Consider the following 121,602-nt stretch of genomic DNA (forward strand, 5'->3'; position numbering starts at 1 on the left):
TAACCGCCCCCATTTTAAATCATTTCAACCTGATTTTTACCTGGGTTAAAATAAAACCTTAGGTAAATATTTTCTAACCCCCGACCCCCTACCCCAGAAATACTTTGTCTATTTGTCTATTTCAGCGCTATTTGTCTATTTCAGCGCTTAGAACAGTGCTTTGCACATAGTAAGCACTTAACAAATGCCATTATTATTATTATTGTGCATCACCCCAGACCGTCTGGCTTTGTGATCGAATTCTATATTTACTTGAATAATTTCCCCTTTTATTGTATATTTTTTGCATCCCCAAAACAGGGCAGGGGTTATTTTGGGGGGAAATAACTCTAGCAATAAGGGCAGCAGGAGGGAAAAAAGGAAGAAAAAGGAGGGGGGGAAGTAAAAGAGAGGTAGAAGAGAAAGTTGAGGTCACTTGAGAAAGCAACTCTTGCTTCCCCCTCTAGACTGTAAGCGCACTGAGGGCAGCATATGTGGCTACCAACTCTGGTGTATCCCTCTCCCAAGTGCTTAGTACAGTGCTCTGCACACAGTAAGTGCTCAATAAGTACCATCGATTGATTACTTCTACTGCACTGTCCCACAGGCTGCTTAATTTAAGCACTAGGAAAATTACAGAAGGTAACCTTCTCTTCTCTTCATGCCCCAGAGACTCCACAAGACTGTTTCTGCCTCATTCACTCATTTTAACCCTACTTTTCTTCCGTCCCTGGTGTGCACTAAAAACAGTGCTTACAAAAAAAATGATCTATTTCCTCTTCGAAAATCCGGTGTGTGGGGGGGAATTACCTGAGAAAACAGGGTATTCCTTCTTCCCCTTATTGAACAAACCCCTTCCCCGGAGGCACAAGGCAATGCTGCTTTTCAGTGTGCAGTGGAAGGCTTATACTTATATTCTTTAGAAACCCACCAACTGGCAACTGGCATTTACAGGAAAATGATGTTATTGGAGACGTGAGAAGGATCTCAGTTTTAGTGATCTTCGTTAGATTTTGATTAGTCAGTTGAGACAAGTCAAGCTAGCTAGTCCTAGAGTAATAATAATAATAATAATAATAATGGTATTCGTTAAGTGCTTACTATGTGCCAGGCACTGTACTAAGCGCTGAAGGGGCCTGGGAGTTAGGAGGACCTGGATTCTAATCCTGATGGCTAATACCATCATCATTACTATTATTATGACCATATCTCTAAATTATTTATATTAGTATCTGTCTTCCTCTCTAGACTGTAAACTTACTGTGGTCAGGGAATCTGCTTACCAACTCTATTGTACTGTACTCCCGTAAGCACTTAAAACAGTGCTGGGCACATAGTAAGTGTTCGATAAATACCACTGATTAAAAATGGTAGTAATGATACCAGTTATGGTATTTAGTAAGCACCTACTTTGTGCCAACCACTGTGTGAAGCTCTGGGATAGATGCAAGACAATGAGAACCGACACAGTCTCTATACCACACAGGATTTGCAGTTATAAAGTCTGGGGAACAGGTAGTTTATACCCATTTTACAAGTGAGGGAACTGAGGCAAAGAAAGATTAAATAACTTTCCCATGTACCAGGCAAGTGGCAGAGCTGGGATTAAAATCCCGCGTTCCACTAACTTTATAGATTAATCAATCAGTGGTGTTTATTGAGCAGTTGCTGTGTGAGAAGCAGCATGACCCTAGTGGATAGACCATGAGTCTGGGAGTCAGAAGGATTGGGTTCTAATTCTGACTCCGCCCCTTTTTTTAAAAATGGCATTTATTAAGTGCTTACTATGTGCAAAGCACTGCTCTAAGCGCTGGGGAGGTTACAAGGTGATCAGGTTGTCCCACGAGGGGCTCACAGTCTTAATCCCCATCTTACAGATGAGGTAACAGAGGCACAGAGAAGTTAAGTGAGTTGCCCAAAGTTACACAGCTGACAATTGGCAGAGCCGGGATTTGAACCCCTGACCTCGGACTCCAAAGCCCGTGTCCTTTAGACTGAGCCACGCTGCTTCATTTGTCTGCTGTGAGACCTTGGGCCAGTCACTTCATTTCTCTTTTCTCTTTATTTATTTTACTTGTACATATCTATTCTATTTATTTTATTTTGTTAGTATGTTTGGTTTTGTTCTCTGTCTCCCCCTTTTAGACTGTGAGCCCACTGTTGGGTAGGGACTGTCTCTATATGTTGCCAACTTGTACTTCCCAAGCACTTAGTACAGTGCTCTGCACACAGTAAGTGCTCAATAAATATGATTGATTGATTGATTGATTGACTCTCTGAGCCCCAGTTACCTCATCTGTAAAATGTGGATTAAGATTGTGAACCCCATATAGGATAGGGACTGTGTCCAACCCAGTTTACTTGTATCCATTCCAGCGCTTAGAACATTGCCTGGTACATATTACGTGCTTAAGAAATACCACAGTTATTATTATTACTATCATTATTCTTACAGAGCACTTGGGAAAGTATAATAGAATTGGTAGACACGATCCCTGCCCACAAAAAGTTTACAGTCTATAGAGAGGAATAAGCGTGTCCCAGTCCCATGCTTTCCATTAATCAATCAATCAATCGTATTTATTGAGCGCTTACTGTGTGCAGAGCACTGTACTAAGCGCTTGGGAAGTACAAATTGGCAACATATAAAGACAGTCCCTACCCAACAGTGGGCTCACAGTGGGCTCACGTTAGGCCAAGCTGTCTCCTTGGGTAGCTCTTTGATGGTCAGATGTGTCCTAAGGAAAAGAATGCTGGGCCTTGGGGGAAGACTGAAGAAGGAAACTGTAAAGTGGGGCAAAATGGCAGGAAGAGGGCCCAGCTGAGGATGTGATGTCAGCGGGAGTTATTTATCTGCCAGTACTGCCACAGATGTATCTGCCGGCAGAGAATCAGACCCGTCCAGCAATACAGAATAAAAACCACGCAGCACGCCAAAGTTCATGAATTTCGCAACGCTCACCTTTGGCATGGCTAATTTCTGGGCACATTATAAAATGATTATGCAATGACATGAGCAGAGATAAGACTTTACGGTGATTGATCTTTTTTTATTGTCTGATAGATCGTTGTGCCATGCCACGCCACAAGAAGACCTTTGGCAGGCAATAACCCCTATGATTGGCAGGCTTTTGCCCATTTGGGCGGGCAGAATTTCCAGTAGAAAGATGTTTCACAATCCCCCCATCTCCTCTTTCTCTTCCCCTCCTCCTCTCCTCCGTTGGATCAAGGAGGAAAGATGAATGTCCAACCGACCGAACCAAGTCAGGAACAGACAGGCATCAGACAGTCCACCATCTTGACAGAGACGAGTTCTTGACTAACCTTTGTGGGAAACATATTCCCAAGTCCTGCTGAGGAGCTTGGAAAGAACATGCCTCCAGATCCATACCTAGGAATGCTATACCTGCTACAAAGATGTCCTCTTCAGTGTCAAAGTGAATGATATTCCCAACTGGGCAGGATATTCATGGCCACAGAATCCCTAATGTCAGGATCAAAATTTCAACTGAGCAATAGTTGTTGATTGCTCTTCAGAACTGGCCACTCCTGCTTAAAATAAATTTTCCGCCCTTCTTTAACCAGGCCCGTGCCTAGACCTGTCCTTGATGCTTTCTCTGATTTACCCATGATACCAGGAGATTTGTTCCCTGCTCACATGATAATTGAAATGACTTCCTTTTCTTGATCATGAAACCCTGTCCTCTGCCTCCCCCTAAATCTCCAATGGTTGTCAATCCACATCCACACCAGACAATAACTCTTGACCATCGGCTCTAAGGAACTCAGTCAGCTATCTCCCCACTAATAACTGTATTTGTTAAGCGTTTACTATGTGCCGAGCTCTGTACTGAACCACTGGGACTAAGATAATCCTTATCCTCCCTCCTCTCCCACTGCACCTCCGTCCACACATTTCACTCTTTTACTGCTAATATATTCACTATGCCTTACGCTGGTCTCTCTCGCCTTCAATCTCTTGCTTACACTTTTCCTTCTACCAAAAACTCCCTCCCTCTTCATATCCAGCTAGCAATTACTTTTCCATCTTCAAAGCCCTTCTAAAATCACACCTCCTCCAGGAAGTTTTCCCAGACTAATCTCTTTTCTCCCCACCCTATTTCCTCCCATTCAGCGTCACCCATGCCCTGGGTCCTTACCCCCTAAACATTTAGCTAATCCCTCCCCTTCACCATAGCACTTAAATACAGATCTTTAAACTCTGTCACTTTCCCTACCTGAAATGTGTCTGCATTTGCCACTAGATTGTAAACTCCAGCGATTGCAGGGAGGGCAGGGATGGTGTCTACTAACTCCCCAAGAGCTTATTACAGGGCTCTGCACAGACTCCAAGCTCAAAGATTGAGTGTGAGCCCCACGTGGGACAGGGATTGTGTTCATCCTGATTTACTTGTACCCACCCCAGCACTTAGAACAGTATCTGGCACACAGTAAGCACGTACTAAATACCACAATTATTATTATTGTTATTAATATGATTGATAGGCCAAGTGATGGCTTTGACAAGGGAGCATTGTCACAACGAGCAGCAGTGAGCACTGGACATTAAGCAGCGTGGCTCAATGGAAAAAGCCTGGGCTTTGGAGTCAAAAGTCATGAGTTCAAATCCCTGCTCCGCCATTTGTCAGCTGTGTGACTTTGGGCAAGTCACTTAACTTCTCTGGGCCTCAGTTACCTCATCTGTAAAATGGGGATTAAGACTGTGAGCCCCCCGTGGGACAACTTGATCACCTTGTTACCTCCCCAGCACTTAGAAAAGTGCTTTGCACATAGTAAGTGCTTAATAAATGCCATTATTATTATTATTATTATTGTTAAGACTCATGCGGCCACAAAGGTTACACTATGTACGCAGCTGTCACACTAGTGATGTTACACTGGCCATTTGGCGGATTACGTTTGAGCCTAGAACATTTCTCTAGGCAGGGATCCTCATCCCCCAGTCTGCTTCAGAGTCATTGCGTTCACTTGTCAGCTCCCTGTAAAAATGGATGCCCTATAATAATAATGGCATTTGTTAAGCACTTACTATGTGCCAGGCACTGTACTAAGTGCTGTGAGCTGCGGAACTCAGTAGGAGAAACCATGTTGGAAGGAGGCTGGGTGCTGCCAGCATGAAGTCCAATCAATCAATCAATCGTATTTATTGAGCGTTTACTGTGTACAGAGCACTGTACTAAGCGCTTGGGAAGTACAAGTTGGCAACATATAGAGACAGTCCCTACCCAACAGTGGGCTCACAGTCTAGAAGGGGGAGACAGAGAACAAAACCAAACATATTAACAAAATAAAATAAATAGAATAGATATGTACAAGCAAAATACATAAATAGAGTAATAAATATGTACAAGATGTACAAATTTAAGTCCACTTAAATACTGGACATCAAGGCATTTGGAGGTCAACCCATTGAGAAGCAACTTGGCCTAGTGAATAGAACAGGGGCTTGTGAGTCAGGAGGACCTGGGTTCCAATCCCGGCTCTGCCACTTGTCTGCTGTGTGACTTTGAACAAGTCACTTCACTTCTCTGGGCCTCAGTTACCTCATCTGTAAAATGGGAATTAAGACTATAAGCACCATGTGGGATAGGGACTGCATCCAACCCAGTTTGCTTGTATCCACCCCGGCGCTTAATACAGGGCTTGGCACTTTATAAGCGCTTAACAGATGCCACAATATTATAGGGAAGAGACCAGAGGAAAACTGGATTAATGATCTCCTGAACCTGGCCCCAGATCACTCAATATCCAGCCTGTTATTTTCAGCCGCCAGCCAGTCAGTCAATTGTATTTACTGAGCACTTACCGTGGGCAGAACACTGTACTAAGTGCTTGGGAGAGTACAATATGATAACAGACACATTCCTTGCCCACAATGAGCTTACCAAGGTTGACCTGATGACTTAAAAGATTCATCTGCTCTAAGGTTGACCTGATGACTTAAAAGATTCATCTGCTCTAACCAGCCAAAAATGAATGTCCCACCCCCTCGTCCACAGTCACTAGAATGAAGATTCCTTTCCCCTAAGCCCTCCCCCGACAAAAAAAAAATCTCGGAACCAATATTCTTTGTGACAACAATGGCATTGGGGTATTGCAAGCTACCCACAGCTTACTCTTCTCCTCAGCAGACAGACCAGCTGAGCTTCTGGCTCAATCTCCATGGCTTCTGCCCATGGTCACCCAAGTCCGTAGTAACTGAAACAGGATTAGATCCAAAAGCATCACATCACTAGTTTGTTACTTCGCTCGCCAAGTCACGAGGTGGTGAAAAGATTCGCCAGCCCTCGGTGACCCAACCTCAGATCCCAGCCTACTAACTGCCGTGCTCAGGATTCTCTCAGGGAGAGCACAGTCCTGGGAGTCAGAAGGACCTGGGTTCTAGTCCTGACTCTGCCACCTGTCTGCTGTGTGACCCTGAGCAAGTCTCTTCACATCTCTGAGCTCCAGTTACCTCATCTGTAAAATGCAGATTAAGGCCATGAGCTCCCTGTGGGATATAGACTTCTAGACTGTGAGCCCACTGTTGGGTAGGGACCGTCTCTATATGTTGCCAACAGTCTAGAAGGGGGAGACAGAGAACAAAACAAGCCATATTAACAAAGCAAAATAAATAGAATAAATGTGTACAAATGGAATTAATAAATAAATAGAGTAATAAAGTACCTCTGCCACTTCCCTGACCACAACAAGCTATCGATCTATTATTGTTATTAGTCTCTCAAATCGGGCCAACGAGTGTCGGCAACCAGAAATGTCACTGAAAATTCTGGGCTTCATCAGGGAGGAGAAAGAGCACAAACGAAAGGCATGTTCCATCCAGACTTGGAATATCGCGGGCAGGACAGAAGGCGGCTACAGTGACCGGGGAGAAAGAACAGCTTCTGTAGGAGGATTGAGTGATAATGATTGTATCATCTTAAAATAGATTCGTTCAATGAGTGTAGTGCACAAGCTTCGAAAACAAGTCCATCAGCAAAACGTTGCCAGATCCTTGGATAGAGCTTTGGAGTCAGAGGTCATGGGTTCAAATCCCGGCTCTGCCACTTGTCAGCTGTGTGACACTTCTCTGTGCCTCAGTTCCCTCATCTGGAAAATGGGGATTAAGACTGTGAGCCCCCCCCCCCCCACCATGGGACAACCTGATCACCTTGTAACCTCCCCAGTGCTTAGAACAGTGCTTTTCACATAGTAAGTGCTTAATAAATGCCATTATTATTATTATTAATCTAAATAAGTATAAAGTCTGCCCTTGATCTCCATGATGATTGTTATTGTTTTATTGTTACTGATGGTAATGGGCCTTTCAAGAAGAGATGAAGTTCCGTGGGAATATGGCTGAAAACTATGGACTTTTCTGGAGGCTGGCAATCAATCAATCAATCAATTGTATTTATTGAGAGCTTACTGTGTGCAGAGCAGAAGAGAGCAAAAATCTGAAGCTGCACTTAATGTGGTTTTTAGGGGGTTTGTTGGGAGGACCGGAGTTTTAGGAATACAACTGGGGATTTATCACTGGGCCCTGGAGTTTTTCCAAGAGTTTTGTAGTCAGACCCTGACCTCAACCCAGCTAATCTTAATAAAAAGCTCCCTGACGCCATCTAATCTAAGTAAGATAATTGGGAATCAAGGTTCCGGACTAGGGGCCGGGTGATCTCCAGAAAGGGACGGAGGAAAGGGAGCAAGTATCGGCAGGGGTGGTGGTTACGGAGGTTAGGCAATCACCTGGGGAATACATGCCCTGGCACCCTTGGCCTTCCTCCTGCCAATCCAGGCTCCTTGGTAGGGTCATTAGCAGGACATTTCCACCTCCCATTCCAAACTCTCCTCTGCCAATGTCAGGCTCTTTGCCCTCTTCTTTGGTGAAACGGCCTCTGAGGCTCATCATCACCCACGTCCTCCTTCTGACCTGGAACTCCTCCCTTCTTGTAATAACAATAATAATATTTGTTAAGCGCTTACTATGTGCCAAGCACCGTTCAAAGCATTGGGGTAGACACAAAGCAATCGGATGGAACACGGTCCCTGTCCTATGTGGGGCTCAAAGTCTTAATCCCCATTTTACAGATGAGGTCACTGAGGCGCAGAGAAATGAAGTGATTTGCCCAAGGCCACACAGCAGACAAATGGCGGAGCGGGGACTAGACCCCACAACCTTCTGAATTCCAGACTCATGCTCTAATCACTACACCACGGACCACCTATAAATATATTTAGAAATTATAAATATCTAGAAATTATGTTCACATCTATAGATTATCAGTTATTTATTCATATTCACGTCTGTCTCCCCCTCTAGACTTTAAGCGCGTTTTGAGCAGGGAATGTCTACCAATTCTGTTGCATTGCATTCTCCCAAGCACTTAATAAATGCTCTGCACATATCACTACAAAAATCACATCTCCAAGAGGCCTTCCCGGACTAAGCCCTCGTTTCTCCTACTCCCTCTCCCTTCTGTGTCACCCTTGCATTTGGATTTGTACCCTTTATTCACCCCACCCCCAGCACTTATATACATACCCATAATTTATTTTAATGTCTTTCTCCCCCTCTAGACTATAAGCTCGCTGTGGGCAGGGAACATGTCTACCGATTCTGCTGTTTTAGACTGGGAGCCCACTGTTGGGTAGGGACTGTCTCTATATGTTGCCAACTTGTACTTCCCAAGCGCTTAGTACAGTGCTCTTCACACAGTAAGTGCTCAATAAATATGACTGATTGATTGATTACTCTTCCCAAAAGCTCAGTACAATGCTCTGCCCTCACTAAGAGCTCAATAAATATCACAGATTGATGGATTGATTGATCTCCTGAAGGGTTCAGGAGATACGTCAACCAATCAATAAATTGAGCACTAACTGTGCACAGAGAACTGTTGTGCTTGGCACTTCATTGAGCTCTTGCTCCTCAGCCTCTATGCCTCTATATTCCCCCCACCTTTAATTAATTGTGCTATGTCTCCCTTGTGAGATTGTCATCAGTTCAGTAGTATTTACTGAGCACTTACTATGTGCAGAACACTGTACTAAGCACTGAGTGATCTTAGGCAAGTTAAGTGAAGTCACTTAACTGAGTGATCTTAGGCAAGTTAAGTGAAGTCACTTAACTTCTCTTCCTTCAGCTGCAAAATGGGTATTAAATCCTACTCCTTCCTACTTAGAGGGTGCCATGCGGGACAGGGACTGTGTCCAACCTGATTAACTTGTATCTATCCCAGCGCTTAGAACAGTGCTTGACACGTAGTAAGGGCTCAACAAATGCCACAAAACAAACAAACCGTGATGATGGATTCATTATGTTTTCATTCTGTGCAGATCACCCTGCTAGGCAAAATGATCAGTCAACCACCAGTAGGTATTGAGCGATTATTCTGTGCAGAGCACTGTAGTAATCATTTAGAAGAGCCCAATATTAGAGAGTTGGTAGACACAGTCTAGAGGGGAAAGCAGACATTAAAATAAATGATGGCTAAGAGGAATGGCAGAGCGAAAGGAGATGAGCCCCAGTGCTGTTGGCTGAGGGTGGGGTGAAAATTGAGTGCTTAAGGGGTAAAGATATGAATACGCAGGCAAAGTATAAGGCCAGATCCTTGCCCTCGAGCTGCTTACCATCTAAAGGAGGAAAAAAGACACACGCCCACCTAAGTAGACTGCAAGCCCCATGCTGCTTACAGGGACTGTATCTAACCTAATTCACTTGTATGTACCCCAACGCTTAGAATAGTGTTTGACACAGAGTAAGCGCTTAACAAATACCATTAAACAACCCCTAATTCTAATCTCTTGTAATAAAGTAAGTTCGTTGTGGGCAGGGAAGTGTCTACCAGCTCTGTTATATTGTACTCTCCCTAGCGCTTATTACAGTGCTCTGTGTGCTGTAAATGCTCAATAAACATGATTGATTGTTTGATAAAGAGCATTAAAGCAAACAAACAAGGGGCTAGTCTCTTGCTTGGTTTTTTAATCTTCTGCTCTCTGGCAAGCCTCTTCCTCATTGGTCCTATTTATTAAGCGTTTACTCTGTGAAGTTCACTGTACTAAGTGCTTGGGAGAGTACAACAGAGTTGTATTGCCCACAGCGAGCAGGAGAGACTTTTGGGTACTCTAAATCGGACCACACTAACTTCTGCCCATGCCTCATTCTTGGGATTTGGTCATAGTGGTGGGCAGGGAGGTGAGAAGCAAAGGAGTAACCCGTCAAAACACACACATGCCGAACACTCCTCACTCATTCATTCATTCATTCAATCGTATTTATTGAGCGCTTACTGTGTGCAGAGCACACTCAGACCAGTCCCTTCTTATGCTATGTTTTCACTTTAGGATACCGGTTTCCTGCTTTCTCCTCTGTTTTTATTTTCATTTGTCTTATTGTCAGGAGAGAGGGAGCACCTTGGCACGGGACATCTTTGCACTAGTGGCCCTAATCTCACCTAATTCACTTGTATGTACCCCAATGCTTAGAATAGTGTTTGACACAGAGTAAGCGCTTAACAAATACCATAAAACAACCCCTAATTCTAATCTCTTGTAATAAAGTAAGTTCATTGTGGGCAGGGAAGTGTCCACTAGAGTCCCTAGTATGGCCACTAAGAAAGATGTCCGTGATGTCACACGAGTTATACTGAGGATGTAAGGTCATGCGTGCTTGTTTTGGGCAGGGAATGTGCCTGTTTATGGTTATATTCTACTCTCCCAACTGCTGAGTACAGTGTTCTGCATACAGTAAACACTCAGTAAATACAACAATGAATGAATGAATGTGATGATGTTATAGGATGGGCTGGAATAATGGAGTCGGGGATTGGGGGATCTGGGGGGTGAAAGAAAGACAAGGCAGGCCTGAGGCTGGGGGGTGAAACCTCTAGTCCCCTCTAGACTGTAAGCTCGTTGTGGGCAAGGAATGTGTCTGTTTATTGTTCTAGTGCATTCTCCCAAGCGCTCAGTATGGTGCTCTGCACATGGTAAGTGCTCAATAAATACAATTGAATGAATTGAGTGAATGAGTGACCGAGCACTTCAGCCCATTCCCAGACTCTGTGGATGGGGGTGCTGCCCCCCACAATCCCCTGGGGAGCGGGGTGGATGGGTGGGCCACCTTCCTTCCAGAGCCACTGCAGAACCCCCTCCTCCCGGGGACAGGAGCCGTGGAGGAGAAAGGCTTGACGCAGATGAAAAAGAAACAAATGGAAAGGCATGAGGTTGCAAATCGTTCAGCATGGCCTAGTGGGTAGAACATGGGCTGGGAGTCAGAAAGTCCTGGGTTCTAATCCTGGCTCTGCCACTTGCCTGCCGTGTGACCTTGGGTAAGTCTAGTCTATTCCCTTCTTTGTACCTCAGTTACCTCATCCCTAAAATAGGGATTAAGACTGTGAGCCCCATGTGGGTTGGGGACTGTGCCCAACCTGATTAGCTTTCATTCACATTTATTGAGCACTTTCCGTGTGCAGAGCACTGTACTAAGTGCTTGGAAAGTGCAATTCAGCAATAAAGAGAGAGAATCCCTGCCCACAACGGCCTTGCAATCTAGAGGGGAGAGACAGAAAGCAAAACAACTTAACGGGCATCAATATAAATAGAATTACAGATATATACATATATATATATATATATATATATATAAGTGCTGTAGGTTGGAGGGGGAAGAGAAAAGGGAGCAAGTCGAGGTGACGCAGAAGGGAGGGGGAGCTGAGGAAAAGGGGTGTTTAGTCTGGGAAGGCCTCTAAGTCTAGAGGGGTGGGGAAGACCCATTTCCTGACCACAACAAGCTTACAGTCTCAGGGGATGGATCTACTGCAGCACTTAGAACAGTGTTTAACCTATAGTAAGTGCTTAACAAGTACCATCATTATCATTATTATTATTATTATTCATCCCAGGGGACAGAACCAGCACTTAAAGGCTCAGTAGGACAGCATGCCCAGATGGACTGGCTTACTTTTTCTTGGACAGACGGGTTATGGCAGTGGAATAAGGAGGTGATTTTCTCTTTCGTCTCCCTTAGTTCCTGGAACGAGTTCATACCCCCACATTGGACAGAGTCCCTTGAACGCAGATGGTGCCCGCTCCTCATGCCCCTTTGCCCACTTTCAGCTCAGGCCAAAGCCCTTTATTTATCACCAGCTGTGGCACTAGGTCAATCGGGAGGATCCAGTGTGCTTGCCCTGACTGACCCAAGAGACTGACAAAGTTCGTTCCCCAAAAAGGAGGTGACAGAAAATGAAATCAGCTTGGATGCCACCGGCAGCTGCCCAGTCCAAGTGAATTTTGGCAAGAGCAGGACTTCAAGGGGCAGCTCAATGCATGCTGTGTGATGCAAGGAACAGTCATCAGCGTCAAGTATATTTTTTATGGTATTTGTTAAGTGCTTATTATGTGTCAGGCATTATAATAATAATTATGGCACTTGTTAAGTGCTTATTATGTGGCATTCATTCATTCATTCAATTGTATTTATTGAGCACTTACTGTGTGCAGAGCACTGTACTAAGCGCTTGGGAAGTACAAGTTGGCAACATATAGATACGGTCCCTACCCAACAACAGGCTCACAGTTTAGAAGGGGGAGACAGACGACAAGACAAAATAAGTGGACAGGTGTCAAGTCATGCCAAGCACTCTATGTCCTGGGATAGATACAAGTTAGTCAGGTTGGACACAGTCCCTGTCCCCCATAGGCTCACAGTCTTAATCCCCATTTTACAGATGAGGTAACTAAGCCACAGAGCAGTGCAGTGACATGCCCAAGGTCGCACAGCAGACAAGTGGGGAGTCAGGATTAGAACCCATGACCTTCTGACTCCCAAGCCATATCCACTAAGCCATGCTGCTTCTACTAAGCACTGGGGTGGATACAAACTAATCAGGTTGGACACAGTTCATGTCCCACATGGGGCTTATCGTCTTAATCCCCATTTTGCAGATGAGATAACTGAGGCCCAGAGAAGCTAAGTGTAACTTGCCCAAGACAAATGGTTGAGATGGGATTAGGACCTAGGTCCTCATGAGTCCCATTCCCATGCTCCATCCATTAGTCCATGATGCTTCATTTTTTGAACAGCATGAGTATTTACTAGGCATCCATGGCCTAGTGGAAAAAACCAAGGGATTGAGAATCAGAAAGCCTGGGTTCTAGTCCCAGCTGTGCCACTGGCCTGCTGTCTGACCTTGGGCAAGTTGCTTAACCTCTCTGGACTTCCATTTCCTCACCTGAAAATGGGGATAAGATGATTGTGAGCTCAGTGTGGGACAGGGACTATGTCTTCTCTGATAACCAGATATCTGGCCCAGTATTCGGTAAGTGCTTATTAAATGGCATTATTAATCAATTGAACAATGATATTTATTAAGTGCGTTGTGCAGAGCAGTGTGCTAAGCACTCGGGAGAGTACACTAGAGACATGATACCTCCCCTCAAGGAGCTTATCATCATCTTCTCATCATCAACCATACTAAGGAAACTAACAATAATACCCGTTAGTGCGGGCATACAAGTTCAGGGCCTAAAAGAAATCAGGGGAAAGTAGAGCAGCTTTTGCACCTCAATCAATCAAATCAATGATATTTATTGAGCACTTACTATGTGCAGAGCACTGTACTAAGCGATTGGGAGATACAATGCAACAGAGTTGGGAGACTCTTTCCCTGCTCATAAGGAGTGTCAGTTTAGAAGGGGAGACAGATATTAAAGGCAGGGAACGTGTCTACTGATTCTGTTGTTCATTCATTCAATTATATTTATTGATCACTTACTGTGTGCAGAGCACTTTACTAAGCGCCTGGGAAAGTACAATACAGCAATAAAGAGAGACAGTCCCTGCCCACAGAGAGCTCAAGGTCTAGAGGGACTGTTGTATTGTACTCTACCAAGCACTTAGGAAGTACTCAGTAAGTATCACTGATTGATTGATTAAAAGAGGTTATGGATATGTATGCTTAGAACAGTGCTCGGCACATAGTAAGCCCTTAACAAATACCATCATTATTATTATTATATGTACATAAGTGTAAGAGGGGGAGAGGGTGGGGTGAATATCAAGTGCTTAAAGGGTACAAAGCCAAGTGTCAGAGTGACACAGAAAGGAGAGGAAGTATCCGTCACCTGGCTTTTAAGTGTTCCTGCCCAAATTTCTTGGAAGTGATTTCTGGACCTGTCCAGAACCCACTTTCCCAAGAATTGTGGATTTTAGTTATTTTTATTGAGGCTGAAGCTGGGTAACTATAGAGCTAAACTAATTTTTTTCTGAGTTGCTCTCTACAGAATTGGAGCCCATTCACGCATTCCCTCCCAAACCGTAACCAACCCATAATACGTTTCTAAATCGCAAAAATGATCGATTGATCGATTTCAAGCTAGGCCTTAAGAGGGAGGTTTGTCCACTGAAAGTGCTCTAGTCAGTACCTCAGGTTTCTGGGGAGGGATGTGAGCCATGGGTTGAGTGGAAAGCCCAGAGAGGAACAAACATTCCTTCCCTCCCAGCGTGATAGCAGTCCATAGTTTACAAAAAGGTCACTGACAGTCCACTCACAGTCACTTTCTGCCAATCCCATAGGAAACAAGCTTTAGGGCTTGAGCTTCCCCAAGAACTGACTGAGTCTCTGGTTCCAGGTACAGTCGAATGTTCATTTTGATGCCGGGTCAGTAACCGGGACTGACCAATCTTTCTCATCTCCGGGGTCGAACTGATCTGTTAGAGATTTAGTGGAAGTCATTTTTCTGGATAGGAATGCCCCTTGAACTTTGATTCAGACAATGTTATCGCCCCTCCTGTTTGCTTAGTTAAATAATCATTACCTTGTCACAATTCCACCAAAAAAGATGGATTTATTCTTGAAGTCTGCACTCTTTTCTGTCACCTTGGAAGGGCAGCCAAGCTGACCTGGCTTAAAGTAACCCCAGGATTCCAGTGGTAGGGTGACGATCCCCCTGAGTTGATCGGTTTGTCAATACTTCACACTGCGGCCTGGATCATCTTTGTGCAGAAACGCTCTGGGCATGTTACTCCCCTCCTCAAAAATCTCCAGTGGCTGCCTGTCAACCTACACATCAAGCAAAAATTCCTCACTCTCAGCTTCAAGGCTGTCCATCCCCTCGCCCCCTCCTACTTCACCTCCCTTCTCTCCTTCTCCAGCCCAGCTCACACCCTCCGCTCCTCTGCCGCTAACCTCCTCACTGTGCCTCATTCTTGCCCATCGCGCCGTCGACCCCCGGCCCACGTCCTCCCCCTGGCCTGGAATGCCCTCCCTCCGCACATCCGCCAAGCTAGCTCTCTTCCTCCCTTCAAAGCCCTACTGAGAGCTCACCTCCTCCAAGAGGCCTTCCCAGCCTGAGCCCCTTTTTCCTCTCCTCCTCCCCATTCATTCATTCATTCATTTATTCAATTGTATTTATTGAGCTCTTACTGTGTGCAGAGCACTATACTAAGCGCTTGGGAAGTACAAGTTGGCAACATACAGAGACAGTCCTTACCCAACAGCGGGCTCACAGTCTAGAAGGGGGAGACAGACAACAAAACAAAACATATTAACAAAATAAAATAAATAGAATAAATATGTACAAGTAAAATAAATAGAGTAATAAATATGTACAAACATATATACATATATACAGGTGCTGTGGAGAGAGGAAGGAGGTAAGGTGGGGGGATAGGAAGGAGACACCCTCCGCCACCCTACCTCCCATCCCACCCACCCTACCTCCTTCCCATCCCCACAGCACCTGTATATATGTTTGTACAGATTCATTACTCTATTTTACTTGTATATATTTACTATTGTATTTATTTTGTTAATGTTGTGCATATAGCCATAGTTCTATTTGTTCTGATGACTTGACACCTGTCCACATGTTTTGTTTCATCGTCTGTCTCCCCCTTCTAGACTGTGAACCTGCTGTTGGGTAGGGACTGTCTCTATATGTTGCCAACTTGTACTTCCCAAGCGCTCAGTACAGTGCTCTGCACACAGTAAGCACTCAGTAAATACGATTGAATGAATGAATGACCGTCTCTATGTGTTTCCAACTTGTACTTCCCAAGCGCTTAGGCTCTGCACACAGTAAGTACTCAGTAAATACTATTGAATGAATGAATGTCTGCAAAGGAGACACATAAGGTCTGTTTACCTTAGGTTTGCCAGAGACCCAGAAAGTCCGGGTTGAGGAAAGACCACACAGATTCCAGAACTAAGTCATCAGCAACCCCTTAATAATATTAATTGTGGTATTTGTTAAGGGCTTACTTTGTGCCAGACACTGTACTAAGCCCCTGACCCACTGGGGTTCTCGATCTCCATTTTACGGGTGCGATAACTGAGGCACAGAGAGGTGAAGTGATTTGCTCAAGGTCACACAGCAGACAAGTGGAGGAGCCGGGTTTTGAACCCAGGTCCTTCTGATTCCCAGGCCCATGCTCTATCAGGTGTGGCAGCTTTCCAATCAATCATTCAACCAATCAATCATATTTACCGAGCACTTATTGTGTACAGAGCACTGAGCACTCCACTAAACACTTGGGAAAGTACATTACAATAGAGTTGGTAGGCATGATCCATGCCTGCAGGAAGCTTACAATTTATTACTCTATTTATTTTACTTGTACATATTTACTATTAATTTTGTTAATGATGTGCATATAGTTTTAATTCTAATTCTTCTATTTTGACACCTGTCTCCATGTTTTGTTTTGTTGTCTGTCTCCCCCTTCTAGATTGTGAACCTGTTGTTGGCTAGGGACCGTCTCTAGATGTTGCCGACTTGTACTTCCCAAGCGCTTAGTACAGTGCTCTGCAATCAATCAATCAATCAATCAATCGTATTTATTGAGCGCTTACTGTGTGCAGAGCACTGTACTAAGGCGCTTGGGAAGTACAAGCTGGCAACATATAGAGACAGTCCCTACCCAACAGTGGGCTCACAGTCTAAAAGGGGGAGACAGAGAACAAAACCAAACATACTAACAAAATAAAATAAATAGAATAGATATGTACAAATAAAGTAAATAAATAGAGTAATAAATATGTACAAACATATATACACTCTGCACACAGTAAGCGCTCAATAAATATGATTGAATGAATGAATGAATATACAGGACACACAGTAAGCACACAGTAAGCGCTCAATAAATACAATTGAATGAATGAATAAATGAATTTAGTCAGGGAGAAAGACATTAAAATAAATTACATATAGGCATGTATATACCAGGACTAAATAAAAAACTAGATGTACCATTGACATACAGTATATAGGTACCTTCATGCTAAGGATGGGCTGGGTTGATTGGAGTGTTGGGAATTATTATTACTAATTAAAAAAATAATAACAGTGTTTATAAGCACTTATGACATGCTTGCTATGCGGCAAGTTTCCTATTGACAAACCCATTCTCTGTCCTTGTGGGTCAAGGAAATTCGTATATGCTAAGGGTAAAATTGCTTCCATCTCCCTCCCCATCATTCTTCTGGCAGTGAAGTAGAAAAGAAGTTCAGGGTGGGGGTTATAACAAGCTCTAACAGTGCTACCACACTGCAACCACCCTTGGCTACAGTCATTCAGTCGTATTTATTGAGTGCTTACTGTGTGCCCATCTGTTCTCAGCATTGTTATCTGGTCCTTTGGCCTTAAAGGGTTGGTCTCCTTTGGACTTGATTTCTCCATCTGTAAAATGGGGGTAAGTCAGGACTTAATGCATTATACTCACTCAGGATTGCTCCTGGCTAACAGAGGGCATAAAATAATAATAATAATAACAATAATAATAATAATAATAATAAATTATATTTTAATAATATATTTTATTATGGTATTTATTATGCTTTTACCATATGCCAAGCTCTGGGGTAGATACAGGATAATCAAATCAGACACAGGGAGAAGAGATATTTAATTCCCATTTTGCAGATGAGGAAACTGAGACGTAGAGAAGTTAAGTGACTTGTCAAAGGTCACACTGCAGTCAAGTAGTGGAGTCTGGATTAAGACCCAGGTGTCCTGACTTCCACACCTGTGGAAGTCAATTAGACTGAGTTGCTGCTAGAGCAAATACTATGAATCCACTTCCACACTAGACGCAGCCATGTCCTTGGACGGCAAAATGATATTTTTAGTTTTCTTGAGGAGACCATTTCAGAGGACTTGGGGTGGAAATGAGTCAAAGGATAATTTGAGGAAGGAACCCTTGTGAGCCTGTTCTATGTGGGGAGGGTGGAGGAACATGGGGGTCTTTCTCAAATCCTGGGATTCGAACCCATGACCTTCTGACTCCCAAGCCCATGCTCTGTCCACTAAGCCATGCAATATCTTCACCAACAGTAGTCCTACCATTGTGTCCTCTAGACTATAAGCTTGTTGTGGGCAGGGAACGTGTTTACCAACTCTGTTACACTACTCTCCCAAGCACTTCGTTCAGTAAATACCATTACTGAAATACCACTGATTGCTTGCAGCATGGCCTAGTGGGCAGAGCGCAGATCTGGGATTCAGAGGGACCTGGGTTCTAATTCTGGCTCTTCCACTTGTCTGCTGTATGAACTTGGGCAAATCACTTCACTTCTCTGTGCCTCAGTTACCTCTTCTGAAAAATGGGGATTGAGATTGTGAGCCCCAGGTGGGACAGGGACTGTGTCCAACCTGAAAAGTTTGTGTCTATCCCAGTGCCTAGTACAGTGCCTGGCACATAGTAAGCCCTTAATAAATGCCATAAAGAAGAAATCTGGAGACTTCCTGTGGTTCCAAGTTCCTCTGACAGTAAGTGAGGGAGTTGGGTGGCCAAGCCTTTCCCAGAGATTTTGCCTTCACCTGCGAATAAATATCCGACTTGTACTTCCCGAGAGCTTAGTACAGTGCTCTGCACACAGTAAGCGCTCAATAAATACGACTGAATGAATGAATGAACCAGCCTTGAGGTCATCCGGATTGCCCAAGTAGTTGTCACGGACGACTAGGTGGCCAGATTCCCCAAACCCTAGGGATAAAAATAGTTGCAAAATAGTGTTTATAGAGCGATTTTCAGAAACAAAATAAATAGGATAAAGTGACGAGAGTGAGTTGGAGGCAGGGTTTCCGGGGACTGGGCCAAAGGTCCGAGAATAAGGGAGGCGAGGGAAGGGAAGGAAAAGGCAGGATACGGGGAGACAGAGAGATAGACGCACACTCACACTCGGACAGCGGAGCCCGAAGAAGACAGAAACAGGGGCACATAAATGTGTGAAGCAGCAGGGGCTAATGGAAAGAGCACAAGCCTAGGAGTCTGAGGACCTGAGTCCTAAACCCCGCTCTGCCCCTTACCTTTCGTCTGACCTTGGCCCAGTCACTTCACTTCTTTGTGTCTTAGTTTCTTCATCTGTAAAAAGGTAATTCAATACTTATTCTCCCTCCCCCATCGCCTCTGAGCTCCACCTGCAACAGGGACTGCGTCCGATCTGATTATCTTGTATTTGCTCCAAAGCTTAGTACAGTGCTTGGCACCCAGTAAGCATTTAATAGAGACCACTATTATTATTATTAGCAGCTGGGACCTTCTGACAGGCAGGAAACAGCAGTGTGAATTCAAGAGCCATCAATCAATCAATCAATCAATTGTATTTATTGAGCGCTTACTGTGTGCAGAGCACTGTACTAAGCGCTAAGCTAAGCTTAGTGGTGCTCTGCACATAGTAAGCGCTCAATAAATACGATTGATTGATTAGTGGTGGCTAAGGCTACTATAACTCATTCCTGCCACATACTCCTCAGGTAGGTACAAAACAGGTCTGCAGATTCACTAAACTACCAGTTGCTGTGGCTCGCTAAGTTTCCATTCTTTGATGATTTTCCAGCAATTAAAAGCTTTGCTTAATGGGCCACCATGAGCCACTTGTTTTAATTGGTTCCCCCAGACAGAATCTGTTGGGTAAGCCCCTCTGTCAATCAATTTGTTGAGCTACAACTCCAGAGGGTGTTGAAGGGTTGTTTTTTATTCCTAGAACCCAACAACCCTCCAAATAACAAACAGGTCCCGGTGAGCTTCCTTACGATATAATTCCTGATCCTCTACCTAGTTCCCTCCGTCAGGCAATAATCATACAGTAGCAGCGACTGTAGCAATCAATCTTGGTATATTACTTCAATTAGAAAACTCCCCTGAGTTACAGATAAGGCTTCCCTGCGTATAAATCATTATAACGACTTACTCTCCCAGTACACTGTAAGCTCCTTGAGGGCACAGGGATCGTGTCTGCTTATTCTGTTGTGCTCTCCCAGGCATATTTTCCTCAGGACAGTGCTCTGCATCGAGTAAAAACCATTGTTGATGTTAATCGGTCAGTCAGTCAATCTCTGGGATTTAGTTTCCTTTAACATTGACATTTAAATCAGATTGTTTAATTATTTCTTTCACATGGAGGTAAAATAATAATAATAATGTTGGTATTAAGCGCTTACTATGTGCAAAGCACTGTTCTAAGTGCTGGGGAAGATACAAGGTGATCAGGTTGTCCCATGTGGGGCTCATAGTCTTCATCCCTATTTAACAGATGAGGTAACTGAGGCACAGAGACTAATAATAATACTAATGGCATTTATTAAGCACTTATTATGTGCAAAGCACTGTTCTAAGCAGTGGGGAGGATACAAGGTAATCAGGTTGTCCCACAGGGGGCTCGCAGTCTGCATCTCCATTTTACAGATGAGGGAACTGAGGCACAGAGAAGTTAAGTGACTTGCCCAAAGTCACCCAGCTGACAATTGGCAGAGTAGGGATTTGAACCCATGACCTCTGACTCCCAAGCCCGGGCTCTTTCCACTGAGCCAAGCTGCTAGATCATGAACGCTGTGTGGAACCAGAGCTGTATCTAATCTCATAACCTTGAACCTACTCCATGGCTTGGTCTGTTGCAATGAATGATATAATTATTATTATAGCTAAAGGTGATTATTTGAAGTAAAATTCACATGTAGTGGCTACTAAGGGGGAAATAAATGATGTAAGGATGGTGTGAAAACCAAGAAACTCTAACTGTGGGACGTGAGCAGCATGCTTTACAGCGCGGGCCAGGGAGTTAAAAGGACCTGGGTTCTAATCCCGGCTCCGCCACTTGTCTGCTGTGTGACCTTGGGCATGTCACTTCACTCCTCCAGGCTTCAATTTCCTCATCGGTGTAATGGGGATTCAATACCTGTTCTCCCTCCTGCTTAGACTGTGAGCCCCATGTGGACAGGAACTCTGTCCAACCTATCTTGTATCTAGCCCAGTGCTCAGAACAGTGTTTAACAACTAGCACCGTTATTATTATATTTTGTGGGTACATTAGGGTGTGTGGCGAAGTCACTCCAGAATATCTTGTCTAAGTCCTCAAGACGTCCAGTCCTCCTGGAAGGGTGAAAGATCCCAACTTTTTTTACCCCCTTTTCATTTTATTTTATGGTATCTGTTAAGTGCTTATTATGTGTCAAACATTGTTCTAAGCGCTGGGAAAGGTACAAGTTAATTAGGTGGGACAGAGTCTCTGTCCTGCATGGATCTCACAGTCTAAGTAGGAGAGAGAACAGGTATCCCCATTTGACAGTTGAGAGAACCCAGAGAAGTTAAGTGACTTGCCCAAGGTCACCCAGCAAAGCAACTGGCAGAGCTGGGATTAGAACCCAGGTCCTTTTGACCCCAAGACCTGTCCCTTATGTACTAGGCCATGCTGCTCCTCTTGACATCAATCCATCCAACGAGCCTCAAGGGCTCGTTTGTGGGCAGGGAATGTCTGTTCATTGCTACACTGCTCTCTCCCAAACGCTTAGTACAGGGCCCGGCACACAGTCAGCGCTCAATAAATACGATGAGATGAATGAATGACGACCCCTCAAGTGCCACCTTTCCTCCTTGCCCCTGTGCCCTCCTCAACAACAGAAGCAGTGAGCGTTAAAGTGATTTCCTCCTGACCAGCTTCTGCAAAATGTGCCCAGTTTAAAACTTCTCCACCGCCCCAACCCCAATCCCAGCTCAGGGAAGAGTCGATCCTTTGGTTTGAAAGCTTTTTGCTCTTCGTCAAAGTGGCCAGAGCCGTACTGTACACACCCCATGATCGTCCTACTCCTCCTTTTATCACCGACCTTTGCTCCAGGGTGAGTAAATGTTTGAGCCAATCCACTCAGCTATTGCATCACCGAACCAACATTTAGGGTGGAAGGGGTTCTATAAATCCCAGCCTCGGGCTTCTGCCAAAACATCTTCTCTCCCGTGGTGTGAACAGAAGAATCTTCACCATGAACTTCTCAGGCAAATACCAGGTCCAAAGCCAAGAGAATTTCGAAGTCTTCATGAAGGCTATCGGTGAGTGGCTGAAAAAAAAAAAAAATCCCCTGACCCCTGAACCTGAATTTTGCTTTACAGTTTGCCTAGAATACAGCAGCTCAATGGGAGCAGTGCATCGCCCATTGGCTTGGAAATCTTGCATTTGACTTTCCTCTCTCCTTCCAAGAAAGGGCTCTAAAATGGGCGAGTCCAGTGAGCCTCCCAAGACAGCCCACTCTTGCTGGTGCTTTGGAATTGAATTTGGTAGCAGCGGATTGCCCCTCGGACAGAGTATCGTCTTTGAAGCACTTTTTTTAATGTTATTTGTTAAGTGCCTACCATGTGCCAGGCACTGTACCAAGTGCTGGGTAGATAGAAGCTAATCGGATTGGATGCAGTCTATGTCCCACATGGGACTCACAGTCTTAATCCCCAATTTACAGATGAGGTAACTGAGGCACAGAGACGTGAGTGACTTGCCCCAGGTCACACAGCAGACAAGTGGCACACTGCTTCTCTGCATAACTTAGTGAAAAGAGCATGAGCCTGGGAGCCAGGGGACCTGGTTTCTAATTCCAGCTCCGCCACCTGTCTGCTCTGTGACCCTGGGCAAGTCACTTAACTTTCCTTTGCCTCAGTTTCCTCATCTGTAAAATGAAATGGGGATTAAATCCTACCCCCTCCTACTTAGACTCTAAGCCCCAGGTGGGACAGGAACTGTGTCTAACTTGACTATCTTGTATTTACCTCAATGCTTAGTATGGTGCTTGGAATGTAGGAGGTATTTAACACATATCATAATTAATGGGGTGGAGGGGGGGTGAATGAGGATGTCAGCAGGCCATGACACCTTAAAAAAAATCCCAGGGAGACAAGGCTCCATGCAGAGTTGGGGGTTGCCCTCACAGGGAACAACGTGGCCTAGTGGATACAGCTTGGGCTTGGGAGTCAGAAGGACCTGGGTTCAAATCCCAGTTCACCACGTGTCTGCTGTATGACCTTGGGCAAGTCACTTCACTTCTCTGGGCTTCAGTTTCCTCATCTGCAAAAGGGGGATTAAGACTGTGAGCCCCAGGTGGCACAGACACTGTGTCCAACCCGATTAGCTTCTACCTACCCCAGCGCTTAGAACAGTGCCTGACACATAGCAGGTGCTTAACAAATACCACAGTTATTATTATTATTTTATGGGAGAAAGAGCAGAAAACAAATCAGTGGTCCCTTCTCTAAGCTTCCTGCTCTCAGGGCTTCCTCAGGCCTCTCCCCTATGATGATGATAATACTTGTTAAGCACTTATGTGTCAAGCACTGTTCTAAATCCTGGGGTAGATACAAGCTATTCAGGTTGGACACGGTCCCTGTCCCACATGGGGCTCACACTCTTAATCTCCATTTTAGATAAGCGCTTATGTGTCAAGCACTGTTCTAAGCGCTGGGGTAGATACAAGCTAGTCAGGTTGGACACAGTCCCTGTCCCACGTGGGGCTCACAGCCTTAATCTCCATTTTACAGATGAGGTAACTGAGGCCCAGAGAAGTTGAGTGACTTGCCCAAGGTCACACAGCAGACAAGTGGGGGGAGTCAGGATCAGAACCCAGGTCCTCCTGACTCTTAGGCCTGTGCTCTACTTGGGCAATGTGTTAAGGTCCCGATGAATCGGGATTCAGAATGTAGAATTCCCACCAAACGGTTCAGTCTCATTGGGATCATCCAGTTGAGACCTCTGATACTCTGAAGCTCCACTTAATAATAGTAATAATAATAATAATAATAATAATAATAATAATGGCATTTATTAAGCGCTTACTATGTGCAAAGCACTGTTCTAAGCGCTGGGGAGATTACAAGGTGATCAGGTTGTCCCACGGGGGGCTCACAACCTTAATCCCCATTTTACAGATGAGGTAACTGAGGCCCCGAGAAGTGAAGTGACTTGCCCAAAATCACACAGCTGACAATTGGCAGAGCCAGGATTTGAACACATGACCTCTGACTCCAAAGCCCGGGTTCTTTCCACTAAGCCACGCTGCTTCCCCACGCTTCTTCCCACGTTTCCTCCATCCTCCTGCCGGCTCCTCTCCCCCTTCTCCGCCTGCCTCCTGACCCGGTTTCTCTTCCAATCAGGGGTTCCTGATGAAATTATCGAGAAAGGGAAGGACGCCAGGAGAGTATCGGAGATCGTGCAGAACGGCAAGCACTTCAAGCTGACGCTGAACACTGGCACTAAGTTGCTCGTCAACGAGTTCACCCTGGGAGAGGAGTGCGAGCTAGAGACTCTGACCGGAGAGAAAGTCAAGGTAGGAAATCCCCCGCTCCAGCTAAGCCAAGATCAGCCCCCAAATGGACCACCAGCCCCTGGATGATCAAAAGCAGTGGCAGAAACCCATCCCAGTCTCTAACTTCATGCCTCACCCTGCGTGTCCATTATTTTTGGCCAAATCAAGGAGCCAGAATCGGACTTATTCCTCCAATTCCCTTCCCGCCACCCGGGAAGAGAGAGCAAAGTCCCCTTCTGGGGTTGAAGCTATAGGAGGCTCAGCATCCTTCTTGGATTTCTTCCCGATCCAAGGTCAACCCCGTCAATCAATACTATTTAGAAATTACTGTGCGCAGAGCACTGTGTTAGCACTTGGGAGAGTTCAATACAGCAGGGTCATAGACACAATCCCTTCCCTCAAGGAATTTACAGTCTAGTGGAAGCTTGCAAATCTGGGCGGAGCAGGACAAGATTCTGTATAATAATAATAATAATGGCATTTGTTAAGCGCTTACTATGTGCAAAGCGCTGTTCTAAGAGCTGGGGAGGGCAAATAAGGTAATGAGGTTGTCCCATGTGGGGCTCACAGTCTTAATCCCCATTTTACAGATGAGGTAACTGAGGCTCAGAGAAGTTAAGTGACTTACCCAAGGTCACACAGCAGACATGTGGCGGAGCCGGGATTCGAACCTATGATCTCTGACTCCAAAGCTCTTTCCACTGAGCCACGCTGCTTCTCCAACGCAGCAACCCTGCTGAGTATTCATGTATAATAATAATAATAATGGTATTTGTTAAGCACTTACTATGTGCAAAGCACTGTTCTAAGCGCTGGGGAGGTTACAAGGTGATCGGATTGTCCCACGGGGGGCTCACAGTCTTAACCCCCATTTTACAGATGAGGGAACTGAGGCACAGAGAAGTTAAGTGACTTGCCCAAAGTCACACAGCTGACAATTGGTGGAATTGTCAGAATTTGAACCCATGACCTCTGACTCCAAAGCCCAGGATCTGTCCACTGAGCCACGCTGCTTCTCTGTATGTGAGAGAGATGGAGGGTGAAGAGGGATGTAAGCTCTTCATCAGCAGGGAACGTCTCTACTAACCCTGTTGTATTGTACTCTCCCAAGCGCTCAGTTCAGTGTTCTGCACACAATAAGCGCTCGATAAGTACCACTGGCTGATTAACATGGATTGATGTAGAATGGGAAATAATAATAATGATGGTATTTGTTAAGCGCTTACTATGTGCAAAGCACTGTTCTAAGCGCTGGGGAGTTCCAAGGTGATCAGGTTGCCCCACGGGGGGCTCACAGTTTCAATCCCCATTTTCAGATGAGGGAACTGAGGCCCAGAGAAGCTAAGTGACTTACCCAAAGTCACACAGCTGACAAGTGGAAGAGCCGGGATTTGAACCCATGACCTCTGACTCCAAAGCCGCTGCTCTTTCCACCGAGCCACGCTGCTTCTCTGGGAAAGGATGGAGGGTGAGGAGTTACGGAGGATGGGGAGGGATGGAAGATGGAGGATGAGGATGGGGAAGGATGGAGCCCCAGGAGAGGCAGGGAATATGCTCCATGTGATTATCTTGTATCTACCCCAGCTCTTAGTACGGGGCATGGCACATAGAAAGCACTTAACAAATACTATTAAAAAGAGACTGCTTGTCCTGGGTGTGTGGTTTTCACCCAACCATTGCATGACCCGGGTGTCTCTCTCCTGGGAGAGAACAGGAATGTCTACACAGCAAGGAAACCTTTAACCTCTCAAAGGGCAGGAGCCCAAAGCCAAGAAGGGATGGTCTGAGGAGCCCAGGGTCGGGATCACTAGTCCAACAACCACAAAAGCTTCTCCAATGGCCTTTTCATTCCCTTCCAGACCGTCGTGGAGATGGAAGGTGACAACAAACTGGTGACCCACATCAAAGGCATCAAATCCGTCACCGAGCTCAACGGGGACACCATCACCAATGTGAGTTCCAACCCCCGGGGGTTGGGGGCTTCTCGGCGGCGGAGTCGTAGGGAGAGGAGAAATGTGAGGCCCAGGGGCCTGGGCAGTTGCCGGTCCCCTCTAAGCTTGTGGCTCAGACTAGAGCCCTGAAGAAATGTGGTCCAGAGGGACCCTCCTCCTACAAGCGCTTAGTACAGTGCTCTGCACACAGTAAGTGCTCAATAAATACGATTGATTCATTGATTGATTCAGGGAGGCCCTCTGAGTGGCCCAGGAAACCCCCTGGAGAAATCCCTTGAAGCAGGCTGAGCTGACAAACTTTTCCTTGCCCTGGAAAAGAGTCTTGACAATCTCCTCCAAGAATAATTACTACTAATGTTGGTCTTTGTTAAGCGCTTTCTATGTGCGGGGCACTGTTCGAAGCGCTGGGGTAGATACAAGGTAATCAGGTTGTCCCACGTGGGACTCACAGTCTCCATCCCCATTTTACAGATGAGGGAACTGAGGCCCAGAGAAGTTAAGTGACTTGCCCAAAGTCGCACAGCTGACAAGTGGCAGAGCCGGGATTTGAACCCACGACCTCTGACTCCAAAGCACGTGCTACTACTATTACTATGACAACTACTTCTATTGCTGCTGTTACCACTCATTCATTCATTCAATCGGATTTATTGAGCGCTTACTGTGTGCAGAGTACTGTACTAAGTGGTTAGGAGGCTACAATATAATAGAGTCATTCATTCATTAATTCAATTGCATTTATTGAGCGCTTACTATGTGCACAGCACTGTACTAAACGCTTGGGAAAGTACAACAATATAGACACCCACTATTACTACCACCATACTACCACAACTCTACTACTACCACCACCACTGCCATCATACTATAAATAATAATAATAATGGTATTTATTAAGTGCTTAATATGTGCAAAGCACTGTTCTAAGCACTGGGGAGGTTACAAGGTGATCAGGTTGTCCCACAGGGGGTTCACAGTCTTCATCCCCATTTTACAGGTGAGGTCACTGAGGCACAAAGAAGTTGAGTGACTTGCCCCAAGTCACACAGCTGATAGTGGCTGGGCTGCTTTGGCCGGGACATTCCTTTGATATTTATTTATATTCATGTCTGTGACCCCTCTAGACTGGAAGCTAGTTGTGGGCAGGGAACATGTCCACCAACTATGAGCCCTTTGTACAGTGCTTTGCACATAGGAAATGATCAATAATACCATTAATACTAAATCTTTGCCCTTCTTATAGCCCATTAATTATTGGATAATATTTTGGTATCATATTTTATGCTATGCAGAATTATCGCAGGGATTGTGCCTACCAACTTCGTTGCACTGTACTCTTCTAAGCACTTAGTTCAGTGCTCTTCTCACAATAAGCACTCCCTTCTAGACTGTGAGCCCACTGTTGGGTAGGGACCATCTCTATATGTTGCCAACTTGTACTTCCCAAGCGCTTAGTACAGTGCTCTGCACACAGTAAGCGCTCAATAAATACGATTGAATGAATGAATTAAATCCCTACTGAGAGCTCACCTCCTCCAGGAGGCCTTCCCAGACTGAGCCCCCTTTTTCCTCTCCTCCTCCCCATCTCCCCCGCCCTCCCTTCTTCCCCTCCCCACAGCACTTGTATATATTTGTACAGATTTACTACTCTATTTATTTTACTTGTACATATTTACTATTCTATTTATTTTGTTAATGATGTGCATATAGTTGTGATTCTATTTGTTCTGACGATTTTGACACCTGTCTACATGTTGTGTTTTGTTGCCTGTCTCCCCCTTCTAGACTGTGAGCCTGTTGTTGGGTAGGGACTGTCTCTAAATGCTGCCGACTTGTACTTCCCAAGCGCTTAGTACAATGCTCTGCACACAGTAAGCACTCAATAAATACGATTGAATGAGTGAATGAATGAATACCATTGATTGAGGAATCTTTCAAACTAAAAGGTTCATATTAAACCCTCAATTGTACTGGAATACTATTTCTGATTAGACTTACAATGCGTAAACCCCTCACTATGGGATGAATAATTTTGTAACTTTTGTCTGTCCTTTAGACCATGACCTTGGGAGACATCACCTTCAAGAGAATCAGCAAGAGAATCTGAGCCTGCCTTCTTTTCATCAACTCTTCATTAAATGGCATGTGTACAATAAAAACTAGTTTGCAAACTGTAACAAAATCTATCACTCGTCCTTGGCTGAATTGAAGTCAGGGTCACTGATGTTTTGAAGGAAATTTGTCATGTTTGTTTAACAGTCTTGCCAGTAATTATCCACCCTCGGACAGAATAAATTTAGAGCAGACAAATGAGAGAGAGAATTGAGCCAGCGGAGTCGACTTTGGAAATTTCTGGGGATTCAGGCTACTGTTTAGGGAACCCAGGGTTACCCCGGGGGATCCTAAACAAAGCTGGATGGCAGGGTCACTTATTTGCATTTTTTGAGTGTTTACTGTGTGCAGAGCACTGTACTAAGTGCTCGGGAGAGTACAATATAACACTAGACAGATTCCCTGCTCACGATGAGCTTACAGTCTAGAGGGTCATGGAACGAGACACAACAAATACACGATGAAGAACAACCTGAACTCTGGGCATTGGGAGGACTGGAACTCACTCAACGCCCCAGGGTAATCGGTCTTCAGAGGGTCCCAAGACTATGGAGCCCCCCCTCCCCACCCCTCCCAGAGTCTGCTACTCCAAGAAATGGACCGTCCCACCCCTACCTCCCATAAGCTCTAGTCCACATCAGGCTTGGTCCAAACCCAGGGGATTCTTAACTTTGGGAGAGTCACAGGATTATTATTCTACAAAATGTTTCGCCACTCCTCAAGAGCCTCCATTGGTTGCTCATCTAACCTCCCTTCGAACAGAAACTCCTTACCTTTGGCTTGAAAGTATTTAATCACCTTGTCCTCTCCTAACTTACCTCCCTGATTTCCTACTACAATCCAGCCCACGAACTTGGCTCCTCTAATGTCAGCATCCTCACTGAACCTTCATCCCGTCTATCTCACCGTCTGAACCTTCATCCCGTCTATCTCACCGCCGACCTCTCAGCCACATCCTGTCTCTGGCCAGGAACGCCCTCCCTCTTCATATCCAACAGAAGATTACTTTATTGAATCAATCAATCAATCAATCGTGCTTATTGAGCACTTACTGTTTGCAGAGCACTGTACTAAGCGCTTGGGAAGTACAAGTCGGCAACATCTCCTCCAAAAGGCCTCATTTCCCCTTCTCCCACTCCCTCCTGCGTCACCCTTGCCCTTAGATTTTCATCCTTCATCCACCCCTCCCTCAGCCCCAGAGCACTTAAGTTCAAGTCCATAACTTATTTATATTACTGTATGTCTCCCTCTCTAGACTGTCGGCTTGCTCTGGGAAGGAAATGTGTCTACCAACTCCTTTATATTGTACTCTTCCAAGTGCTTAGTACTGTGCTCTGCACACAGTAAGTGCTCAGTAAATACAACTGATTGATTTTTTGATTGCATCAAGCACGGACGCAAGCCGTCCAGCTCCAGCTCAGCTCCTATTCAGGAAGCATCCTCGGGAGATAATTAAACATCCTCAAGGAAGAGGAGAAGCAGTGTGGCTTCTCCGGGGAATGAAAAGGAACTGGGTTCAAATCCTGGCTCTGCCACTTCTCTGCTGAGCAACATTGGGCGAGTCACTTAATTTATCTGTGCCTCAGTTACCTCATCTGTAAAATAAGGATTCAGACTGTGAGCCCCATGTGGGACAGAGACTGTGTCCAACCTGACTAGCATGTATCTACTGCAGTCCATGTCCCACACGGGGCTCACAGTCAGAATCCCCATTTTACAGATGAGGTAACTGAGGCAAATAGAAATTAAATGAGCTGTCCAAGGTCACACAGCAGACAAGTCGCAGACTAGGATTAGAACCCAGGTCCTCTGACTTCCATTCCCGTGTGTTTTCCACTAGATCATGCTGCTCCTCTAACTCACGCAGAACCTGGTAGAGAGCTGAGTTTGGGGACAAGTAAATGTGGCAGCAGAGACAGCGAGTACTTTAGAGCACATTTTCCAACTCTCTGCCCTTCAAAGGGCTGCTTTGAAGTGGGCAAAAATCATGGTTACAGGGGATCCTGTGTATTTGCTTCTCCACTTAAAAAGAATAGCAACTCTGTGTCCAAAGCACGGGTGAAAAAGGGAAATGTAAGAAGGGGTCAGAAAAAACCCACTTAGCCTTTCTCCCTATGGACGCGTCTTCTCTGTAGGAGGATAGGATCGAGTTTTAGGGTTGGGAAAACACAGAAGTGACCTACGGAGGGACTGGCTTTATAAACCTCCTCTTTTTTTCAGGACACCAGACTAAAGTAGGGGATGTTTCAGGACAAACAGTGGGGAAGCAACTCTGCAGCTTCTCAGCAACATTCAATACTGCCCAGCTTCATTTCTATAGCCAGCAAATCAACTGCCTGGTTGCCTCTCACCCAGTTTCCAATTGTCCCAAATCTGTCACCTTCAGGACCTCCTTTCTCCTCACCAGATTCTGGCTACCAAAAGGAAGGGGTTTTTTTAATATTTATGCACTTACTCTGTGCCACGTACTGTTCTAAGAGCTGGGGTAGATACAAAGGAATCAGGTTGGAAACATATGTCCCACATGGAGTCTTAATCCCCATTTTATAGATGAGGTAACTGAAGCACAGAGAAGTGAAGTGACTTGTCCAAGGTCACCCGGCAGACAAGCTGAAGAGCTGGGATTAGAACCCAGGTCCTTTGGCTCTATCCACCAGGCTAGACTGCTTCTCCTTTACTGCCAACTTCCTAGTCCTCCTTGCTCCAGCTCTTAACTGGACCACGATGGAGACGTAAATGGTGGGGGGCAGAGCATTGATATAGACACAGAGTTAGAGTGTAGAGGTCCTCTGAGGAAGTGGAAGGTTGAATTTGGACTTACAGGAGTAGAGTCAACCACCTTTCTACTCTCTCCAGGCTGACAGGATCCTTAATCAGGCCTCACCCAACCCCTTCCCAAAATAAAAACATGGCGAGGCTCGGTTCAACACAGCCATTGGATTCCAGATTTCAGATCCGGACTAATCTCGTTGTTTCTTCACGTACATCCCCACTTTCTCGGAAAACTGGTAGCCAAAGCCCCCGGCCCCAAAAACAAGACAAGCAGCAAGCAAAATCCCCAAAAGACAATTGTATTGGTGATCCATCGGTAACCCAGGAGTCCAAGGGACACAAACACGCGGCATCCTCAAGGCAACACAGACGAGCTCTGCCCTTCTTCTTCTTCCCTGCCCCATCCCCTCCCTCTTGGGGAACACTACTGGCTGCCTCGTTTCCCCACAGAGGACGGGCCCTTCACTGCTTCTTGTGGAACATGGTCGGGGCTGCATCGCTGTTGGGTTCGGCCATGACCTGCATCTTCTGATTGGTCAGGGCGGCTTCGCGCATCTTGTGGTACATAAACTCATTCTGCCGGAACATGCGGAGCTCCATCTCCGACTGGACGCGCATGGCCTGGGGGAAATATTGTAAAGTGAGGACACAGGAGAGGGGAGACAAGGGGGTCCCTTTCCCAGAGGACAGGCTGGAGGCATCTCTTACATCTCCAGAAATGTCCGTCCTGACGAGTGGGGCTCCTCAGCCAGAGGAGTGTGCGCTTAGTACAGTGCTCTTTACACAGTAGTCATTATGGTATTTGTTAAGCGACTACTATGGGACAGGCACTGTTTTAAGCACTGGGGTACACACAAAATAGTTGGATTGGATCCAGTCCCTATCCCACATAGGGCTCTCAATGGAAAGAGCATAGGCTTGGGAGTCCGAGGTCATCTATCAATCAATCAACCAATCATTCGTATTTATTGAGTGCTTACTGTGTGCAGAGCACTGTACTAAGCGCTTGGGAAGTACAAGTTGGCAACATATAGAGACAGTCCCTACCCAACGGTGGGTTCACAGTCTAAAAGGCCATGGGTTCAAATCCCTGCTCTGCCAATTGTCAGCTGTGTGACATTGGGCAAGTCACTTCAGTTCTCTGTGCCTCAGTTCCCTCATCCGTAAAACAGGGATGAAGACTGTGAGCCCCACGTGGGACAACTTGATCACCCTGTATCCTCCCTAGTGCTTAGAACAGTGCTTTGCACATAGTAAGCACTTAACAAATGCCATCATCATCATCATTATTATTATTAATCCCTATTTTACAAATGAGGGAACTGAGACCCAGAGAAGTGAAGTGACTCACCCAAGGTCACACAGCAGACAAGTGATAGAGCCGGAATTAGAACCCATGACCTCCTGACTGCTAGGCCCGTGCTCTATCCACTAGACCATGCTGCTGAATGAATGAACTCCCTCTGGGACCGTTTCCCGGGTTAAATCCAAGGATGCTCAGCTCCACCATGGCATATATTTTCAACGCACGTGCTGGCGAGAGTGCAGAGGCAGAATTAGGAAACGTTCTTCCAGAAACACACGTCGATCTGGGTAATATTAATAATTGTGGTATTTGTTAAGCGACTACTCTGTGCCAGGCACTGTTCTAAGCACCGGGGTAGTTATTTTTATAGTATTTATTAAGCGCTTACTATGTGCAAAGCACTGTTCTAAGCGCTGGGGAGGTTTACAAGGTGATCAGGTTGTCCCACGGGGGGCTCACAGTCTTAATCCCCATTTTACACATGAGGTAACTGAGGCCCAGAGAAGTTAAGTAACTTGCCCAAAGTCACACAGCTGACAATTGGCAGAGCTGGGATTTGAACCCGTGACCTCTGACTCCAAAGCCTGGGCTCTTTCCACTGAGCCACGTTGCTTCTCTTACACAGTACATAGTAAACAATTAATAAATACCACAATGACTATTATTACTATTATTATTATTATTATTACTTCCAAGACCACATCTTCTGTACTTATCCAGATTTTCCTGCACATGGAAAATACATGACTTGTATTACAGGAGGAGTGGGGAAAATCAAAGTAGACACTTTAATCCTCCCGGCAGATCAGAGGGAATGAGAGTTATTAAAAGGACACCTTAAGATCTTTTCATTTCTTTTAGGCTATGGAGGCTCTAGCTCTCATGGCTTTTCCAGTCTGTAGTTGGTTGAAAAATATGAACTGAGGGCCAGGGTTCCCAGCACTGAACTAGGGCAGTTGAAAAAAATAAAGTCACTCTATTGCGGCTCTCTGTTGGTAAAGAGTTTTAAAAGCATTTGCCAATTAGTTTTCACTAGACCCACTCCCTCCTAGGCAATGAATGCTCTCTGGTCCACTGTAAAGGAGAATGGGTTAGGAATGTGAAGTGACTTTCTCAAGAATAGAGAAGCAGCTTGGCCTAGTGGATAAAGCCCAGGCCTGGGACCCAGAGGACCTAGACCTGGATTCTAATCCCGGCTGTGTGACCTTGAGCAAGTCGCTTCACTTCTCTGAGCCTCGGTTTCCTCAACTGCAATCGGAGGATTCGATGTCTTTTGTCCCTCCTTCTTGATTATGATCTGCATGTGGGACAGGGACTGTATCCGGTTTGATTAACTTGTATCTACCCCGGTGCTTAAGACAGTGCCTGGCACATAATAAGTGCTTAACAAATGCCATAAAAAAAATGTAGCAAGTATTCTGTTATGCACAGATAATCTGACATAGTCCCTGTCCCACATGAGGCTCTGCACACAGTAAGCGCTCAATAAATACGATTGATTGATAAGGGGGAGGGAGGACAGGCATTTAACCCCCATTTTATAGATAAAGAAACTCCGCTTGACCATTATCTTCTTCCATGGCTGGCTGGCCATCCTCCTCACCAATGACCTGCTTCTTCACTACCACCATCATAGTAAGCACTTAACAAATACCATAAAAAAGGAACGCCCAGAATTCCAGGGGCTGACTCAAAACCGGGCCGAGAATTCAGTTCTCTCGAGTCCAATCTTGTAGATAACCTCTACCATCAAGGCGCATAAGAACTGATCAACTTAGTTTGAAACTTAGGGATCTGGCCATTTTAGCCCGAGGCCTTGAACGAGTGAACTGAGCCAAGTTTCCTTCCCTCCCGTTGTGTTGGAGCGCTAGGATTAGCGGCCCAGTATCCACCCGGGGATGCCACCGGATGCCGGGAGAGGCCAGAAGTCTTGGGACCACCTACCTCGAGGTCCTTGGTGATGGGGTGGGTGGGTCCGTGGGTCACCAGGAGAATGGCGTAGGCCTTGCAGATCATCCCGTGCCCCACCTCAATGAGGCCAGCGTGCCAGTGGGTCACCCCTGCCCGCATCACCGCCATGCCCAGCTGGGCATTATTGGGATGATAGAGCTTCCTGAAGGAACGACAGAAAGTCTTCGTGTTCACGGGCAAAGTTGCGTCAAGCCACCCTGATCGATCCATCGCTCGATGGTATTTATTGTAGCGCTTACTGTGCGCAGAGTGTTCAATTGTATTTTGTTCAACTGTATTTATTGAGTGCTTACCGTGTGCAAAGCACTGTACTAAGCGCTTGGGAGAGTACAATGCAATAGAATCGGTAGACACGCTTCTCAGGCACAAAGAATTTAAGTCTAGAAGGGGAGACTTCCCAGACAGAGCCCCTTTTTTCCTCTCCTCCTCCCCATTCATTCAATTGTATTTATTGAGCGCTTACTGTGTGCAGAGCACTGTACAAGTACAAGTCGGCAACATATAGAGACGGTCCCTACCCAACAACGGGCTCACAGTCTAGAAGGGGGAGACAGACGACAAAACGAAACATGTGGACAGGTGTCAAGTCATCAGAATAAGTAGAAATAAAGCTAGATGCACATCATTAACAAAATAAATAGAATAGTAAGTATGTACAAGTATAATAAATAGGGTAATAAATCTCTACAAACATATATACAGGTGCTGTGGGGAGGGGAAGGAGGTAGGGTGGGGGGGACGGGGAGGAGGAGAGGAAAAAGGGGCTCAGTTTGGGAAGGCCTCCTGGAGGAGGTGAGCCCTACCTCCTTCCCCTCCCCACAGCACTTGTATATATTTGTACAGATTTATTACCCTATTTAATTTACTTGTACATGTTTACTACTCTATTTTATTAACGATGCGCATATAGCTATAATTCTATTTGAATTCTATTGGATGGTTTTGACACCTGTCTCCGTGTTTCGTTTTGTTGTCCGTCTCCCCCTTCTAGATGGTGAGCTCGTTGTTGGGTAGGGACCGCCTCTAGATGTTGCTGACTTGGACTTCCCAAGCGCTTAGTACAGTGCTCTGCACACAGTAAGCGCTCAATAAATACGATTGATGATGATGATGATGATGATTAAGATAAGTTATAGATAGGGCAGTTCCCCTGACCCCCACCATCCGATGGCTGCCGGACAAGCGTCCGCTGATGCCGGAGGTCAACAACGGTCTGAACCCCCCCATCCTGCTGGTCGGAGAAAGCAGTGTGGTCCAGTGGATAGAGCACAGGCCCGGGGGTCAGAAGGACCTGAGTTCATCATCATCAATCGTATTTATTGAGCGCTTACTATGTGCAGAGCACTGTACTAAGCGCTTGGGAAGTACAAATTGGCAACATATAGAGACAGTCCCTACCCAACAGTGGGCTCACAGTCTAAAAGGGGGAGACAGAGAACAAAACCAAACATACTAACAAAATAAAATAAATAGAATAGATATGTACAAGTAAAATAAATAAATAAATAAATAAATAAATAGAGTAATAAATATGTACAAACATATATACATATATATATGAGTTCTAATTCATTCATTCAGTCGTATTTATTGAGCACTTACTGTGTACAGAGCACTGTACTAAGCGCTTGGGAAGTACAAATTTGCAACATATAGAGACAGTCCCTACCCAACAGTGGGCTCGCAGTCTAAAAGGGGGAGACAGAGAACAAAACCAAACATACTAACAAAATAAAATAAATAGAAGAGATATGTACAAGTAAAATAAATAAATAAATAAATAGAGTAATAAATATGTACAAACATATATACATATATATATGAGTTCTAATTCACTCATTCAGTCGTATTTATTGAGCGCTTACTGTGTACAGAGCACTGTACTAAGCGCTTGGGAAGTACAAATTGGCAACATATAGAGACAGTCCCTACCCAACAGTGGGTTCACAGTCTAAAAGGGGGAAAATAAAATAGAATAGATATGTACAAGTAAAATAAATAAATAAATAAATAGAGTAATAAATATGTACAAACATATATACATATATATATATATATGAGTTCTAATTCACTCATTCAGTCGTATTTATTGAGCGCTTACTGTGTACAGAGCCCCGTACTAAGCGCTTGGAAGGTACAATTCCCAGCTCCCCGGGCGAGTTAACGTCCCGTGCCTCAGTGACCTCATCTGTCAAATGGGAATTAAGACTGTGAGCCCCGCAAGGGACAGGGAGTGTGTCCAACCTGATTAGCTTGTTTCTACCCCGGCGCTTAGTACGGGGCTTGGCAGCCGCTCAGCCGGAAGAGGACTTACAGGTAGCCGTCGACCATCTTCTTGGCATAGTCTGAGGCCTCCTCGAAGCTCTGCAGGTAGGAGAGCACTTCGGAGGCAATGCTGAGTATCCGCAGCAAGTAGATGTTGGTGTCGGCCAGCACCGGCTCCTGCTTCTGCAGACACTCTCGGCAAAGCTTAACCACCTGGAATCAGTCAGTCGTATTTACTGAGCGCTTACTGTGTGCAGAGCACTGTACTAAGCTCTTGGGAGAGCAAAATGCAATGATGAACAACTCCTGTCCCCGTCGAGCTTACGGAATCAGTTGGCGAGAGGAGCAGTGTAAGAAGTAGCATGGCCTGGTGGAAAGAGCCCAGGCCTGGGCCCTTTTTTAAAATGCCATTTGTTAAGCGCTTACTATATGTCAAGCACTGTTCTAAACCCTAGGAAGGATACAAGTTGGACACAGTCCCCGACCCGTGTGGGGTTCACAGTCCAAGGAGGAGGGAGAACAGACATTGAATCCCCATTTTACAGTGGAGGAAACTGAGACCCAGAGAAGTTAAGTGGCTTGCTCAAGGTCATAGAGCAGACAAGTGGCGGAGCCACTTAGAACTCAGGTCCTCTGACTCCCAGGTCTAAGGTCTTTCTTGTCAGCTGTGTGACTTTGGGCGAGTCACTTAACTTCTCTGTGCCTCAGTTACCTCATCTGGAAAATGGGGATTAAGATTGTGAGCCCCCCGTGGGACAACCTGATCACCTTGTAACCTCCCCAGCGCTTAGAACAGTGCTTTGTACGTAGTAAGCGCTTAATAAATGCCTTCTAGACTGTGAGCCCACTGTTGGGTAGGGACTGTCTCTATATGTTGCCAACTTGTACTTCCCAAGCACTTAGTACAGTGCTCTGCACACAGCAAGTGCACAATAAATACAATTGAATGAATAAATGAATTATTATTATTATTTCTACTAAGTCACACTGCTTCCCTGCTCTGTCACTGGCCTGCTGTGTGACCTTGGACAAGTCATTTGACTTCTTTGTGGCAGAGTTTCCTTACCTGTAAAATGGGGGTTCACGACTCTTTCTTTCCCCCTCCTTAGACTATGAGCCCCATGTGGGAAAGGACTGTGTCAATCTAATAGGATCATTGTGGGCAGGGAATGGGACTACTAACTCTGTAGTACTGTACTCTCCCAAGCGCTTAGTACAGTGCTCTGCACACAATAAGTGCTCAGTAAATACCGCTGATTGATAACCGTTCCCTTCCTAGGCAGACTGCCCATTCATCTCTCGGGTGCCTCTTGGGAGAACACTAAGGTCCAAAAGTAGCCTGGCCTAGTGAAAACAGCACAGACTTGGGAGTCAGAGAACTTGGGTTCTAATCCAGCTCTGCCACATGACTGCTGTGTGACCCTGGGCAAGTCACTTCACTTCTCTGTGCCTCAGTTACCTCATCCATAAAATGGGGAAGACATCCTACTCGCTCCTTCTTAACTGTGAGCCCCTGTGGAACAGAGATGGTGTCCTATCTGATTAATTTGTATCTACCCCAGTTTAATACCATAAAAAAAGAAAAACGTATCCTGTCTGACTTAAATCCCTGCTACTGCAGATGAAGCCCATCCCTTATTAAATGAATGTAGAGAATAATTATCCATCCCCACCCTCTTAGATCATCCCTTCTGGGTGACGGGGCATCTCTTGGAGGGAAGGGGAAGATGGATGGGACACTGCCTCAAATAGGGGAAAACGTTTTTGTGACACAATCGGACAGAACGCAACGTGGCCTACTGGACAGAGCACGGTCCTTGGAGTCAGGAGGACCTGGGTTCTAATCCCGACTCCACCATTAGTTTGCTGTGTGACCTCGGGCAAGTCACTTCTCTGGGCCTCAGGTAGTCCATCTTTAAAATGGGGACTAAGACTGTGAGTCCATGAGGGTCGTGGACGGGGCCCAACCTGTTTACCTAGTGAGAAGCAGCGTGGCTCAGTGGAAAGAGCCTGGGCTTGGGAGTCGGAGGTCATGGGTTCAAATCCCGGCTCTGCCAATTGTCAGCTGTGTGACTTTGGGCAAGTCACTGCACTTCTCTGGGCCTCAGTTCCCTCATCTGTAAAATGGGGGTGAAGACTGTGAGCCCCCCATGGGACAACCTGATCACCTTGCATCCCCCCAGCGCTTAGAACAGTGCTTGGCACATAGTAAGCGCTTAATAAATGCCATCATCATAATTATTATTCTTATTATGGGTTCAAATCCTGGCTCCGCCAATTGTCAGCTGTGTGACTTTGGGCAAGTCACTTCACTTCTCTGTGCCTCAGTTCCCTCATCTGTAAAATGGGGATTAAGACTGTGAGCCCCCGTGGGACAACCTGATCACCTTGTAACCTCCCCAGAGCTTAGAACAGGGCTTTGCACATAGTAAGTGCTTAATAAATGCCATCATTATTATTATTATTATTATCTACCCCAGTTTTCAGACTAGGGCCTGGCACATAGTAAGCGCTTATCAAATACCATAAAAAAGGGAAAGAAACGTCACGTCTGCAGCCCCACTAGATCCCGGTCCTCTTACCTCATGGTACATCCCTTCGGAACGAGCCTTATTGATCTTCTCCAAGGTGTCTTTGGAGAACTGGAAGACCTCCTTCACAACATCCTGGGATGGCTGGAGAGAGAAACCAGGCACGGTCAAGCTTCTGGGACGCGAAAGAAGATCTCGTTTTTCCCTGTAACTTCAACAGGCTGGCCCTCAGGGGAGGTTCACTTGCCTGCGTAGAGATTCAGCTGCCTCTTGTAATTTCTGTGGGTATTTATACTGAGGGTGTTTTGTCTGCTCTATTTCCCCTATCAGACTGCAAATTCTTAGGGGGCACGATCCACGTTTTCTCTCGACTGAGTTCTCACTCTCTTTCCGGCGCGCGTTGGGTAGGGACCGTCTCTATATGTTGCCAACTTGTACTTCCCAAGCGCTTAGTACAGTGCTCTGCACACAGTAAGCGCTCAATAAATATGATTGAATGCATGGATGAATGAAGATGCTTTGATATGCTGTGGCAGAGCAAACAGAATCAATCCATCAATCGGTGGTATTTCTTGAGTGCTTACTATGTGCAGAGCACTGCACTTAACACTTGGGAGAGTACAATACAACACAGTTGGCAGGTCCCTACTCACACAGAATTTACAATCAAGAGGGAGCAGCATGGTCTTGGAATCAGGACCTGGGTTCTAATCCCTGCTCTGCTACTTGTCTGCTGTGTGACTTTAGGCAAGTCACCTCACTATTCTGTGCCTCAGTTACCTCTCTATAAAATGGGAATTAAGTTTGTGAGTCCCACGTGGGACAGAGACTGTGTCCAACCTGACTCGCTTGTATCTACCCCAGCACTTAGTACAGTTCCTGGCACAAAGTAAGCACCTAATAAAGATGATTTTAAAAAATAGCTGAAAGAACACTTCTCTTAAATCAACTTTCCTTTAGTTTCGGGCACTCACTCGACCTCAGGAGAGACTCCTATTCACAGTACTACATTCTTGTGAAGAGGTTAGGGTTTTTATTCCTTCTCCAGAGAACAGGGCCCTTTTCATTCATTCATTCATTCAATCGTATTTATTGAGCTCTTACTGTGTGCAGAGCACTGTACTAAGTGCTTGGGAAGTCCAAGTTGGCAACATATAGAGAGGGTCCCTACCCAATAATGGGCTCACAGTCTAGAAGGGGGAGACAGACAACAAAACAAAACATGTAGACAGGTGTCAAAATCATCGGAACAAACAGAATTAAAGCTATAATTTTTCTTATGGGGTATCCAAAGGCCACATACAAGTCAAAGTGTAGATAGAGGAAGGTCAGTGAAAATAGGAGGGAAAGGGCACCTAGTTTAGGACAATCCAGAGTGCTCACTCCCCTGGAGACCTTCCCTAATTAATCTCTCATTTCTCTACCTTATTTTTTGCCCTCCACCCACTGCCATTTCAGCATTTGCAAAGTACATAATAATAATAATAAAATAATGGCATTTGTTAAGCACTTACTCTGTGCCAGACACCGTTCTAAGAGCTGGAGTAGATACAAGGTAATCAGGTTGGACACAGTCCACGTCCCACCTGGGGCTCCCAGTCTGAATCCCCATTTTACAGATGAGGTAACTGAGGCCCAAAGAAGTGAAGTGACTTACCCAAGATCACACAGCAGACAAATAGCAGAGCCAGGATTAGAATCCAGATCCTCCTGACTCCGAGTCTCATGTTCTATCCACTAGGCCATGCTGCTTCCCTAAATGCTTGGGTATCCACAAACTCTCCTTTCCAGTAGCACTTATGTACAAATCTTTTAACTCTGTGTCTTCCCTAGATCTGGAATTTATTTCCGTGCCTTTCTCCTCCATTAGATTGTGAGCTCCTCAAGAGCAGGGATTCATTCATTCATTCAATTGTATTTATCGAGCGCTTACTGTGTGCAGGGCACTGTACTAAGCGCTTGGGAAGTACAAGTCGGCAACATATAGAGACGGTCCCTACCCAACAGCGGACAGATCCTGCCTATCGTACTCTCTCAAGGGTTTACTACAGTGCTCTGCAAAGAGCAAGTGCTCAATAGATACTCTTCACTGATTGATTTAAAGTGGAAAAAATCTGCTCTAGCTTACATTGTCAAATGACCCATTGCCTGCAGTTTTCCAGAATTTTCTTGCTTTAATTGGCAGAAAGGCCTAATTTAACAGTCTGCTGTCCTCTCCTCCTTCTCCAGCAAGGCAGGAGGGGAAGCAGCCAGACCCCTAATGCCAGACACCCACCCCCTCCGCCCCAGAACCCGTTGGGTGGGAGCGGGCACCGGGCACAGTTCTCTACCCAGAGTGAGCAACCAACAAACAGCTACTGATTGAGTCAACGATTTGTGTGACATTTCCCGGCTAAGCAGGCCACGTTCCCAGAATAAGTTCCCCCCGTCTCCACCTCCAGCGAGGCAGAACAGGATCCTGAGGGCATACGCTCATTGTGGGCAGGGAATATGTCTACCATCTCTGTTATATTGCTCTATTATACTCTCGCAAGTGCTTGGTAAAGTGCTCTGCACCCGATGAGTGCTCAATCGAGCGATCCCGGACCCAGGGATCGGAAACGGGCCGGATCTTGGGAGGTGCCAGGAACCTATCTTGGTGGACACAGGGAGAGCAAGCTGAAGCTGAGGAGAAAGAGCAACCACTGTCCCTCTCTCAAGGTTTATTCAGGCCGTACCTTGGGCTCATTTTTCACCCCTAGGAAGAGGTCGTCTTTGATCCCTTTCTCGCAGTGCTCACACGTGCAGTCGAAGTAGTACTGCTTCTTCAGGAGCTTCTTCCTGTCTGCGCTGACATTGAGAAAGTCGATGTAGGACACGGTCAGCTCCTCCCCTTCGGAGATCTTCCCAAGGGCCCGCAGCTCGATCCTAGGATAATAACGATGCATATAATGATGGTTTTTGTTAAGGACTTACTATGCGCCAAGGACTAGGGAAGACACAAGATAATTGGATTGGACACAGTCCCTGTCTCATGCGGGGCTCACGGCCTAAAAAAGAACAGATGTTTTGTCCCCTTCGTGAGTGAAGAAACTAAGGCCCAGAGAAGTTAAGTTACCCTCCCAAAGTCACACAGCGGGCATGTGTCGGAGCCAGATTAGAACTCAGGGCTCCGGACTCTCAGTCCTGTGCTCTTTCCACTAGACCACACTGCTTGGGATGAGAGGGAAAGTGGGAATCACCAAAGTGGTGCTTCAAAGTAGCAGGGAGGGCATCCTGGTGATCCCAGATTTTATCAATGGGCTCTCCCCTGCCCCGGATTGGAGGAAACAGCTAAGTAATTTCCCAGCAGAGCACTGATAAGAAATTAAATCCAAAGGAGCTCTATCGAGATGGTAGCAAATGACTAATGTGTTCATTAATGAATCTCAGTCCTGCTCTATATTTGCCGTATTGTGATTTTCTCAGCTGAATCATACCCTGCGTCACATCATTTACTTTTTCCTGAAAATTGCCTCCATTTCAGCCCCATCCAAGGTCCTGCTTTCCTATTAATGGTCCCTATGTACAGGTTTCCACCAGGTTATCCTGCCTTAAAGATGTTCAAAAGAAAACTCCAACACAAAATGGATATCCTGGTGAACGGGCTAATCTGCCCAATCGCCCAAGGTACCACCAACCAAATAAATTAGCCCTGACACACCGCCTGAAAGATAGCCCCATGTCTAAGAGAAATCAAGACCTGGGCCCCTTTGTCGCAGACTGAAATCTCAATCCCCCAACTCTGAACTTGTGCTTTGAGGGGGTTGAGGGTGTCTTCTGCTCTCCAGGACTTTTTCCCATGCACACAGTAAGCGCTCAATAAATACGATTGATGATGACATTGCTAAGTGAGGGGGAAAATTGTTTGAAGCTTAACTGCAAGACTGAGCTAGAGACTGCTGAAAAGGAGAAGAAAGAAATGTCAGACCATCTAAGGTGCTCAATAAAATGGACCTATACTTTCACTGGATTGATTCCCGTAAGAACCACAATATCTTGTTTTCATTTTTCCAAACCCCTTTCACATCATATAGCTCATTTTATTCTCACAACATCCCTGTGAGATACAGGCAGTCACTTATTATTCCCCCTATTTATCAGATAAGGAAACTGAGGCCCAGAGTGGTTAAGTGACTTGTCCGAGATCACCGCACATCAGGAGGATGGCAGAGTCGGGATTAGACCTTGGAATCTCCTGATTCTCAGCACCTTGTTGTTTCACTGGACCACACTTACGCTTCACATGGAGGGGGAAATGAGGGCGAGCAGGTTATTGTTGCACAATAGTCCTGGGACTATAAGTGGATGATGTGAAGCTGTTTATTTTTAGGATGCTACCATCTTGGGGGGGTGGGGGGAGGGTGTGTGCGTGTGTGTGGGTGGGGGAAGAGAGGGATCCTTGGGCTAAATTCCTGCTTTGCCAGAAATAGGAAGGAGACACTGTAAAGAAAGATATTCAGGTGTAAAACCATTACACTGTTCCCTCAAGCATCCTGTTGTTACTGTGGGAGTCAGAACCCTGGTCTGGACCAGACCCCTGGTCAGAACTGTTTTCCTCTACTCCTCCTCCCCTCCCCATCACCCCCACTCACTCCCTCTACTCTACCCCCCTCCCCGCCCCACAGAACTTGTGTGTATAGATTTACATTTCTATTTATTTTCTTAATGATGTGCATATAACTATAATTCTATTTATTTATATCGATGCTATCGATGCCTGTTAACTTGTTTCGATGTCTGTCTTCCCCCTTCTAGACTGTGAGCCCATTGTGGGCAGGGATTGTCTTGATTTGTTGCTGAATTATACTTTCCAAGCCCTTAGTACGGTGCTCTGCACACAGTAAGCGCTCAATAAATACGATTGAGTGACTGAATAAATGAATGACGGACCATTCTCCTGAGCCACTAATGACTTTGCTTAAGATTTTATCTTCTTATGGGCAGGTCTGATCAACTCCACTCTCCCCTATTACAGATGAGGAAACTGAGGCAGGGTAAAAGGGGTGGTCCAGCAGTGACCATGCTGGGATTCCAGCTTCTAAGCCCTTGCCCCCCAGTTTTTTTAATGGTATTTGTTAAGCACTTACTATGTGTTAAGCACCATTCTAAGCTCTGGTATAGATACAAATTAATCGGGTTGGACGCACATTGGGTCCCACATTGCGTTTGCAGGCTAAGTAGGAGGGAGAACAGGTACTGAATTCCCATTTTTGCAGGCACATAAGTGGTTTGCCCAAGGTCACACAGCAGACAAGTGACAGAATCAGGTTGAGAACCCAGGTCTTCTGACTCTCAGTCCCATGTTCTTTCCAGTAGCCATGCTGCGTCTCACAATTCCCTGTCTAGTCATGTAAACCTCAACAGCTGACAAGAAATTTGGCCCAGACCTCCATTGAGAGCTCCGATGAACACATCTAACCTGGCCGTACCCCATCAAGGGCAGGTGGAGTTCACCAAGGAATTCAGAAAATCAACGAACCTTTTCAAACCCCCACAAGGCCAGCAGAAGGAAAAAATCCCACAGCCGTCGAGCCATTTTGTCTCGGCAGAAAGGATATCACCCACGAACCAACTCGCAAAGGTCCTTAAGCAGCAGAGGGATAGGGAAAAAACTTCAAAAGCATCACACTCACTCGTGCTAGGCTCGGTGATGTGTTGAGGGGATTGCGGGTTATCGGGAAACAAACGGTCCTTTAGTAAGTCAGTAAGTCACAGGAAGGAGGAACAGTTCCAATCCCTTATGTTTTACTAGCTCAGCTACGCTTCCTGGGTCTTCCATGCATATGGTTAGGAGAAGGAAGGAGTGCAGAAGGGAGACAGGGAGGGATGGGGGAGAAAAGAATCAGAAAAAAGGAAAGGGGAGTTGGTTGTCTGCAAGGGATTAGGGATGGATTTTCTTCACTGAAAATGTTCATTTCTGACCAGAATCTGCACGGGGCAAATCTGTATGAGCAGTCATGGAGAGAGCAAGGGTAAATGTTTGTAAAACCCCATTCAAGCATGCACTGCTGCTCCATCCCTGCATCCACTCTGATCAGCTCAGACAGCAGCCCACACAGCAGGCCAAAAACCCACGTCCACCCAGTCTCAGGTGGCACCCAGCTGATTTGGAAAAATCCCCTCAATCAAGAACTCGGTGCTGGCCTTTGACCTGAAAACAAGGCTGCTTCCGACTGGGCCATCAGGAATTATGAGCTTTCAGGATTTTGGGAGGTTTCGCCCCAAGCTAAGGCCGGCTTTGTTCCGTGCAGATTCTGCCAGAAATGTCAGGTGCGGTGAGGATTGGTATAATTGGTTGGAACCCAAATTCAAATGTAGCGGCCATACCGGATTTCGCAGGATTTGGGGGGGCTCGGAGGGAGGGTCAAGGGGAGCGGGAATTCTCTACGCAGCACACTGTGGACAGTGGCTGACCTCTAGCAAACCAAGCAGGTGAGGGGGAAAGATCAGAGGACACAGTATACTCCGACAAGACAGGACCCACCTCATTTGCGTGTGAAACATTGATTTCACAGCCTCATGACTGAAAGACAAAACAAACACAAACGGTTTTCACAAACAAAATGGCCAGAGCCTCCAGAAACAATAGCAACAGGAAAAATTGGCACATACAGTAAGGCAAGGCATTCTAACTACAGATCAACCAGTCAATCAGCGGTATTTACTGAGCGCTTACTGAGTTCAGAGCTTTGAACTAAAGTGCTTGGGAGAGTACGATAGAAGAGTTGGTGCACATGTTCCATGCCCGCAGTGAGCTTACAGTCTATAGTCTAACAGCTGAGTCTCCTCTCGATGACAGATTCCCTTGGGCTGAGGAGGATTTGGGGGACCACTGCTTTGGGGGACACCATGTTTTCTGGGATTATCTCCTCTCTCAGATCCCAGTTTTAACCTTCTCCGGGAGGTTATAATAATAGTACCAGTAACAACAGGAATAATAATAATAATAATTCTGGTATTTTTTAAGCACTTCCTTTGTGTCAAGCACTGTATTGAGTGCTGGGGTAGATACAAGATCATCAGGTCCCTCATGGACCCCACACTGCAAGTAGGAGGGAGAACAGGTAATGAATCCCCATTTTACAGATGAGGAGACTGAGATCTAGAGAAGTGAAGTGATGTCCCCAAGGTCACACAGCGGGCAAGTGTCAGAGGTGGAATTAGAACCCAGGTCCTCTAACTTCCAGGCCTGTGCTCTTTCCACGAAGCCAGGCTGCTCCTCCTTTGGAAATCTCCAGCCTGGACTAAGCCCTCCTTTCCTCTTCTCCCACTCCCTTCTGTATCACCCTGACTTGCTCCCTTTATTCATCCATTCCCAGCCCCTCAGCACTTATGTATATGTCTGTAATTTATTTATTTGTATTAATGTCTGTCTCCCCCTCTAGACTATAAGCTCGTTGTGGGCAGGGAATGTGTCTCTTTATTGTTATATTGAACTCTCCCAAGTGCTTAGGCCAATACTCTGCACACACTGCTCAATAAATACAACTGACTGACTGATTACAGCCCTCTGGAAACAATGAGGAATGAAGCAAAACAGTCCTAACGCTGCATCTGGTCTTGGCCATGGTCTTTGCCCAGGACTAAGACCGAAAAGAAGGTCACATTCCAACCTTTCCCATTCCCGGGGTGTGTGTTGCCTGATACTTATGATGCAAAAATCCAACCGGACCAAACTGAAGATGGAGAAGACTCTCTTTTGCCGTTATCCCTAGTGAGGTTGCTAAGCGTTCCCTACCTCACATCCATAACCTGTACCACACCTCTCCCGGAACTCACAACTCTGCTACTTGTCCCCTCCCTCCAGATGTCCAGCCACGTGAACTGGTCCTGCGTGGCCTAGTGGAAAGAGCAAGAATCTGGGAGTCAGAGGACCTGGGTTTTAATCCAGACCACGTCGCTTGGCTGCTGTGTGACCTCGGACAAGACACTTCGCTTCTCTGTGATTCAGTTACCTCATCTGTCAAATGGGGATTAAGACTATGAGCTCCCTGTGGGACATAGACTGTGTCCAACCTGATTACTGTGTCCAGCCTGAGTACCCCAGCGTTTAGTACAGTTCCTGGCACTGACACATAGTAAGCACTTAAAAAATACCATTGAAAAAAAAAAGAAAGAAATGGGCAGTGGGCTTGTTCCCATCTTCCAGTTAGGCTCAGAAGACAAGCAGAGGGGACTTAAAGATGGCAAAGCAAACGTTCACAGATCTAACTCTGGGATCCTTGTGGCCGGGAGCTGCAGCTACTTGGTTAAAGTCACTTCACTTCTCGGAGCCTCGGTGACCTCGTCTGTAAAATGGGGATTGAGACTTGATTAAGAGTCCAGCTCTGCTTCCTTTTTGGACTCCTATGCTGCTCTTGAGAATAGATGTTGGCTTTCGGGTCTGAAATCAAATCCCCGCCGGTCCCCTCTGCCCTTCCCGGTGCCCAAGAAAGGTCTACTCACTTGCCATTGTTGAATATGACGGTGCAGTTGGGCCAGCAATTGTGGTTCACCAGGCAGAGGTTGGGAAAGACGCCCACCCCGACGGCCTGCAGACCTCTCTGGTCACTGAGGGTGAAGCCATTGCAGTTAATCTGCCAAGAGAGAGAAGAGAAAATTAGCCCCGAAAAGCCCAGAACAATCAAATGGAGAAGCATCTTGGCCTAGTAATGATAATGACTGTGGTATTTATTAAGCACTTACTCTGTGCCAGGCACTGTAATAATAATAATAATAATAATAATGATGGCATTTGTTAAGCGCTTACTATGTGCAAAGCACTGTTCTAAGCATTGCACTATGCGCTGGGGTAGATACAAGCAAATTGGGTTGGTTACAGTCCCCGTCTCACACGGGGCTCACACTCTTAATCCCCATTTTACAGATGAGTTAACTGAGGCCCAGAGAAGTGAAGTGACTTGCCCAACTTCACAGCAGATAAGTGGCAGAGCTGGGATTAGAACCCAGGTCCTTCTAACTGGCCTAGAACTTGGGCCTGGGGGTCAGAAGGACTTGGATTCTAATCCCGGCTCAGCCACCTGCCTGCTGAGTGACCTCGGGCAAGTCACTTCACTTCTCTGTGCCTCAGTTACTTCATCTGTAAAATGAGGATTAAGACTGTGAGCCCCATGTAGGACAGAGACTGTGTCCAACCTGATTTCTAGACTGTGAGCCCACTGTTGGGGAGGGACCGTCTCTATACGTTGCCAACTTGTACTTCCCAAGCGCTTAGCACAGTGCTCTGCACACAGTAAGTGCTCAATAAATACGATTGAATGAATGAATTAGCTTGTCTCTACCCCAGTGCTTAGCACAGTACCTGGCACTAAGTGCTCAACAAATGCCATAAAAAAACCAATCATCATCATCATCATCATCAATCGTATTTATTGAGTGTTTATTGTGTAGAGAGTACTGTAATACATGCTTGGTAAAAGAACGAGAAGCAGCGTGGCTCAGTGGAAAGAGCCCGGGCTTTGGAGTTAGAGGTCATGGGTTCGAATCCCGGCTCCACCATATGTCTGCTGTGTGATCTTGGGCAAGTCACTTAACTTCTCGGAGCCTCAGTTCCCTCATCTGTAAAATGGGGATGATGACTGAGCCCCACGCGTGACAACCTGATCACTTTGTATCCCCCCAGCGCTTAGAACAGTGCTTTGCACGTAGTAAGCACTTAATAAATGTCATTATCATTATTATTATTATTAACAATATACCAGAGTTGGTAGACACGTTCTCTGACCACAAGGAGTTTACAAACTACCTTATTAATAATAATAATGGTATTTGTTAAGCACTTACTATGTGCAAAGCACTGTTCTAAGTGCTGGGGAGGTTACAAGGTGATCAGGTTGTCCCATTTGAATCCCCATTTTACCGATGAGGTAACTGAGGCACAGAGAAGTTAAGTGACTTGCCCAAAGTCACACAGCTGACAGTTGGCAGAGTTGGAATCAGAGATGGATTAATCTAGGGGTTTGGGGGGCAACAGCCACAGAGCCCAGATTGAGAGGGGCTCCTGGATGTCCTCTCATGAACTAGAAACACTACTTCAGACGGCCACCATGTGCCTTCTGATTCTGACATCATGACTGACGCTTCGAAGCGAGGGCCCCAGCATTGGAATTGGCCTTTAGGCCGCCCAGCCAGTGCCCACTCTGCCTCTGATGCCATGCCTGTGTGGCAGCCAGTTTAGATTCCTCCGCTCTGTGGCGGCTGACAGAGGAATGTGGTGAAAGAGAGACCATCGGAAGGACCACTGATTCAAAACTCAGACCTGGCCCCCAAGCACTCTCCTGGCATGACCCTGGCTCTGTTGCCACCTTCCAAAATCCTCCTCCTCCAAGTCTGGCATGGCTAGTCCTTGAAGGAATCATCACCCCTCAGGTGGTTCACCTGCAGCTGGGCGCAGTCCCGGCATGGGCAGCCCAAGAGGAGAGTCCAGATGACAATGGGTTTGGAGCCAGAGGATGAGGTTTTCATTCATTCAATCGTATTTATTTAGCATTTACTGTGCAGCGCTAGTACAGTAGAGCACTGTACTAAGCGCTTGAGAAAGTACAATGCAACAAAAACAGTGACATTCCCTGCCCATAATGAGCTCGCAGTCTAGAGTAAGGGAGATAGAGATCGATACAAGGACTGAAGTGTGAGGGCTGGGTTGTAGAAGGAGAGAAACGAAGTGAGATAGGAGGGGGAAGGTGATGGAGTGCTTTTTTGTTTGATATGGAAGTGGATGGGCAACCACTGGGGTTTTTTGAGGAGTGGGGTGATGTGTTCAGAATGCTTTTGTAGAAAAATGATCCAGGCAGCAGAGTGAAGTATGGACTGGAGTGGGGAGAGTTAGGAGGCTGGGAGGTCAGCAAGGAGGCTGATGCATTAATCCAGGCAGGACAAGATGAGTCGTTGGATTAACGTGATAGTGGTATGGATGGAGAGGAAGAGGTGGATTTCAGCGATGATGTGAAGGTGGGACCAACAGGATTCGGTGATGGATTGAGTATGTGGGTTGAATGAGAGAGAAGAGTCAAGGATAACGCCATAAGGTGTGACTGTGGGATCCTACCCCCACCCCCCGGGACCCTGTAAAAATCTGTCAGAGGAAGGAAGTCCTGGACACGAGGGGCACGGTGATATGTGGTGACCTTGGCTTCTGCCAACAGAGATGGCCTTGGTTCTCCCTCACTCAACTGACTCGTGTCTGTGGCCAGGCCTGGGACAGTCTCCCCTGAAGCAGGAGCCAAACAGTGACATTACTGAGCTGGCCCTGTGCAAGGTGCCAGTATAAAAGATCTCGGAAGTATTCATTCAGTCGTATTTATTGAGTGTTTACTGTGTGCAGAGCACCTTACTAAGTGCCTGGGAGAATACAACACAACAGTAAACACACACATTCCCTGCCCACAACTAGTTTAGAGTACAGAGGGGGAGACAGACATGAATCTAAATCAATAAATTACAGATATGTACATAAGTTCTGTGGGGCTGGGAGGGGGCATGAACACAGAGACCAAGTTGGGGTGACACAGAAGGGAGTGGGAGAAGAGGAATGGGGGTTTGGAAGGGGCTTAGTCAGGGAAGGCCTTTTGGAGGAGATGTGCCTTCAGTAAGTCTTTTAAGGGGAGGGAGAGTAATAGTCTGTCGGATTTAGAGAAGCAGCATGGCTCAGTGGAAAGAGCCCGGGCTTGGGAGTCAGAGATCATGGGTTCAAATCCCGGCTCTGCCACATGTCTTCTGTGTGACCTTGGGCAACTCAACTTCTCTGAGCTTCAGTTACCTCATCTGTAAAATGGAGATTAAGATTGTGAGCCCCACGTGAGACAACCTGATCACCTTGTATTCCCCCAGCTCTTAGAACAGTGCTTTGCACATAGTAAGCATTTAACAAATGCCGTTATTATTATTATTATTATTTAAGGTGGAAGGGCGTTCCAGGACAGAGGCAGGACATGGGCGAGGGGTTGGCGGCGAGAAAGACGAGATCAAGTTACTCCCTTTTGCCAGGCACCTGAGAGATCCCTAGATAGAGTTGGAAGTTATTTGTGGAGCATCACGACCTTCTTGGGGAATTTCCTCCCCCGTCCCACATTGTAAAAGCCCCTGGTTCCACTGACCTTTGGGGCCTGGTGCAATATGAACCATTTGAGTTTGGCAATCCCTACCCCCTAAATACCTTCTTGGCTCTCTCCTCTGGCCCCACTCGCTTGCTCGTTGTGGGCAAGGAATGTGTCTGTTTATTGTTATATGGTACTCACCCACGTTTTTAGTACAGGGCTCTGTACACAGTAAGCGCTCAATAAATATGAATGAATGAATGAATGACTTTCGAGCCCAGGTTGTTTTCACTGTGCCAGTTAGACCAGCTATACGGTGGGAACAGGTGTGTCTTCAATAAATCTAATAAACAATAATAATATTAGCATTTATTAAGCACTTACTATGTGCAAAGCACTGTTCTAAGAGCTAGGGAGTTTACAAGGTGATCAGGCTGTCCCACAGGGGGCTCACAGTCTTAATCCCCATTTTACAGATGAGGTAACTGAGGTCCAGAGAAGTTAAGTGACTTGCCCAAAGTCACACAGCTGACAATTGTCCGAGTTGGGATTTGAACCCACGACCTCTGACTCCAAAGCCCGGGCTCTTTCCACTGAGCCACGCTGCTTCACATGGCACATGGGCACATTAGCAGGCAGGACTAGGCAGTGATCTTCAGTCCCCACTTTGGGGAATAGAACAATTGCTCTCCCGGCTACAGATAGAACCACCTTTTTTTTTGCTCAAAGTAATTTGTTAAGTGCTTACTCGGTGCCAATCACCGTACCAAGCGCTGAGGTAGATACAAGGTAATCAGGTTGGGCACAATACTTGTCCCACATGGGGCTCACAGTCTTAATCCCCATTTTGCAGATGAGATAACTGAGGAACAGAGAAATGAAGTGACCTGCCCAAGGTCACACAGCAGAGAAGTGGCGGAGGGGAGATTGGAAACCAGGTCCTTCTGATTCCCACATCTGTGTTCTATCCACTAGATATCCACCTTTCCTGGAATATCCCCTGTTCTCATCTGGATCACATCATGTCCTCCAAAATGCTCTTGAAAGCCCTGATCCTCCTAGATTATAAACTTTCCTGACTGGTCACCGCAGTAGTCCTGGATACCCCCAAATATACGCATCTACCTGCTGGGAATGTGTGTCCCTATTTCCTCTCTTCTCTTTGGTTTTACATCTTGTGCTTTATAATTATTTCAACATCTGTGCATTTGCTTTTGTTGGTCAATCAATCAAAGGTATTTATTCAATCGCATTCATTGAGCACTTACTGTGTGCAGAGCACTGTACTAAGCATTAAGTGTATACTGAGTAGTAGGCTAAGCGCTTGGGAGAATACAATAGAATTAATAGACTTGAAACCTACCCACAAGGAGCTTACAATCAATTGGGGGACTTTCCCAGCTCCTGTAAGCTCCTTCAGAGCAAGAAAAGCATCTTGTTCTTCCTCTGTGACTTTGCCCAGTTCATAGTGCAGTTCTTCTGTCCGACACAACTGCGAATTGCTACTGGCAACTTTCCCGGGATGCTGTGAGATGCAGGGACTTATTCGTTGTAGAAGGAATCTAGGGATTCCATCTTTTTGGTAGGGAGCTCATTTACAGGTCTTGGGAGGCTCCCTTCCAGGAAACATGCGGCCAGAGCCGCTGCCAAGACACCTGGCCTCCTGGGCTCCGGGTTTTTGCACACAGGAAATGCTCAATAAATATGAACGAATGAACCATGCACCTTGGAAGCTTTAGAAGTCCAGTAGCCCCCCAAGTTTTGAGTCCCAGACCCGTCAGGGCTGTCCTCCACCCTCTCTTCATCATCATCAATCGTATTTACTGAGCGCTTACTATGTGCAGAGCACTGTACTAAGCGCTTGGGAAGTACAAATTGGCAACATATAGAGACAGTCCCTACCCAACAGTGGGTTCACAGTCTAAAAGTCTTAGCCTCTCGCTACACCGTGTGATGTTAAGAAGGAGAGGATTCCCAAGCCAGGAATTCTAGGGAATTTGCTTGGTCTCTCTGACCTGGGTTCTCCCATAGAAATAGGGAAGAGCGTTGCTTAGTGGATAGCACACTGGCCCGGGAGTCAAAAGGATCTGGGTTCTAATCCTGGCTCCGCCACACATTCACTGTATAACCTTGGGCAAGTCTCTGAGCCTCAGTTACCTCAGCTGTAAAATGGAGATAAAGAGTGAGAGCCCCTTGGGGGACAGGGACTGTGTCCAAACTGATTCGAGAAACAGCATGGCTCAGTGGAAAGAGCACAGGCTTGGGAGTCAGAGGTCATGGGTTCAAATCCCAGCTCCGCCAATTGTCAGCTGTGTGACTTTGGGCAAGTTACTTCACTTCTCTGGGCCTCAGTTACCTCATCTGGAAAATGGAGATAAAAAGTGGGAGCCCCTTGGGGGACAGGGACTGTGTCCAAACTGATTCGAGAAGCAGCATGGCTCAGTGGAAAGAGCACAGGCTTGGGAGTCGGAGGTCATGGGTTCAAATCCCAGCTCCTCCAATTGTCAGATGTGTGACTTTGGGCAAGTCACTTCACTTCTCTGGGCCTCAGTTACCTCATCTGTAAAATGGAGATAAAAAGTGGGAGCCCCTTGGGGGACAGGGACTGTGTCCAAACTGATTCGAGAAGCAGCATGGCTCAGTGGAAAGAGCACAGGCTTGGGAGTCGGAGGTCATGGGTTCAAATCCCAGCTCCACCAATTGTCAGCTTTGTGACTTTGGGCAAGTCACTTCACTTCCCTGGGCCTCAGTTCCCTCATCTGGAAAATGGGGATTAAGACTGTGAGCCCCACGTGGGACAACCTGATCACCTTGTATCCTCCCTAGCGCTTAGAACAGTGCTTTGCACGTAGTAAGTGCTTACCAAATGCCATCATTATTATTATTAGCTTGTATCTACCCCAGCGCTTAGAACAGCGCTTGGCACAGAATGAGCGCTTAACAAGTACCAGAATTATTATTAGAAATAGCATTATCTGGCCAGGTGACCTACCACGCCGAAGATGTGCGAGATGTACTGCATGCTAAACTGCTGACTCTGAGGAGGCCAGAAATGCAGAAAGCTCTCCACATCCACGCGCAGCTCCTTCTGCTCCTCTTCGCCAAAGTTGTCCACGTGGTTCTGCAGGTCGTCGATGGAGACCAGGCAGCCCTCCGTGAGGCCCGTGCCTTCTCTCTCTATCCGCCACATGATCCGGGCCGCCAGCCTGGGGACAGGAAGGGACAGGGCAGAGAGTCGGGAAGCCGAGTGCCCTCAGACCCCCTTCGCTGCGGCCGTTTGGGCGTTCATTCGTTATTGCCCAACACGGAGTTGGGTTTTAATCAAGATTATGTTCATACTTCATGCTGCTGCCCGGATTATCTTTGTCCAGAAACGCTCTGGGCATATTACTCCCCTCCTCAAAAACCTCCAATGGCTACCGATCAATCTGCGCATCAGGCAGAAACTCCTCACCCTGGGCTTCAAGGCTCTTCATCCCCTCGCCCCCTCCTACCTCACCTCCCTTCTCTCCTTCTACTGCCCAGCCCGCACCCTCCGCTCCTCCACCGCTAATCTCCTCACCGTACCTCGTTCTCGCCTGTCCCGCCATCGACCCCCGGCCCACGTCATCCCCCAGGCCCGGAATTCCCTCCCTCTGCCCCTCCGCCAAGCTAGCTCTCTTCCTCCCTTCAAGGCCCTGCTGAGAGCTCACCTCCTCCAGGAGGCCTTCCCAGACTGAGCCCCTTCTTTCCTCTCCCCCTCGTCCCCCTCTCCATCCCCCCGTCTTACCTCCTTCCCTTCCCCACAGCACCTGTATATATGTATATATGGTTGTACATATTTATTACTCTATTTATTTATTTATTTATTTATTTTACTTGCACATTTCTATCCTATTTATTTTATTTTGTTGGTATGTTTGGTTCTGTTCTCTGTCTCCCCCTTTTAGACTGTGAGCCCACTGTTGGGTAGGGACTGTCTCTATGTGTTGCCAATTTGTACTTCCCAAGCACTTAGTACAGTGCTCTGCACATAGTAAGCGCTCAATAAATACGATTGATTGATTGATTGATTGATTGATTGATTATGTGTGTGTTGAAATGTAAATCCTTTTGATTCCAGACTGTGAGCCCGTTGTTGGCTAGGGACCGTCTCTATATGTTACCGACTTCCCAAGCGCTTAGTACAGTGCTCTGCACACAGTAAGCGCTCAATAAATAGGAATGAATGAATGAGTAAAAGCAACCGTTCACTCCCACCTTCCGAATCACCGCAGAGGGCTCCAGCTCCCAATGTGTCCCAATGTGCACAGTCTTTTAGACTGTGAGCCCACTGTTGGGTAGGGACTGTCTCTATATGTTGCCAATTTGTACTTCCCAAGCGCTTAGTACAGTGCTCTGCACATAGTAAGCGCTCAATAAATACGATTGATGATGATGATGTGCTCATAGCCATGAGGCTATAATAATAACAGTGATGGTATTTGTTAAGCACTTACTATGTGCAAAGCACTGTTCTAAGCTCTGGGGGAACACAAGGTGATCAGGTTGCCCCACGTGGGGCTCACAGACTTAATCCCCATTTTACAGATGAGGGAACTGAGGCACAGAGAAGTGAAGCAGCGTGGCTCAGTGGAAAGAGCACGGACTTGGGAGTCAGAGGTCATGGGTTCTAATCCCAACTCCGTCACTTGTCTGCCGTGTGACCTTGGGCAAGTCGCTTCACTTCTCTGTGCCTCAGTTCCCTCATCTGTAAAATGGGGATTAATAATAATAATAATAATGATGGCATTTATTAAGCACTTACTATGTGCAAAGCACTGTTCTAAGCGCTGGGGTGGTTACACAGTGATCAGGTTGGGGCTGATCACGTGGGGCTCACAGTCTTCATTCCCATTTTACAGATGAGGTAACTGAGGCACAGAGAAGTGAAGTGACTTACCCAAAGTCACACAGCTGACAAGTGGCAGAGCCGGGATTTGAACTGATGACCTCTGACTCCAAAGCCTGTGCCCTTTCCACTGGGCCACGCTGCTTCTCTAAGACTGTGGGATTAAGACTGTGAGCCCCATGTGGGACAACCTGACTACCCTGTATCTACCCCTGCGCTTAGAACAGTGCTTGGCACATAGCAAGCGCTTAACAAATACCACCATTATTACTATCATTATTAAGTGACTTGCCCGAAGTCACACAGCTGACAATTGGCGGAGCCGGGATTTGAACCCATGACCTCGGACTCCAAAGCCCGTACTCTTTCCACTGAGCCACGCTGCTTCTCTGGCTATCAGCTACAACTGAGCACCAGCCATGCTGTCTCCCGGGGGACCGGCACCAGGACTCCGCCTCACCCCCAAGGAGACTCCATCCCATCTTGCCTTCCATCACCCGGGGCCTGAGGCCTTCCCAAAGCCTCGGGAAGATCTACTGCTGCCGTCGAGGTTGCTGTGGCCGTGGGTGCGAAATTGACCCTGAGCCATGAGGAGTCAGAAATTTGGCTCCTCTAGCCACATCACCCGGCTGATTTGGGTTTTTATTTTGTGTATTTGTCCTTGTTTCGATACTGTATTAGCAGTTTATTGTTTCATCCTTTCTGTCGCGTCTGTCACCCTCTCTCCCCAACATATACCCTTAGACTGCGAGGCCCCCCCGAGGGACAAGGATGATGTATAAATTCTCAACTGTGTAAGCGCTCTGCACAAATTAAGCACTCAAGAAGCCCATCGCTACTACTAATCCTAGGAAACCTCCGTAGATCGAAAAAAGGTTTTTCCAAATAGTCCAAACTCTACAGCGAGGACTTGGAACAGGAAGTGATCGAGGAATATGTGGCCTAATCCCAGGGTGGGGATTCTACACCAAATGAGATATCCCTAGGGGAGTGCGTGATTCATTCCTGATCTGGCTGCCCTGGATTTGACCGGAAGGACTGTCAGCAGTAGTTACTGAAGTAAGAAGATGAATTAGCCATTAGTTATTTTATAAGTGAATTTTTCCCTATATGCAAAGGACTGCTGCCTAATTTGATTAATCTGCAGGAAGGGGGATCTAGATTAGCTACTTTCTAACTAAGTTTGTGAAATGTTAGCACTTGTCATCTAAGGAGGCCGAGGGGCCGCTTTCTTTGAAGGTTTTCGAGGAAGGGGGAGGTGACTTTCTGTACAAGATGATCATCCCCATCTACATCCTTAACTAGCATTGATTGAGTTTGGGTTATATACATATTTTTTCCTATGGTATTGTTAAGTGCTTACTTTGTGATAGGAACTGTACTAATCACTGGGGTAGATCGACGCTAATCAAGTTGAACACAGTTCATGTCCCACATGGGGATCACAGTCTTAATCCCTATTTTACAGATGAGGTAACTGAGGCACAGAACAGTTAAGCGGCTTTTCCAAGGTCACACAACAGACAACTGGCAGAGCCGGGATTAGAACCCACATCCTCCGACCCCCAAGCCCGTGCTCTTTCCACTAAGCCAAGCTGACCTTGGGCAAGCCACTTCAGTTCTCTAGGCCTCAGTTACCTTAGCTGTAAAGTGGGTGTTAAGACTGTGAGCCCCAGGTGGGACAGGGACTGTGTCCAACCCGATTTGCTTGTATCCACCCCATCGCTTAGAACAGCACCTGGCACATAGTAAGGGCTTAAAAAATGTGATTTTTTCTTCTTATTATTATTATCCCGACCAGAAAGCGGTCCAGTAGTGTCCACATCCATCCCCAGTGGTCTGAAGCTCCAAAACAGGTAACCGAGCAGTGGTCCCAGCAACGGTCCAGAACAATGCCCCAGCTCTTACCGGATGTTCTCATTGGGAGCCTTTCCGTGCTTCTTGATGGCCGAGCATTCGTTCTTGTGGTTCAGCCAGGCATCTTTCTGACAGGTCCGGTCGCAGTAGTGGGCGAACTTACACTGACCGCAACGCTGGAGCTTCTCCTGCCTCTTAAAGCAGGTGTGGCACACGAGGTGGGTGAGGCTGAAGGGGGAGAAAGGAGCCGTCAGGAAAAAAATACCTACACATCCCAAACAATGGGATGCCAAATCTCACAATAATAAAAGTGTGGTGTTTGTTAGCGCTGGGCACTGTACTAAGCTCTGGGGTTGATAGAAGATAATCAGGTTGGACATTGTCCCTGTCCCACATAGGGCTGACAGTCTTAATGCCCATCTCACAGATGGGCCCACTATGAGCTTAAAGTCTAGAGGGAGCTTTTTTAAGCATCAGATGACCATCCGTGACCCTCAGTAGGTTCCACAAGCTCTTCACTTCCCACTAGCCTCACAGAGCCCTAAAACCAGAAATTCAGATTCCTTTCTTCCTGAATCCTCCTCCACTCCTACTGTCAAACCTAATACACTGACCCCGAGGCAAAGGGAAAACCTTCCATAGCAGTGGCGGGGCTGATTTCAGTGCCTCAGTGATAGGCTATATCCACAGTCAATCGATTAATCAATCAGCGGCATTTATTGAGCTTAGCATGTGTGAACCACTGTCCTGAACATTTGGGGGAGTACATTGCTACAGAGTTGGTAGACACAATCCCTCCCTTAAAGGAGCTTCCAGTCTAGTGGAGCCAGCCCGTCTGGGGCCCATTCCGAGACTGAGGTCAACTGGGATGGAGGTTGTTCTGATGAGATGCCTTGTGGGGTGAGCACTGGACAGATACTAATCCTCCTATGGAAAATCAGTGCAATTGTTTCTTGCCCGATGTGGAGGAAGTCAAAGACGCACTGGACTTGGATTTCAGCACACCTTTCCCCCCCCCCCCCCCCCAGACTGTAAGCTCGTTGTGGGCAGGGAATGTGTCTGTATTGTTGTATTGCACTTTCCCAAGTGCTTAGTACAGTGCTCTGCACTTAGGAAGCGCTCAATAAATAGGGTTGAATGAATCCCCCCCTCCCAGTATAAACCGGACCACCACTCTCTCCACCTTCAAGGCCTTTAATAAGGTCACATCTTCTTAAGAGGCTTTCTCTAACTAAGCCCTCATTTTCCCTTTTCCCTCTCCCTTCTGTGTCTTCCCTGCATTTGGATCTGTGCTTTCTAAGTACGTGATATTTATCGCACCTGCAGCCCCAAAGAACGTATGTACAGATCTTTAATTAATTTATTTATATTAATGTCTGTCTCCCTCTAGACTGCAAGCTCCTTATGGGCAGAGTATGTGTCCCAGACTAAATCCCCCTTTTTCCTCAAGTCCCCCCACCCTCCACGTCACTCTGATTCGCTTCCCTTGCTCTACCCTCTTCTCCCCACTCATTCATTCATTCATTCATTCATTCATTCAATCGTATTCATTCATTCATTCAATCGTATTTATTGAGCGCCTACTGTGTGCAGAGCACTGTACTAAGCGCTTGGGAAGTACAAGTTGGCAACACAGCACTTGTGTAGATATGTACATATCTATAATTGTATTTATTGATATCAATGCTTGTTTGTTTAGATGTATATACAACTACAACTCTATTTATATAGATGCCTGTTTACTTGTTTTAATAATGATGGTATTTGTTTAGCACTTACTGTGTGCCAAGCACTTTTCTAAGCCTGGAATAGATACAAGGTTATCAGGCTGTCCCATGTGGGGCTCACACTTTAATCCCCATTTTACAGATGAGGCCCAGAGAAGTCAAGAGACTGCCTAAGGTCACACAGCAGACAAGTGGAGGAGCGGGGATTAGAACCCAAGTCCTTCGTCTCCCAAGCCCAGGCTCTTTCCACTAAGCCACGCTCCCCCCTTTTAGACTGTAAGCCTGATGTGGGCAGGGACTGTCTCTTTCTATTGCTGAATTGTACTTTCCGAGAGCTTAGTACAGTACTCTGCACACAGTAAGTGCTCAATAAATACAACTGAATGAATGAATGAATGTGCCCACTAACTCTGTTGTATTGTACTCCCCAAAATGCTTAGTGCAGGGCTCTTCATACACAGTAAGCACTCAATTAATACCATTGATTGATTGATTGGCAGCACATATGACATTCAGTCTCACTTCCCTTTGTTTGTGAGATAGGTAAATCAATAACAGTTAAATCTAAAGCACCCACAGGATGGTAGAACTGTATAGTTCAGTAGAAAGGGCAGTAGACTAAGCATTAATCTCCAGATCTGCCATGAATTGGCTGTGTGACTCCAGGTCAGCGTCACAAACTCACTGAACCTTGTTTTTCTTAGCTGTAAAATCAGGATAATAATAGCTCGTATGAACCTCATCACCTCAATCACAAATGGAAATAGTCCTTAGACAATTACTCCATAAAGTCAGGGTGTTGTCAATGACCTAAATTGAGATCTCAAAGTGACGTGGATGTGAAGTCCCCAACTTCATCTCGGGTCTTTATTTCACCCATCACTGAACCCACAAATGGGTTGAGTTATTTACGGATGGGTTAACGTGGCTTTGGAAGCCAGGGAACAACAAATGCTGGATCTAAAGAAGTTGTGCGGTTTGTGTGCCATTCATTCATTCATTCATTCAATCGTATTTATTGAGCGCTTTCTGTGGGCAGAGCACTGTACTCTAAGCGTTTGGGAAGTACAAGTTGATGGCAGGGCGAGTATGAATTAGAGGAAACGGTAAGTTTCTGCTAATTCTGTTGTATTGTACTCTCGCAGGCGCTTAGTACAGTGCTCTGCACATAGTAAGCACTCAATAAATACCATTGATGGATTGATTGAGATCGACTGCTCCAGTAAAAATTAATCAAATATCACAAAAAGGGCACTAGAGGGTAGCAGTGACCCAGATTAAGAAAAAAAAAAAGACAAGGAATGCTTTTGAAAACATAAATTTTCTCAGTTGTAGAATTTCATCTTAATTAACTAACAAATCACTGGGGGGAGAGACAGGTTACTCAACATAGAAGAAACAGGACAGGTGGAAGAGACCATATCCACCACTTCAGCAGTGGAAAAGGATGTCTCCTTCAAATGTGCCAGGAGAACGGATAACCCTTTGACATGAGATTCCCCATCACCCTTTAAACACTCTGCTCCTGCTTCCTTCTCTTTCTCCTGCTCTCCAGCTCTCTCTGGAGTCAGAGGTCATCGGTTCAAATCCAGGCTCTGCCACTTTTCATTCATTCATTCCTTCAATCGTATTTATTGAGTGCTGTGTAAGTGTATATATTATTATTTATTTACTTATTCACATTAATGTCTGTCTCTCCCCCTAGACTGTAAGCTCTTTGTGGGCAGGAACTGTATCTGTTTATTCATTCATTCATTCAATCGTATTTATTGAGCGCTTACTGTGTGCAGAGCGCTGTACTAAGTGCTTGGGAAGTACACATTGGCAACATATAGAGAGGGTCCCTACGCAACAGCGGGCTCACAGTCACTTGTCAGCTGTGTAACTTTGGGCAAGTCACTTGACTTCTCTGTGCCTCTGCTACCTCATCTGTAAAATGGGGATTAAGACTGTGAGCCCCACGTGGGACAACCTGATCACCTTGTAAACTCCCCAGCGCTTAGAACAGTGCTTTGCACATAGTAAGCACTTAATAAATGCCATTATTACTATTATTATTATCATCGCCCACCTACTCCATGAAACCAGCCTTTCTACTTCCACCTCTGACCACATTCCCCCTCATCTCGATTTTGACACCTGTCTCCATGTTTTTTTTTGTTTTTTTGTCTGTCTCCCCCTTCTAGACTGTGAGCCCGTTGTTGGGCAGGGACCGTTTCTATATGTTGCCGACTTGTACTTCCCAAGCGCTTAGTCGAGTGCTCTGCACACAGTAAGCGCTCAATAAATACGATTGAATGAATGAATCTCCTAAAATCAGTTGCTTCTATTCTCCTCCCTTACCTCACTACCATCTTCAACCTCTCCTCTCCTGAAATCTACTCCTCCCCCTAGGTTTCCCATCTCCGTTGATAACACCACTATCCTCTCTGTTCCAGAAGTCAGCGGTTTTGGTGTCATCTTGGACTCTTAATTGCCCTTCAACTCTCACAACTAACTCTATAGCCAACTTCTGCCAATTCTTCCTGCACGAATCTCCCCAGATGTCAGCCTTCTTCTCCAGCCAGAGTTTATTCTCTGGTACAAGTTCTGTCCTTACCATGGCCAGACTATTGCATCAGCCTCTTTACTGGTCTCCTAGCCTCCAGCCTCTCTCCGCTCCAATTTCGACTATACGCTATGGCACGGATCATCTTCCTAAAGCATCTCTTGACCCCTATCTCCCTTCTCCTCAAAACCTTCCACAGGCTTGCTGTGTTTCCCAGCATCGAACATAAACCCCCTCACAATCAACTTAAGGGCTCTCGACCATCTGACTCCACCTCACTTACATGTTCTCTTCACTCGCTGTTCTCATTCATTCATTCAGTCGTATTTACTGAACGCTTACCGTGAGCAGAGCACTGTACTAAGTGCTTGGGAAGTACAAATCGGCAACATATAGAGTCCGTCCCTACCCAACAACGGGCTCACAGTCTAGAAGGGGGAGACAGACAACAAAACAATAGTAGACAGGTGTCAATACCATCAGAATTAATAGAATTACAGCTACACATCGTTAATAAAATAGAGTAATAAATATGTACAAATAAACACAAGCTTCCATCGTTCTAGCTGTGCCTTGCTTTCACCTCTTCCCCCTCATTCATGCTTTCCCCACTGGCTTAGAATTTCCTTCCTCCCGACAAGAGACAGACCCCGGATCCCACCCATATTTAAAGGAACTATTTCACCTGATAAACACTCAATAAATACAACTGATGGTATTTCTCTTCAGTCCATCACAGGCAGGGGGTGGAAACAGTTCCTTCCGCCGATGGGATTATGCAGGTATCAGTTCAAACAGTGAGACCTGACCAGCCTCCCTTTGAGCAGGTGTGATAGCTCGTCAGGAAGAGTCGGTGGAACGTCAATATTTTCAGATTCTAGAATGCAATTTGACCAGTGGAGGATTTGCTACCCGTGGTGACTTTTGTGGCATGAAATGTCGAGGAGTGATTTACTACATCCCAGGGGCCAGGAGAGCCATGGGGGAACTGTTCCAGCTACCTAGGGCTAAAGTGTCCAGTCGCCCAGTTTTATACCACACACTCCAAGGCATAGATTTTTTTATGATATTCATTAAGCTCTCACTATGTGCCAGGCACTGTACTAAGTGCTGAAGTAGATACAAGCTAATCAGGTTGAACCCAGTCCCCGTCCCATGTGGGGCTCACAGCCTCAATCCCCATTTTTTACAGATGAGGTAAGTGAGGCACAGGGAAGTTAAGTGACTTGCCCAAGGTCACAGAGCAGACAGGTTCTCCTCTACTATATGAGACAGGGACTGTGTCCTATCTGATTATCTTGTATTTTCCCCAGCATTTATCAGCGTTTGGTAAATAGTAAGTGCTTAATAAATAGAGAAGCAGCATGGCCTAGTGGAAAAGCACAGGCCTGGGAGTTGGAAGGACTGTGAGCCCGTTGTTGGGTAGGGACCGTCTCTATATGTTGCCAGCTTGTACTTCCCAAGCGCTTAGTACAGTGCTCTGCACACAGTAAGCGCTCAATAAATACGATTGAATGAATGAATGACCTGGGTTCTAATCCTGGCTCCTCCACTTGTCTGCTGTGTAACTTTCGGCAAGTCACTTCACCGCTCTGTGCCTCAGTTCTCTTATCTGAGCCCCACATGGGACACGGACTGTGTTCAACCTGATTAGCTTGTATCTACCCCAGAGCAGAGTACAGGCCTTGGTACGTAATACGTGCTGAACAAATACCATAAAAATTCCACAATTATTATTAAAACTCCTCCCTTAGGAGCAATGGGGGAGGCCAGTGCTCAGCAAAGGGAGGATGATGATGACGCTATTTGTTAAGTGCTTACTATGTGCCAAGCCCTGTTCTAAGCACTGGGGGAGATAAAAGGTAATCAGGTTGTCCCACGTGGGGCTCACAGTCTTCATCCCCATTTTACAGATGAGGTCACTGAAGCCCAGAGAAGTGAAGTGACTTACCCAAGGTCACACAACAGAGAAGTGTCGGAGCCAGGATTAGAACCCATGACCTCTGACTCCCAAGCCCGGGCTCTTGCCAGGGAGAGTTGACTTATTCCTCCACCTAAGAGCAGGTGTCCCTCCCAACCCCCACCTTCCTGAACTCTGAATCTTTTCTCATGGAAGGAAGGATTGAAAAGTTGCATAAGCATTTCCAGAAAGGAAAGCAAACAGCCTTCTAAAAGAAGCTTCAAAACACCCGCAAAACATGATTTACACAACCACCTTCCCCAAGAAACCTTCTAGCCCCAGGTATTCCAGCCACCCTAGTAGCACTTTACCACTTTCATTCATGTATTCATTCATTGACTTGCATTTATCGAGTGCTTACTATGTGCAAAGCACCATACCAAACGCTTGGGAGAGTACAATATAACAATCAGCAGATGCTCTCTGCCCACAATGAGCTTACAGTCTAGAGGGGGAGACAGACATTAATATAAATAAATAAATTACAGATTTGTGAACGTATCTGGTTATTTTGTATCGTACTCTCCCAAGTGCTTAGTAGAGGACTCTGCACATAGTAAGTGCTCAATAACTACGACTGAATGAACGAATGAAAAACAAGAACTATCATTATAAATATATAAGTAGACAGAGGTTTTTGTATGTTCAATCGTTCATGAAATGTTTCACACTCTGCCCCTTGTTTTTTCTGTTTACTTGTGTGCTTGTGTGTCCTCTGTAACTATTGGACATTGAATTCACATTGCTGACTGATAGGGCAATACAGAAGCAGTGTTGTGTAGTGGATAACAACGGGCCTGGGAATCAGAAAGTCATGGGTTCCCATCCCGTCTCCGCCACTTGCCCACTGTGTGACTTGTGACTAATTTACGGATAGGAGAAAGAAGGAAAAAGGGATATGCCATTTAGATTCTCCTCTGAAAAACCCATCCTCTCTGAGAAGGAGGCCAGGAAGGTCTCCTTCAGAATAACAATAATAATGATGATGATAATCATAATTAACATGACATTTGTTAAGCGCTTACTGTGTGTCAAGGACTGTACAAAGCGTCGGGGTAGATACAAGTTAATCAGTGTGACTTGGGCAAGTCACTTCTCTTCTCCATGCCTCAGTTACCTCATTTGTAAAATGGGGGTCGAAACTGTGATAGGGGACAGGGACTGCATCCAATTCGATTTGCTTGCATTCACCCCAGTGCTCAGTACAGTGCCTGGCATATAGTAAGCGCTTAACAAATACCATCATTATAGGGTGGCATCTAAAAGCGGAGCGATGGTTCCCCTTTTGACCTTAATCCTGTAATCTGTCCTGACCACATCTTTTTTGCCAGGAAAGCTCTGAGCCGCCTCCTTTAGAGTCTGGACTCTAAAGTAAGTAAGCGCTCTGTACACAGTAAGCGCTCAATAAATACAATTGAATGATTGAATGAATGGACGGCATTTCTACTGGAGAAAGAGACAGGAGGAATCCTGATTCATTGTCCCAGCTCCAGTGGTCAGAGAAGAATAGTGATGAGGTCTAGCATGTCGAGTGGCTCGGGGTGATAGGCTCCCGCTATCGCTCGCTCTTTCATTTACGGGACTCATGTCGGGGGCCTTTCGCGCCGGGCCCGGCTGGCTAACGTCAGTTGTCAAACCAAAAGGGCAAGAAGGTGAAACAGAGGCTCGTCTCCTTGTAAGGGAAGGAACAGATAAAAACAAGGAGGGTGAGGCCCTCTAAGGTCCTGAGGAACAACTGTAGATATTCCCTGGAAAACTCTGGAAGAGTCTCCTCGCTATTCCTGATCTCCCACTTAGACTGCGAGCCCCTATGGGATGGAGACTGTGTCCAAACTGATTAACTTGTATCTACCCCGACGCTTTGTACAGTCCTTGACACACAGTAAGCGCTTAACAAATGCCGTGTTAATTATGATTATCATCATTATTATTATTGTTATTCTGAAGGAGACCTTCCTGGCCTCCTTCTCAGAGAGGATGGGTTTTTCAGAGCAGAATCTAAATGGCATATCCCTTTTTCCTTCTTCCTCCTATCCGTAAATTATTTTAGAGTCTCCCTGGTTAGACAGTAAAATCCTTGCGAGCGGAGGTCACACTGAGTAATTCTATTGGTACATTCCCAAACACTTAGTACAGGGATCTGTACAGAAAAGACCCTCAATAAATACTACTCACTGATTGACTGCGAGAAGAAGCAGGGCCCAGAGGATAGAGCGCGGGCCTGGGACTCAGAAGGACCTGGGTTCTAATCCCCGTTCCACTACTTGTCTGCTATGTGACCTTGGATAAGTCATTTCACTTCTCTGGGCCTCAGTTACCTCATCTGTAAAATGGGGATTAAGACCTTGAGCCCCATGTGGGACAGGGACTGTGTCCAACCTGATTAGGTTGTATCTACCTCAGTGCTTAGAAGAGTGCTTGACACATAGTAAGCTCTTAACAAATACCATTATTATCATTATTCTTATTATTTAATTAGCTCCCCTTATAGGGAGGCCAGGTTCAAATTATTTGGCCAAAAGAAAGTCAAACATCCTATATGAGGGGGGATAATTCAGATTCCCACCTGTCTGTCCTTGTTCAAAAGAAGCCAACCTCTCTGCATTCCCTTCACCGCAATAAAACTGTCACTGGGAGTGGAGGCTATGCGAAGTGAGTCAAAGCAGATACGATCTCAGCTCCCAAGAATCCAAGACACAATGCATGGAAAATATTCAGGGATCTGGAAAAACATGAAGTTCATACTTTCCAAGCACTTAGTATAGTGCTCTGCACACAGTAAGCGCTCAATAAATACATTCATTCATTCAATCGTATTTATTGAGCGCTTATGGTGTGCTGAGCACTGTGCTAACCCCTTGGGAAATCCAAGTCGGCAACATATAGAGACGGTCCCTCCCCAACAACGGGCTCACAGTCTAGAAGGGGGAGACAGACAACAAAACATGTAGACAGGTGTCAAAATCGTCAGAACAAATAGAATTAAAGCTCTCACATCATTAACAAAATAAATAGAATAGTAACTATATACAAGTCAAATAAATGGAGTAATAAATCTGTACAAATATATAGAAGTGCTGTGGGGAGGGGAAGGAGGTGGGGGGAGATGGGGAGGAGGAGAGGAAAAAGGGGGCTCAGTCTGGGAAGGCCTCCTGGAGGAGGTGAGCTCTCAGTAGGGCTTTGAAGGGAGAAAGAGAACTAGCTTGGCGGATGTGTGGAGGGAGGGCATTCCAGGCCAGGGGAAGGGAAAAATAAATACCATATTAGCTTCGAATCATATGCCCATATTATGGGGAAATGAGTGTGAGAAAATCTTTGGAATTCGAGAGAGAGAGAGAGAGAGAGAGAGAGAGAGAGAGAGAGAGAGAGAGAATAAATTTATATTAAATTTAAATTAAGTCTCCAGCACTGACTCTATGCTGGTTTTTCCTTAGGAAGCCAAGAGGCAGCTACTTCTGCAATCCGTTATCTTCACTCTATGGTGCTGACATAGACTATATATAGCCCTTAACGCCGAGCCTTGACTCTCCTTACCCTAGCTCTCCTTCCTCAACTTCCCCTCACATGTGTCTGGATTTCTCCTACCTCTTACAACAAGGTCACTGGAGAAACTGACCAAGTTTCTATTCGGAGAAAATTAAAATTCCAGGGTCACATCTCTTTCTTTGCTTAAGTCTGGGTGTGGTTGCGTGGGTGGGTGGGCGCACACACATGTTTACGTATTTCCAGAAAACTTGATTTATCTTCTTACGATAATGAGCGTGTTATGAGCAATATGAGCATATTATTATTAATAATAATAATGTTGGTATTTGTCAAGCGCTGACTATGTGCAAAGCACTGTTCTAAGCACTGGGGTACGTACAAGGTAATCAGGTTGTCCCACGAGGGGCTCAGTGTCTTCATCCCCATTTTACAGATGAGGGAACTGAGGCCCAGAGAAGTGAAGTGACTTGCCCAACGTCACACAGCTGACAAGTGGCGGAGCCGGGATTTGAACCCACGACCTCTGACTCCAAAGCCCGTGCTCTTTCCACTGAGCCACGCTGCTTCCCCTTATTACTTTATATTACCTATTACTTTATATTGGTGACTTCAAATATATTTCTTTATACAGGAGTGACCCCTCTCCCACAGGAGAGGCTACCCCTTTCTTTCACCTCATAGTACTACTTATTACTACTACTACTTATTACTACTTATTACTTTATATTACTTATTACTTTATATTGGTGACTTCAAACATATTTCTTTATGCAGGAGTGACCCCTCTCCCACAGGAGAGGCTACCCCTCTCTTTCACCTCATAGTAATAACTCATTGCGGGCAGGGAATATGTCCATTTATTGTTGAATTGTACTCTCCCAAGCACTTAGTACAGTACTCTGCACACAGTAAAGGAATGGAAAACAATTGCAGTTTTTTTACTGTGCACCCAGCACTGTACTAAGCACGGGGGTAGAGAGAAGATCAGCAGATCAGACACAGTCCCTGTACCTCAAAGGGCTAACAGTCTAAGGACTGTGGAGGGAAGACAGTTACTGAATCCCCACTTTTCAGAAAAGAAAACTGAGGCACAGAGAAGCGAAGTGACTTGCCCAGGCCACCCAGTAGGTAAGTGGCAGTGTCCGGATTAGAACCTAAGTCCTTCGGCTCTCAGGCCCCTGCTCTTCCCACTAAGCCATACTGATTCCCTCTCCATTTCCCGCACCCCCATACGCAGATCCATAAATCCCACCAGGATTTTATCAGAGACCCCCTGGGTGCATTAAGCCACCCCCCCCCCCCCACGCCCAGCACCTCAGGAGAGGTAAGCCCACCAGCCCAATATCCCCCACCTATTTTCAGAAGGTGAAAACATATTTGGGTCGGCATCAATGAAGTCATTCTTTCATTCATTCAAGTATATTTACTGGGTGCTTACCGGGTGCACAACACTGTACTAAGGGCTTGGGAGGGTACAATGTAACAATAAACTGCTGTTGGGTAGGGACTGTCTCTATATGTTGCCAACTGGTACTTCCCAAGCGCTTAGTACAGCGCTCTGCACACAGTAAGCGCTCAATGAATACGAATGAATGAATGAATGAATGAATAAACAGATACATTTCCTGCCCACAAAGAGCCTACAGTCTAGAGGGAGAGACAGGCATTAATGCGAATAAATAAATAAATAATATATATAATCATGTAATTTTATATAAATAACATATAAATATATAATTTATAAATCAATATATAAATAAATAACTACATAAATATATAATTATTTCGTATAGTTTATAATATAAATAATTATATTCCTATTATAAATTATATAGATACACAATTATTTTATGTTATTTATGATATAAATATAAATAATTATATTCATATTATAAATTATATGAATATATAATTATTTTATGTCATTTATAATATAAATATAAATAATTATATTCATATTATAAATTATATCAATATATAATTATTTTGTCATTTATAATATAAATATAAATAATTACATTTATATTGTGAATTATATAAAATAATTATAATTGTATTTAATAATATATAATAATAATTAACATGTATGAACATTATATTTGGTTAATTATGTTTGGTTTTGTTCTCTGTCTCCCCCTTTTAGACTATAAGCCCACTGTTGGGTAGGGACTGTCTCTATATGTTGCCAACTTGTACCTCCCAAGCGCTTAGTACAGTGCTCTGCACACAGTAAGTGTTCAATAAATATGATTGATTGATCTATAATATTATAATGCATAAGTATATGGTGTATAATTATATGATATATACTAAATAATAATAAATAATAAATAAATGAATCACAAATGTGTACACAAGTGCTGTGGGGCTGGGAGAGGGGGATGAATAAAGGGAGCAAGTCAGGGCAATGCAGAAGGGAGTAGGAGAAGAGGAAAGGAGGGCTTAGTCAGGGAAGGCTTCTTGGAGGAGATGGGCCTTCAGTAAGGCTTTGAAGAGCGGGAGAGTAATTATCTGTCGGATACAAGGAGGCAGGGCGTTCCAGGCCAGAGGCAGGACTCCTTCCCTTCCCCACAGCACCTGTACATATGTATATATGTTTGTACATATTTATTACTCTATTTATTTTACTTGTACATATCTATTCTATTTAATTTATTTTGTTAGTATGTTTGGTTTTGTTCTCCGTCTCCCCGTTTTAGACTGTGAGCCCATTGTTGGGTAGGGACTTTCTCTATATGTTGCCAACTTGTACTTCCCAAGCGCTTAGAACAGTGCTCTGCACACAGTAAGCACTCAATAAATACGATTGATTGATTGATTGATGTGGGCAAGGGGTTGGCAGTGAGAGAGTTGAACCAGAGGTTCAGTGAGAAGTTAGCATCAGAGGAGCGAACTAAAACCACTGAACCAGGGAAGGTAACCACACGCATCACAAATGTGACTGGGGCTGGCTCGTGCCCACTGCGATGGGGCACGTCGAGAAGCAGTGTGGCTCAGTGGAAAGAGCATGGGCTTGGGAGTCGGAGGTCGTGGGTTCCAATCCTGGCTCTCCCACATGTCTGCTGTGTGACCTTGGGCAAGTCACTTAACTTCTCTGTGCCCTCAACTGTAAAATGGGGATTAAGACTGTGATCCCCACGTGGGACAACCTGATCACCTTGTATCCCCCCAAGCGCATAGAACAGTGCTTTGTACATAGTAAGCACTTAACAATTGCCATTATTATTATTATTATTCCTCAATCATATCATGCTAAGCTCTGGGACAGAGCTGGTCTGCTCCGCCGCTGCCTCCCCAGGGCCACTTTGCTGACCAATAGGCCCCCCTGCACCATATCTAAATGTCTTGGGATCGGAGAAAAATGGGTGGCTGAATATAAAATTTTCAAATTTTATATTGGTTTGGCAGGGCTTTACCAACATGCCTGGAGAAATCTCCATTCCTCCACTGCTCAGATGAGTTTTTATTTCAGATCTGGATTTTCCATCCTCTTTCTCTCCTCCCCTGCTACTAGGTGGATCCAACACTGTGATCTTGCCGTAGCCTGGGAATGCATCCACCAACTCTGTTGTACTGTACTCTCTCAATAATAATGATAATAATAATGATGGCATTTATTAAGCGCTTATTATGTGCAAAGCACTGTTCTAAGCGCTGGGGTGGTTACAAGGTTGTCCCACGGGGGCTCGCAGTCTTCATTCCCATTTGACAGACGAGGGAACTGAGGCACAGAGGAGTTAAGTGACTTGCCCAAAGCCACATAGCTGACAATTGGCAGAGCTGGGATTTGAACCCATGACCTCTGACTCCAAAGCCTGGGGTCTTTCCACTGAGCCACCCTGCTTCTAGTGCTCTGCGCACAGTTAAGTGCTCTATAATCATTCATTCATTCGATCGTATTTTTTGAGTGCTTACTGTGTGCAGAGCACTGTACTAAGCGCTTGGGAAATACAAGTTGGCAACATATAGAGACGGTCCCTACCCAACAACGTGCTCACAGTCTAGAAGGGGGAGACAGACAACAAAACATGTGGACAGGAGTCGTCAGAATAAATAGCATTAAAGCTAGATGCGCATCATTAACAAAATAAATAGAATAATAAATATGTACAAGTAAAATAGAGTAATAAATCTGTACAAACATATATACAGGTGCTGTGGGGAGGGGAAGGAGGTAGGGCGGGGGGGGGTGGGGAGGAGGAGAGGAAAAAGGGGGCTCAGTCTGGGAAGGCCTAACCATAATTGATTGACTGATTATCCTATCCCATCTTGACTACTGCATCGGACTCCCTTCTTCCTTCTTCCTTTCTCTCCCCACTCCAGTCCACACTTCACAGGGTCAGGTCCGGATCCACGCTGCTTAACGTGACGTTTCCGCCCAACGTCGAAACGGAGCACTCTTGCCGCGTCACGATGTCATCTTCCTAATTTAGGTGTCCGAATGAAGGCCGGTGGCATCCCATTCAATGTGCTTCTCAAGCGGGGAAAATGACCGGCTTGGAAAAGCACCAACGTGAATCGGGAGGTGCTACTTTTACAGGGGATGGTGCAAACCAACTTTTATAAGGTAGCGTGGACCTTTTCCCTTCCCGCCTCGAGGGCTTCCTCTGGATTTCGGATCCTCTCGGTCTGCCCAAGGACACGGGTGTCAGTGTTTTCCTCTAATGAAAAGCACCAACAGGTATTGAAATGTCCTGGGAAGATCAATCAATCGATCAGTGATATTTATTGAGCACTTACTTTGTGCAGAGCACTGTACTAACGTTTGGGAGAGGGCAGTATAATAGAGTTGGTTGACACGTTCCCTGCCCTCAGTGAGCTTACAGCCTAGTGTAGGAGGCAGACAATATTATAAAGGAATAAATTACGGAAATGTACATACGTGCCATGGGCCTGAGGGAAGCGGAGAGTGCAAATTCAAATCAAGGGTGGCGCAGAAGGGAGTGGGAGAAGAGGAAATGAAAAAGACCAGACAACTGCTCGGTGGAAAGAGCCCGGGCTTGGGAGTCAGAGGTCGTGGGTTCTAATCCCGACTCCGCCACTTGTCTGCTGTGTGACCTTGGGCAAGTCACTTAACTTCTCTGTGCCTCAGTTCCCTCATCTGTAAAATGGGGATTAAGACTGTGAGTCCCACGTGGGACAACCTGATTACCTTGTATCTACCCCCGTGCTTAGAATAGTGCTTGGCACATAGTAAGCGCTTAACAAATACCACCATTATTATTAGTCAATATCTGTAATTTATTCATTTAGTTATATTAATGTCTGTGTCCCCCTCTAGACTATAAGCTTGTTGTGAGCAAGGAAATGTCTGTTTATTGTCACAGTGTACTCTCCCAAGTGCTTAGTACAATGCTTTGCCCACAGTAAGCGCTCAATAAATGCAACTGAATGAATGAAAGATCAAAACAAGGAATGCCACAGAGCCCTGTTTTCACGCTAGCATTTGTCTCTGTGGGAATTTACACAGTTATCACTATTATCACTATCACCAGAACTAGGAATTCACACGACATTTTATGTTTGAAAAGACATTTTTGACAGCGTGGCTTAGTGGAAAGAGCCGGGGCTTGGGAGTCAGAGGTCAGGGGTTCTAATCCCGCCTCCATCACTTGTCAGCTGTGTGATTTTGGGCAAGTCACTTAACTTCTCTGTGCCTCAGTTACCTCATCTGTAAAATGGGGATTAAGACGGCGAGCCCCATGTGGGACAACCTGATTACCTTGTATCTACACCAGTGCTTAGAACAATGCTTGGCACATCGCAAGTGCTTAACAAATACCATCATTATTACTATTATTATTAGCAGCGCTCATAAGAACAATGCTCTTTTTCCCCATTTTTTCCAAGAAGGAAAGGGAAGCACAGTGAGGGTAAATGCCTTTCCAAGATCATACTCAGCCACCAAACTGATGCGTTGTGAGCAGGGATTGTGTCTACCAACTCTGTTCTACTGCTATTTTGTTCATTCTCCTGGGCTCAGTACAGTGCTCTGCACACAGTAAGTGCTCAATAAATATGATTGATTGATATCTCGGCTCTGGACCCCTGAATTTCTAGACTATTGCTTCACCAATTAAGGGGCACTGCTTCTGTACATAATAATAAAAATAATAATGATAGCATTTATTAAGCACTTACTATGTGCAAAGCACTGTTCTAAGCGCTGGGGAGATTACAAGGTGATCAGGTTGTCCCACGTGGGGCTCACAGTCTTCATCCCCATTCTACAGATGAGGCCCAGAGAAGTTAAGTGACTTGCCAAAAGTCACACAGCTGACAATTGGTGGAGCCGGGATTTGAACCCATGACCTCTGACTCCAAAGCCCAGGCTCTTTCCAATGAGCCACACTGCTTCTCATCACCTCCCAGATCAAAATCCAGGTTCTCCATGCACCTAAAAGTTTGCTGAAGGGTAAAGAATGATTGACGAAGCAGTGAGGATTAGTGGATAAAGCACGGGCCTGGGTGTCAGAAGGAGCTGGCTTCTAATCCTGTCTCCACCCCTTGTCTGCTGTGTGACCTTGGGCAAATCACTTCACTTCTCTGTGTCTCAGTTACCTCATCTGTAAAATGGGGATTAAGACTGTGAGCCCCATGTGGTACATGGACTGTATCCAATCTGATTATCTTGTATAATAATAATGGCATTTATTAAGCACTTACTATGTGCAAAGCACTGTTCTAAGCACTGGGGAGGATACAAAGTAATCAGGTTGTCCCACTGGGGCTCACAGTCTTAATCCCCATTTTGCAGATGAGATAACTGAGGCCCAGAGAAGTGAAGTGACTTGCCCAAGTCACACAGCTGACAAGTGGTGGAGCCGGGATTTGAACCCATGACCTCTGACTCCAAAGCCCGGGATCTTTCCACTGAGTCACACTGCTTCTCTAATAATAATAATGATGGCATTTGTTAAGCACTTACTATGGGCAAAGCACTGTTCTAAGTGCTGGGGAGGATACAAGGCGATCAGGTTGTCCCACATGGGGCTCACAGTCTTAATCCCCATTGTACAGATGAGGGAACTGAGGCCCAGAAAAGTGAAGTGATTTGCCCAAAGTCACACAGCTGACAAGTGGTGGAGCCGGGATTTGAACCCATGACCTCTGACTCCCAAGCCCGGGCTCTTTCCGCTGAGCCATGCTGCTTCTCTATATCTACCCCAGCACTTAGCACAGTGTCCGGCACATAATAAGCACTTAATAAATACAATTTTGTTTAAAAAAAAAGATTAGATACATTAACAAATCACACAGTTCTCTTACTGCGAGTAGGATTGGAAGTGGAATACCCTCCCACCCCGATTTCTGTTTGAAGATTTCCCGGAATGGCCTCATAAACGATAATCTGGGAAAAAAGTAATTTTTCTAACTGATTTTTCACAGGGAACCATAAAATAGGCAGGGCTTTCTTTCAGAACCAAACCAAGTCTATACCACACGGTAAATAGGTATTACTTCATCGCAAATTCTACACCAAATGTCTTTCATTTAGGATGCTAAGAAATGGTAGTCTGGGAATCTTTTTAAAAATTCACCCTAATTGTTCAGGTATCAAAAAAAAAAAAAAATAGACAGCCGGGACTTTATTGCAAATGCATTCCCAAAACTGTATCCTTAAGTGGCTTCACCTCAAAAACGAGGAAACTATTTGTTGTTAGCATCAGTTAAATATGATATCAAGCCCAAATGTCTTTTTCTCCCACCTTGACACGCCACCCCACCACCACCACACAGTCATATCCCTTCACTCGGTAGTGACGGAGGTTTCCGAGGGTTCATTCAATGACAATTGAAAAGCAGCATGGCCTAATAGATAGAGAAGGGGCCTGGGAGACAAGAGGACCTGGATTCTAAACCCATGTGTCTCCCTTGTGACCTTGGGCAAATCACTCCCTTCTCTGGGCCTCAATTACCTCATCTGTAAAAGGGGGATTAAGATTGTGAGCCTCATGTGGGACATAATAATAATAATGGCATTTATTAAGGACTTACTATGTGCAAAGCACTGTTCTAAGTGCTGGGGAGGTTACAAGGTGTCCCAGGTGGGGCTCAGTATTAATCCCCATTTTCCAGATGAGGGAACTGAGGCCCGGAGAAGTGAAGTGACTTTCCCAAAGTCACACAGCTCTCAAGTGGCTGAGTTGGGATTTGAACCCATGATCTCTGACTCCAAAGCCCGGGCTCTTTCCACTCAGCCACGCTGCTTCCCGTGGGTTCTTCTTCTTCAGCTGCTTCTGCTGGGACACGGACTGTGTCCGACCAGACTAGCTTGTATCTGCCCGAGAGCTTAGTACACTGTCCTAGTAAGCGCTTAACAAACACCATCAAATTGATTCAACTTTAGCTTTCCACTCTCCTTCACTGAACAGACTCCAGGGCGACCGAAATCTCGGAAAATCAGTGACAGTAAGTCAGAATAGGGTCTGATTCGGTACCTCAGAGAAAGGGCTTATCAGCGGTGGAGACGGAGGAATGTCTGCAAGCAAAACGTCTCACACCAACTGACCGTAAAATTCCTCTATGTTTAAGGGCTCCATGTGGGACATGGACTGTGTCCAACCTGATTAACGTTTATCTATCTCAGCGTTTAGGACAGTGCCCAGCACATAGTAAGGCACTCAACCACTAAAAAAAAAAAAGAGACCTATGGGATTCCCTCCTTTAGTCACCCTCCCTCAGCCAGACAGCACCATATCCATAACTTATTTATATTAACATCATCATCATCAATCGTATTTATTGAGCGCTTACTGCGTGCAGAGCACTGTACTAAGCGCTTGGGAAGTACAAATTGGCAACATATAGAGACAGTCCCTACCCGACAGTGGGCTCACAGTCTAAAAGGGGGAGACAGAGAACAAGACCAAACATACTAACAAAATAAAATAAATAGAATAGATAAGTACAAGTAAAATAAATAAATAAATAGATTAACATCGAGACTGTGCACTGGTTGTGGGCAGGGAACCTGTCTACCAACTCTGTTGGGAAGCAGTATGACATAGTCAGAAGGTCAGGGGTTCTAAACCCAGCTCTGCCACTTCTCTGCTGGTTGACCTTGGGCAAGTCGTTCGCTCCTCTGAGCCTCAGTTACCTCATCTCTAAAATGGGGATTGAGACTGTGAGTCCCACGTGGGACAAGGGCCGTGTCCAACCGGATTTGCTTGTATCCGCCCCAGCGCTTAGAACAGTGCTTGGCACAGAACAAGTGCTTAACAAGTACTATTATTATTATTATTATTATTATATTGTACTCTCCCAAGCACTTAGTACAGCGCTCTACACACAGTAAGCACTGGACAAATACGACCGATTGATGGATCGATCCGATCGATTTTTCCCCGCTGGCTGAGGCCGTCTCCGATTACTCCCGATCTCCCTCCGGGCCAAGGTGACCTGCCACTTACCTGTCGAAGACCACGGCAGAATAAGCTCTCTCGGAGAAGATGAGGTCCGCAGCCCAGAACTCGCTGGTGGCCTTCAATCCCCTGCCTTTGCTTTCGGACGTGAACACCTCAACTTTCTCCATTCTACTTATCGTCATGGCAGAAACCCCGGGGGTCCCAGCGGCACAGGTTTAAATACTGAGCCAAACCTCTTGTCCAGCCTTTTATTTGAGCACCTTCAGCATCCCGGAGAGCAACTGATTCTATAAATGGACTCGCATCCCCCTCCTCCCCCTACTAGGCTTCCCTCCCCCCTCCCGCCTGCACGATTTTCCACAGGGCTGAGGGGTGGGGAGAGGGAGGAGGAAAAGAGGAATCTTCTGAGAGCGCAAAGAGAGAGCACAGCTTAAAAGGCAGTAAGGGAGCACGGGCTGGTACCGTTTCACGACTTGGGGCCGGAGACATCTGAAAAGTGTTTCTTGAAGACAAACTGTTTGAACCCAGAGCCCAACTCACGCTCCAACTTCTATTGAAATAGGGAATGTTTGGTCAGTGGTGTATTTTTAGCCACCAGATGCTTCTGTCTATCAGAAGTCAACAGCTGAACGGTGGTAAGAGGGGAATCGTTTAGGCTGGTATTTGCATCTCTGGGACCTTCGGCCTGTCATGTTTTCCATCAGAACCGGGCCAAGCTCTTTCTCTTTTTTCACCCCCATTTATCAGGAGTTTATCAGGACATGAGGCAGCCCACCTTAGCCACTGCATGCGATGGGTTCTAGGAAACCTGGACCAGACAGCACATCTCGATGCAAGGAGGTTGCCGGAGTGGAAGAATCAAAGGAGCTGACATCTGCTGAAGGAACAGGTGAGAAATGTTAGCTCTTCCCTACAGTGGATCGTAAATCCAGCCCAGGTCCAGCCTGACATATGGGAGCGCGAATGCCCGGGTCCAATCTGCAGATGCTTAAAATAAATGGAATGGTGGCTCTCAATCAGGCTGGTTTTTTTTATGGTATTTGTTAAGCACTTACTACGTGTCAAGCACTGTTTTAAGTGCTGGGGTTAGGTACAGGCTGATCAGGCTGGACACAGTCAGTGTCCCGCATGGGGTTCACAGTCAATCCCCATTTGAAAAATGAGGTAACTGAGGCACAGAGGAGTGAAGTGAATTGCCCAAGGTCACACAAAGGACAACTGGCGGAGCCAGGATTAGAACCCAGGTCTTTCTGACTCCCAGGCTCGTATTCTGTCCCATTAGGTCATGATTTTCCCCCTCAAACACTCCTCCCATCTTATCAGCCATCTTAGAGAGGCAGCATGGCTCAGTGGAAAAGAGCACGGGCTTTGGAGTTGGAGGTCATGGGTTCAAATCCCAGCTCCGCCAATTAATAAATAATGATGGCATTTATTAAGCGCTTACTATGTGCAAAGCACTGTTCTAAGCGCTCAGCTGTGTGACTTTGGGCAAGTTACTTAACTTCTCTGTGCCTCAGTGACCTCATCTGTAAAATGGGGATTAAGACTGTGAGCCCCCTGTGGGACAATCTGATCGCCTTGTAACCTCCCCAGCACTTAGAACACTGCTTTGCACATAGTAAATGCTTAATAAGTGTCATTATTATTATTAGGGGAAGCAGCATGGCTCAGTGGAAAGAGCACGGGCTTTGGAGTCAGAGGTCTTGGGTTCGAATCCCGGCTCCGCCAATTGTCAGCTGTGTGACTTTGGGCAAGTCACTTCACTTCTCTGGGCCTCAGTTCCCTCATCTGTAAAATGGGGATGAAGACTGTTAGCCCCTCATGGGACAACCTGATAACCCCAGAGCTTAGAACAGTGCTTTGCACATAGTAAGCGCTTAACAAATACCAACATTATTATTGTTATTATCAGCCACCTCAGCATTCTTGGATTTATCAAGTTATTTCCTATTTCCTTGCACCTAGTATTTCTTCTCTCACTTTTAACTACGGTATATTCATCGACTTAGGTGTAGGAGCTAAAAGAATCGCATCTCTTACTTCTTTTTCCTGTAAATCAAACTTTCCCGGAAGTTATCCAAACCTTACCCAGAGTTTTCCAAACTTTCCTTGAAGAGATTCAAACTTCTCTTGAACCTAACGCTCAGTTTGGCCTCACCACTCCTTGGCATTTAGTACGGTGCTCTGCGCCTAGTAAGTGCTCAGTAAATACTATTGATTGATTGGGTTCGCAGGCATGTGGGAAGGGAATACTCCTGAGGTTCTGGAGCAAGTGGAGAGCCCCAGTCTGAAGAAACACTGTAAATTCAGGTGATTGCAGAGCATTTCTGCAAAATGGCACATAATGATGTCATCACATAATGAGTACTGATGTAACACATGTGACTGCATGAATGTCTCAAAGTCCTTCAGTGGCCACCCTACATGCCGAAGAAACCTCCTAAAATCCGGCCTGTATGGGTTCTCTGGGATTCACGGAAATACAGCGCTTAGAACAGTGCTTTGCACATAGTAAGCGCTTAATAAATGCCATCATTATTATTATTATTACAGGACAATGAGGAAGACTAAACTACCTCAGCCTCAAAGGATTTTCCAATAGCTCTTGGTTTCTTTGAGGCGTCATGGAGAAACAAAGACAAACCTGCCATCCGATGATTCCGAAGACTTTTAAAAACCGGGATGGATTTCAGAAGGGGGTTGTGGATTATCCTTCAAAAGGAGAGCAGTCCTGGGTTCTAAAGCTGGCTCTGCCACTTGTCTCCTGTGTGACCTTAGGCAAGTCGCTTAACTTCTCGGTGCCTCACTCTCCTCTTCTGTAAAATGGGATTCAATACCTGTTGTCCTTCCACTTAGACTATGGGTAGGCACCGTCTCTATGTGTTGCCAACTGGTACTTCCCAAACGCTTAGTCCAGTGCTCTGCACACAGTAAGCGCTCAATAAACACAACTGAATGAATGAATGAATGAATGAATGTAGGATGGGGACTTGTTCATCTTGATTATCTTCTATTGACCCCAGTAGATACAGTAGTACAGTACTTGGAACATAGTAAGCACTTAATATCATCATCATTATTACTATTACAGTGCTAAGCACTTAGTACAGTGCTCTGAACACAGTAAGTGCTCAATAAATATGATTGAATGAATGAATGAATTACTATCAAGATAGAACAAGCTGGGTTTTTGGTTTTTTTTATTAGGATCATCATCATCATCAATAGTATTTATTGAGCACTTACTATGTGCAGAGCACTGTACTAAGCGCTTGGGAAGTACAAATTGGCAACGTGTAGAGACAGTCCCTACCCAACAGTGGGCTCGCAGTCTAAAAGGGGGAGACAGAGAACAAAACCAAACATACTAACAAAATAAAATAAATAGATAAAATAAAATAAAATAATTAGGATCACCAAAAGCAGAGGGACAGATCAGATAATAACCCTGTGCCCCTTCAGCTGGAGAATTTTCTGTCTCTTCTATAAAGGGGCAGTAAACTGTGAACCATTATGGGCAGGGAATGTGTCTGTCTATTGTTATTTTGTACTCTCCCAAGTGCTTCGTACAGTGCTCTGCCACAGTAAGCGTTCAATAAATGTGAGTGAATAAACAAGAATGATCATTTTTGAGAGCAAAATGTGGTTGTGGACTACAGAGAAGTAAAATATCACTCGATGTAGTGACAAATGAGGGCATCAAAGACTCATGGGGATTCCCTGTTGATTTGAGAGCCACTTGGAGTTCGTTTAGGTGGAATTTAGTTTTCATTCATTCGTTCAATTATATTTAATGGGAGCTTATTGTGTGCTGTAAATGAGATCACTATTTTTCCCTTTCCACCTCCCCGCTTCAGCTCACCCAGACGGCTTCCACCTGTCAGCTGGGAATTCAAGCCCACGGTGGCTATCAGAAGCCTGATCTCTGTCTCATTCGAAGGCTAATAATGCAAAGAAGATCCACACAGAGGCAAAGAAACAAGAGAAAAAAATGGTCACTATCAAGTGGTGATGGGAGGAGAGAGGAGGTGATGGATGAGAGCAGATGGGAGAAAGCGTGGGCTTTGAGGCCACCTGTGGATGGAATGGTTCTGGAATAACGTGAAAGGGAAGCTGCGTGGCCTCCTGGCTAGAGCACGGGTCTGGGAATATCAAAAGGACCTGGGTTCTAATCCTGCCTCTGCCATTTTTCTGCTGGGTGACCTTGGGCATGTCACTTAACTTCGGCGTGCCTCAGCTGCCTCATCAGTGAAATGGGGATTAAGACGGTGAGCCCCGTGTGGGATATGGAACGGTGCCCAGCTTAGAACAGTGCTTTGCACATAGTAAGGGCTTAATAAATGTCATCATAATAATAATATGGACTGTGTCTAATCTGACTAGCTTGCTCCTACCTTGGCATGTAGTACAGAGCCTTGCACATAATAATTATGATGGTATTTGTTAAGCGCTTACAATGTGCAAAGCACTGTTCTGAGCACTGGGGAGGTTACAAGGTGATCAGGTTGTCCCACGGGGGGGTGCTCACAGTCTTCATCCAGGGCTTGGGAGTCAGAGGTCATGGGTTCGAAACCTGACTCTGCCACTTGTCAGCTGTGCGACCTTGGGCAAACCACTTAACTTCTCTGTGCCTCAGTTACCTCATCTGTAAAATGGGCATGAAGACTGTGAGCCCCAAGAGGGACAACCTGATCACCTTATAGTCCCCCCAGCGCTTAGAACAGTGCTTTGCACGTAGCGCTTAACAAATACCACCATTATTATTATTATTATTATTATTATCCCCATTTTCCAGATGAGGGAACTGAGGCACAGAGAAGTGAAGTGACTTGTCCAAAATTAAACAGCTGGCGGATCCGGGATTTGAACCCATGACCTCTGACTCCAAAGCCCATGCTCTTTCCACTGAGCCACGCTGCTTCTCTGTTAAGCACACAATAAGTGCTTAACAAAAGCCATTAAAAAAATTGTTCAGCATTACAAAAGCTCACTATTTTCAGAAGTCATTTTCAGTATGTTCCGTACGCAGCAGCCCCTGCCAACTGCACAACTTTATTATTAACCTTCATCTGACTCTTCAGGTCTGAAGCCGAGAAGCAGCGTGGCTCAGTGAAAAGAGCGGGGGCTTGGGAGTCAGAGGTCGTGGGTTCTAATCCCGGCTCCACCCCTTGTCAGCTGTGTGACTTCGGGCAAGTCACTTCACTTCTCTGGGCCTCAGTTACCTCACCTGTAAACTGGGGATTCAGACTGTGAGGCCCATTTGGGACAACCTGATTACCTTGTATCCCCCTCAGCGCTTAGAACAGTGCTTGGCACATAGTAAGCACTTAACAAATACCATCATTATTATTATTATTGTTATTATTATTTGGATGCCACATTCTGGGACTGTGCTTGGATCAGACCTAATAATAATAATAACAATAATGGCATTTATTAAGTGCTTACTATGTGCAAAGCACTGTTCTACGTGCTGGGGGGATACAAGGTGATCAGGTTGTCCCACGTGGGGCTCACAGTCATCATCCCCATTTAACAGATGAAGGAACTGAGGCTCCGAGAAGTTAAGTGACTTACCCAAGATCACACAGCAGACATATGGTGGAGCCGGGATTCGAACCCATGACCTCTGACTCCAAAGCCCGGGCTCTTTCCACTGAGCCACGCTGCTTCTCAGCTGCTTCACGCTGACCTGAGCCAGTTTGGGTCCAGCTGCCCATTTCTAACCCATGAAGCATTTCAATTTGCAGATAATAATAATGATGATGGTTTTCATTAAGCGCTTACTATGTGCCGGGCACTGTTCATTCATTCAATTGCATTTATTGAGCGCTTACTGTGTGCAGAGCACTGTGCTAAAGCGCTGGGTTAGATACAAGGTTATCAGATCGCCCCACGTGGGGTTCACAGTCTTAATCCCCGTTTTACAGACAAGGGAACTGAGGCCCAGAGAAGCGAAGTGACTTGCCCAAAATCACACAGCTGATGAGTGGCGGAGCCGGGATTAGAACCCAGGACCTTCTGAGTCCCAAGCCCGGGCTCTCGCCACTAAGCCACGCTGCTTCTTCACCTCAGGAGCCCCAGCACTTTGGTTAGAAGAAAACCACTCTAAATCTGATTTCTAACACCCTGTTTCTATCAATTGCTTTATTTTTCCGGCATGCCACAGTCAGGATGCACCTCTTGAAACTGTTTTTCAATGAGAGCTAATGAAGGAGAAACAAGACAACTGCCCCGTGCCAACAAAAATTAAAAAAAAAGATGAAGATCTGGATTCAGCACTCCATCTCTCCCTCTATTATTCTCTCCCTCTAGAATGTAAGTCATTGTGGGGAGGAAATGTATCTACTAACACCATTGTACTGTACTCTGCCAAGGGCTTTGCACAGTGTTCTGTACACCGCAAGTAAATACCATTGATTAAGGAGCAATCTGTCTTTCCATACACTCGACATAAAATATTCTGTATTTCCTTCATTCAATCATATTTATTGAGCACTTACTGTGTGCACAGCACTGTACTTAGGGCTTGGAAAGTACAATTCATCAATAAAGAGAGACAATCCTTGCCTACAATGGGCTAAAGAGACTCGGGTGTCACGTCAATCTCTTAATTTAGGGAGTTAATAATAATGATAATGGCATTTATTAAGCACTTACTATGGGCAAAGCACTGTTCTAAGCTCTAGGGTAGATACCTATTAAATATTTATTTTACTTGTACGTATCTATTCTATTTATTTTATTTTGTTAGTATGTTTGGTTCTGTTCTCTGTCTCCCCCATTTAGACTGTGAGCCCACTGTTGGGTAGGGACTGTCTCTATATGTTGCCAACTTGTACTTCCCAAGCGCTTAGTACAGTGCTCTGCACACAGTAAGCGCTCAATAAATACGATGGAATGAATGAGGCTCCAACCCAGCTAACCGTCCAAACCACCGCTCTATGACGCAAGCGCGTGGAGGCTCCGCCCCGCCCAGATGACGTAATTGCGACGTAAGCACGCATAGGCTCCGCCCCACGTTTCACGCTGCTGTCTGTGACGTCATCACGCAACGTCCCCCGCCTCCATCACGTCCCCCTCTCTGTGACGCAACACGCAGGAGGCTCGGCGCCGGCCAATAGGAAGAGCTAACGGCGGGGAGCGTTGTCAAGGGAACGGAGACGCTGTGGGGGGGGTTCGCGCCTCCTGGCGCAGGCGCAGTCGCTTTCCCGGCAGTAATGGAGGGTGCAGGTCCTCAGCTGATGGTGGAGGGCTGCCCTCAGGGAGCCTCCTCCTCCTCCCCGGTCATGGCGGCGGGGAGGGGGGACAGTAGTAGTAATGTAGACACCCGCCCCGGCCAGAAAGAAGGTGAGTCCGGGCTCAGGGGCGGCCTCCCGCCCCCTTCTTGGGAGCTTGGGGCCTACCTCACCAGGACAGGCCCTGTCGAGTAATGTCAAGGCCTGTCAAGCCGCGGGGGCTGATGGGTACAAGTCAGGGGGCCAAGTCCTGTCAAGCCGCGGGGGCTGATGGGTACAAATCAGGGGGCCAACTGTCACGACATAGGGGGTCCCGACCGACTTTGGGTGTGAGGGGCAGGGAGCGTATAGGTCTAGGGGTCAGGGGTCATGGGTTCTAATCCCAGCTTCGCCCCTGGTCAGCCGTGTGACTTTGGTGACTTTGTGCCATTGAATGAATGAAAGTCTTTCATTCATTCAATCGTATCCCCTTGTCCTTCATTTAGACTGTGAGCCCACTGTTGGGTAGGGACTGTCTCTATATGTTGCCAACTTGTACTTCCCAAGCGCCTAGTCCAGTGCTCTGCACACAGTAAGCGCTCAATAAATACGATTGATGATGATGATGATCTAGAGACGGTCCCTACCCAACAACAGGTTCATAGCGTAGAAGGGGCAGACAGACAACAAAACATGTAGACAGGTTGTGTGACTTTGGGCAGGTCACTTTCATTCATTCAGTCGTATTTATTGAGCGCTTACTGCGTGCAGAGCACTGGACTAAGCGCTTGGGAAGTCCAAGTCGGCAACATATAGAGACAGTCCCTACCCAACAATGGGCTCACAGGCTAGAAGGGGGAGACAGACAACAAAACACGTAGACAGGTTGTGTGACTTTGGGCAGGTCACTTTCATTCATTCAGTCGTATTGATTGAGCGCTTACTGCGTGCAGAGCACTGTACTAAGCACTTGGGAAGTACCAGTTGGCAACATATAGAGACGGTCCCCACCCAACAACAGGCTCACAGTCTAGAAGGGGGAGACAGACAACAAAACATGTAGACAGGTTGTGTGACTTTGGGCAGGTCACTTTCATTCATTCAATCGTATTGATTGAGCGCTTACTGTGTGCACAGCACTGTACTAAACGCTTGGGAAGTACAAGTCAGTAACATATAGAGACGGTCCCTGCCCAACAACGGGCTCACAGTCTAGAAGGGGGAGACAGACAACAAAACAAAACATGTAAACAGGTTGTGTGACATTGGGCAAGTCACTTTCATTCATTCAGTCATATTTATTGAACACTTACTGTGTGCAGAACACTGTACCAAGCGCTTGGGAAGTACAAGTTGGCAACATATAGGAACGATCCCTACCCAACAGTGGGCTCACAGTCTAACTGCTCTAGGCCTCAGTGACCTCATCTGTCAAATGGGGATGAAGACTGAGCCCCACGTGGGACAACCTGATCACCTTGTGTCTACCCCAGTGCTTAGAACAGTGCTTGGCACAAAGTAAGCACTTACCAAATACCCTCATTATTATCAATCCCGGCTCCGCCACTATCAGCTGTGTAATTTCGGACAAGTCACTTAACTTCTCTGGGTTTCAGTTCCCTCATCTGTCAAATGGGGATGAAGACTGTGAGCCCCACGTGGGACAACCTGATGACCTTGTGTCTACCCCAGTGTTTAGAACAGTGCTTGGCACTTAGGAAACGTTTAACAAATACCTAATTATTGTTATTAGGCCGCCAAGTGAAGGAGGGGCAGGGTGGGAATAGGCGGTTGGGGTGGGGAAAGGGGGGCTGCCACAGGGGAGGAGGAAGGTCCAGCCACGAGACTGGGGGAGGAGGGAGAGGCAGTGCATAATTTCAGTTGGGGGTGGCAAGTGTCCGTAGCTTAGTGGAAAGAGCCCGGGCTTGGGAGTCAGAGGTCGTGGGTTCCAATCCCGGCTCCGCCACTTGTCAGCTGTGTGACTTGGGGAAAGTCGCTTCACTTCTCTGGGCCTCAGTTCCCTCTTCTATAAAATGGGCCGTGAGCCCCATGTGGGACAGCCTGATCACCTTGTATCCCCCCCAGCACTTAGAACAGTGCTTCGCTTAACAAATGCCATCATTATTATTATTATTGTTATTATTATTATCAGGACAGCAAGTTGGCAAAGTTTTCCTAGACTAATGTAATAGTAATAAGAATAATTATGGCTTTTGTTAAGCACTTATGTGTCAGGCATTGTTCTAAGATCTGGGGGTAGATACAAGATAATCAGGTTGGACACAGTCCCTGTGCCACACAGGGCTCACAGTCTTAATCCCCATTTTACTGATGAGGGAACAGGCACAGAGAAGTAAAGCGACCTGCCGTAGGTCACACAGCAAACAAGTCGGAGCTGGGATTAGAACCCATGACCTTCTGATCCCCAGGCCCGGGCTCTGTCCATTATGCATGCTGTTTTCCCTAACTTGTAGGACAGGGCAATGCCCTGCAAGACTAGAATGGGTAAATCCTCAAAAGCAGCTGGAAATGAACACGAGAAAAACATCCTGGCACTAATTGGTGTGGCTGTGTGGTTGCTTTGTGTGTGTACCCCCCTACCCACACCTTCATACCATCACAGATTAACTCGTACATATCGAGCTGCCTTGAATGACCCGTTTGGGATGGGATCTCTGTGCACCCTCTCCAGTTTACATGTCAAAGCAATCTTCCTTCCCACTCGAAACCTCCCTCCTGAGAGATGCCCTCCCCTGGAAAAGTTTTGGGGCAGTTTTGAATCGTCACTGACGTGGATTCCACCACAGGAGATTTTAATGAAATGAATGACCTTCACACGCTTCATGTGGACTTGCGATGTGAAGCATCCTTTTTTAATAGTCTACTGACAGGCTGCTCAGCTTCTACAGCATGAAGGAATTGTTCAAATGAATCCCAAGAGAGGATGGGGGATGAAATTTCAACTTTAATGAAAACACGATCAAGTTGGATTTTTCCGATCCACCTCTCCACAACCACCACCACCACCACCACCACCACCATGAAAAATAGAATGGTTTCCCTCTGAATCATGTCTGAGACCGATGTGGTCTGTGCTGTATCCTTTATCCCATTCATCTCTTTGAGATGGCAAAGCAATGAAACTGCAGTACAAAACTTCTTAATAAACCTTGCCTCAGTAGACATGTTAATAGCATAAACAGTTTTAAGCCAAAGGCCCTTGCCACAGAAGCTGGTTAATTTTTTATTAAAGCACCTTTTAAGGAGCAGAGGAATAGTGCCGTCATGGCCAGGCAATATTTTCTTTTGTGTTCAGAGATGATATTGCTCATTTTATTTCCTGTGCCTACCTTCACTCTTGTCAGCAAAATATGAGCTTGAGGTTTTATATAGTAATTGTGTCTCCTCCTGTCTTGTGGCCCAACATCTCACAGAAAATTTCATCATTTAGTATAGATTAATTGTCTCCAAACATTTACCCAGTATTGCAAATTGACAAATAGTCTGTTCTTTAACACATCTTCAGCTTCGATGTTCTCTCAATGGCACCTCCTTATTCATTCATTCATTCAGTCATATTTATTGAACGCTTACTGTGGGCAGAGCACTGTACTAAGCGCTTGGGAAGTACAAGTTGGCAACATATTACATGCCTTAGGCCCTCTAGAGCATAGTTCCTGAGAAACTTTGAGACGGCAGGCGTCACACTTCCTAGTTACTGACATTCACGAAAGCAGCGAAGGACCAGGGTGTTCATTTATTTAATGTGATGCGTTATGAGACATCAGGATTTGGAAAAAACAAAATGAAATGCCACCTAATTGGTCCCTTGCTTTTTGCTTCCAACTTGTTCCAGCCAAATGTGGCCTTGGACAGAGAAGGTTTCTCTTCCACTTCAAACTAGTGTCCCTTTTAACAAATGAATAATTTCCAATTCTGTTGCCCCAAGTTCCAAAACACCTTTCAATGGGATGTTTCGAGTAAGGTTAAAAGGCCCTAAATTGTCCCTAGTTCTGGAGTGGAAAGGAAAAACATACTGCTTGGGAATCTGGCAGAGGATTTCCAATGTGCATTGTTCTTCGGGTGTCCAAGGAATAGGGACATTCTTATGTCCATCCCCGACTCCCAAAATCCTGATCGGACCATTATAGCCAAAGTGACTTGAAGTTTTGCACCTGATCTGTATTCAACAACTAAGAAAATCTCTTTTTCAGCCTGCTTCAGCTATAATGGGCTGATCAAGATCTCACTGGTCTTGTGGAGAACAAGAAACAGAGTTCAAGGAGACTAGAACTCATCTGCAAAGGGCCCAATCAATGGTATTTAATGAGTGCCCACTGCATGCAGAGCACTGTACTGAGCGCTTGGGAGAATGCAATAGAATTAGTAGACATATCCCTGCCTCAGGGAGCTTACAATCTAGTGAGACAGAAGTGGAAACTGATATGTTACAAATGGGAAAGAGGATCTAGACCTTAAGAACGAGAAAAGAGCAATTAAAAACAGAAAGATTGAAGAGATTCACATGAAGAGAAGCAGAGATACAAAGAGCTCATGGTAAGAGTGATCTTGAGGGTTGAGTGGGATTGTTCAAGTATTTGTTTCACTGCAAGCAAATAGGTTTCACCCATTAAAACTGCCCAGCCGAACCGATCGATGATGAATTTTGTCATGCGGTTTCCCTCCTACTCCCATTTAAAGACAAAATATTGATTAATAGAATCTTCGTTTGACAGGCAAATGAAATTCCTGACAATAGTCTGTATAGTAGAGCTTCTCAAAATACTCTCCTTTGTCTTCACACTGAGTTAATTAGAAAGGGTGAAGATGTAGAACACTGGGTGGATTATTAGAATCTTCATTTGACAGGCAAATGAAATAAAATTCCTGACAATAGTCTGTATAGTAGAGCTTCTCAAAATACTCTCCTTTGTCTTCACACTGAGTTAACTAGAAAGGGTGAAGATGTAGAACACTGGGTGTAGAATCCAGGCAATACTGATTCCACATTCCACTCACGAGGCTGTCTTCCAATATGCTAAGAATATTCCCACCCAGCCTGTGACCATACCTGCCTCCGAAGCTGCGGCGTACGTGCCGTAGGGCCTACAAAGTCTCCCGCCTTTCTCTCCCTCTCTCCAGGCTCTGCCAGAGTTTGGGGTGACCTAGGAAGAGGGTCTCAGGCCCATGGTGCCCTGTGGGGTGAGGAGAAGGCTGGACTCCTGGTTCAAGGACCCCTGAAGAGATGGGGTGATTCTGACACCCCCCAGATTGCTCCAGTCTTCCTTCCCCTGCACTCCCCCGCTCCCTTCCCTCCGGTCTGTAAAAGCCAGAAAGGGGAGATCAAAGCCACCATACCAGTATCCTTCAGGGGGATCGGACACCTCGAGCAAGGTACCTTAAGGTCACTCCGGACTAACGGAAAATCTCTGCTAAAGCTGGAAACTCAAAAGTTACTGTATTGTTGGGAGGGCTTTTTTTTTTGGTGTAGCTGAACCTTAGGTGACTCAGTTACACCCTGCCTCCAGTAGCATGGCATGTCAAAAACATGCTGTATTTTCAACATGCCTCCTGTCAAGCTTAGAGCCTTTTTTTCCTCCCCTCCCTTTAAACAGGAGAAGTTCGAGGGCTTGATTTTGTGTCTTAGGGAGCGATACCTCCAGGTGGTTCCCTTAAGACGTGACAAACTGCAGACACCCTTGAAGCCAAGTGGTTTCCTTCAAGGAACTACCCTAACTGATTCAGAGATTTCTAAGACTCAAAAGAGAATGAGCTTTTTATATACAGGGCTGTGGGAGGAAACATTTATAAAGCGTCCCCACTTCATACTATGTAGAAATGGTTTTCAGACCATTTATCCGTGGTACACTTGACACAAAGTTAAACTTTCCAGATATACTGCTTCAAGAGCGCCTCTACCAGAAAACTCATTTCTTTAAATGCCTTTAAAAATTGCAAGCATTATTCTCTGGACTGTAAGCTCGTTGTGGGCAAGGGACATCTCTACCAGCTCCCTTATATTGTATTCTCCCAAACACTTGGTACAATGTTCTGTACACAGTAAGCTCTCAGTATGATATGATTTTTCTTAGTATGAGCAGAACCTTCGTCTGCCCCTGGATAAAATCAGATTTGTAAATACTGAAGAATACTTTTTAAAAACGACTTCAAACTACTGCGTGGTAAAATTTGCCTGTACCAAGGGTTTGGACTACATTGAAGTGACACAAACTTTGTTTGTGGTATTTGTGAAGCTCTTGCTATGTTCCGAACACTGTACTAAACACAACTAATTAGGCTTGATACAGTCCGTGCTCCACGTGGGTCCCACAGTCCAACTCAATTTGCTAGTGTCCACCCCAGCGCTTAGTACAGTGCCTGGCACATAGTAAGGGCTTAACCAATACCATGGTTATTATTATTATTATTATTATCTGCAGAGTGCTGGGAGAGGAGAATGAGTCTCCCGCTCACATCAGACCTTGAAAATAAAAATAGCAAAGGCTCCCAGTGGAATAGCCGGAGATTCCCTAGGCTGTTACTTTTCTGTCATGTTCCTCCCTCCACCGTTGCCTGAAAGGAGCCAGAGATTCATTTATTCATTCATTCAATCGCATTTATTGAGCATTTACTATGTGCAAAGCACTGGACTAAGCACTAAACAGACACCTTCCCTGCCCACAACGAGCTCACAGTCTAGAGGGGGAGAGAGACATGAATAGAAATAAATAAATTATTTATAAATAAATTATAGTCACAGTCTAGAGGGGGAGACAGACATGAATAGGAATAAATAAATTATAGCTGTCTACAGATAGCCGAGCGACACTTGCCAGCGGGTGGGCTCCCGCTCCCACTTCCTTGTGACACAATTACCTGTGTTGTGTTTGGCCAGCCGCGGCCACCACACTTGGCTAGGTGACGGTCAGCGTGCTCGGCCCACTGCCGAAGACTGCCGTCTTGTGACCCCGGGGGCCCCTGGATTATCCGAGCTACTTTCCATTAGCACAAAAATCAAAAGATGGACAGGGTCCGCCGGGTTATGTTTAACCAATTGGAACAACTGGCCCCACTATCGTCATAAGTGGTATTCCGGGCTTACTAGGTGCAGACCACTGTACTAAGCACTGGGGAGAGTACAATACAACAGAGTTGGTAGACACGTTCCCTGCCCATAAGGACCATCCAAGCCTCTTACCCTCTCCTTATTCATTCAATTTCATTTATTGAGCGCTTACTGTGTGCAGAGCACTGTACTAAGCGCTTGGGAAGTACAAGTTTGCAGCATATAGAGACGGTTCCTACCCAACAGCGGGCTCACAAGGGGGAGACAGACAACAAAACATATAAACCAAATAAAATAGAATAAATATGTACAAGTAAAATAAATAGTGTAATAAATCTGTACAAACATATATACATATATAAAGGTGCTGTGGGGAGGGGAAGGAGGTAAGGTGGGGGGTGGGGGGGGGCGGAAGCGACATGCAAGTCAATCAAGCAACGGTATTTATTGAGCGCTTACTATGTGCAGAGCACTGTACTAAGCACTTGGGAGAATACAATACAACAGAAAAGCAGCATGGCCTAGTGGATAGAACACGGGCCTGATTTCCAAGTTAGGCTCTGCCACTTGTCTGCTGAGTGACCTTGGGCAAGTCACTTATCTGTGCCTCAGGTACCTCGTCTGTAAAATGGGGTTGAGACTATGAGCCCACGGGGTTGCCCAGTTGAACTTCCCAAGCGCTTGGTACAGTGCCCTGCACACAGTTAGCGCTCAATAAATACAATTGAATGAATAAAGCACACAGACACAATATCTTACAGTGTGCTAGTAATCAGAGAATTGTCCTAAGGCCAGTGCACACAGCAAGCGCTCAATAAATACAATTGAATGAATGAATCACCCAGAATAGGAGCAGGGAGCAGGACAAGGATAAAATTGTGGGAAAAACAGAAAAACTATCCAAGTTCCTGAGGTGAGCTGGGTCTGATCAATCGCTAAATGTAGTGCTCTTCACATAGTAAGCACTCAATAAATACAAATGATTGCAGGGTTTTGTGATAAGGATTGTGATCAATTCATCAATCAGTGGTATTTACTGAGCGCTTAGGGTGTGCAGAGCAAGGTATTAAGCACTTGGGAGAGTACAATACAACAGAGTTGACACACACGTGCCCAGCCCAAAATGAGTTTACAGTCCAGAGGGATATTTGTTAACTACTTTTATGTGCCAAACACAGTACTAGGTGCAAGATAATCAAATCGGACACGGTCCGTGGTCCACATGGGGCATGGAAACTGAGGCACAGAGACATGAAGTGATTTGCCCAAGGTAACCCAGCAGGCAAGTGGAATGGCTGGAATTAGAAGGAAAAAAAAGATGGCATTTGTTAAGCGCTTACTATGTGCAAAGCACTATTCTAAGCACTGGGGGATACAGAGTGATCAGGTTGTCCCACGTGGGGCTCACAGTCTTAATCCCCATTTTACAGATGAGGGAACTGAGGCACAGAAAAGTGACCTGCCCAAATAATAATAATAACAATGGCATTTATTAAGCGCTTACTATGTGCAAAGCACTGTTCTAAGCGCTGGGGAGGTTACAAGGGATCAGGTTGTCCCACGGGGCGGTGGGGGCGGGGGGGCTCACAGTCAATCCCTATTTTACAGATGAGGTCGCTGAGGCACAGAGAAGTGAAGTGACTTGCCCAAAGTCACACAGCTGACAAGTGGCGGAGGTGGGATTAGAACCCATGACCTCCGACTCCCAAGCCCAGGCTCTTTCCACTGAGCCGCGCTGCTTCTGGGTCCCCTGTCACCCGGAACCCATGCTGTGTCCAGTAGCCACACTGCACATTTTTTTCAAACACAGCTGAAGCCCCAACCTTAGGAGAGCGTATAGCGCGATGGTAGCCCAGTTTAAATTCATAGAAAATCTGAGGACCCTAAACGGCAACCTGGGTCGGACAGAATAGCGAACTGGATAGCCCAGTGAAATGGCAACCTGAGTCAGACCTATGTTGCCAACTTGTCCTTCCCAAGTGCTTAGTACAGTGCTCTGCACACAGTAAGTGCTCAATAAACACGATTGATTGATTGATTGGACGATCCAACCTGCTATACTGGGAACGGGATGCTTAAGGGGAGCTATGTGAGGTTGGCCTTCCGGAACATCCATCCTAATAATTGGGAATGTCCCATCTAACGTGCCTGTTTCCCTCTAGAAACCCACCTCCCTTCTTGAATAGTCCTCTTGACTATTTCCTATCTCCAACCCTTCCAGTGCTAACAAATTTCCTCCAGCTCCATACTTGCCCAATTTACAACTCTTACCTCTTATTTGCTTTTAACTGACTTCCCCTCAGTCTTTTTGGGGGAGTGGCTAATTTTGGCAAATAACTCCCCGCATCCTATCGTCAAACAACAATTCTGTGTTGGTCTTGTCTCCTAGAGTTGCCAAATTCATCAAACAACAATTCTGTGTTTGTCCTGTCTAGAAATTTCAGCCCTGTCCCATTTCAGCCCCTGGCTGTCCAGGCTGAAAAATCCACATCCGCCACTTCCCTGCTCCGTGACTTTGGGCAAGTCACTTAACTACTCTGGGCTTCGGTTACCTCATCCGTAAAATGGGGAATAAATACTTGTTCTCCCGCCCCCTCGGACTGTGAGCTCTGTGTGGGGCAGGAACTGTGTCCCTCTAGACTATAAGCTCATTGTGGGTAGGAAATGTGTCTGTTATACAGTTGTATTGTCCTCTCAAGTACTTAGTATGGTATTCAATAAATACGATTGACTGACTGACGGTCTGATTGTATTGAATCTAATCCACTGCTTACACAGTGCTTGACACATAGTAAACACTGAGCAAGTACAATAATAATAGTAATAATTTTCCATCATTGACCTCATCTCCCTCATCATTGACCTCATCACCTCATTATCATTCATTGAATGAATGATAATAATAATGGTATTTGTTCAGCACTTACTCATATTTATCATGAGTAATAATGATATTTGTACATATTTATTCTATTTATTTTATTTTGTTAATATGTTTTGTTCTCTATCTCCCCCTTCTAGACTGTGAGCCCACTGTTGGGTAGGGACCGGCTCTAGATGTTGCCAACTTGTACTTCCCAAGCGCTTAGTACAGTGCTCTGCACACAGTAAGCGCTCAATAAATACAATTGAATGAATGAATGAATCTCCCCTGAACCCCCAAAAGAGTTGACCCAGGGTCAGTTACATCTTCCCTGTTCCTGAGGTACAGCAATTGTGTAGCAAAGGAAAAGCTACTACATTCACAGCTCCCTATATTCATGCCAGCAACTCTTACTTTAAGTAATATGAGTTCTCTGACTCAAATTCTCTGATTTTTTTGGCTTTCTTTTCGTATAGCCTATACTCATTTTCTTGTACTTTAATTCACAATTTCAAAAATGCTATAAAGTTCATCACCCAGGAAAATAATGACAGCACATTTGTAGAATCCCTGAATCTCGAATATAAGTAGCCTCGGGGGCAATCAGCATCGCAATGTGGAGATTGTGCCCCTGAGTAGTTTGAAAAGGAATTTGAATGCTTAACGTTGATAATAAAGCATTTACTGGGCAACCTTACAGCTAGACTGTGAGCCTGTTGTGGGCAGGGATTGTCTCTGTTGCTGAATTGTACTTTCCAAGTGCTTAGTACAGTGCTCTGCACACAGTAAGCGCTCAATAAATACGACTGAATGCATGAATCTGAAATAGTCTTGCTAAGCACTGGATGTAAAATCAAAGAAAGACCCAACCCTAACTGAGGAGAAGCATTCTGAAACATTTGGCAGCATGGAGGACTGAAAGTCATCAGCTGCTGTGGATCAGGAGCCTATCTGAATTGTACTTTCCGAGCACTCAGTACAGTGCTCGGCACATAACAGGTAATAAATACGATTGAATGAATGAATGAATGAAAAAACCTTAGTTATCTCAGCCTGTTCCTAGAAGGCAGGCATAAGCTTTGCTGACAATCTCACGAAAGGTTGAATCACTCATGGACTCTCATCCCATTTCTAGCCCTAGATGTGGGTTTTCTGGGACAGAGTTCCCAGCACGCTGGAAAAATCTGAGGTGGGAGGCAGTTGAAGATACGGCCCAGCCTTCGAATGCGCAATTGAGATTTTTTTTCCACCTCTCCCTTTTCTAATCTCGCAACCAGCATTTTGAAGAAATGGACTGTAGTTGGAAAGTTTGTGAAACAACAGTTGCCACATATGGGAATTTATGCTGTAGGGTGATGACTGGGTCAAACTTCTAAACAATACATGATGGGTTTGGAGCTAAGTTAATGTTAAAAAAACAAGTAAATCCTGTGAAATCGAAATGTACGCGCTAAAGGTTTTTCTTAAATGTTTCTGTTTCCGGGAGCACAGAGGATGCAGTGTAAATACGATTGAATGAATGATGTACGCCTCCCCCTCAACTCTCTTGTTGCCCACCCCCTCCGACCACCACTCTACCCTCCCAAGCACTTAGTACAGTGGTCTGCACGTAGCAAGTACTCAAGGAACTTGATGGACAGCTACAAAAGAGCACAAGTGACACTATGCAAAGCATCAGCATTCATCAGTCCCTTCTTCCAGGTTCTTGGTATTGAAGTCAGGACTGCAGCAAAGCTCAGTCATCATTTTCAAAGGGAGACGCTATTTGTTATAGCACTTATTTATTCATATTAATGCTGGTCTCCCCCTCTAGAGTGAAAGCTCACTGGGGGCAGGGTTCATGTCTGCTAATTCTGTTGTGTTATGCTCTCCCAAGTGCTCCGTACAGTGCTCTGCACATAATAAATAGGACTGATTAATCGATAGCATGCTAAAAGTTTGATTTAATCTCTGTTTTGCTCCTGGAGCTTTCCCTGGGAGTCAGAAGGACCTGGATTCTAGTCCCGGCTCCGTCATTTGTCTCCTCTGGGACCTTGGCCAAGGCACTTCACTTCTCCGTGCCTCAGTGACCTCTTCTGTTGACTAGGGATTAAGACTGTGAGCCCTGTGTGGGTCAGGGACTGCATCCACCCCAATTAGCTTGTATCTACCCCAGTGCTTAGAACAGTGCCTGGCACATAGTAAGCGCCAAACAAATACTATAATTATTATTATTATAAAAAACCTATATTGTACAAATTTTGGTTTGGGGTTTCCCAGTTTGGTTTGGGTTCTTCTTTGGCAGATGTGTCTACCGACTCTTCCCCGCCCCCCGGCCTTTATAGACTGTGAGCTTGGTGTGGGCAGGGATTGTCTCTGTTGCTGAATTGTACTTCCCAAGCGCTTAGTACAGTGCTCTGCACACAGTAAATGCTCAATAAATACAATTGAATGAAGAATGACTATCATATTGCAGTCTCCTAACCACTTAGTACAGCATAGTAAATGCTTAATATGATCAATAAATTGTTTGAAAGTGGCTTGGTACTTGGGAAAGACCAGCGTGGCCTAGCGGATAGAAAACAGGCCTGGGAACCAGAAGGACTTGGGTTTTAATTCTGACTCCGCCACTTGGCTGCTGGTGACCTTGCTCAAATCACTAAACCTCTCTGTGCCTCAGTCACCTCCTCTGTAAAATGGGAATTAGGACCATGTGGGACAGGGACTATGTTCGATTTGATTAGCTTGTATCTACCCCAGCGCTTTGTAGAGTGCCTGGCACTTAGTAAGCGCTTAACAAGTACCATTACAAAAAAGTTGGATCTAGGGCAGACTCCTGTGGGTCATAATTCCAATGGCATCGCAAAGAAAAAGAAAGAAGTAAAAAGAAAAAGTAAAAAAGAAACTGTATATACCACCAGATGCATTTTTCGATTCATTTCTTTTCCCATAGTAATAATCTCTTCCAAAGGGAAGAGATTCAATGGGCAGGTGGAAAAATCCCTGCCCAGCTTTTCTAGATCAATCTTAGGCAATGGTACCCATTGATGATGATGATGGTGTTTGTTAAGCGCTTACTATGTGCCAAGCACTGTTCTAAGCACTGGGGATGTTACAAGGTGATCAGGTTGTCCCACCGGGGGCTCACAGTTTTAATCCCCATTTGACAGATGAGGTGACTGAGGCCCAGAGAAGTGAAGTGACTTGCCCAAAGTCACACAGCTGACAGTTGGCGGAGCCGGGATTTGAACCCATGACCTCTGACTCCAAAGCCCGGGCTCTTTCCACTGAGCCATGCTGCTTCTCATTGAGGCTGGAGCATTATTAGATCATCCCCCCATCACCACCACCACCATAAGACTTTTTATCAAGTCATCATCATCAATCGTATTTATTGAGCGCTTACTGTGTGCAGAGCACTGTACTAAACGCTTGGGAAGTACAAATTGGCAACATATAGAGACAGTCCCTACCCAACAGTGGGCTCACAGTCTAAAAGGGGGAGACAGAGAACAAAACCAAACATACTAACAAAATAAAATAAATAGAATAGATATGTACAAATAAGATAAATAAATAAATAAATAGAGTAAAAAATATGTACAAACATATATACATATATACAGTCCCTTACACCTCTGGAGAGCAGCCAAATAGACCTTCGCCTTCGTGACCGGCTAAACTGCACATGAATTACAGGCCAGGCTCTCAGCCCTACCCCACTCAACTGACTTGTTAAAATCAAGAGTTTTCAGAGAGCCGTAAAAAAGAAACTGTATATACCACCGGATGCATTTTTCGATTCATTTCTTTTCCCATAATAATACAATAATAATAATAATAATAGCATTTATGAAGCGCTTACTCTGTGCAAAGCACTGTTCTAAGCGCTGGGGAGGTTACAAGGTGATCAGGTTGTCCCACGGGGGGCTCACAGTCTTAATCCCCATTTTACAGATGAGGTAATTGAGGCACAGAGAAGTGCAGTGACTTGCCCAAAGTCACACAGCTGGCAATTGACAGAGCCAGGATCTGAACCCATGACCTCTGACTCCAAAGCCCGGGCTCTTTCCACTGAGCCCCGCTGCTGCTTCCCATCCGGCTGTACTGAATTATTTGAAAAAACCAAGCAGTTTTTAGAGAGCCGTAAAGAAACTGCATATACTAGGGACTGTCTCTATATGTTGCCAACTTGTACTTCCCAAGCGCTTAGTACAGTGCTCTGCACACAGTAAGCACTCAATAAATACAATTGATTGATTGATATACTACAAGGTGCATTTTTCATTCCCCCCGCAACCCCCACCGCTGAACTGAGTTTTTTGAAAAAGCCAAGCAGATTTTTGAAAGCCATAAAGAAACTGCATAGAGCTCCGGCTATATTTTTCTATGTGTTTTTTCTCCCATCCCGCTGTACTGCGTTCTTTGAAAAAATCAAGAGTTTTTTGGGAGCCGTAAAGAAAGTACATATGCCATCTAGACATGAAATTTTTTCCACCAAAAAAGAAGGAAATAAACCAGGAGAAAGGGACCAGTGCAGAAGGGTTTTTTGATATTTTAATATCTTATATGGAAAGCCTGCAACGGGGTACTCCCAAGTCAACGGTTCTACAGTCGCCTTTACATTTCATTGTACGTGCTTGTGGAAACTTATCCTAGGAATCCTTTGTGGGTAATATACTCACAAACCCCCCATCCCCTTCAATAGTCTCTGTGACCTGGAGAACGGATGGAGGCAGTAAAAAAAAAATGGCCAAATGTAGAATTTTGACATCATAGTGCTTTGAGCCATGTGCAGGGGTTGATTTTCCACAATGCATCAGTGATCAACATTTGGAGCTTTAATAATAAGGAAAAACATTTGAATCCCCTCCACCGCTCCAATCCCCTCTCCATCTTCAGACAGGTAAGAATGTGTTTCTTCAACTATTCTCACTTCCCAGCCCTGGTTGGCACCCCCTTGATTATCACTCCCCCAACCCCCCAAAAAAAAGAAATAAAGGCATTTTAGGTGGCTTGGTCAAAGTGAGATAATTCGTCAAACCTTCCCCGTGCATAGATTTCTCCTCTTCCTGCTGCAGCCCCACTATTTTCATAGTCAGTGCTGTTGTGCCATTGTGCCAGGAGAATTTGGGGAAAATGAACGGAAAAATTCTTCTGTGCTGAAGTATAAATCCCGTGTCGGCTGGTGCAGAGGGGAGAGGGGGACCCAGACAAGCGGAAGCAGTGTTGTCTAGTGGACAGAGCCCGGGCTTAGAAATCAGAAGGACCAAGTTCTAATTCTGGTTCCACCACTTGTCTGCTGTGTCATTTCACCTGGGCAAGTCACTCTACTTCTCTGTGCCTCAGTTACCCCCCTTGCAATATGGGGATTAAGATTGTGAGCCCCATGTGGGACACGGGCTGCTTCCAACCTGATTAGCTTGTATTTCCCCCGGTGCTTAGTACTGGCACATAGTAAGCACTTAATAAATATCATAAAAAATTAAACAGTGGCATTATTGAGTGCTTACCATGTGCAATACACTAAGTGCTTGGGAAAGTACAATAAAGTGGAGTTGGTAGACATAATCCCGGCCCACAAGGAGCTCAACACCTAGAGGAATGCAACTTTAAACAGGAAAACAAGAGACAACAAGGTGGTTGATTCCTATTTCAGATTTGTTTCTTTCACATGTTCAATGTCAACACAGTATCAGTCTAACAATGTCATTTGAGTGGTCATAAATTGCAGAGCTTAAAAAGTATTGTCCTTCACCCAGCAAACTCACCTAAATAATATATGCAGAACATCCAACTATCCAAGGAAAGACTTTTTTAAATTATGGTATTTGTTAAGCGCTTAGTATGTGCCATGCACTGTACTAAGCACTGGGTTAGATACAAGATAATCAGGTTGGACACAGTTCTTGTCCCCCATGGGGCTCAGTCTTAATCCCCATTTTGCAAATGAGGAAACAGACACAGAGAAGGTAAGTGCCTTGCCCAAGGTCACACAGCAGACAGGTGGCAAGGCTGGGATTAGAACACAGGTCCTTCTGACTCACCTGGAATTGTCACCTTTGCCTTTATTCATTTGTGCCTTGGAAAAGTGTTAATGAGTTGCCCATCATTTCCATCAATGACTATTCTCCAGCAAGATCTCTATTATTAAATAAGAATCAGATTTTTTTGTCTGATAATATACAGTTTTGCGAATGTATTGTATAAACCAAGATCTAAGAATCTTTCTTATAGTCATTACCATGGTATTTTCATTTTTCAGCAGGGGGATGGGGAAATGATAGAAAATGAAATACAACTATGACTCAAGAGAGATGAGAAAAATGATTAGTCTGAGGATTCAAATGTAGCATGCAGGGAGTGTTAAATAGAAAGAACCGTCTAGCTGGCATTTAAAACATAAATCATCTAAAACGAAAGAGCCATACTCATTTGATTTCTTTCGCTGGGTTGTTTGCCAAAATTCTGTCCTGGAAGTTGAAACGAAGTTCTTTTCAGAAATATATTTTGGGTGCCTTCTTTATTACGTGTTAGCTTGGAAGAAGGAGGATGTGCTCTCAGTCCTTGCAGTAAAGTTAAAAATCAATGTTTAAGGTCTGTTCCACAGTGACAAAGGCTAATGAACACTGATCTAAGGAACACTACTGCTGCCGTGTTCCCTTGGTGTGAATTAATCAGTCATATTTATTGAGTGTTTACTGTGTGCAGAGTAATGCACTAAGTGCTTGGGGGAGAACAACATAAACAGAGTCAGCAGACATGTACCCTGCCCACAGGGAGCTTGCAGTCTAGAGGGGAATCTGGACCTGCTCCAGAGTGGAAAAGGTTAATGAGATTGATATATGAAAACATTACTATTTGCAAGTTCCCCTCTCTTGAATCTAGAACTACCTGCTAACTCATCTGTTTTGGTAACCCATGAAAATATTTGTCCTTCATAACGTAGTAAAGTGCGACAGTCGTCAGAAAGAAAAATCTCTGCCCCATTCCATTAATTTGAAAATGAAAACTCATGCCACAAAAATACAATCAGGATGCACATTTTAGTTGCTTCCATTACAAGGAAAGAGCTGCAACCAAAATAAAATATCTGAGGTGACTTAGTTGAACTTTGCTGAAAGATAAATATCTACCTATAAATGCTCAGAAACCTATCAATGTTATTTATTGAGTGCTTACTGTGTGCAGAGCGCTGTACTAAGCGCTTGGGAGAGTACAGTACGACGTCGTTGGGTAGGAGCCGTCTCTACATGTTGCCGACTTGTACTTCCCAAGCTCTGCACACAGTAAGCGCTCAATAAGTACAATTAAAGAATAAATGAATTAGAGGAGATGTTCCCTGCCCATAACTAGTTTAGGGAACTAGTTCACCAGGGCCAACACAGAGCACATGAGTAAAACCAAAATCAGTTGAAAAAAAACCCAACAAATCTCTCATTCTTCTGTTACAGTTCGGCCCACCAGTGGAATTTATTGAGTGCTTACTTACTATCTGCAGAACACTGTACAAAGCATACAACAGAGTTGATAAAAAAACAAGCCCTACCCTCGAGGAATTTACAGTCTAGTCGGGGAAACAGACATTAAAATAAAATAGAGAAAAAGCGTGGCTCAGTGGAAAGAGCCCGGGCTCAGGAGTCAGAGGTCATGGGTTCTAATTCGACTCCGCCACTTGTCAGCTGAGTGATTTCGGGCAAGTCACTTAACTTTTCTGTGCCTCAGTGACCTCATCTGTAAAATGGGGATTAAGACTGAGCCCCACGTGGGACAACCTGATCACCTTGTATCCCCCAGCGGCTTAGAACAGTGCTTGACACATAGTAAGCGCTTAACACATACCATCATTATTATTATTATTAAATTACAAGAAGGGGAAGCAAGGATGCCTACATAAGTGTTGACGCAAGTAAAAATGAACCCGTGTTATTCAAGACAAGCTTAGTGCCCCTCACATTCTCTGAGGAGACGTGTCAGCCAGGAATTCATTCATTCAGTCATATCTATTGAGTGCTTACTGTGTGCAGAGCACTGTACTAAGCACTTGGGAGAGTACAACAGAAAACAGACACATTCCCTGCCCACAGCGAATTTACAGTTTAGAGGGAGAGACATTAATATAAATAAATTATAGATATGTACCTAAGTGCTGTGGGGGCTGGGACGGGGAAATGAATGAAGGGGTGGGAGAAGAGGAAGAGAGGGCTTAGTCAGGGAAGGCCTCTTGGAGGAGATGGGCCTTCAATAAAGCTTTGAAGGAGGAGAGGATAACTCAGATTTGAGGAGAGAGGGCATACCAGGCCAGAGGCAGGATGTGGGCGAGAGGTCGGTGTTAATTCTGGGTAGAAAGGCTGACAGCAGGAGTAAATGCCTAAAGTTTCTTATTTCTAATGAGGTACATCTTGGAGCTTCCAAAAGATATCAGCTGGATGCATTACTGAAGCTTCCTCATATTCATTGGAGGAGCAAGTGTTTAGTGAAATACTTGGTTGTGGGGGTGGATGTGGATGGGTGTATTTGCATTAGCTACTGACTTTTGGTGAAGATTTGAGTGGGCAGGGAATGTGACTACCCACTCTGTTAACGTTGCACTTTCCCAATCGCTGCACACAGTAAATACTATCAGTATTTACTGCTCAGTAAATACTATCGATCGATGGATTCTGGATAATTCTCAGGTAGCAGGGATGCAGTAGCTGAAAGTCGTTGGCTGCCTCAACCACACTGCCTGCATCTTTACCCGCTGAGAAATTTGTAAAAATGTTCATGTAAAGTATCAGGGCCTAGGCCTCTGAGCCCTTATCGAGGAATAGCAACCGTGAATCGCTCTGCGAGATCCAAACAATCAATCACCAATCAGTGGTATTTAATGAGTGTTTACTGTGTGTGCAGAACACACTGTAATAATAATAATAATGATAATTACGGCATTTGTTAAGCACTTACTTTGTGCCAGGCGCTGTACTAAGCACTGGGGTGGATACAAGCAAATGGGTTTGGACACAGTCCCTGTCCTGCATAGGGCTCACAGCTTATTCCTCATTTTACAGATGAGGGAACTGAGGCATAGAGAAGTGAAGTGACTTGCCTAAGGTCCCACAGCAGATAAGTGACAGAGCTGGGATTAAAACCCATGACCTTCTGAATCCCAGGGCTGGGGGATAGCCACTATGCTATGTACTAAGTGGTTGGGAGTGTTCAGTATAAAAGTTGATAAATACAATCCCTACCCACAGAGAGCTTACGAATCTTCTTTCCTAGCATTACTTTTTCTCAGGGGTGCATTGTGGATTCACTAATAGACCTATGTCTATGTCTACCATCTTGCAGATGCCTTTCACTACTAATGTCATAAATACCTCTGCAGACCTATTCCCGACGATAGCCCAACCCTCTTGCTTTCCATTTTATCCAGGAAGCTAGCTATGCTAAGCATGAAATGATAGGTTTTCAGAAGACAGAGAGTGGGATGTGGAAATGCCAGTTTCCAGAAAACCACTTATTGGTTTGTTTTTTTTTTAACAAATCCGATTTAAGGAAGTATTTAGAAATAGCAAGTGGCAAGGGAAAGGAAACGATCCCTTAGGAATCATTAAGATAAAACTCAATTTTCCATTCTCTTTGCTCTTTAGAGTCTGTTTTGTATGGACAGAAAAGTAGCCCCCTTTTTACAGACACCTTCTGCAAAGTGTGTGGGGCAGTGCTGCAGTTTGAGTCTCAGAGGATTTCTCATTATGAGGTGAGGAGAAAGCAAAGGTCCCGATTGGTTTTTATGCTGATGCTCCCTTTTTAAAAATGGTATTTGTTAAGTGCTTTCTATGTGTACTAAGCCCTGGAGTAGATACAAGCTTGTCAAGTCGGACACAGTCCGAGTCCCGCATGGGGCTCACTGTCTTAATCCTTATTTTACAGATGAGGAAATTTAGGTCCAAAGAAGTGAAATGCCTTGCCCAAGGTCACACAGCAGACAGTGGCAGAGCTGGAATTAAAACCCAGGTCCTTCTGACTCCCAGGCTTTATCCACTAGGCCAACGCTGCTTCTCACTGAGCCCTTTCTGGATGCAGAGACTAGGCATTTGGATCCATAGAAATGAAAGACTTGTGCCCAGTCTTTAAGGAATTTATAGTTGGCACAGTTCTTTCAGTTCATACACTGACTTTTAATTTCTGATTTTTCGTGTACAAAGTACAAGCTACGCACAAAGTAAGCATTCAACATTAACACTGATGAATGATTGGTTAAATTAAATTTCAATGGAAAACCAGAAAAGGCCTGAGTTCTGTAACACATAAGGCTGTTTAATCCTTTAGCTCACGGAGATAGATCTATGGTGGTTTTCACTCAGAAGGATTGATTCTCGGCTCTCTTTCCAGGGTAAAAAACATGCTCAAAAAGTTCGACTTTATTTTCAAATGCGCGGGGATCAAAAGGACGCAGAAATGCCTGACAGGAAAGTGACGACTGATGCTTTGAATTTTCAGGTAAGTGTTTCACGTTGATATTTAGACATTAAATACATTCGAGAGTTGTTGAACTTTGTTTATAAGTGAGATTGTCCTTGATTTCAGATGGATGGGAATGGAGTAGTGGACACAAACAAATTTTGTGATCTCTGCAACATGGTTTTTAGTTCCCCAGTTGTTGCTCAGGCTCACTATGTGGGAAAATTCCATGCCAGAAAGCTGAAGCATTTATCAGGTGATCAAGCTCAGACGTCTCCGCTGAATTCTCAGTCAAATAAGGGTAAGGCCCCATTTACCTAGTAATCCCCACCCCAGTGACCACTCCTTTCACTCCTTTTCAGTCATTTTGCCAGATTTCCTCCAGAATCCCGGAGCTATTCATTATTTTTTTTTTAAGGAATAGCTTTGAGGGTAATATATATCTGTGGTCTTTGTTAAGTGCTTACTATGTGCCAAGCCCTTGTAGAAACAAGGCATCAGGTCAGACACAGTCCCTATCCTACACAAGACTCGTTATTCATTCAATCGTATTTATTGAGCACTTACTGTGTGCAGAGCACTGTACTAAGCGCTTGGGAAGTATAAGTCGGCAACATATAGAGACGGTCCCTACCCAATAACGGGCTCACAGCCTAGAAGTCTAAATAGGAGACAGGTATTGAATCCCTATTTTACAGATGAGGAAACTGAGGCACCAAAGTACCCAAGGTGAGACAGCAGGCAAGGGGCAGAAGCAGGATAAGAACCCAGGACCACCTACTCTCAGGGCCCTGCTCTTTCCACTGGACAGACCATGCTTGCTCTCCAAATAATAATATTATATTATAATTAGTATATTAATAATGGTCACATTTGTTTAGTGCTTAATAGGTGCCAGACACTGTATTAAGCGCTGAGATACAAGATGATCAGGTTGGACACAGTCCCTGTCCCACATGGGGCTCACAGCCTTACTCCCCATTTTACAGATGAAGAAACAGGCTAAGAGAAGTGCAGTGATTTGCCCAAAGTCATACAGCAGACAAGTAGCAGCGCCGGGATTAGAACCCAGGTCCTCTGACTCCCAGGATCATGCTCTTTCCACTAGGCCATGCTGCACCTGTTCTAATCCCTCCCCCGTGAATTTAGAGATGTTTTATGACCCCCCCCCATCCCCACTTTGTGGGGCTGCTTGTTTAACATGCAAAGGGAAAGGAGGTATTTTTCTTTGAAGCTTAAGAAAACACAGCTCCCTTCCCCAGTCCGAAACAGAACCGAATTAGAAGTTTCCATCCATTTAATGCTACTGTCCTCGTGATTGTTAGCTTTGGTTTCCCCTTCCAGATGTTCTTCAAATTCCATTTTGGCCTACCAAATTTCCCGTAACCAACCCATAACCCGTCACTCTTTCTAGACTTTCCCATTCTCTTCACTTGGATAAATTTTCCGGTTTAGAAAAGACAATCTAGTGACCTCTTTTCCCCTGTCCGTTAGCCATGCAGGGTTTCCATTTGGTTGCCTCGCTTTTGCGTTCTGTGGTACACGTTTTACCTGAGCCTGTAAAATGATGCGGTTTTTAAAAGCCTATTAACTTCTCTAAGTTATTTGTTAATTTTACCTACACCTTTCGGCTTCTATGATCAGCATTTTTTTGTAGCTTGCTTTTCAACTGTAAGCTTATCTGGTGCTTTAGGGAATCAATCAGTAGTATGTATTGAGCACTTACTGTGTGCAGAGCACTGTACTAAGATCTTGGGAGAGAGCACTACAGCAGAGCATTCCTGCCCACAACAAGCTTACAGTCCAGTGCGTGAGCCAGACAGTTGAATAGATGCTCCTCGCCTGAAAAACAGCCTTCGTTTTTGTTTCATTAGATCCGACCGTTATGCTGTCTACAACTCCAGAATCCCAAGAACCCCAACCTGAGCAGCCCTCTCTGGATGTGACTTCCGAAGGGACCGCACCTTCACCCTCATCCCCCTCCAACAATACTTCGGATTCGAATGATCCAGACAAATACTGCGAACTCTGTTCCGCATCATTTAACAGTCCATTAATGGCCCGACAGCACTACATTGGGAAAAAACACAAAAGAAATGAGGCCCGGAAGAAGATGATGGAAGAAATGGAGCCCGGGGCCCTTCCCGAAGAGTCCAGTGCCAACGGTAACGAGCCTTTTCTGGGGACCCCCCTCTTGAATAATAGTAACGAATAATAATAATAGTTATGGTATTTAAGTGCTTACCAAGTGCCAGGGACTGTACTAAGCGCTGGGGTGGATACAAGCAAATCGGGTTGAACACAGAACCTGTCCCACATGGGGGTTCTGTGGGAGTTTGTAGATCGGTATCGGTTCATTCATTCATTCAGTCGCATTTATTGAACGCTTACTGTGTGCAGAGCACTGTACGAAGCGCTTGGGAGAGTACAAGAGAAGCAGCGTGGCTCAGTGGAAAGAGCCCAGGCGTGGGAGTCAGAGGACGTGGGTTCTAATTCCGCTTCCACCACCTGACTCCTGTGTGACCTTGGATAAGTCACTTCATTTTTCTGTGCCTCAGTTACCTCATCTGTAAAATGGGGATTAAGACTGTGAACCGCAAGTGAGACAACCTGCTCATCTTGTATCAACCTCAGCGCTCAGCACATAGTAAGCGCTTAACAAATACCATCATTATTATTACAAAACAATAAACAGGCGCATTCCCTGCCCACAACGAGTTTACAGTCTGACAGGGGAGATGGATGTTAATAGAAATAAATTGTGGCTCTAATGAATCACAGTATAATAAATTACAGTTCTAATAAATAAAAGAGCACTTGTCGAGCTTAGAAAATGAGTCAAAGAAGGACCTAAGTGCTGGAAGGAAATTAAGCTACAAAGACTGGGGTCCTCCCAAGCAGATTTGAGAGACAAACACTTTTATATTCATTCATTCATATTTATTGAGCGCTTACTGTGTGCAGAGCACTGTACTAAGCGCTTGGGAAGTGCAAGTCGGCAACAGATAGAGACGGTCCCTACCCAACAACCGGGCTCACAGTCTAGAAGGGGGAGACAGACGACAAAACAAAACATGGAGACAGGTGTCAAAATCGTCAGAACAAATAGAATCAAAGCTATATGCACATCATTAACAAAATAAATAGAGGGAATGGGGGACCCCCCCCCCCCGATTTGGACTTTTTGACAAGAAGAGCTGGAGAATAAGGTGTTAACACAGGTAGGGATAAGGTGACAACTGAGAAGAGGTGGTTCAAGGGGCGGGGGATGAGCCTAATTCAGTCTGAGCCCAAGAACCCAAAGGGTCAGCATGGAGAGCTGGACAAACTCTCCCCATTGTGGACACCGAGCAGGCCTCTCTTTGGACTCCTGGTTTGGTTTGAGTGTGTTTGTCGTCGTGAAGGGTGGTTGGTTTTTGTTGTGTTTGTCATCTGACGTCCCAAACGGTCTCAGCTCAGTGACTCACTAAGGAAGGGGGGCCGGAGGGGCAGGGTTTCCCTTGGTTATTATTTTGTGAATTGCCTTTTTGTCCTTGTCCCTGATGCTGAATTTCCTATTTCATTGCTCCCAATGTGTCCGTCTCCAGTCCTCCCTCCCCTCACCCATCCCGTCTTTATTAATCAATCGGCGCCATTTATTTATCATGGACAGATAACACAGATAAGCACTTGGGGGAGTACAGTACATCAGAGTTGGTAGAAACACTACCTGCCCACAACGAGTTTACAGTCTAGAGGAGCAGGGATTTATTCATAGGTTGTGGGCTCTTCGAAGGGCAGGGTATACCAATGTACTCTTTCCCAGTGCTTAGTTCAGTGCTCTGTACACAGTAAGTGCTTAATACCTACTCTTACAACTACTACTTCCAGAGAAGGAGCATGGCCTAGTGGATAGAGCCCGGGCCTGGGATTCAGAAGGTCATGGGTTCTATCATCATCATCAATCGTATTTATTGAGCGCTTACTATGTGCAGAGCACTGTACTAAGCGCTTGGGAAGTACAAATTGGCAACATATAGAGACAGTCCCTACCCAACAGTGGGCTCACAGTCTAAAAGGCGGTTCTAATCCCGGCTCCAACGTGTCTGCTCTGTGACCTTGAGCAAGTCACTTCACTTCTTTAAGCCTCGGTTACCTCGTCTTAGTACAGTGCTCTGCACACAGTAAGCGCTCAATAAATACGATTGAATGAATGAATGAATCTGGAAAATGGGGATTGACAGTCTGAGCCCCATGTGGGAGAGGCAGCGTGGCTCAGTGGAAAGAGCCCGGGCTTTGGAGTCGGAGGTCACGGGTTCGAATGCCGACTCCGCCACACGTCTGCTGTGTGACCTTGGGCAAGACATTTAACTTCTCTGAGTCTCAGGTACCTCATCTGTAAAATGGGGATGAAGACTGTGAGCCTCACGTGAGACAACTTCATCATCATCATCAATCGTATTTATTGAGCGCTTACTGTGTGCAGAGCACTGTACTAAGCGCTTGGGAAGTACAAGTTGGCAACACATAGAGACAGTCCCTACCCAACAGTGGGCTCACAACTTGATCACCCTGTATCCCCCCCAGCGCTTAGAACAGTGCTTTGCACATAGTAAGCACTTAATGCCAATGAAAAAAAAAAGACAGGGACTGTGTCAAACCTAATTTGCTTGTTTCCATCTCAGCGCTTAGTAGAGTACCTAGCACATAGTAAGCACTTAAATAGCATTATTATTATTATTATTATTACTGGTAGTCATTCTATTCACATCTCCCTCATCTTCCTCCCAGAGGGCAAAATAAGGTTTTTGTGGGTAAAAAAAAGACCTAGCAGGGAAGGAAAAATGAGAGAAAGGGGGTGGGAGGATTAGGGTGGCGTATAAAGGCCAGTAAGGGGAAGAGTAAACATGGCCAAGATCCACCCTTTCCTCTCCATCCAAACCGCTACCTTGTTGGTACAACCTCTCATCCTATCCCGACTGGATTAGTGCATCAGCCTCCTCTCTGATCTCCCATCGTCCTGTCTCTCCATGCTTCAGTCTATACTTCACTCTGCTGCTTTGTACGGAAACACCCTGGGCATGTCACTCCCCTCCTCAAACATCTCCAGTGGTTGCCTATCAACCTTCGTATGCAGCAAAAACTCCTCACCCTGGGCTTCAAGGCTGTCCATCCCCTCGCCCCCTCCTACCTCACCTCCCTTCTGTTCTTCTCCAGCCCAGCCCGCACCCTCCGCTCCTCTGCCACCTCTAACCTCCTCACTGTGCCTCCTTCTCACCTGTCCCGCCATTGACCCCTGACCCACGTCCTTCCGCTGGCCTGGAATGCCCTCCCTCCGCCCATCCGCCAAGCTAGCTCTCTTCCTCCCTTCAAAGCCCTACTGAGAGCTCACCTCCTCCAGGAGGCCTTCCCAGACTAAGCCCCCCTTTTTCTGTGCTCCCCCTCCCCTTCCCATCACCTCACTCCCTTTGTTCTACCCCCCCTCCCCACTCCACACCACTTGTGCGTATATACATATCTATAATTCTATTTATGTTAATGTCTGTTTTCTTGTTTTGATGTGCTTATATCTATAATTCTATTTATTTGTACTGATACTATTGATACTATTGAGGCCTTCCCAGACTGAGCCCCCTCCTTCCTCTCCCCGTCCTCTCCCCCATCCCCCCCGCCTTACCTCCTTCCCTTCCCCACAGCACCTGTATATGTATATGTTTGTACATATTTATTAATCAATCGTATTTATTGAGCGCTTACTGTGTGCAGAGCACTGTGCTAAGCGCTTGGGAAGTACAAGTTGGCAACATATAGAGACAGTCCCTACCCAACAGTGGGCTCACAGTCTAAAAGAACTCTATTCTCTCTATTACTCTATTTTATTTGTACATATTTATTCTAATTATTTTATTTTGTGGGCTCACAGTCTAAAAGGGGGAGACCTGTATATATGTATATATGTTTGTACATATTTATTACTCTATTTTATTTGTACATATTTATTCTAATTATTTTATTTTGTTAATATGTTTTGTTTTGTTCTCTGTCTCCCCCTTCTAGACTGTGAGCCCACTGTTGGGTAGGGACCGTCTCTATATGTTGCCAACTTGTACTTCCCAAGCGCTTAGTACATGCTCTGCACACAGTAAGCGCTCAATAAGTACAATTGAATGAATACCTGTTTACTTGTTTCGATGTCTGCCTCCCCCCTTCTAGACTGGGAGCCCGTTGTGGGCAGGGATTGTCTCTCTCTGTTGCTGAATTGTACTTTCCAAGTGCTTAGTACAGAGCTCGGCACACAGTAAGGGCTCAATAAATACGACTGAATAAAGTAAACGGAAACAAAAACTTTTTAAAACTCTGCAGCAGTGATTTCATCAACATTGATATTCATCGAGCACTTGCTATGTGCCGAGCACTGTAAAAATCACTTGGGAGAGTACAACAGAGATGGCTGATACGTTCCTTACCCACAATGCATTTACAGTCTTGATTTCTCTCCACTAAATTCCTTATAGAAATGCTGATTCCTGAAAATGAGTTCAATCTCCTTAATGAAATCAATATGCTTCGATGGCATACTGATTTTGAAAAGTAGCATGTCCTAGTGGACAGAGCACAGGCTTTGAGTCAGAAGACCTGGATCCTAATTCTGGCCCTGCCACTTGTCTGCTGCATGACCTTGGGCAAGTCACTTCACTTCTCTGTGCCTCAGTTTCCTCATCCACAAACTGGGGATTCAATACCTGTCCTTCCTCCTACTTAGACTGCGAGCCCCGTACGGGATCTGTTTAGAGAAGCAGCGTGGCTTAGTGGAAAGAGCACGGATTTGGGAGTCAGAGGTCATGGGTTCTCATCCCGGCTCTGCCACTTGTTAGCTGTGTGACTTTGAGCAAGTCACTTAACTTCTCTGTGCCTCAGTTACTTCATCTGTAAAATGAGCATTAAGACTGTGAGCCCCACATGGGACAATCCGATAACCTGTTATCTACCCCAGTGCTTAGAACAGTGCTTGGCACATAGTAAGCGCTTAACAAAGACCATCATTATTATTATTATCTTGTACCTACCCCAGCGCTTAGTACAATGCCTGACATATATTATAATAACAATATTTACAAGACTTGTTAAGCTCTTGCTATGTGCCAAACACTGTCCTAAGCGGTGGGGTAGATACAAGTCAGGTTGGACACAGTCCCTGTCCCACATAAGACTCACACTCTTAATCCTTATTTTACAAATGAAGTAACTGAGGCCCAGAGAAATTCAATGACATGGCCCAGGCCACACAGCAGTCATGCGGTGGAGTTGGGATTAGAACCCAAGTCCTTCTCAGGCCCTTATTCTATCCACTAAGCCACCCTGCTTTCGCTTAATACCACAGTTATTTTTATGATGGCATTTGTGTGTATTCTGACAGTCTCTTCTCTCTCTTTCAGCCCTTGGCGTGGGTTACTACATATGTCCCATTTGTAGTATTCCCCTTACATCTATGGAAATGTACCAGGCCCATTTGCAAGGAAATAAGCATCAGATTAAGTAAGCCACGTTGCCCAAATTGTTCCTGTCATTTTCTTTGGACCATTTGATCCTCAGAAATTTCCATCGTCCTCACCAATTCAACTTTCCTGCAAATATTTTTTTCCCTTCTTAGATTGCTAGGCGGGGGCAAGACCTTCTATAACTCAAAGACTGCATTGACATCTTCCATAATTTTATCACAATTTCCCCAAAACTTAATTCAGTGGGTCTTTAATAAATGACCAACTTTATAACAGCTCTCAGGTGGTAGAGAGACATAAGAAAAATGTGAGGCTTTTGGAGCTGCGGAAAGCCTAAATCTCCAGACACAAAAGACAGATTTCAACCAAGAGAAGGAACATAGACTATGGGATAGAGCATCGACCTGGGAATCAGAAGGACCCGGGTTCTAATTCTGGCTCCACCATTTGTCTGCTGTGTGACCTTAGGCAGATCACTTCACTTCTCCGTCTTCAGTTTCCTCACCTATAAAGTGGCGATTAAGACTGTGAACTCCATGTGGGACAAGGACTGTGTCCAACCTGATTACCTCGTGTCTACCCCACCGCTTAGTACAGTGCTTGGTACACAGAAAGCGCTTAACAAATACCATAAAAAAAGGAGAATGTGAAAAAGGCTGCTCACAGTAGCTCATCATATTCCAGTAGCCCGATGATCTAGGTTAGAAGACAAAGTAGAACTTTAAGCGTAGTGGCCCTAACTATCCAGTTCTGTTCAAAAGATTCCCTGGGGTCCAGTATTGGAGGTGGGTTTAGAGATAGAAGTGGTGTTTATTATTATTATTATTATATTATTATTATATATAATTATATTGTATATTATATATTATATTATATATTGTTATATTAATAATAATAATAATAATAATGGCATTTGTTGAGTGTTTACTATGTGCAAAGCACTGTTCTAAGCACTGGCAACAGTGGCATAGCATTTTGACCTCCCTCAGTCTGGCAGATTACCAACTGAGGCAGGCCAGGAAAGTAGTAGCCATCTGGGTAGCCCATGGACCCTGTGCTTGGACCAGTTGCACTAGGCTAGGAAGTGTCCCTGGAGCCTCCAACCCTTTCCAGAGGACTCCCGGGCAGGTTGGGTCTCAAACTAAAGAAGGCTTCCAGGAATTCCAGAGAGAAACGGCAACAGAGCCACTTGCATGCTGTGTCATCTGGATAAATCACTTAACTTGTCTGGGCCTCAGTTACCTCATCTGCAAAATGGAGATTGAGACTGTGAGTCCCATGAGGGACATGGACGGTGTCCATCCTGGTTAGCCTGTATCTACCCAGTGCTTAGTGCAGTGCCTGGAACATAGTAAGCACTTAAATTCCTTAAAAATAAAAGCCCAGTGGAACCAATTGGCACTTGCATTGGTTTTCAGAAAGTGACAAGTGGTTCTCCGAGTTTCCCTGCAATAGCTGCCATCTGAGAAACAGAAAGGTTTGCACTTCATCAGATCGAGCCTCAATCGATCAATAGTATTTATCGAACCCTTACTATGTGCAGAACACACTACGAAGCACTTGGGAGAGTACAATACTACAGAGTTGGTAGACAACGTTCCCCGTCCACAAGAAGCTTACAGTCTAGATGGGGAGACAGACATTAACACAAGTAAATTAGCGATATTCACATAGCCTCAGCAATGCTCTTCAGATCAGAATGGGTAAAACGTTCATCGGAGAGGTATGTGGATAACTACGACGAGACCCTTTAAGATGGATTAACTGTCTTGTCACAACAGGAGGCAAGGCACAAATCTCATGAAACAGCAACACTTTACGTAAAGTTGATGGGCCACAATGCTCTCATGTTCCATTTGCAATGTGGAGGAGCTGGGTTTCTTAAAAATGCAAGCATTTTCGATTTATTTCTCCCTTCTCAGTAAATGTTTTCCCATGCTGGTCTTTCAGGTTTTAAAAACTTGGGAATTGAAATTTCCTGAGCCCATTTTAATCGCACTCAAGTCCCTTTTTCTTGTGGAGATATAGGCCAGTAGTTCTGCGTCAGCAGTGACTTTGGAGTCCTCAGTCACAGTCGTCCTGCTGGAAACGTGGAAGGTGTTCAGCTCATAAGGTTTTCACCATCAACACAACTTTGCTAACAAATTCATTGGCATCCCTAACTGAAAACTGACAGTCTTGGTTTTCGTTCAACATCCATCACTGGTTCCTAAGCATATTCATTTGACCTGTCTGTAAAATAGATTTTGCTTCATCCAACCCTCCTCGAGCCTCTTAACCCTGCTTTTGGTAAATCTCATAGCAGTTAGGGGAGGGGAAATTGAGGAATGTGAAGATGAAAGAATCTGTCCTGGGAGCCAAGGAGAAAGTCAAGAGAATGAAGCTGACAATAGACCCCAAAAATCTGATTTACCGGTCATAAGGACTCAACCCAGAGATGGTATCTGAAAAGTTGATGGGTCAGTTTTTGGACTATGTAGGAAAACTCAAACCAGGCAACACAATCCGGGTTTCCTCACCTATTCCAGCCAATCCCTTTTGCATCTAGACTTGACCCCAGAAAGGTGGGGTCAGCCACATCTGCCCCCCACCTCACTACCATTTAATAATAATAATAATGGTACTTGTTAAGCACTTTCTTTGTATCAAACACTGTTCTGTTTTAGGCACTGGGTTAAATACAAGTTAATCAGGTTACAGTCCCTGTCCCAAATAGGGCTCACACTCCTATCCCCAATTTACAGAAGACGTGAGGCACAGAGAAGTGAAGTGACCTGCCAAAGGTCACACAGCAGACAAGTGGCGGAGCCAGGATTAGAACCCAGGTCCTTCTGACTCCCAGGGACTCTATCCACTAAGCCCTGCACCATTTCCAACCTAGACTCTGGGTGTTTTTGATAATGGCAGTTGTTTGGAGAACTGAGTTTGGTGCGTGTTTATGCCTGTTACAATCTACCTACCGATCTTATGTGTTCTTTCAAATTTTAGGTTCCTGAAGCCTGGCTTCTTGCACTGTACCTTTCAGTACAGAGTAATTTGGTAACCAGAACTTTTCTCCTCTGTTTCAGAGAAACCCTGGTTGTCAACCTAATGAAGAATTCAAAGCAAACCTATGACTCCTTCCAAGAAGAACTGGATGATTACATTAAGGTACAGAAAGCCCGAGGGCTAGAACCAAACACTTACTTTAGGAAAGCGGTGGAGGAGGAGTTGGAAAGCTGTGAATATGAGGAGGAGGGCTTCAGTGGGTATGAAGATGGTGGGTTCGATCAGATGCTCCCATTCGAGCGATTTCAGGCCTTTCCAGAGGCCCGCACCATATACTGTACGGTTGAGAACCGCCCACCTCATTGGGCAGCACGTCAGGACAACCGCTTAAGACTTAAATCCCTGACCCAGTGTCAGTTCAGCAAGGACTCTTTGAGGCCCCGGCCCCCTCACCACGAAGACACTTCTGGCCCCTCGGGCCTCAAATCTGAGAAAGATGCTAACCCCATCTCTTCGGACAACCACACCGGTTCCTACCGAGTAGGACAGAAGTTCCAACGGGCACACCACGGAAGGAAAAGGCATCGAGAGGAGGGAGAAGAGAAGGAAAGCGATGCGCTCCCCAAGCAGAAAAGGAAAATGCCCTCCGAGAGAGGAGATCCAGGCAAGGATCACCATAAGATGAAGAAGAAGAGGAAAGAGGCAGGCTCCGTCGACGGAGAAAAGTCAAAACACAGGAAGGGAAAAAGAAGCCAACGGGTATCTACGGACAAAGAGGACCGAAAACACAGAAGGGATAAAAAGAAGGAACCCACGGAAGGACGAACGGAAGAGGAGATGCTTTGGGATGAATCCATACTTGGATTTTGAAGCTGCTTTTTCTAATTTGACCCAGGGGAATGGTTGAGTATGCAGTTTGAAACCCCTTCTAACATGGTGAAGGAACTTATGGTTGCACTTTGGATCGATTTCACCAAAACACATTATTGCCTCCAAAAATGCTACTTGAGTTAGCTCTATTTTTCTTCCCAATGAGTCATTGGTATTGAAATTTCTTACCCCTGGTATATAATTTATTTAAAGGAGATTCCAGAATATTGATAGATTTACTTCATGGTGGGTTTTTCTGTTTGTTTTAAGGAAAATATGAAGCAATTTAAGTTTCATTTCTTTACTTGGTCTTAATTTATAGTGTGTTTTCCAGATCCGAAAGTAGAGAAAAGCAGCGGTCTTCCGTACTGTATTTGCACAAGTATAAAATTGTTAAATATGTTCTCTCACAGTCCTGACCCTGATTTAATTTACATTCAGGAAATTTTGATATTAAAGAGTTCTACGTTTCTGTGTTGTCCTATGTAGGCGATCTGAAATGAATTCCCAGTCATTGATGATCATCTTTCATTTCTGCCAGGTTGTGTTACATTTTAATATAAGAAGTTCATTCCTCTGGGAAAGATTTCACAGGAGGCCACAGGTATACATCATCAATGAAATTAAAGGAAGAATGCCTCCCTCGTCCTCCCTTTTAAACCGGGAGCCCCATGTGGGACGGGAACTGTGTCCGATCTGATGAACTTGTATCTGCCCCAGTGCTTAGAACAGTGCCTGTCACATAGTAAGCGCTTAACAAACACCACAGTAGTAATAACAACTTTCCAAGGTTAACAAAATGTAGTAAAAGTCACATCCTGCTCTCAAACAATTAGGCTGGCATTATTCCTCTGGGAAAGATTTCACAGGAGGCCACAGGTATACATCATCAATGAAATTAAAGGAAGAATGCCTCCTTCTTTTCCCTCTTAAACTATGTGGGACAGGAACTGTGTCCGACCTGGTGAACTTGTATCTGCCCCAGTGCTTAGAACAGTGCCTGTCACATAGTAAGCGCTTAACAAATACCACAGTAGTAATAATAACTTTCCAAGGTTAATGAAATGTAGTAAGTCACATCCTGCTCTCAAACAATTAGGCTCACTACCCTCATCTTCACAATAAGCTTTTGAACATCCCTGTTCCTCCACTTGTCAGCTGTGTGACTTGGGACAAGTCACTTAACTTCTCTGTGCCTCACTTACCTCATCTGTAAAATGGAGATTAAGACTATGAGCCCCACGTGGGACAACCTGATCACCTGTATCTACTCCAGCGCTTAGAACAGTGCTTGGCACATAGTAAGTGCTTAACAAATACCATCATTATTATCTTCTAGACTGTGAGCCCGTTATGGGCAGGGATTGTCTTTCTCTGTTGCTAAACTGTATTTTCCAAGAGCTTAGTACAGTGCTCTCCACACAGTAACAACTCAATAAATATGATTAAATGAATGAATGAACATTTTACCAGGCTGCATTTAGTTGATTTGCATATAAGCATAACCCTAAGGTTACCTACAAAAGGATCATTTTGCTAAGCTAAATCTTCCCACTAGAAGATACCCTACAGCAGGGTTTATGGAATCACACAAAATCCTCTTGCAAGCAAAATCTTTCAGCTTAAAAAAAGGAACAAAAAGGAACATGCAATAATCTGCAAATCAGAAGACCAACTGATTCTTTTTCCAATCATGACAGTCTAAGCAGAGAGGCCCAAAATGTGCCTTTTACAAAGGAACCGATTTTCCGAGCAAGGTGAGATGTGAATGAGGTGCTGAGAAGGAAACACATTTATCTGTTCAAGCAAATAACCTGCAAACACCTTGGATCTCCCTCTCCCTTGTTCTTGCAAGCATTTTTCTTAGGATAAAGGAATTTAATCCTTTAAAATTGGCAACGGCCTCTGGGTTCACACAAACTCCATTCCTTGACTACCCCAACCTTGGCAAAATTTTATTTTTGGGTTGTGTAACTGATTCTGCCTTCAACTCAAAAAAAAAACCCTACCCATTCAGAGCCTTCATTCTTTCCACCAGATTCTATTTTGCAGCTTTTAATACTTGCTGATTATTCTCTACAAAACCCATTGAAAACGGCCTCTCTAGACTAATCTCATTATGGGCAGGTGACGTCTGCTAATTCTGTTGTACTGTACACACAATAGGTGTTTAATAAATACCATTCATTGATGGATCAACCCCAGTTTACAGATGAGAAAACTGAGGTACAGAGAGGTGAAGCAACTCATGACAATGATAATGGCATTTGTTAAATGCTTACAGTGTCCAAACACTATACTCAGCACTGGGATAGATACAAGAATCAGGTCCAACCATTAGATGTCCCATGTGGGGTTCACAATTAAAGTGGGAAATGAGGAAAGTGAGGCACACAGAAGTTAAATGACTTGCCCACAGTCACACAGCAGACAAGTGGTCGAGCAGGGATAAGAGCCCCGGTCTCTAGGCCACTCAATCAATCGTATTTATTGAGCGCTTAGTGTGCAGAGCACTGTACTAAGCACTTATTGCACCTGTATATATGCATATATGTTTGTACATATTATTACTCTATTTATTTTACTTGTACATATCTATTCTATTTATTTTATTTTGTTAGTATGTTTGGTTTTGTTCTCTGTCTCCCCCTTTTAGACTGTGAGCCCACTGTTGGGTAGGGACTGTCTCTATATGTTGCCAACTTGTACTTCCCAAGCGCTTAGTACAGTGCTCTGCACACAGTAAGCGCTCAATAAATACGATTGATTGATTGATTCAATTGGTTTTGTAGAGAATAATCAGCAATTCATTCAATTGTATTTACTGAGTATTTACTGTGTGCAGGCCATTGTACTAAGCACTTGGGAGAGTACAAATACAACAATAAAGAAGCAGCGTGGCTCAGTGGAAAGAGCAGGGGCTTTGGAGTCAGAGGTCATGGGTTCAAATCCCAGCTCCACCACTTCATCATCATCATCAATCGTATTTATTGAGCGCTTACTATGTGCAGAGCACTGTACTAAGCGCTTGGGAAGTACAAATTGGCAACATATAGAGGCAGTCCCTACCCAACATTGGGCTCACAGTCTAAAAGGGGGAGACAGAGAACAGAACCAAACATACTAACAAAAGAAAATAAATAGAATAGATATGTACAAGTAAAATAAATAGAGTAGTAAATATGTACAAACATATGTACATATATACAGGTGCGGTTGGGCAAGTCATTTAACTTCTCAGTGCCTCAGTTCCCTCATCTGTAAAAATGGGGATTAAGACTGTGAACCACCTGTGGGACAACCTGATCACCCTGTATCCTCCCCAGTGCTTAGAACAGTGCTTTGCACATAGTAAGCACTTAATAAATGCCATCATCTTATTATATTATAAACAGACACATTCCTTGCTCACAGCGAGTTTACAGTCTAGCCAGTTTAACCCCAAAACCTAGCCATTTGGATTTAGAATTGGTGCAGGTATATGTACCTTTCTGGGATCTATGCAGTAAGGAAGGCTCAATTCTTGGATATTTGTGTGGAAGAAAGAGAAGGATATCACTTACCTATTAGGATTTCCCTGTATGGTTTCACTGTGGATCCAACACTCCGTCTATTACTGTTTGGTGGGCCGGCGCAGAACCGGAGATGCTGATGAAGGTAGCCAATTGGGGTAGCCACTTTGGGGGCAGGTGTGTGTGCCTCATGGAAGCTGCCTTCAGCTGTTGTTTCATTTAGCTTTTCCTCATCTCTGAGCTCAGATGGTAGCCCTCTGAGCTCGGAGTTCGAATTAACAGGATTGCCGGGGGTTGCCACCACAGCTGTCGCTGGGCAGCAGCGGGGCAGCTGGGGCAGCAGCGTTGCTCAGTGGAAAGAGCCCAGGCTTTGGAGTCGGAGGTCATGGGTTCAAATCCCAGCTCTGCCAGTTGTCAGCTGGGTGACTTTGGGCAAGTCACTTCACTTCTCTGGGCCTCAGTTACCTCATCTGGAAAATGGGGATTAAGGCTGTGAGCCCCACGTGGGACAACCTGATTACCTTGTATCCCCCCAAGTGCTTAGGACGGTGCTTCACACATAGTAAGCACTTGAACAAATACTATTATTATTATTATTACACAGTAGACAAGTGGCAAAGATGGAATTTTGACCTAGATTTCCTGACGTCCGGGTCCATGGTCTCTCCATTAGGCCACGCTGCTTCCTTATTTCTCTATCCCCACTACCTTCGCCCCAAGGGCTGCATTCATTCATTCAGTCGTATTTATTGAGCGCTTACTGTGTGCAGAGCACTATACTAAGCGCTTGACACAATACAGGCTGCCAACTTCCCTCAATGACCAGGCATTCACCCTGGACCAATCAATCAATCAATCACTAATAATAATGATGGTATTTGTTAAGCACTTATGTGCAAAGCACTGTTCTATAGTATTTATTGAGCACTTACTATGTGCTCAATAAGACTTTGTACTAAGTACAATACAGCAGAAATAGCAGACACATTCCCGGCCCATAATGAGTTTCCAGTCTAGAGGCCCAATTACACAATTTGTGCACATGCACCAGGGAAGCAGTGGGGCCTAGTGGATAGAGCGCGGGCTTGGGAATTAAAGGACCTGAGTTCTAATCCCGCTCTGCTGAGAGACCTTGAGCAAGTCACTTACCTTCTCTTGTCCGCAGTTTCCTCATCTGTAAAATAGGGATTCAGTACCTGTTCACCCTCTTACTTAGACTGTGAGCCTCACGTGGCACGGGGACTGTGTCTCACCTGATTATCTCGTGGGAAAGCAGTGAAGGTCCCAAACTAAACTTCCAACAGTGGGTTGGAAGAAGTGGGGATTGGCATAACATGGGAAAATTTAATTCCACCAATTGTCTGGGAATTGAAGTGGGCTCAGTTTAAATTCTCAAATCAGGGTTGAGATCAATCAATCAGTCCTTCCATGGTATTTATTGAGCACTTACTATCAGCAGAGCACTGTACTTAGCCATTGGGAGAGTCCAAAAAAATAGAGTTAGCAGACACACTCCCTGCCCACTTAGTGCTTAGTATGGCGCCTGGTACAGAGTAAGTGCTTAACAAATACCAGTTTCGTTTTTTTGTTTTTAAAAAGAGACTTCAAGTTTGATTTTGCTCAGGACCAATGTGATCACTGCAGACATTTACTCCTAAATGAGACTTGAAGATGGCGGAGATTCAGACGAGTTTCTATAAGGTAACCTAATAATAAGTAATGATGGTATTTGTTGAGTGCTCACTGAGTGCAGAGCACTGTACTAAGCGCTTGGGAGAGTACAATGCAGCAGAGTTGGTAGACTCATTCCTTGCCTGCAATAAACTTACAGTGTAGAGGGGGAGATAGACGGTCACAGAAATGAATAA

At 45.3% G+C, this 121,602-nt stretch overlaps 3 protein-coding genes and 1 long non-coding RNA gene across 8 annotated transcripts; 3 read left to right on the top strand and 1 right to left on the bottom strand.

Annotated features, from left to right (window-relative positions):
• Positions 1 to 22,163: 22,163 nt before the first annotated feature.
• FABP1 (fatty acid binding protein 1) lies at positions 22,164 to 28,671 on the top strand. Its single transcript, XM_038753103.1, has 4 exons — positions 22,164 to 22,300; positions 24,386 to 24,558; positions 26,397 to 26,489; positions 28,546 to 28,671. Exons 1-4 carry the CDS (start codon positions 22,234 to 22,236, stop codon positions 28,594 to 28,596), a joined length of 384 nt encoding a protein of 127 aa, XP_038609031.1. The 5' UTR covers positions 22,164 to 22,233; the 3' UTR covers positions 28,597 to 28,671.
• Positions 28,672 to 31,656: 2,985 nt separating this feature from the next.
• Positions 31,657 to 78,181, bottom strand: SMYD1 (SET and MYND domain containing 1). 3 transcript variants are annotated; one of them, XM_038752914.1, is made up of 10 exons: positions 78,094 to 78,181; positions 58,281 to 58,457; positions 54,495 to 54,708; positions 47,913 to 48,043; positions 45,952 to 45,990; positions 42,164 to 42,353; positions 39,498 to 39,590; positions 36,965 to 37,128; positions 34,624 to 34,792; positions 31,657 to 31,994 (listed from the first exon to the last, which is right to left on the bottom strand). In XM_038752914.1, the coding sequence occupies exons 1-10, from the start codon at positions 78,105 to 78,107 to the stop codon at positions 31,836 to 31,838; spliced, it is 1,350 nt and encodes a 449-aa protein (XP_038608842.1). In that variant the 5' UTR covers positions 78,108 to 78,181; the 3' UTR covers positions 31,657 to 31,835. The 3 variants fall into 3 exon arrangements, with proteins under 3 accessions (XP_038608842.1, XP_038608839.1, XP_038608840.1); XM_038752911.1 differs by lacking the exon at positions 78,094 to 78,181 and adding an exon at positions 77,364 to 77,552; XM_038752912.1 differs by lacking the exons at positions 45,952 to 45,990; positions 78,094 to 78,181 and adding an exon at positions 77,364 to 77,552.
• LOC119933409 lies at positions 77,798 to 83,562 on the top strand. Its single transcript, XR_005452543.1, has 3 exons — positions 77,798 to 77,953; positions 78,066 to 78,207; positions 83,488 to 83,562. It is a non-coding gene; the product is annotated as an uncharacterized LOC119933409 (long non-coding RNA).
• Positions 83,563 to 84,494: 932 nt separating this feature from the next.
• On the top strand, positions 84,495 to 116,658 carry KRCC1 (lysine rich coiled-coil 1). Of its 3 annotated transcripts, XM_038752999.1 has the most exons (7): positions 84,495 to 84,668; positions 104,076 to 104,182; positions 104,818 to 104,925; positions 105,013 to 105,187; positions 106,761 to 107,051; positions 112,302 to 112,401; positions 115,433 to 116,658. In XM_038752999.1, exons 1-7 carry the CDS (start codon positions 84,539 to 84,541, stop codon positions 116,220 to 116,222), a joined length of 1,701 nt encoding a protein of 566 aa, XP_038608927.1. In that variant the 5' UTR covers positions 84,495 to 84,538; the 3' UTR covers positions 116,223 to 116,658. The 3 variants fall into 3 exon arrangements, 2 of the variants coding, with proteins under 2 accessions (XP_038608927.1, XP_038608928.1); XM_038753000.1 differs by lacking the exon at positions 104,076 to 104,182 and having other exon boundaries at positions 84,584 to 84,668; XR_005452547.1 differs by lacking the exons at positions 104,076 to 104,182; positions 104,818 to 104,925; positions 105,013 to 105,187; ... (1 more) ...; positions 112,302 to 112,401; positions 115,433 to 116,658 and adding an exon at positions 87,416 to 87,800 and having other exon boundaries at positions 84,579 to 84,668.
• The last annotated feature ends 4,944 nt before the right edge of the window (positions 116,659 to 121,602 follow it).

This window comes from Tachyglossus aculeatus, chromosome 10, assembly GCF_015852505.1.
Source record: "Tachyglossus aculeatus isolate mTacAcu1 chromosome 10, mTacAcu1.pri, whole genome shotgun sequence".
In the NCBI taxonomy this organism is placed as follows: Eukaryota; Metazoa; Chordata; class Mammalia; order Monotremata; family Tachyglossidae; genus Tachyglossus; species Tachyglossus aculeatus.

Excerpts from the sequence above, each read along its gene's own strand:
- KRCC1 (XM_038752999.1), top strand. The coding sequence starts at position 84,539 with ATGGAGGGTGCAGGTCCTCAGCTGATGGTGGAGGGCTGCCCTCAGGGA. Across the intron at positions 104,183-104,817 it reads AGAGGATTTCTCATTATGAG|GGTAAAAAACATGCTCAAAA; the intron begins GTGAGGAGAAAG and ends CTCTCTTTCCAG. Across the intron at positions 112,402-115,432 it reads GGAAATAAGCATCAGATTAA|AGAAACCCTGGTTGTCAACC; the intron begins GTAAGCCACGTT and ends CCTCTGTTTCAG.
- FABP1 (XM_038753103.1), top strand. The coding sequence starts at position 22,234 with ATGAACTTCTCAGGCAAATACCAGGTCCAAAGCCAAGAGAATTTCGAA. Across the intron at positions 24,559-26,396 it reads TGACCGGAGAGAAAGTCAAG|ACCGTCGTGGAGATGGAAGG; the intron begins GTAGGAAATCCC and ends ATTCCCTTCCAG. Across the intron at positions 26,490-28,545 it reads ACGGGGACACCATCACCAAT|ACCATGACCTTGGGAGACAT; the intron begins GTGAGTTCCAAC and ends TCTGTCCTTTAG.
- SMYD1 (XM_038752911.1), bottom strand. The coding sequence starts at position 77,500 with ATGACGATAAGTAGAATGGAGAAAGTTGAGGTGTTCACGTCCGAAAGC. Across the intron at positions 58,458-77,363 it reads TCTGCCGTGGTCTTCGACAG|CCTCACCCACCTCGTGTGCC; the intron begins GTAAGTGGCAGG and ends CTCCCCCTTCAG. Across the intron at positions 48,044-54,494 it reads TCTCGCACATCTTCGGCGTG|ATTAACTGCAATGGCTTCAC; the intron begins GTAGGTCACCTG and ends CTCTCTTGGCAG.